The sequence below is a fragment of the Phyllostomus hastatus genome, unplaced genomic scaffold (genome assembly GCF_019186645.2).
Source record: "Phyllostomus hastatus isolate PE091 unplaced genomic scaffold, TTU_PhHast_1.1 phas_contig_196, whole genome shotgun sequence".
Lineage (NCBI taxonomy): Eukaryota > Metazoa > Chordata > Mammalia > Chiroptera > Phyllostomidae > Phyllostomus > Phyllostomus hastatus.
The window spans coordinates 30,297,656-30,405,966 of record NW_025333709.1 but is presented as its reverse complement, the minus strand read 5'-3'; the positions used below and the strand labels follow the sequence as shown (position 1 = coordinate 30,405,966).

The 108,311-nt window shown below is 43.0% G+C and overlaps 1 protein-coding gene across 7 annotated transcripts; it reads right to left on the bottom strand.

The window, feature by feature from the left end:
* Positions 1–24,203: 24,203 nt before the first annotated feature.
* DCUN1D4 (defective in cullin neddylation 1 domain containing 4) lies at positions 24,204–95,916 on the bottom strand. 7 transcript variants are annotated; one of them, XM_045834480.1, is made up of 11 exons: positions 95,785–95,916; positions 73,923–73,993; positions 73,716–73,755; positions 65,096–65,210; positions 62,125–62,216; positions 53,766–53,836; positions 48,863–48,954; positions 42,558–42,666; positions 29,774–29,878; positions 27,600–27,702; positions 24,204–27,479 (listed from the first exon to the last, which is right to left on the bottom strand). In XM_045834480.1, the coding sequence occupies exons 1-11, from the start codon at positions 95,807–95,809 to the stop codon at positions 27,424–27,426; spliced, it is 879 nt and encodes a 292-aa protein (XP_045690436.1). In that variant the 5' UTR covers positions 95,810–95,916; the 3' UTR covers positions 24,204–27,423. The 7 variants fall into 7 exon arrangements, with proteins under 7 accessions (XP_045690436.1, XP_045690435.1, XP_045690439.1 ...); XM_045834479.1 differs by having other exon boundaries at positions 95,763–95,911; XM_045834483.1 differs by lacking the exon at positions 95,785–95,916 and adding an exon at positions 95,331–95,487.
* Positions 95,917–108,311: the final 12,395 nt, after the last annotated feature.

Genomic DNA, 108,311 nt, shown 5'->3' with positions numbered 1-108,311 from the left:
TCAGCCCCAACTGCCCAAATTCAATGAATCCCCCGGGGACCTAAAATATTCATTTTCCTTTGCAATCACGATTTCCCTTATTATTTTTCTTGGTTGGTAATATCATGACATCCACACGGTGAGGCCAGTTAAAATTCAACTTATCTCTGATCCTTCATTTCCGGCCTATATCTGAGTAGCCACTAAGCTCCAAGAGTCTAAGTTCCTATCTGTCAATACAGAGAGACATTCAGTATGGCCATCGGGACGGGGGCCAGCCGAATCTGTCAGCCGGGGTTTACATCGAAAGCAGCTCATCTTTTACTTACACTGTGTGTATGTAGGGCAGATGAAGATGGAAGATAACTGAGTTTGAGAAAAGGCCTTAGGGTCCCCGAATCTAACTGTAGACAGCACCACTGGTCTTATAGAAGCTGGCTCCTTAGTAACTCTACTGTTCGCCCCAGATAAGACACATTCCTTATCCATCACCTAGATTATTATAAGGCTTCTTTGTAATCCTTAGCTCTCCTTGCCCTCACCCAAGCAATCTTATATCCTATTCATCGTCCCACTACGCAGAAGCCTCAGATAGTTCCCCATTTCCTACACGAAGACCAAATTCCACAGACACCGCCTACCTTTCCCACTTAATCTCCTAACATTATCGCTTCACCACACACTCTATAGTCTCGTTGACCTCATTTGTGTCCATCATTTATTCACTTCAGCAAATTTCTGAGGCTTTCACTGGTCCCTGATCAATCCCCCTCCCCATCCAAAATCACTATTTTGAAATTTCCCTGTCCTTGAACTTTCACTGAGAAAATTTAGGCTATCGGGAAGAAACCCTCACTCTCCTACCCCATAGCAGTAAACATTTTACTATTCATACCTGTCTCATCCCTTCCTTCCACTCTAAGAAGTCAGAGTTCTGTGGTCAAGGTCAATTCCTCCTGCCTGCTCTTGTTGCAGTCCTGGGCACAGGTCCGTTCCTGTTTCTCATGCCTGCACTCCCAAGCCCTCCCTATTTAATGGCTCTTTCCCACAGGCTAAAAGCAGTCTCAAGCCTCTTCAACATTAAAATGAAAGAAAACACCACCCTGTAACTGCCTCGAAATGCCTCCTTCTTCTCTCGTCCATGGCTAAGCACCTTGCAGGAATGGTCAGTGACTCTCCGCTGCCTCTTCAGGGCACTGCGGTCAGGCTTCCACTCACCGTTCCTTTAACCTGCACCAGCAGATACCCCCAGCAACCTCTGTTGGCCACATACCGTGGACTTCGAGTGTAACCTCCCCAGCATCTGACACTGCAGGTCACTCCTTCTTGATCCCCTGTTTCCGTGGTTTTGTTATGTGACTGCAAAGGTGAGGATCTCAGCAGGCCACAGGCAGCAATGAGCAGGGACAACTAGGGAGAGTTGAGTGAAGGAACCTTTGGGCAAGACCTGGGCAGGATTAAGGGAAACTGGCAAGGACAACAGGAAGAGCCTTTCTTGTCCTTAGGCCTGAAGAGACGAAAGGATTCACAGCCATGGGCGCTCAGCAGGAACTGTGGTCTTGGGCCAAGGAACAGAGCCATGAAAGAGCCACGAAAGAGCCACAGTCCAGCAGGAGGAAGCCCAGAGAATCATCACCCAGCCTCTCTCTTCTCGCCCTCCAGCCTTTTTAGAGTGCCCCCCAGTGGCCGGCCCCCCCGAAGCCAGAGAGGAAGTCGGCAGAGGTCAGCCTCCTCCAGGCCAGCCTTCCAGAGCTGGTGTCAAAGGGCAGAAAGCAGACTTGGAAGGGCACATGGAGACCATCCAGCACGTTCTTTCTTCTGTTCTTCTCCCGTTCTGGTCACCCTCCCTCCAGTTCTTTGTCTCCTTCTTCTTCCTATGCTCACTTCTTAAGTACCCGTGTTCCCCACGGCACGGTCCTGGCACCTCTGGTCTTTTTCCTCAGTTCACTGTCCCTATGTAAGCTAGCAATTGTCAAAGCTTCCACCTCTACCTACAAGCCGATATTTCCTTTCTCTGTAACTCCAGCTTTGAAATCTTTCCGGCACTTTGCACTCACATCCGGCTGCCTAATGGAGATCTCCATAGACACTTCAAGTTGAGTGTGCCCAAAGTGAAACTCATCGGCGCCCCCTAGCCCTCTCCACCCAGCGAATCTGATCTTCCGTGTTCCATTTCACTGTCCACCCATCGCTCCATCCAGAAACCTGGAGTCATTTTTCTGATGCCCTTCTCCTCACTTCCCACATCTAACTCATTGGTCATTCGGCACAGCTAACTCCAGCCCCTAAGTAGCTGTCAGGTCTCTTCCCTCCTCTCTGTCCACAACGTCACAGCTGTAGTGCTCCCCTCGACACTCCCACAGATCTAGGATAATAGCACGTGAACTGGCTTCTTGACCTCCTTCTACCTGTCTTTACGATTTCCACACTCCAGCCAGGGGGTGGTTTCTGAAGCTCAAATGTCACTATGGGGCTCCCCATAGAGGCTATCCTGAGGCTACAGGCTTTTCTGTTTCTCTAAAGCGTCCCCTAACCCCGTCTCCAGGCCTCTGCCCACATCACCTCGCCTGAAATGTTCTTTCCAACCCGCCCAACAGCCTTCCCACAAACGAGCCCTCCTTGAGCTCCTACTTGGTTCCCAGGTTTATCATCAGGGAAGCTTTCTTGGACCCCAGATTCTGTTACATTTCCCTGGTACAAACTCTCTCATGATGCAAGCCTTGCCCTTCACACAGGAGCACTTACACAGCAACATTAAATAACAACCTGTGCGATTTTTGATTTAATGTCTGCCTGCCCCCGTTTTACACTATAAGTACTCTGAGAACAACCTCCAATAAACAGTGGCATGTCTCCCTGGAGCCTCTGCCACGTATCTTGTCATTTTTGTCAATGGGCTGTCTTCCCCAAAGCCCTTTTCCATAAAGCCCGAGCGTGCCCTCAACCAAGAAGGCCTCCTACACAGGGCGATAACCAGGGGACCTCTGTCCAGGCTCTGTGGGAGTTACTGATTCCAGGTCAAGTTTTACAGATTGTGGAAACAGTATGAGATTGGAGAGAGTGAGATGACCACAGAGACCACGTGGGCATTTGTTAGAGGAGGCGGTGGGGGAGGCGGTGAGAGAGACATAGAAATAAAAGGACCAACTGGAGACATTGTAAGGTTAAGATCCACAGTGCTACCCTGGTTGGTGTAGCTCAGTGGATTGAGCGCCGGCCTGTGGACCAAAACGTTGCTGGTTCAGTTCCTACCAGGGCACAGGCCTGGGGTTGTAGGCCCCTCCCCCCACCCCCTCCAAACCTTCCTCCCTCCCTTGCTTCCATCCTCCCCCTTGGTTTTGTCCAGGTTCCTGAAAACCCTTCTTCCCACTGTCCCCTCCCCCTCCCCTCTGGCTATTGTTAGATTGTTTTTAATTTCAAGGACTCTGGTTATATTTTGTTTGCTCTTTTCTTTCGTTGATTATGTTCCAGTTAAAGGTGAGATCATATATTATTTGTCCCTCACCAACTAATGCTTTGACCACTTAAATAGCAGTTACCTAAGTACACCTAGAGATACATACACTTTTTTTGACCATTTTTAGATTCACTAGTTAACATTTTTGCCATAGTTGCTTGTGTGCACTCCCTCTGCATAAACATAAATATATGTGTGTGTGCATGTATGTACGCATGTGCAGGGGTGGGCAAAAGTAGGTTTATGGCTGTGAGTATGCAAAGCACAGAGTTTATTCTTTATTATTCATTAACTATTGTATTATTTCCCATACAAACAACTGTAAACCTACTTATGTCCACCCCATATGCATATATACAGTATATATGTCTATAGCATGTATAACATTTTATCTGATATATAATAATTTTATGTGTATAAAACTGGGTAACTATACAAAGTGTCCATAAAATCCAGAAACATAGGTGAATAAACCGAATGTTGCCACAAATATCTTCAACCTGAAGAAGAAAGTGAAGCAGAACGATCTGGTTTCAGACTCCACGGACGCCTTGTAGATATTTATACATCACACAGATGTGCTTCTGTTTTGCCTGAGCACCAGTTTGTTAATATTTATCACAGCCCCGAGTGTGATCCACACACCTTTCGGGAAGAAGGATGGCCTTCTGATGCTGGATGATGAGAAACAGGGCTGATAATTACTCAGGGAATAACAAATTCGCTCCCCTTTTTTCAAACTTGTCACCACCCTGTTCTTCCTTCGATGACAGAGATGCCTGGAGTGACTTCGGGGAAGCGTTGTTGCAACTGGGAGGGGTTCCTAGGAGATCAGTGAGGTCAGAGCTGGAAGGCCCACCGTTCACACCAACCCTGTTCCAAGTGAGAAAACCGAAGCACAGATTAATGAATCTGTGTGCCCAAGGTCACCAACAGAACCTAGTTCTTGTTTCCGACCAGAATTCACACTGTACAGCCTCCATGGGCAAGGAAGACCCTTACCCTTTTGGCCACCACTCCTGCTGCTGGTCGGCCCCCTGGCTGACTGGCTTGACAGGAAGGGCCCGCCACCCAGGAGACCTAGGAAACATTCTTTTCCAGATGTCACAGCACCTTCCAGACACTCCTTCCCAAGAGAACTGGCTGCCCGCGGCAGCACACGCCCTGCCATAGCCTTCCCTGCGTGGGACCGGTGGGGGGGCGCCCGTGGCCGGGTGCAGCCCTGTGCTTGCCACCCTCCCAGCCAGAACTACGCCTCCCTGACGTCTGAGATGGGCTCCCGGAGCCAGCTTCCACCTTCCAGGGTCAGGGCTTCCACGTTCTCGCTCTCCGAGGCTGCCTCCGGATCTGGGGACACTGGGTGCTTCTCCCCCTCCCTCCCCTCCCAATCCCCAGCAACGCCTGTTCCCTGAGGTTGCCTGGGTGCGGTTGGTGCCAGGCAGCTGGACCGTCCACACCAACAGCGGTAACAGCTAAAACAACCTCGATTCCTTCTCCCATTTGCTCTGTTTATCATTATTATTTTTTTAATTCAGCAGCTGGAGTGGTCTGGAGTTGTTCCGCTATGGGCAGCCCTGTCCCAGCCAGCAGTGGCCCCAGGTTGCTCTGAGGCCAGCCCCCTTGCCCCCTCCCAGTATCACGTGGTGGCCACAGGCTGCAGCCTCGGCCTTGGCCTGGATCTCCCCTTGCTGGGAAAAACCAGTGGGCCCAGCACAAGACCTTGAGGAAAAAAGAAACGCTCCCTTCAATGCCTCCCCATTCAGTGAGGGAGGGTATCAGCCAGCACTGCTGGCTGTGACTTGGGGTTTAATTAGGGCCACGACATTCAGCAAATAAAAACACAAGTTTGCCTTCCAGGTAAACAACAAATACTTTCTTAACACTTAAGGATTTCCCATGCAATATTTATACTAAAATGTCATTTATTGTTTATCCGACATTCAGATTCAACTAGGTGACTTGCATTTTACCTGACAACCTTATTTTAATGTTCAAATACTAAAATGAACTGAAAAATCTTCCATGCCAGGTACTAAAAGGGTCCACCGTTAGCTGGAGCCAGGGCAGAGGAGGGTGAGTGTTGCTGAGCTCCATTTGCAGCAGCCAAGAAGTGATAGACATGTGGTATGTTCTGCATCAGGCACTGAGCACATGCCATCCATGCCTACAGAAGCGCCTCCCTCAGAGCCTGAGCAATGATTTACCAGGCAGGAAACATGGAAAATCACTCACACCCAAATCCAGGGGGAAGGACGCAGAACATCAAGTCCTGCCTGCAGCTGCCAAGGAAAAAGCAAAAGGAACTGACAAAATCAAATAGCTGCAAAAGTGGAGTGTTTTTGTGTGTGTGTGTGTGTGTTTTTTTTTTTACACCAAAGCAAAGAGTTACTTGTAGGGAGAGTGGATTACATAAAAGCTTGCCGTTGTAAAAAGAAGAGGCTCCTGAGAACCTTCTGTTCTGCAAGTTCTGCCTCTAGTGATCACATCACTCACACACACACACACACACACACACCCCACACTCCACCTGACCACTTCAAAATGCACCAGCTTTTACTGTGGCTGACTCAGCAGCCTGGAATGGATTACTTTCACTTAACCCAGTGGCATATTTAAAAATACTGTAAGTACTACTGTGGCTAGCTAAACTGTACACACACATGCACAGAAACATTCTTGTAGTTTTAACTGAATGCCTCTAATGAGCAACATGCTGCGGGGGCCCCGGGGTGAGGATGGGGTGTGGGGGGGTGAGGGACCAGAGGGTAGGGCTGGACCAACGCCGTCCTGCCCTCAGAGCAGTTACCATGCAGGGAGAAAGAGTCACAGAGACAAGCTGCCAGCACCAGCAGTACCAACGACTGTCCAGAGAAAGCAACTCCGTGGTTGGGAAGGGAGGGGTGGAGGTGAGGGGGAGGAGTGAGAAGCTAGGGAAGTGGGAAATACGCATGCTAGACTTCTGTTCATACTATAATTTATGAATGGCTGCAAAGAGAGTGTCAGTGTGTTATTTAGACCTCGTATTTAAATAATAGATGTTAAATTGAATCCAAAAGTACTGAAATGTAACGGTCTACAGCCATATGTGGGTCAGTAGGGGAAAAATCCATTTACAAATGCATGCACAAGATTCGGTTTACATTTAGTTCTGAAGGCCCAGCTGTTTCAGACAGTCTGGCAAATCTGGAAGCACATGGAAAGTTTGTCTTTCAGTGCATAATGCTCGGAACTTTAGTATGTAAGCAAAATCCCCCACACTGGAAGAAATGCTAATAATGCTGAATGCTAATAAATAAAATTACCATTAAACAAAACATGACTTGTTTTTGGTTTTTTGGTTTTTTTCAAAAAAATGCAAACTCTCACCTAGAAGTGTATGTATAGATTGGTCCTCTGTCATTCTCCATGAAAACACGGTTGGTTGGAAACTGCACAGGAACATCCACAGGGCAGCCAGGTCATGTCACCGTCCTGTAGACAATCTTCCAAATCAGCTCCACCCTTGGCCCACTGCACCCTGGTGTCACCCACACTGCCCACCTCCACGCTGACCTGCTATGCTCCTGGTTTTACCACATTGGCCACACTGGCTTTTCTCAGCTCCCGGAGCACACCAAGTGTGGTCCCACCTCAGAGCCTTTCCTTCTGTTTGCTGTTTCCTCCGCCTGGAATGTGTTGTCTGTAGTTCATACCATGGCTTCTTCCCTTCTCCTTCCCTTCCCTTCCCCTCCCCTTCCCTTCCTTCCCTTTCTTTTCTCTTTTTCCCCCTTCCTTCTCCTTCCTTCCTTCCTTCCTTCCTTCCTTCCTTCCTTCCTTCCTTTCTTTCTTTCTTTCTTTCTTTCTTTCTTTCTTTCTTTCTTTCTTTCCTTTCACAAATGAGATAATATTTAATCAAAATTTTGAAGACAAGGCCTGGCTGGTGTAGCTCAGTGGATTGATCGTGGGCTGCAAACCAAAGTGTCATTAGTTCGATTCCTAATCAGGGCACATGCTTAGGTTACAGGCCAGGTCCCCAGTAGGGGGTGCATGAGAGGCAACCATACATTGATGTTTCTCTCTCTCTCTCTTTCTCCTTCCCTTCCCCTCTCTCTATAAATAAATAAATAAAATCTTTTAAAAATTTAAATTAAAATAAAAAATTTTTTTAAAGTTTTGAAGACAAATAGCTGTTGATCAGACATAATATTTTTGTATTCACAGATATTTACTAGATTGCTCTAGCCAGTTTGGATTACTGCAGTTTAAAAATAAAATAGAAAGTCAAAGAGTTTTTTTAAACATATTTATCACTGCTATAATGTATACTGGCATTTTGTAAGTACCTGAAAATAATCAATATTTTGATTTAACATACATAACAGCAGGACATATTTCATTGAGAAACTCAGAGAAGTTAATTCTTAGAAGCATTTAGATAGTCTTTTCAGTTTAAAAACATTTTTCTCCCAGTGCAGATGCATTTTTATTTAATGAAGACTAAATTCAAAAGAAATTTTACAATGTAGTTCCCACTGCAGCGCCTTTCTTTGTCTGCTGTTTCCTCGCACCGAAAGTTTCGTCCTTCCGTAGTTCCTTTCCACGGCTTCTGGTCGGAGCAAAGGTCTCAGCTCCGCTCCCCGCCCCCCCCACCCCCCACACCACCCCCCACACCACCCCCCACACCCCCCCACACCCCCCCACACCCCCCCCACACCCCCCCACACCCCCCCCACCCCCCGCAGACCAGCCCTCTCACTGCGCCTGTGCCTGTCTGCAGGAGCACTCGCATCTGCAGCAGCACTCGCAGCAACCAAAGCCGTCTTTACTGCATTTCGGCGTTGTCTTCACACCTTCATAAATTATCTGCAGAATTATTGTTTCCTTAAGTGTTTCCTTGTGTTATCATCTGTCTTCCCAATAAAGGCAAAGGTCTTCTTTGTCTTGGTCACTAGAGCACCCTGGCCCAGGGACGGTGCCGGGCCCAGAGCCAGTGCCCCATAAACATCTACCTGTTCATTGAACGAGTACATTTCAGCTCCAGATTAACCGGAAACGGCGCTTTTCAGCACACTTACATTAGAAAGGACACACATATTAGTGGTGGGGAAAAGGCTCAGACTGTTCACTTCTCAGAGATTACTACAGAAAAATGCATTTAATTTCTTCTAATAGCGACGACATGTGATTTCTTGGAAAGTGCCCCCATGTTCTAGAAAATTAAAAAACTTGGAGAAGAATGCTTACTATTCTTGACTTTCAGGCTAACTTTTTATTTGAATTTTTCATAAAATTTAAAACATTTTCACAAAATGTCAGTAGGTAGGGCTACCAAGTACCGGCTCTCTGACAGCTCCCACCGTTGGAAGGCAGCAGGTTTGACCTAATTTTCACAGGCTGTGGTGGAAGGGAACCCACCTGCAAGTGCATTGTAAAATGGGGCTGGGTAAGGATTCCCAGCCTTTCTAAATCGCAGCGGTATCCACCCTCACCTTTCAGCTCTTGCGGCAGGCACACCTCCCTCAACATTCTGTGTGGTTTGAACAAGGTCCTGTACTTGCTGTGGTTTTTCACTCTTATTAGGGCACCGCCTCGCTTTCTGTGTGGCCCGCGGACCTAGGGCACGGTCACGCACCAGGGGGAAGCCTCCCCGGTGAGTCTGAGCTGAGTTTTAGCACTTCTCCAGGGCAAGGAGCAGGGGGACGTCCTTCTCTTGGTGCAGCGCCTCAGGCTCCCAAACTGGGACGGTGGGTCCAGTCAGCCCACCCAGGGCCCCCCTGCACCTCATCGTGTGTCCATTCACCTCTCCGGTCACCAGGGAGTGTCTACAACCCTGGCACAAATCAGTTAATCCTAAGAGCTCCGAACGCCAGGATGGCTAATAGTGTCATCTTCCTCCCACTGCTGTGCCGGCACTCAGACGAATCACAAATCAGATTATCTGGACCCAGGAAGCCAATACAGAGCTGTTGTTTCTGGAAACAGACAGCCCCCGGCTTTATACACGTTCAGGCTTCCAGCAGCCACTGATTCAAGCTGCCTACGATGAGAAAAGAGGCCGATGTTGCGCATCAGCCCTCCCAGCCCCAAATGCTTCAGTGGCCTCAGCAGGCGCTCACAGGAAACACCAGGGAAAGGGCAGGAAGGGCTGTGTCTTGGCCCAGGAACACTGACTTGTTGCAGGTGCCTCTCTTACAGCGAGCCTGCTCTTTGCCTGGGGGAACATGTTACCTCACCCCTCGCTTGGCTTCCCTGTACAGACCCAGCCCTGAGAAGCGGCCAGCAAAAGAGGGTGAAAGCCTGGCATTGCTGGCACGCCCGGTAGGACCTGGCAGGGACCCACGTGGCAGATCACCTCTCCCAACAAGCCCAAGGACCAGTGTCTGAGGACCCGGCCCAGAGAGTTCTTCCACTGACCAGGGAAGATCCCTTTGCTGCCCACAGGCTTGGCCTTCAGGACAGGAGGACACGAAAAGTGAAGTGGGAGGCTGGAGCCTGCCCCTCCTGGTCTTGAGGGGCCGTAGGAGGTGCTAGGAGGAAGCAGGAAGGAAGGTGGATACTTGGGTTCGAGGTGACCAGGAGACTGCTGAGAGCATCATTTAGGACTCTGGGAGGGGGACCACCTGAGGTGACCCCCACCCGGACGTACGCACACACACACACACACACACACACACACACACTGACCTGGGGCCACCAGGTATCAGACTCAGTGGGGTAGCAGGGTTAGGAGATGGGGGCGCTGCAAGTTCACTATCCAGAACTGCTCTTTGCACCATCATGGTGTGTGGCTCAGGCCCTGGCTGTCCTGCAATGACCCCGAAGGTGTGTGCTGCCCTGATCCATCTGCCTCCCAGATTCCTCTGGCCACGTGCGCCTGGGCCCAGTCATGGGGTTGCTGCCCTTCCATCCCCTGCCACAGGCTACCAGCACATCACTGCCTATCCACAGTACCTATCCCATCAGCTTACATGCCTCAGTTACCTCATGTGCAAGATGCAGATAATAATATGACCTATTCCTTTCTTCCAGTTTAACGAGATATAACCGACATGCAGAAAGGCACAAGTTTAAGGTGAGCAGCATAATGGCCTGACCTGCAGGTACTGTGACGTGGTGGCCACAGCAGATTTAGCCAACATCCCTCGCCTCACACACTGCCACCTGCTTCAGATGACCGCTGTGAGGACGAAATGGCTTAACACAGGCAGAGCGCTTAACCACGTGTCTGGCGCTAATCAGTACTGTATCGCTGTTTATTGCCATTGCCAATCTCTGTCCAAGTTTAACTTGCTTCATCGAACTTTCTCCGTGAAGCATCACACTTAGGAAATGAAAATATTGAAGCGTCATGGAATCGTAGCCTTTTATAGTTGGAGCAGATGTTTAAAAATTAATCAAGTCCAACCCATTTGTGTTATAAATGACAAAAAAGCAGGCTCAGGGCAGCACATCTGTAATGGCAGGGCCGGGGCGAGAACCCAGTCCAGAGCTCTTTCCAACACGCCTCAGTGTGCTCAGGGCTTATCAAACCAAGCGCCACGTGCCAAAGGCCACGGTCGAGCCAGAGCCTTTACTGCCACATTCCAGCGTGGGTCCAAGAGGCAACACAGAAGCATGCTGGAATAACTGGGAAAGGCACCCCCCACCACAATCCCACTGTCGTTGGGTTTAGAACACCTATAAAATCCTGACTATAATCCCACACCCTCCGGAGCTGATGTAGGACCCCCCACCCTGGCATTCTAGGGATTCAGCAGGTAAGTTCCTCCAGTTCCTCCCAAATGGACTCTGTCTCTGCCACTTCTGAATTCTCCCTAGGAAGTCTGTTGTCCACAGAGAGTTTATGTAACTTTCTGCTAAGGTCACAGCACTGTTCTCTTTCGGCATCTGGACATTAATTGGTCGTTGATCTTTGAACTATGCTTTTCGGACTGCTGGGCCAAAAAAAAGAAAAAAGAAAAACATTCATTCTTTTCTCTCCTTGGCCACTGCCACTACCCCAGGGTGGACCCTTTTCCCAGACTGGGTGACTCAACACCGAGGTGCTACAGGACATTGGTGAAGAGGACAGTTTTGGGGAAAGAACTAGGTTGGGGCTCTGGTCCTGACATTAATGTACAGGGAAGTGCTCTTGGGAGACGTCACTTAACTCCTCTAAGCAGAGATGTGCTAGAGTTGGCTCGAGTCAGAACACGGGAGCAACTTCTGTGTGTGTGTGTTCCCAGTTCTGTGTCCAGTGCCATCGTGTAGGTAGCACGGTGGAATTGGCCATGGTGCTGTTCACACCACGGAAACTGGCACACACACAAATGAGCATCTCCCTCCCTCTCTACACTGGATGTCAGCATTCACCAGCACATCACTGCCTCTAAGCCTTAGTGTCTTCATCCACATAATGGGATGACCGCAGTACAACATAGGGTTGTTGTGCAAGTTAGATAAGACGAAGCACCTACATGCCCACGAAGCCTCAGACATAGAGTGCTGATTGTCATTGCTGTTATTAGCTACCGGTCCTGTAGCTCCAAGCCACTTCCATTCTAATCCAGTACTTACTCAGTCACTATTACAAATATATTCAGACCTGCCATGGTCCAGGTAATTCTTCCTGCATCATTAGGCCCATGCTTTCCTACTGTCTATGGCCATTTCCCCCAGCCCCAACCCTACTGCAGACCTACTCTGCATCAGAGGTTCTGTGACCGGGGGGAGAAAAAGAGGGGGATGATGAGTGAGAAGAAGGGAAATAGAGTAAACATAGCACTAAATTCCAGCTTCCCTACTTCAGGGACTGCATTTTATTCCTGGATCCTCCACTAATTCTTTGTTGTCCTGGAAATGTGACATTCTTTACCTGTCTCTGTTTATGTATCAACAAGGCATGGGCAGATGCACCTGTGAGTGTGCCTAAACACAGGTGCACACACCACACACGTGTGCGCACACCCCCACCATCTACTGTGGGGAGGGCTCTGCAGTTTAAATGGTCCTGGTCCAGCTTTTCCCAGGGAAAGGGCCGCCTACCACTAGATCCTTCAGGATGCTCTCCGGGAGTTTTGCTGCCTTTTCTATTTCCTGCTTGGCTTTCAGTTTTTCTTGTCCGTCAATACCATAACCTCCCAGTGGAAGAAGGGAAAGGAGGTTACACTGACACTGTGCCCACAAAATGCCAAAAAACTACTGAGCCTGAATGTGTACAAAGCTCACTTTTTCCAGAACTCACCAACTCTTTATTGATTTGCTGGCTTCAGAAAATCTGCTTGGTGATTGGCTATGAGCTCCAACAGAGTAATGGGAGGAAGATGAAAACCATTTACTGTCCTTGCCTTTAAATTTTTCAAGGTTAATTATTTATGCCAGGGTCCTACCCACTCTCCTGAAAACTGGGGAGGGAGGGGTGTTTTCCCACTAGCTCCTTCCACCTTCTCCTGCCCACATCCTTACCACAGCTCGCCCAAATCGTTCCTGACCTTCCGGCTGGCTTGCAGTGGTCCATCCCTCCCCTGACCCCTCTCTCAAACCCATAACCCCCACCTAGGCCACTGTGTGTCCTCTCGGTAGCTTGGGAAACACAAATACAGACACATCTCCTGCCCTCTCAGGTCAGTACCACAGAGCTAGGATGCTTTTAGAAAAAGCTTTATTAAGAACCTAATGGGCAAGCTAGTACTGAGCTGGTACCCACCAGTGTGACCCTACTGATTATGGAGGCATTGAATCATTGCAAATGACATGATCTTCTACATAAGTAACCTTAAAGCCCCCACCAAAAAACTATTAAAAGTAAAATACAAAATCATCATTTTGTAGCATTTCTGCTACAGAAAATCAGTAGCATTTCTATAACTAAGAAGACAATTCCATTTACAGTAACATCAAAAATAGTAAGTACTCAGGAACAGATGTAGTCAAGGAAACAGCACCATAAAACACTGAGAAAGGACATGGAAGATGACATGGATAAGTGGAAATATACCCTGTGTTCATGGACTGTAAGAATTAGTATTGTTAAAATGTCCACAATGCCCGAAGTGATCTACAGATCCAATGTAACCCCTACCAAAATTCTAATGGCCTTTTTCACAAAAATAGGAAGACAATGCTAAAATTCATGTAGAACAAGAAGACCCCAGAGAACTGAATCAATCTTGAGCAAAAAGAATAAAGCCAAAGGCATCAGACTTCCTGATTTCAAAATACCCTACAAAGTTACCACCAACGTAACAGTATGGCACTGGCATGAAAACGGACACAAGTTTCTAGCCTGACCCTGGGCTCCATCCTGGAAGCGTGAGGCCTCCCGGCCCAGTGATTCTAAAACAGGCTCTGGGGGTCAGGACCCACCTGATGAAGAGGAAAACAAAGGCTTCATTTGTTTTATTTTTATTTTTTATTGTGGCGAAATACACATAACATAAAATTTTCCATCTTTTTTTTTTCAGTTACAGTTCACATTCAGTACTATTCTGTATTAGTTGCAGGTGTGCAATATAGTGACCAGACAGCCATATACTTTATAAAGAGTGTTCCCCCTGATGTGTCAAGTACCCTCCCGGCCCCAAACACAGTGACTGCATCACCGACTCTATTCCCTACGCTGCACTGTGCATCCCCGGGACTACGCCGTAACTACCGGTCTGTACTTCTTCATCCCTTCACCTTCTTCACCCAGCCCTCCAGCCCCCTCCCCTCTGGCAACCATCCGTCTGTTCTCTGTACCTATGACTCTGCTTCTATTTTGTTTTGTTCTTTGCATTCTGCCTATAAGTAAAATCTGACAGTTTTTATCTTTCTAGATCCATGCATGCTGTTGCAAAATGGAAGGTTTCATTCATTTTTACAGACAAGTAGTATTCCCAAGTGCCCAGCATAACACTTCCCACACCTACCATTTTCAGGTATACAGTTCAGTAGGGCTTAGTACATTCACGTGAATCATAGTGTGCAACACATCGCCAGGACTTTTCATCATGCAAAACAGAAACTCTGTTCCCCTCCCCACCAGTCCCTGGTCACCTCCACTGCACTTTGTTTCTGAGTCTGACTATTCTCTGTACCTCGTATACGTGAATCATGCAGATTTGCCTTCTTGGGACTGGCTTATTTCACTTAGCATAGTGCCCTCAAGGTTCATTTACATTGTAGCATGTGTCAGAATTTCATTCCTTTTCAATATATACAGGGTGAGGCAAAAGTAGGTTTACAGTTGTTCACATGGAAAATAATACCATGATTAATAAACAGTAATGCAAGTTTAAACTGTTTCACCAACTCACAACTAGAAACCTACTGCTGCCCCACCCTGCACATTATGTGGTATAATATACACTGCCTGTTGTTTATTTGCTTATCTGTCAGCGAACAAGTAGGCAGTATCCACCTTTTGGCTGTTGTAAATGATGCTGCTGTGAATATGAGTGGGCAACTATCTCTTCAAAACCTTGCCTTCAATTCTTTTGCATCTATACCCAAAAGTGGAATAGCTGAATCATATGGTAGTTCTATTTTTAACTTTTTGAGAAACCTCTATGTTTGCCATAGCTACGACACCATTTTACATTTCCACCAGCCATTCACAAGGCTTCCAATAACTCCACATCCTCATCAACATTTGTTATTTTCTCTCTTTTAAAAGACTTTATTTATTTATTTATTTATTTTTTAGAAAGGGGGAGGGAAAAAGACAAGAAAAGATCAATGTGTGGTTGCCTCTCATACGCCCCCTACTGGGGACCTGGCCTGCAACCAAGGCATATTCCCTGATAGGGAACCGAACCAGGGACCTTTGGGTTCACAGGCTGGCACTCAATCCACTGAGTCACATCAGCCAGGGAATTTTCTCTTTTTTTAAATAGTAGCCATTCTAATGAGAGTGATCATGGTGTGAAAAGATAATTTTATCCCGTTGTCCTTTATTCTAGGATTATGTCTTTTCATACTCTTTTAAAGGTTAAAATCTCCTTTCTGTGGTCAAATGATGGCAATTGTAAATACTACTCTTTTTTTAGTATTCTTCTATGGAAAGATTAGAAGCTGACCTCACTGATCAGTCCTTGTAATTAAAAAAAAAAAAAAAGTCTAGGCTACGCAATCCAAGTCTAGAAACCTACTGGGCAGGAAAGAGCAGTAAATGCACTAATACCTGCTTGGGGCAAGAAGAGAATGTGTTTAAAAAAGAAAATAAACTGATCCTATCACAGATGCAGCAGAGACAGAAGAACAGATTGCCCCGCTCGACGCCGACCCCACTAACTCTCCTCTAGGAGGGAGAGCAGAAGGACATTGGGGACCAGGCAGGAGCACCCTGCCCGCCTGCCCGCCCGCCCCACACCCAGGGAAGCCAAGAGGTGAGAACAGATGCAACAGAAGTAATGCTCTATTCAGCCAGATGTATTTTATAATTTTTGTCATTTTACATTTCTCTTCAGATTTTTCTCATTTAAATAACTTACAGGAAACTGAATTCTGTATGTAGAGTGGCTGCTAACGACCTTGGAGTGTGTTTCAGATCACAGACACTGGGGGAAAACCGCACCGAACAGAGGCACTCAGAAATAGTACGCTGCACGGAGCCACGTCGCAGCAAAAGTCTGGGGAAATTCATCCAATGCACACTGCTCAGCTTTTCAAGACTTCAGATGTTATCCTAGTGTAGACCTAAAACCAGTCAAGTTTCTACCTTGTTCATAATTCTTAGAGACAGAGAGAGAGAGAGAGAGAGAGAGAGAGTGCACAACAGAGAAAGGTTTGATTTTATGTGGCAGAATTTGCAAGGGTTTATATCACAGCATTGATCAGAATATCCAACCCAGGTAACATAAAACTATGAAGCCTTATATTAGCGGTGGGCTTTTTAACTAATACGAATGTGAAGAGATGTGTTGGTGTGTCCTTTTAAATGCCATTACCTTGAAGGCCATAAATGTATTTTAATGATTTCTGAACACATTCTTCTGAACAATTCCCCAGGCAGCAACTCGCCATGCATCCAGAATGGACGTGGTTTCCGGAAGTAACGACAGGTGACTCAGAGTCACATCTGGTGAAGGGGATTGGAACCTCGCAGGGAAATGCTAGCGTCATCAAGAAAAAGGAGTTACGGCTACGAAATAATAGTGCTGAAATAATAGCGCTGATATGTAAACCTTTCTAAAGGCAATTCCAAAAGAGGGATTCCAGAAATATTTCAAGGTATGGAAGCATTACTGGTAAAAGTGTGTAGGTACCCATCTTGATTGCTCTGAAGGAAAAACTACAGGTTTAAATTCTGCTATGAATATTTGGGGGGAGTCAAAACTCGACCAACGGCGTTGCTCTCCGAGAGCAGCTCATTCTCTTGGAACAGCTGATGCAAACCGGTAACCCACAGGGCATGTCCTGGACCCAATTCGGTTTTCTCTGCCTTACAGAGTCCTTTTTCAAAAACTACTTTTAATGTTGGGGTGTTTACATTTTTTAAAATCTCAATTTCTGACTAATCATGAACAATAAGCAGAATTGCGCTATCACAGTCGGGCAGGCTCTGGAGCCTGACTGCCTGAGTGTGAACCCCAGCTCAGTGAAGGTCAGCTTTCTTGTTTGACCTTCAAGTGACTAACCTCAGTGTCTTAGCACTCAAAGTCACTCAAATTATTTTCCTTGCCTGGAAAATAAGGATAATAGTAGTACCTCCAGCATAGGGTTCCTGTGAGCTTAAACTGAGATAATCTATTTGTCTCAATAAATGTCAGCTATCTTCTGGGGTAGAGGATAGTGCACCCCCTTTTCTGCAGGGGTTGAGCGGTGGCTACCCTGATTAGGGACACACATACCGCACTTTGACACAGCACCCATCCGAGCCCCTCCACCCATGGGCACCCATATCATGGGGACCCACCCTGGCTCCCGTGGGCATTTGCAGTCAGCAACCCTTGCCTTAGAATTATAGATTTGGCTGAAGAGCCACATTTCACGATAAAGAATTACCTCCCAGTCACAAAGTTAGCCAACAGCAATGCTTGCTGTCTGTCGGTCCAGGGCCATATCTAGTGCTCCTTGAACTGTGCCTAGAATCATGGCCCGCAGCAAAATCTCTCACCTAGTAACATAGGTAATTCAGGTAACAACCCAGGTAACATAAAGCGAGCTGTGGCAGGGCTGATCACTCCCAAGGCATGCAGACTTGCAGAGCAAATGGAATTTCCTTCTTTCATCTTTAAAGGGTATTCTTCCTAGGATAATAGGAATAACTTAGACTTGCCAATGAAATATATTTATGTCTCTTCTGATCTAAATTGCCTTCTTTCTGTTTAAAGTTTTAGTCTGTTGAAAATTGCACTCTCTATTGGGACTGGTTTAAGCTGTCTCGTTGGAATGACTTCATGTCTCTGATTTCCGTCTCGTCTCTATTCTTTTCCTTGGGTTGGTGTCTGGGCATCTGAGGCCACACTCTGTCTTTGAGGCTTTGGGCAGAAAGGGTCCTCAATCCTTTTTTGGGCTTTGCAGGTGTTCCTGAACTGCCCAGGGCTGCTCGTTGTCATTCCCTGGCTGTCACTCGTCTTGGTTTTGTCAAGGCCTGGTAACCTGCCCTCCCTGGCCCACCCGGCCCAGGCTCTCACGAACACTGGGGACTCACTGACTCCCCTGCACACCCATCTCTAAAGCCCTGGTCTGAGGGCCACCCTGCCCCATCTCTATGATCCTCATTGACAAGGTCCCCAGGGAAGCCTTTAACCTCCATAGGTGCTGGCTGCACCTGGGTCCTTAGAAAAAGCATCTGCAGTAAAATGGAAAAGCCAGAGTGTGATTGGTAGAGGGATGGGATGGGGAGCAACAGCGGGGAAGTCAGAGAGCAAAAAGGTAACTACAGCAGGGGCGAGGGAATGCAAGTGCAAGAGGGGCACAGGGCAACCACTGGTTGCTCAGGCCCGTGGGCATCCCTGGAGGGGCCGTGTGGAATCACTGAGGCGTAGAACAGTCGGGAAGGCACAGGGTGAAGTAGAGGGAAGAGGAGGAAGGACAAGGACTCTATCTATTGGCTTCTTCCCAGCTCAAGCTTCTCCCCACCAATCAATTCTTTTGTATTTCAGGGTGGTGTTCCCAGTCCCTCGGGCAGCACTGAGGGAAGCCAAATCCCTATCAAATCACGCTGCATCGGCACTTGAAAAGCCAGGGCCTGTGGCTTCAGCTGCAATGGCTCCTTTAGGGGCCACATGTCCAACAGTTAGAGGGTGAGTGGCATGCTCAGGCTGTGCGCTGCAGGCTGAACTGGCCAAGTCGTCACATTACTGGCCCAAAGTGCCTACAATGAGTACAGTGAGAGAGGATGATGGAAGGGTCCAGCGTGGCTGGCAGCAACCCCATGACTGGGCCCAGGCGCACGTGGCCAGAGGAATCTGGGAGGCAGATGGATCAGGGCAGCACACACCTTCGGGGTCATTGCAGGACGGCCTGGGCCTGAGCCACACACCATGATGGTGCAAAGAGCAGCTCTAGATAGTGAACTTGCAGCCACCCCCCCATCTCCTAACCCTGCTACCCCACTGAGTCTGATGGCTCTGGTGGCCCCAGGTCAGTGTGTGTGTATGTGTGTGTGTATGTGTGTGCACGTCCGGGTGGGGGGCATCTCAGGTGGTCCCCCTCCCAGAGTCCTAAATGATGCTCTCAGCAGTCTCCTGGTCACCTCGAACCCAAGTATCCACCTCCCTTCCTGCTTCCTCCTAGCACCTCCTACGGCCCCTCAAGACCAGGAGGGGCAGGTTCCAGCCTCCCACTTCACTTTTTCGTGTCCTCCTGTCCTGAAGGCCAAGCCTGTGGGCAGCAAAGGGATCTTCCCTGGTCAGTGGAAGAACTCTCTGGGCCGGGTCCTCAGACACTGGTCCTTGGGCTTGTTGGGAGAGGTGATCTGCCACGTGGGTCCCTGCCAGGTCCTACCGGGCGTGCCAGCAATGCCAGGCTTTCACCCTCTTTTGCTGGCCGCTTCTCAGGGCTGGGTCTGTACAGGGAAGCCAAGCGAGGGGTGAGGTAACATGTTCCCCCAGGCAAAGAGCAGGCTCGCTGAAAGAGAGGCACCTGCAACAGTCAGTGTTCCTGGGCCAAGACACAGCCCTTCCTGCCCTTTCCCTGGTGTTTCCTGTGAGCGCCTGCTGAGGCCACTGAAGCATTTACGAAGGGTGCATATTGTGAGGCTCCACGGGGCTCTGTATTCCCATGTTAGTCATACTCAGCCTTCAGCAATTAATTAAAAGTCTTAGTGAATTCTTACCAGCTCACGGGGCATCTGGAAGCACCTGCCCTGGCCGACCAACTGCCCACGGCACACTGCTCTCTGGATGTTCCCGTGTCATTGGGCTTCAAGTTGGTTGCATGCATTCTCAGCTCTCTGATCACGAAAAGTTGTGAATTTGTAGATATTCTTGCAGATTACCACTTATTTGATTAAGGGGTAAAATGATGAACTTACTGAAGACAATGATTCCACAGTAAACAGATAAACCACCATAGAATAAGAGAAAACTCTTGGATATTAAAAATATAATAGGGAATGAGTACTGCAGATGACTGTTAACATTCATGAGAATCCTTTCTGAATTATACAGTTCACAATCATGTTCACATATGACTTTGATAACAAGATTTTAAAGTTGCGAAAGGCACACATCTGACTCATACGTTGCTGGTTGCTGCTCCAGTTTGGAGGAACATCAAAACCACATAACTCCAATCCCTGCCCCTGAGAGAATTTGAATCAGCTCCTCTCCAAGAAGCAGAAATTATAAGTTTGGGAAGTACTGACTCATTGTAAAGTTGGTATTTCTATGACCAGTCTTTACTTCTTCAATGACTGGAAAAAATTTGAGTTGCTGGCAGCACCAAGTTGGCATCTCAGGGTATCTGAGTATTAAAATTAGCATTCATGTAATTAAATGGCATGAGAGCAGCCATGCATAGCAGGTCTCACATGTTGAGACCGCTGCCCAGACAGGCTGGACACTGCAGTGGGCACAGTTCCACTCGGCTTCAGAGAAGCTTCATTCCGGCAAATGAGCACTTTCCCACCTGCTGACAGACACCCTGCAGTTACCGGGGCTGGAATCACAGATCCCAGACAGCCCGGCACCCCGAAACAACCTGAGCCACGCCAGGGCTCTCCTTGTCTTCTCTGAAAACTCCTCCTTTGATCAAGCATTCCCAGAATCTCATTTACAGAAAGAAATGAGTCATGAGGATATGATGTGTCATATTTTAGCTGCTAGTGAATTTCTTGGGCACTTTCCATTTCGTGGCTTAGGACTCAATTTGAAGAAGTAACTGGCTTTCAGTCACTATAAGATGAAGTCAGGTCACGCAGAAATTGAAATGGGAAATGCAGAATGTGCTCTATGGCTTCGAGGAGGGAGGGGGAGTGTCAAAATCCCTGTCGTTGGTGCCCACGTTGGCCAGCTTCTCATCAGCGAAACAAATAATAAATTTGTATAATTTCATATGTCTTCAAATCAACAGACAAATAAAAACCAAGAAGCTTTGATCCCCCCAACACTGAATGGGGTCCACCTGGAAAAATCTGATGACAATGTAATATGCAGTCTATTATCATCCTTCCCCCTAAGGAAGTGGGGTTTGAACCAGATAGGGTGGTGGGCAGAACGGGGCTTTGAAGAGAGCAGACTCCTACTGCTTACAGAAATGGGCAGTTCCTCACTGTCTCAGCCAAGCTCTGCCAAGATCAGAAGATTCTTCTCCTTGGTCAGCAGCCTCCCCACGACTAGGAAGCCCATTTTTTTTTCTGTTGGCATCTTTTCATCAATTGTATTGCCATCTCTTGGTGACAACCACAAACTCTTTTGTCCTTAAAAGCTTAAGCTCTCTGCTGCCTCTATTGCTGTCTCTGTGTGCACTCTGAGAGCCTGACACCCGGTCCCCATCCACCCCTATGCCCTTCTCTCCGACAGGAACTCTCCGCTCCAACTGAGTTGCTGTCTTTCTGGTCTACCACTGACGAGTGGCTGATGCCACTTAAACCTCACAGGCACAAGACCTCCCACTTGGAGGTCCTTCTGAATTCTTCAATCTATTTCCTGCTCTGCATGTTTATAAACTTTAATGCCCATGTTTCCAATTTCACATAGGAATGCTGTCTAACATACAATCAAAATTTGTTGACACAATGATTACACTGCAACTCTGAAAACCAGCCTTGCTGCAGGAAGAACAAGGGCTTGAAGGATTTAGGAGCACTAAGACATGCCGAATGGGTTGCTGGGAGACACCTCATCTTTTATTCAGTGATCTTGGGGTGTTATCTGTGATAGGATTATAACCCTTGTTAAGTCCTACTCTCAAGGCGGACTATTTAGCAGCCATCACAGGTCATGAAGCCAAAATAAATAATAACCAAGTAGAGAGAAAATACAATGGCTTTCAATATCTGTACTACTGGAAGCAGGCCCAAAACTTTTTAAGGACTTGTTCATTGGTATTGAATTCAGCGGCAGCTCTCTTTATCATCACACATTTCTGGGAAGATTTCTAGAGAACACCAGTTTGAATTTCACCCATTCAGAGGCAGGCAATTCTGAGATGCCCCCGCTGGAAAGTGCCAGAGGGAGAAACAAACTCCTTTCAGCTTCCTTTCTCAGGCCAGGATTCATCACAGTCCACATTCTTCAGTGATTGCAAAGAAATCTCTTTCAAAGGACTGAATACATGCTGTCAGGAGAAGGGATTTACATTTTAAATGATGTTTTAAAAAATTTCCATTTAATGACTACAGTCAATTTTTGTTTTTCAGTTCCCAATTATTATTCTCAGCATAACCTCCTTACTCACCATAATTTCTAAGCAAGTGCTTCTACATACATGGGATTTTATTTTTTTGTTAAGGCAATTGAAGGTAAATGCCAGGAATGAATTCAGTAGGGAAAACAACCAAAACTATTCTCTGCTGAATGTGTTAGAAGCGGTCAGTGTGCCCTATTTTGGACTATGTTCTGCCCTACAGGCTTGGATAAGTAGACAGGACCCAAGAACTTGAAGTATTATTTCATCTGACAGGGTTATTTTGTTTCTTTCTAGCTATAACAAAGTTCCAAAGGCAATGCTTTCTAAGAGAATCACAAAAGCTTTACTTGAATCTTCTTCCTGAAAGTCCTCCTTCACCTCAGGATTTGGGGTTAACTCAGATGAGTCAGCTACATACAATGCAACACAGCACAGCACCACGGAAATCACGTTCTACCTTCCTGCAGGTTCCAACAAATTAAGAGTTGCTTTCCAGAAAAACATGGCTGACTACTCGCATTTCCGTAGCCTGGGATTGACCCAATGATCTTCCTCTTCTGTGGGCAAGGCTTTCCACTTTTCAGTTCACTTTCCTCTTCATCCCATTATGCCCAAAACCTATCTATAAAAATGCCCTTCCTTCTGGGCAACCTTCTGTAAACGGTGAGGCAGCAGGGTTTTGTCTTGAGTGGACATCTGTGACTTATCCTCTCCCCAGTCCGTCCCCTCAGTTCTGACGACACTGCTGGAGAACTTTACTTCCGCTCGTGTTAATTTTTATGTAAATTTCTGCCCAGAGAATACATCTCATGTTCCTATGTTCTACTGTTGAGTAATAGAAATGCACAATAATAATAGTGCCTCCTGACTTTCTACCATCACTGCAGCCAAGGTTAAGAATCCTATCAGTTCACCACCACTCCTGTCAATTTAGGATTAAGCTTTCTCCTTTATCTCCACCCATTATCCACCTTCTCTCTTTGTGGGTGTCAGGAAGAATATTTTCCTAGTGTGACCCTCAGCTTTTGGCCCAAATAATAATTGAAAGAACCATCTACATCAACAATGTAAAACAGTGCACCTGGATTCTGGATTCTGTTTGTTAGAAATACTGGTTTTTTACCTCCTCTGTTGCTTTCAAGCTTTTAAAAATCTGCAAGTCTGTATCAGTTCTTTCTGGTTTCACTTGAGATGATTTTTCAGTTCCTGGCCATTCCTTGTCAAGTACAGCCTCCGTTGCTTGCTTGCTTGCTTCCTCCACACACACACACCTCTCTGGGCATCCACCAGTGCCAGAGGTCCTGCTGCCAGGGAGCTGAGAGCGCAGGGCAACTTCAAAGAGTGGTCAGCAGGGCTGACACACATTTACAGACTAACTGGGTGGGAGCCTGGGAGGTAGTAGAAACGGTCACTTCCACCTGGCTCCTGGAGCTGCATCGGCTCAGTGTTTAGGAATAAACAACAAATGGTGGTATATTTCCTTAAATCACTATTTGTTGGAGGAGTGTTTGCGCTGTACTGTGTTTCAGATGAAGAGACCAAAGAGATATGACAACCAAATGCAATGCTTATGCCTGGATTAAAAATAAAATAGTAGCTATCAAACAGGCACAAGCGGGGAGATTCTAATCCAGGCTGTGTATTGGGTAACAGTGCTGGGCCAGTATTAAATGTCTTGAATGTGGTCACTGTTTTGTGGTTATAAGAATGCCTTTGCTTGGAAATGCTACATATAAACTGTCATAATGTAGTTTACTCTCAGGGGTTCAGAAAAAATATATATATTTATAGAGAGAAATACATGCACACTCAGAGTAGCGCAGAAATGTGGCAAAATGTTAAAAACTGGAAAACCTAGGCAATAGGGATATGGATGTTCATTATATTATTCTTGCATTTTTTTCCTGTGCTTTGAAATTTTTCAATCTAAAAAGTTGGGAAAAGAAAAAGAATAACAAACAAAATACTTTAAAACTACCTTGAGTGGTTTGGGGGGAAAAAAGCCAGAGAAAAAGAATTCACAAAGCAGTTCTGAAACCAAACACAAATACTTTTTATTTATGGGCTATCATCTTACATCAATTCCGTTAAAACCTAAACCAGTTTGCTGTACTCAAGTTAGGTGGCATAACAGTATCTGATTAGGCTGGGAGTCACAGGACTTGCACACGTGTGTGGATGTGATGCAAATACTGACGACACGAAGCGTTCACAGTTACAGGTTAGCTGCTGTTTGTTTAACAGTAACCCCCCGAAGGAAATTATTTTATGAAAAAAGCAACCCACGTTTTGGTCTCATTTACAGACATCCAACATTGTAGTTGGGCGATGAATTCTATACATTTATTATACAACGTAACACATTAAGGAATAAAAGATAAGGCTTACAGAGGTATTTTAGCAGTTGTAAGAATAAAAACCAAGGGCACAAACAAACTTTTAAAGCTTTCTGTATAAACTTCAAAAGCACTGTTAAAATGGAGACTGAGAGGCAACAGAAATCTGCTGTTAAACCAGGAGGTTTGTCTAGTCAGATTTATGAAAAACTTAATTCAGAGTTCATGCTTCAAAACAGCTGCAAGTAACATTACAGTGGATGTTTATGGCAAACGAAATCATGAAGTTTCTGACCTACCGCAGCAGTAAACGTCTCCGAGTCGTATTCCCTTACGACGGAGTATTGCAACGTGGAGCTCAGAACACAATGGACAGGGAGGAAGGGTGTCGGCTTGGGCCATGAAGAAAACCAGAAGAAGGCACCCTGATTTATTTAACATTAGCCAGTAATAAGTGCTTGATGATTGCTCAGTGTCACGTAACTGAGGGACATTTTAGAGAAAAGGTATCTTATTATCTGATCCCTTTCCCGCCCCTTAAAAATAACTGCATAAAATCAAGAAAACCAAGGGCAGGCACTCTGCCGTCAGAGGTTTATTTTTCAAGGGAGTTTAAAGATTATTTGGAGTTTTCTACATATGCAAGATAATCTCTTTAGAATACTTTCATAGAACACCTCATGAAGTAGTTAACTTGGGTTGTCCCCCCATCATCAAATGGTCACTGTGGACGAAATGTAACGTCTCCCCTGTAACAGTCCTTTATTTTAGGATTAACTGTGCTTAGTGTTTAAAAGTCTCTAGTCTCTAACAATAACTTAAAATAATTTAATCTATGATTTATATTTATATATTCACTTCTGATTTATAGTTGACCAAATTTCAGAACTGTTGACTTCACATTATGACTATTTTTTTAAACTTCAAGGGATATCTCTGAAATGAATCAAGTTCTCCACAGACCTGAACCCGCGGCCATCGCCGCTGGCAGGGCGCCGCCGTGGGAGCGGAGCCCCTTCCCACACGCCGGTCTCCAGGGCGACGCCTGCCACGAACTCTCCTGTTCTTTTCAGGTATTAACGTGCGCAAACTGGTATGAACTTACAAGGGAAAAGTGAGTCTACAATCCCGAAACAAGGAATGACTGAGTATGCTTAATCACTAGAGTTTTTCAAACTTCCGGTTTACTTCACAGCAAACCAAACCTTTCTACTTGGTAGAAAAAGGAAGTAATTCTACCAGACCATGATTTAATATGTGTGCACACGCTGTATATACATACAAAATTTCTAGTTTTGGTGGTTCGGTGACAGGAAAAAAAAATGAAAATCTGAACACTGCTTGCAAAAAAACTGTGAAATAGTGGTCAAGAGTAGCTGTGTGCTTTGCTCATTTAATGGCATTTAAAGGTTCACATTTATTCCAGATTTTCAAGCCAGATTTTGAAATGATCCGAACCTCTTTCAGCTGTTACTCGTTCAATCACGATCTTGCTCACAGCAGTAGCACTCACTTAACTCAAACGCCCCGGGAGCTTTTTACTCGGTTGAAATCATCAGACTTTTGTATTTTCACAAAACTTTAGGGGCTAAGTTAGTCATTCAATAGCACCAGATAGTTGAGGGGAAAAAAATGTCATCTATACATTTCCTAAAAATAGTAAGGCAAGGGGAGGGAAAAAAAAAAGACATAAAATACAAACCTAAAAATCCTGTCCTGTTTTCTCATCCACATAAATAAAGGCTATCACCTCTGTGTACAAATCACTCAGGTAACGTTGAGTGCTCTCCAGGAAAGGTCCTACTATGTGACAGGGTTAGCACAATGCTGGTGGTTTCGTGTCCACTGCCTGCAGAGGACATTCTGCCAGGGAAAAGCCTAGCGTGAAAGAAACAAAAAGGAAAACAAAACAAAACAAAACACCTCTCACTTATAATAGAGCTCTTTTTCCAAAAAACTAAAAAATTAGATACCATGAAAGCTTAACTAAAACTTCAAGCCACAACTAAAATTGCTCTGCAATTATAAAATGCCAGCAAACCACTGGGTTTCCATGGAGGAGGCAAAACAAATTTTACTCAGAATGGCAGAGAATGCATCAGCAGACCAAATACCGACAAAAAGAATGCAAAAGAGAAAGAAAAACCACTGAAGAAAGTTTGTAAGAGTTTATAACCATTCCATTTAAAAAAATGGTGCAAATTTAGTTTGTTCATTTGTACCTATATTCAAATTACTACAGCTTTTTAACACTAAAAAAGAAAAACCTATACCTTGCACACTGGAAATGACTGGTGACATAGTGCATGTCTATATGTTCAAATAATGATCAGTCTCATCATTTAAAATGCTCACATTCAGTAAACCAAATCATATTTGGCATATGCCTCCGCAAAGTTACAACTCCCACCCTCTTCCAAAAATTGGCCTCTTGAACAATAAGGTGAATCCTGGCAACATTTACTTATGGTTAACAGTTGTTCTGTCTTGTTTTCTGAAATGCTACATTTGAGACCAAATAAAGTATAATTGGTTCATTTGAAAAAAGGGACTAGAAATATGCCACAAAAATTATTTTTACAATGCATTTTTGCAGAAATAATCTCTAGGTGAAGCTTTTTCTTTTTATACACATATACAAAATTTAAACAGCAATATACACATAATCACAGTGAGGACGTTGGCAAATTCACCAATCTGTAGTGTAAATACAAACTGCAAAGCAGCCTTCCAAGAGAACAATGCTACACAGCAGGCAGAGCTGGCCCATTCAATAGCAAACACCAAAAACGTCCCTGCAAAAGGGAGACAGTGCAAGAAAAGCAGCATGCGCTTTGATACAAACAGCAATTTATGGCTAATGGTTGACATAACTGTGGTAACAGTGACTCTCGCGCTGCTATGCATCAAGTCCTAGGACATCTGTTTGTCTTTATACCACTCCACAAACTCGTCCAACAACACCGGCCCTGAAGAGAGAGAGAGAGAGAGAGAAAAAACAACACGGCTCTGAGGCTTTTCGCAATGAGAAGGATGGGCAAATGCGTAGCGGTGGGGAAGGGGGAGGGGACACCAGCGCCGGTACTTACATGCGCCGTCTTCGTCATAGTTGCTGAGGTCAAGGTTAATTGTTCTGCTAAACTCTAGCACATTGCACCACTGGTCTTTGTTAATAACTTTGTATTTTGATTGCTGATGGAGGGAAAAGTAGTATGAATTACTGACACAATTAACAAATGGGACTGTTTCAATTGCTGTGTGAATCAACTCAACACAGTTCATAAAGGGTAACTCTTTCCATTTGGTATGTCAGGCACCAGTCTAGGACGACAGCAAGAGAGAGCAGGAGTAGAGCTTAAGATGACGATTTTCACTACAACTATATTACAGGGGCCCAACACAAACTGCTAAGCACATAAAAGAAACACAATTTTGTATCCCTAGAGGTGTCATTTCCAGGATACAGGAGCCCATCTATAGAAGGTGGGGATACTATGTACTTCATAGAGGTGCTGCAAGGATTAAGAGACAATTCGTGCAATTTATGTAAAGTTCTTCATCCCTGCTTGGCGCACAGAAAGTGCTAGGCGAAGAGCAGCTCCCAAGGACACGCCCTGACGGGAGCGGGGCACTCTCTGTCACACTGTAGGCCGAGGGCAGCGGCGACTGGGGAAGGACTGACTACGCGCTGCAGCCAGTCTCAGACTTGGCGCTCCAGCCACTGAAGAAACGGCTGCTGTAATAAAGTCAGAACTGGGATCTGATTCTAAGAGTAATCAGAAGAGCCATGGGGTAGTTTTCTATTCCTTAGATGAGGAAATATGCCACATGTGTACTTTAAAATACGGTATTCTTGTACAAAGATTTGAAAATAAAAGTCAGGCCCAACCATGTGAAGTCCTAACCACTGATACCAGAAACACGGGAGAGCAATACAAGCACACACGAAAGACAAGCGAGTTGAGCCTGTGGTTTTGAGGATGCAAACACAAGAAAAGCTAAAAATGAAAGAATTACTGTCCCCTTTTAAAAGGAAATGAAAACTAATAAGAAAGAGAACAAAACTACAGGTTTAACGTTCTAAGCAACTAAAAGCAAAAGCCAGCCAGTGGAGCGGCCGGTGGGGCTCCTGGAATCGCGCAGTCGCACTGGCTGCGGTGAGGGAGGTCGTCTGGCCTCTGAACCTTTCCCCCTTGGGCTCAAAGTCTGCTACAGTCTGAGAACAGGAACCTGTCTCTACGCATTTTCCAAATAAAGTTAACATTTCAGGGAGCTATCAGAGAAACAAGAACAGATCATTTGAGATGTGAACTGTCACGTAAACAAAGACTCCTTATATTAAAGCTAGTTTTTATAACTTCCTTGAAGAGTTCCAGTTAGTAATGTGACAAGCAATTTTTAATAATAGTCCTTAAAGAATCTTATCAGTTGGAAGTTTTTCCAGACAATTACGTAAAGTAAATTGTAAGAAAGATTATTTCAAGAATGAAGCTGGAGTCAGGATAAGGCTCAGGATTTCCTCAAAGACAGAGCACCCTCATCCTTTTAAGCAAAGGATGTTTTTTAAGGGGTCTGGGGCAAATCAAAAAGAAGAGGGGGGTTGGGGCTGGAGAGCAAGATGATACCTGTATGTGGCGACCCCAGTAAGTCAGACTTACACCTCTGGTCCTTCCAACTCCCACGGTATCACGCTCTGTCAGAACCAGCTCCTCCTTATCATCAGCAGCTCGGAGTTTTTTTATCATCAGTACTTAAACTAACAATGATGTGGTGAAGTGCGGGATTACTGCTGGTACCAATGTGAAGAAAATTTAAACTGAAGATCTGTGTCAGTTTGCCTAACGCTTAGATTGATTCAAGGTCTCCAAGCTACTTGGAGATAAGAGTAAAGGCAACGACATAACACACTTCTTTTAGTAAGAAAGAAGGCCAATGGCTATTTTTGAATCTTTGCTTAAGGAAAAGTGGAAATTCACTGAAAGCCATGAAGGAAAGCGAACCTTGCTTCACTGAAGGAGGGGAAAGGACAGAACAGTGGCTGTCTCTGATGCGCTTGCATGGGAGCGAGGAGACACGCTGTCACATGCACCCGCAGGCACCCGCAGAGAAAACGGGGAGCTGCGGACGGACGGCAACTATGTCACCGTGGTTTCTACAGACAGAGAAGCGTGACACACAGAAAATTACAGGCAACGGTTAAATAAAGTATACTTGGTAGTTCTAAGCAAGCAAAAACACATTCGATAAAATAACAATTTGGTACCTCTAAGAATTGGTGAAAAACTGGAAAAAGGGGCCAGATTTTTCCTAATAACAGTCCCAACATGCACTTGGCAGTGTTTATGTCTAGGCTGCGCTGGTCCTTTTCCTGTTCAACAAACAAAAACAAGGATGAGCCAGATGCCCCCAAATCATAAAATTCAATAATCCAAATTTCTATTTCACATCAACAAGACATTTAGTGAACAGCTCATTGATTATTTATTGAACCCCACAGACCCCGGGATCATGACCACGGTGGGGGAGGGGAGGTGGTCAAACACAATGCAAGGCTCGATCACTCCGGTACTAGATAAACATACCGAGAGAAGGATTCATGTCAACTGGATGGCCACCCTAATGCAAAATCAATTAGTTATGTAGCAGCAGTATCTACGGTTATTTCATGGGATAAATAAAAATCCGTAACTCAAACCCTTGCTGTTTGGCATTTATGATAATTATCCAAATCACAATTGCTCACCCCAAAGCCCATAATTTAATTAAACGAAGTTTAACAGTTTTGATTTCCATGCTTAGGAATCAATTCAGCTCGCTATAAATGCTGGGGTTCTGGAGGTTCTCTCCGAGTAAGTGGGTGTATTTATCTACCTTTCATCCACCTACCCTGGGAGAAAGTTGCCTATTACAGTTCTTCTTACCTTGGATTTTCAGGGATGTGAAATCTCCTAGCAGAATACCCCTAACTAGTAACCAAGTGAAAGACATTTCACAAAGAAACCAGAAAAAGGAGTGCATAAACCTGAAAAGGGCAGATTAAATTTATTCCACTCATATTTGTGATTAAGGATCCTAATTGCTCATTCTTTACCTTCTTATAAATCTCTGTTCCAGAACTGCAAGTGGAGAGTTTCTATGAAAGGACACAGAGGACCTGGTGCCACAAGTGGCGACCTCACACACACCAGAAGCTAGCCTCCACGTGGTGTCCTGACTCCAGTGGAAATTCGCAAAAGTACTTTCCTACAATGGAGGGGAGGTTCCCAGCCCTCCCGTTTGTGGTGGAATCTGGTGTTTGACCACCATCAGCAACCTATGCAGCCAGACCTATCTCCCGATAGAAGACATTATTACCTCGGTGCAGTGCTCTTCAGTACCTGAAGAATTTCCGGCCTTGAAACTGAATTTAAAAGTGAAGGACTTAAACAATACAGCAAATGTAAGGGCCTCAACTCAACAACAGCAAACAAGGTAGATGAAGATACACAAAGAGGTGGGACAGGCCTTTGTTTCCAGTCATAAAACATAACAACCGGCCACGACCCGGCCAGGTCAGGTGGCTCCACCCACCCTTCTCCGTTACAGGACGCACCACTAAGTCTGGTGACCGCGGGGTCACCCCAAATCCACGGTTCAATACAAACCAGCGGGGCCTCCTTCCCACTGCATTCTCTGCCTGACCCTTGGCCGTGTACAGCACCCTGCTCGGGCCGTCGCAGTCCCGATGAAGAGCGGACAAGAGAAAAGGTGTTCTAGAGATTGCTCACCTTCTGCCAACCAAGCCTCATCAGTCTGCTCCATTTCAAGGGCTTCTACCGTGATGCACCGGACAACAACACAGAAAACCTCCTCCTGCCCTCTAACACAGGTGCGGGCAGATGGCAACAGCACACTACACCGTCAAGCCATCCACAAGAAGAATGAGTGAGCTGTTGGAAACACACGTGGCACCACAGCACCGGCCCAAAGGTCACCTGCTGAACAGCCAACGCAGCATGGCGCTGACAACACTGGCACTTGGGGAAAGCTTTCCCTTGGAGAAGTTTGTAGGCATTCGCTAACCCTAAATCACTGGTTAAATCACCATGATGTGTACTGTGCCTTTTCCCAACATCATCAATGCCTATGTCCCCATCACAGTGGACATACACTACGGTGACAAAAAGAAAACAAAAGATACGAAAGACCTGGACAAGACTCTTGGCAACAACATAATCATCTGACAAACATGATCATGAAGGGTTTTGAGGCATGTGTCTGGTTGGCAGCGATGCCCGAACAGGGAGGAAAGGCACCAGACTCATGGGGCCGGAGGCTGAACGTCACTCACTCACTCCCTCACCCTGCAAGGGTGCCAGCGGCAGCTAGCGACCACTAACGCCATCTTCTGCCTCGCAAACGAGAGAAAGACACTGTGGACACACTCGAGATCTGAACGGTGACATCTTGCTGATCACCACCACTGCCTGTTGGTCAATTTGAGGCTACGTGCAAATGACCACAACTGGAAACACTCGGAATTCCTAAAGATTAACACAGTCAAGAGATCCCACAACCAATTATCTGCCGAACATCAAAATGGAGACACGCGCGGGGGATTCTCTGACAGCAACGACCCCAACGCATTCTCTGCCAAGGGGTTCCCGATTACAAGTGAGATGAACCTCCCGGGATGCCATGGGGCAGGGCATTTTTTAAAAACACAATAATCACCTTAACTAATTCAAAGAGTACAGCAAAGACATCCAGAAGCTCCTCACAAGAAATTAAAATGGTGCACTATGAACACTGCCCAGGGGCCTCCACCACGGAGCCAGGGCAGACTCCTGCGTGCCCTGGTCATCAGCATCTGAGCAGAGAGAACCCTGAGGAGGCCCATCAAGGCTAAAGGAGAAATGGAACTTTCCACCCTGCCCACCTCTTGACCTCACATGTGCTGGTATGTATTTAATAAATTTTAATTTTCAAAGAAAAACTTTAAATTGTGTACTTTTCAAATAACAAAAAACTGAACAGGGTCCATACACCAAAGATACACCAACCCCCTTCAATATACAAATGGATTCTGTCTTGTCTTCCTTAATCACAGATTAAACAGAGTAGTTACAGATGAGGTCAGGCCTCTTAGTGATATAGACACAAAACCAAAGAATCCCACTGTGACTATTCTAAGAAGTTGTGTTTTATATATGGAATAAATGCACTCCTCCAGCTAAAGACTAGTAACAGCTAATGTACAGAATAAAGGCTTTTTACTAAGGTCTGATTCAGAGTTCTAATATGAAAAAAAATGACTGCCTTTGTTTATCTAAGACTGTTCCAGTATAAGTTTTTGTATGATATGTGAAAATTAAGCATTTTTTCCCTTAAATGGCACAAGTGACTTAAAAACAATAATGGAAACAAATATATACTGTATACATGCAAATATGATATTGTAAAAATGAATCCTCAACCATCTATACATCCTGATATGCCCTTCAGAGTCTCCCAGCAATTTCAGATGACCTATTTCCAATTTTCACAAAGTTTGATAGCTTAGAAGAGGGGTGTCAAACTCATTGTCACCGGGGGCCACATCAGCCTCATGGTTGCCTTCAAAGGGCTGCATGTAACTCTAGGACTGTATGAATGTAACTACTCCTTAACTAGGGGCAAGGAGCTCGGCACTGCCGACCCATAGAAACAAGGTGCCGGCTGAATAAAACAAGGTGGAGGGCCGGATTCGGCCTGCAGGCCTTATGTTTGCCACCTGTGGCTTAAAATGTGTATGTTAACAGGCAAACCTTTAATTATTAAAATTATAAAGAAAAACATCTTCAAAAGTAAAAGAAATTCCCAAGATTTTCAAGAACTAGTTGGACTGAAAAAACATGTAAGTGACCATGATTCACAAACATAAATGGTCACCATCAAAAGGACTAAATTTAAGACCCACGACATATATCATAGAATTACATTTGAGACCAGAGAGATTACAAAAAATAAAGAGAAAATGCAGTCCTACCTAACACAGCTACCTAAGTAAACAAAAGCAAGGTAAAAAGAGAACTCTGTCTTGAACCTTAAATAATGTGACAATTTATAAAACTGAAAATACAGCAAATCAGTTTTTTGAATGGGAGATTTTTTTCCTTTTAATACATATTTTTAAAAGTCATAAAACCCGACAGTGTCCTCCAGCTGGGAAAAATGAATCTAAATAATTATGCTCTTTGAACTTACTCAGCATTATTTTACAGATCACAATGTTTGCAAGGTAACTAAGGTTAATTATGAACATTTCTTTAATAAAAGAAAAACAATCTTCAAATGATGAGGTTTCTCCTCATCATTTTATTTGGTACAGATTCTACTACTAAGTATTAATCTTGGAAAGTAAGGAGGTTCACAGACACCTAAGTAATGTCAATGAATCATAATTCAACACTATTTCTAATTCTATGGTTTACTTTTATTGAGAACTGAGAATTAATCTCAGCCAGAAATTGTTCTAAGTACCTTATACTTAAATTCATTTAATACAACAACTCATTTAAGATAGGTATTATTATTACCCCCAATTTATAAATAAGAAAACTGTGGCAAAGGGAGTTAAAAACGATAGTCGAGAAGTTGGAGAGCTGGGACTAGAATGGGGAAGTCCGATTCCAAATCCGAGCTCTTCACTGTGTGTTGTCTCACTTCCCTGAGAAGTAATCAAGGAAGAGAGATTTATTTATTATTTTTTAAAGATGTTATTTCTTTTTAGAGTGAGGGGAAGGGAAGGAGAGAGAGGGAGAGAAACATTGATTGGTTGCCTCTTGTACGTGCCCTAACCGGGGTCCAAACCCGCAAACCAGGCACGTGCCCTGACCAGGAATCAAACCGGCGACCTTTCACTAGACGGCACAACGCCAAACCAACAGAGCCACACTGGTCAGGGCAGGGAGAGAGATGTAAATATAAACTGACACACAGTCCCATCAGCTTTATAAGTAACTGCTGAGTAAATCTGTGTCTGTGATAACCAAAGAGCAATTTTTTTTAACTGACGTATAACTGACATACAGTATTATATTAGTTTCAGGTGTACAACATGGTGATTCAATATTTATATACGTTACAAACAAAGAGTAATCTTAAGTAAGCTGACAAGGTTTTCAAGGATAAGAGACGTGGGATTAGCTGTCTCATCATCTTCCTACTCTTGTCCTCACCTAGACCTACCTTCTCTTTTCTTTGTAATTTACAATGAAAATATGAGAAAAAAGAGAGGTCTATGTGTGGTGTGTTGGGGGAAGTTGTATAAGAAGGAAACAAATATACCGACAAATATAGTAAAGAAGCAAGACTCGAGTTAGAAAAGGACATGAATCAAAATGGTCACAACAGACTGAGGTTAGAGTCGGGTGGTATTCTCTGATGAGTACAAAACCCTGCAAATTTTCCTTGTGCAATTCCATGAGTAACACCCATTATCATTTCTACTTTAAATGGAAATGGCTAAGCTATTGTTTTACTTAGACAAAGAAGATGCATTAACTTTAACACATGTGACCTCTTACACCATCCAGAAACACCTCCTCAGAGCCGGTGAACAGCCTGGTACCCAGTGCCGGAAAAGTGAGTGCTTCCAGGGACAGGCGGCTTCTGCCTCCAGAAAGCCCTCTGTTTACCACTTCTCCAAACTTTATTTCAAGGAGTGGGAAAGCAAAGACTCCCCCACCCCAGAGCAATCTCCCATTCTCCTCTGGCCCACTGCCATCCTTCTCCCTCACCTTGAAGGCGGCCCTTTCTCTCCGTCTAGCAGCTTCTCCCAACTCCACTTCCTTCCTGGTTCCATGGAGAGCCATCCCAACCCCTCCAGGAGGGCTCCTCTCACCTCTCAACTCCCCTCTGCCCTCCAAGCTCACACACTCTTCCCTCTCAATCCACCCCATCATTCCCTCCTTCCTGGGATGAGCTGGACCACACTGTTAGAACAAAATACAAGAGCAGCATCGCTGATATGTTCATGGTGTCTACTCCCGGCCGGGCCAAGACGCTGCTGTCAGTGCCTCTCCCAGCCCAGCAATTATCCTTCTCAGAATTCCCAGTGTCCATCTGTCCGTGACTTTCAGCATCGTGCCTTGCCTCTGACACAGAGAATGTAGAAAAATCAAATTTAACTGATGTTTAATAACTATTCGTAGATCAACAAAACATGATTGTATTTAGTCTTTTATCTCTTTCTCTTTGCCAATCTTTTTCTCTCTAGGGCCTTTTAAAAGGGAAGATCGTGAAAAAAATGGCTTTTTTTATTTAAAGGAATTCATACAGTATTTGCTTACATAGTAAGTAAAATTTATATTGGATGAAAACCCCCATGCAAAAACATACTGAGACAAAACTGACTCGTGTGAGAGAACTGCCCCTGAACTTACATCCCACCACCTTCCTCTAACAAGATCCCAGAGGACGGTGACAGCTGTGAGTCAGGGAGGGTAAGGTGGCTCTGTGAAGGGGACACAGGCCTGTACCTCAAGGGCAAGCTCAGGCCCTGCTGTCCCCTCCTCTGTGGCTCTGTTTATTTATCTGCATAAATGACAAGACAGGACCAGATAGATGACTTCGTATTGATATCCACAGCACTACACGTTAAGTTCAAGTCAAAGTAAAATTAGGAGAAAAATAATATAACTTGACAGCCAGGTACCATTTTTAATTGGCTACAAAGTTCGAAGGTGAAAAAAGAAATGGTCGCACCTTAGGACTACAATCTGGGGAGATATTAAAGGGGTCATTTTATCATTTTCTGGTATGGTACTGTATAGTTTCTTTCCTGGTATATTAAACTATAATGTTTAATATATGCCATTGTTATTTGCAATAGAGAATATTTAGGGTATTAAAACTATCAGAGCCTTGGCTGGTGTGGATCAGTGGATTGAGCACAGGCCTCCTAACCAAAGGGTCGCCGATTCGATTCCCAGTCAGGGCACATGCCTGGGTTTTGGGCCAGGTCCCCAGTGGGGGCACACAAGAGGCAACCACACATTGATGTTTCTCTCCCTTTCTCCCTGCTTCCCCTCTCTCTAAAAATAAATAAATAAAATCTTTTAAAAAAACTATCAGAAAATTTAATTTCCATTAAACGTTTGATTTTAAAAGGTCTGCTATGTTAACTGTAAGTTATTGCCTCTAGGAGTCATTTTTATAGTGAAAAAAAAAAAAAAAGAGACTGTAAGGATAAGAACCTGTTTGAGTTCTGCTGCTAACCAAGATGGAGTTAGAGAAACTAGGTTTTCCTTTTCACTTTAAAGAGCCAGAAAACTGGACAAAATATACAAAATGATGGCCTTCACCCACTGGCCAACAGGCAGCCCAGGTCTGTGAGCCCCGAGAAAAAGGAAGCACAAGGCCAGCCGTACAGTGGCGCCACTCACTGTGTAGAGGTGGTTTCCAGGCCGCACGGCACCGGAAGGGGAACCGAACAAAGCCCCGGGCCTCGTCGAGTTGGGAAAGACAGAGTGTGAGGAGGCCAAGGTAACTATAATCTGTGAACCAAAATTCTAGCAAGGTGGGAGCCGCACAGAGCAATCTGGAGACCCACACTGTCTCCCCACTCTGTGGTGGAGGGCCATCTATGGGTATGTGAGAGGGAAGCCCCCGAACCAAGGGGAGAGCCACTGTAACAATGTCAGCAGAAACTCCTAGCCTCACGCAAGGCCGGGAGCATGTGCCAGCTCACCAGCCAGAGCAGAAAGAGCTCAGGGTCCTGGGTAGTAGAATCCTCAAAAGGGTCCTGCTTTACGAGACGGGTGGGGCTCAATCATCCTTAGACTGAAGGGTGTTCGGGTCTGGCCCTTGCGAGGGGCCAAATTGATCCCGCGTAACTTAACTACATACCAGAAAAATTTAAAAATCCAACTATTTAAAAAATGCAGAAGACCTAGCAACCAACAAATTAAAATTTATCATATCCAGTATCCAATAAAAAAAAACACTATTACGAATGTGAAGAAGCTATAAAATATGACTCATGGCCAAGATAAAAATTAACCAAGAGAAAGAGACCTAGAAAAATGGCAGGATGGTGGACACTGAAGACAAATTTGTTAATACACTTGTTATAAATACGTTCTGGATGTTCCAGAAGTTGGAAGAAGACATTGTCAAGATGAAGAGAGAAATGGAGCATACAAAAAAAGACCCAAATGGAACTTACAGAGCTGAAGAACAATAGCACCTGAAATGAAAACTATACTGGCTAGGATTAATAGTACAGGAGACACTGTAGGAAAGATTAATATTAGAAGACACAGTAATCAGAGCTTGTGGGACAATATCAAACATCTAACATAGGCATAACCACAGTCCCAGAAGGAGAGCAGAGGAAGAACAAAACATATATTTGAAGAAATAACAGCTGAAAACTTTCCCAATTTAAGACAAACTATTAGCCCACAGATCAAAAAATTCAACAAGCCCTAACCAGAATAAACATAAAGGAAATTATTCCTAGGTACATCATAATCAACTTGGGAAAAGCAGTGAAAAGAACCAAAGCAGTTGGAAAACAAGACGTTGTGTTCAGAGGAATAATGAACAACTCTAGGTGTATCATTAGAAGCTACCCAAGACAGAAGACAATAGAAAGATATCATTAAAGCACTGAAAGAATATTCAATCAACCTAGAACCGTTTATCCAGAGAAGTACCTTTCTACAAGGGAGGCAAAAATAAAAGCTCCGAGAACTCATCACCAGAAGATCTACACTATGAGAAACATTAAAGGAAATTTTGGGGGCAAAAGGCCAATGATACCAGATAGAAATCTGTATCTAAACAAATGGAGAACACAGAAATGATATACATTTGGATAAATATAAAAGGCATTTTTACCAAGATATGTGCTATGGCCTAAATGTTTGGTCTAAAAGGCATTTACACAATATGTGCTACAGTCTCAATGTTTGTATCCCTCCAAAATTCATGTTAAAATCCTAACCCCCAAGGTGACGGTATTAGGAGGTGGGGCCTTGGGGAGGTAATTAGGCTCCACCCTCATGAAGGTGGATCTGGTGCTCCTATAAAAAGACCCGAGAGAGCGCCCTCTTCCCTTCCAGCATTGTGAGGTTATAGCTGGTGGGCTCTCACCAGACATCTAATCTGTCTAATCTGTTGGCGCCTTAATCTTGGGCTCCCCAGCCTCCAGAACTGCAAGAAATAAATTTTTGTTGTTTATAAACTACTCAGTCTCTGGAGTTTGTTAAAACAGCTGGATAAATTAATATGATGTATTGTGAGATTTACAGCATACATGTAAGTAAAATGTATGATAACAGCAGAAAGTATGGGTGGGCCAAGAGTATATTGCTGTAAAGGTTCTTGCATTATACATGAAACAGATATTACTACTTCAAGAAAACTTATGAAAATTTAAAGATATGTACTATAAAACTTACAGCAACCACAAGAAAAGTACAAGGGAAGGAGAGAGACAGCATACAAGGTAATAGTGGAAATAAAATGAAAGCACAAAAAAAAATCCAAAAGAAGTCATGAAAAGAGGAAAAACAGATGGGGCAGCCCTAGCTGGTGTGGCTCAGTGGACTGTGTGCCGGCCTCTGAATGGAAGGTTGCCAGTTTGATTCCCAGTCAGGCCATATGCCTGGGTTGTGGGCCACGTCCCCAGTTGGGGGCATGTGAGAGGCAACTGATCAGTGTATCTCTCTTGCGACGTTTCTCTCCCTTGCTTTCTCTCTCTCTAAAAATAAATAAATAAAATGAAACAAACAAAACAGATAGGACAAATCAGGGGAGGGAAAAGCAAGATAGGAGTTATAAACTTAACCATATCAATAATTACATTAAATGTAAATGGTTTAGTCCTGACTGGTGTGGCTCAGTGAGCTGGGCATTGTCCGGCAAAATGAAAGGTCACTGATTCAATTCTCAGTCAGGGCACATGCCTAGATTGCAGGGCAGATCCCTGGTTGGGAACATGCGAGAAGCAACCTATGTATGTTTCTCTTGCACACTAATGTTTCTCTCCCTCTTTTTGTCCCTCTCTCCAAAAATAAATAAATAAAATCTTTTTTTAAAAACATAAACGGTTTACGCATCGCAAGACAGAAATTGTCAGACCCAACTATATGCTATCTGTAAGAAACCCATTTTAAATATAAAGGCACAAATAAGTTAAAAGTAAAAGGATAAAAAAAGACATATCTTGTAGACGTTAATCTAAAAAAAGCTGGAATGGCTACAGACTTCAGAACAAGTAATATTACCGAAGATAGAGACATTTCAGAATACTAAGGGTCAATTCTTCAAGACGATATAACAATACTAAGTGTATCTCAACCTAATATCTGAGCTTCAAAATAATGGGAAAAAATGATAGAAGTGACAGGAGAAATATTACAGTTGGACAGTTCAACATTCCTCTCTCGGTAATTGATCGAACAAGTAGACAGAAATCAATAAGGATATAGAAAACTGAACACCACCATCCACCAACTTGACCCAGCTGACATTTATGAAACACTCCCCGAACAGCAGCAGCATATCCCTTCCTTTGTGGTGCACACAGAACACTTGCCGCAGCAGACCACATTCTGAACTGTAAATCAAGCCTCTGTACACTTAAGTGGCCTTAAATTATATAGGCTATGTTTTCCAACCACAACAGAATTAAACTAGGTAGCAATAACAAAATGATTAGTTGCAAAAATCACACAACACACTTCTGAATAACCAGTGAGCCAAAAAAAAAAAAAAAAAAACCAAAACAATTACCAGAGAAACTGGAAAATATTTTTAGCTGAATACAAATGAAAATACAGTATCTCAAAACACGTGGGTAGAGCTAAACAAAACAAAACAAGACAAAAAAGAAAGGATTCAATAACAAATTTATCTTACAGCATAATTTAACTGAATGGTGGAGTGGTTGTTTTCCATCCTCACGTAAAACAGTTTAATCACTGATATTTACTGATCCTCTCCTTAGAAGTCAAGAACTCTGCTGGCAGATAAAATTAGGGCTGTTACCTAATCCCAAAGCCAAGCCAGCAGAGACAGGAGCACCTTGTACACGAAGGCACAGATCTCTCCAGGACAAGGAGGTGCAGGCGAGGCTGAGTGAAAGTGGAAGCGCGTGGCTTGGGCTTAGAAGCCTAACAATGCGGAGAGCTGTGTGAGAGCAAACAGGGCTCTAGCCAGACGTCCAAGTGTGACAAAAGACAGAGAGCGGGAAGGCCAAACAAGCAGGTGGCAGGCTCAGTGAACAGCTAGTTCAAGTTCACTACGCCAGTGTTGCAGGCATCACAGCAGAGGAAGCCTGGGACTGGATTCCAAGTGCCTGGAGGGACCTGCAGACTGGACCAGGAGCCAGAACCTGGCCATGAGTCCTGGGTCTACTGCTGACTAACAACGGGACCATGGTTCAACTTCTCTGAGGCTCACTTTCCCCCTCTGTGAAGCAGACTGAACACATCCCTGTCTGTCACTGAGAGCTGCAGTGAGAGCAACTGCACCACGCACACAGTGAAGCACTACGTGACGTAAAAACAGAGGTGAGGAGGCTGAAGGCTTCTCTGAACTGGAAGGCGGCTGAGTGAGCCTGGGGCTGCACGAAGATGAGCGACACCCCACTGACGTGAAAGCTGGATGAGAAGGTGGAAATAAGGCTACGGCGGTGGTGCAGGGAAGGAGTAACGAGGGCCTCAACCAGCGAGCTGGGGCAGGAGCACCGCGGAAGAGGTGACCGAAGGGGCCCTCATGAGATGGCCCCCAGAGACTGACCGCGGGTGGGATGGAAAGCCAGGGAGGAGTAAATGCAACCTGGGTCTAAAGTAGTGGACGTGTGGGAACATCTGACCGCCAAACAGGAAAGTTAGAAAATAAGCCCCATTTTCCAGGTATAATGCTTCTAACCAAATTTTGACCCATATAATAGAAAACAGCTGACCATGAAAGGAAAATAAAATTTCATGTAATAAAATATTTAATCCTAGAAACTATGCAGCTATTTTAAAAGCATTTGGCAAACAACTTCTATATGTAATTATAGAAATGCCATTTAGTAAAACATTCTAGCTGAATTTTACCATATAATTTCTAATCTATGAATCTTCATGCATGTTGTCATTTTATTTGAAGGTTGCAGTAATGTAAAAATTCACAAATGAGGACACCACAGAAAACTACTAATGTATCATTGTAGATGCACCAAAATTCATCACTGAATAAATCTTTGGTGCTGAACTAGTAGAGCCAAAGCAGGTAAAATGTGAAAAAATCAGCATGGTGCTAAGAAAAAACAAAACAAAACAAACATTTGAAACTGGGTTCTCTGCCTTAATTAAAAATTCACTTAAAATGCAATTAAGAAAGACTAGTTACCTGAGTCCAATAAACACACAAACATAACAGAAAATACCGTTCTTGAAAAAAGTATAATTGTATGAGCTGTGGATTGTATATGAATGAACACAATGCCAACTCGAGCCTCAGAATTCTACCTGTGGTTACCAGGCTGAAAAATAAGACTTTATGTCACAACAGAACCACTGTCACATACCTGGGGGTCTGGTTCACTAGGTAACAATAGGATTACTTCTCAAACTAATTAGAAGTTACATCGGAATAATGTTCATTGAAATTAGGTTAGGTTTGAAATTCAAATGATTTCCAAACATAATACAGCACCCCAAATAAAAATGGATTAGGTCTAGTTAGCTTCTTCTAGTAAACTCTGTGGGTGAAGGAGGTTTGTTGTTTCATGAGAAGAGCCTTTCCAAGCTCATCTAAGAGATATTTGGAACAGGGTCCATTACATGCCCACTTACAAATTACCAAGACAATAGCAAGAACCATTCAAGGTCTGCCACTACAGCTTTTTGCTAACATACATTTTTGCCCACAATCAAAGTCAGTTTAGAAAGTTTACACGTAGAAAGGAAGTCTAACTGGCGTCCTTATTTAACTTCTTCGCTGTCATTTGTAAAAACCTCAGAAGGCAATAAAAAGGGGAGGGGAGGAGAGGGAAACGTCTGGATAGGCTCCAGAGAACTCACCCGTGCAAAGTCAAATGCATATCTGTAAATAAGTTTAAAGTTTGTAGAATCATTTAGTAATGATCTTAAGTAATCCAAAGTATTTCTGAGTTTTTCTGTTGTATCACATCTAGAAAAACAGAATAAAACAAATTATAACCTGAGTTTTTGTTCTTATTTTGGGGCAATAATACACAACACAATACCAAAAGACAGAATAAAGACTCCAATGCTGGAACACACCCATGATGACCTATTTTTTTTCCTACACTTTTTATTTCAAAAAATTTCAAATGCATAGGAAAGCTGGAAGAATACTAAATAAGCACCCGTATACCTACCCATCCCTTCGGTTCACAGTAAACGTCGCCACACTGGTGTTCTCTCTCGCATACACACACTTTCTGTACCATTTGAAAGTAAGTTGCCAACATAATGATACCCCTAAGCACTTAAATACCATCATCACTTTGAATATTCTATCAGTGTTAACTTTCTTAGCTAATATACAACCCACACTGCCAATTCCCCAATTGTTCCCCCATTTTTCTTCACAGCCGCTCCTCTAGAGAACTCAATGCAGCACGTGATCAAGGCTCATACATTGCTTTTAGCCGTCAGTCTCCTTAGTCTCTGGAAGGGTGTCCTCCTTTTCTCTGTCTTTCCTGCCAATGTCATTTCTGAAGAGATTAGACTCTTGGCAGAATCTCAATGTGTCAGATAATTTCCCCACGATTATACGTAGGTCAAACATTGATGAGAACTCTACACATGACTCCTTCTCAGTGCTCCCCACGGAGAGGCTCATGTTGGCCTGTCCCAGTCCTAGTGACACTGAGCTGGTTCATCTGGTCAAGGTGGTGGCCACCGGATTCCCCACTGAAAGGTGCTTTGCCCCCTGAAACGGTACACCGCCTGTGGGATGCCCTGAGACTCTGAGTCCTGTTGCTCAGTAACTGGCCGTCAGTGGTTTTGTCCTCTACTGATGATACCTCCCTGAACTGATTTCAGATTTGAAGATGCAAAATGGTGATTTTTCGAACTCTATCACGCTTTTACACTTCCTGGCTGGAATTCTTCTATAAAGAAGAGTTCTACTCACCACTTTCCTTATTATTTGGAGTTAAGGATTTTTGCTTTTTATTCAGTGTCATAAACTATTACTTTCTTTATTCTTCCTGAGGTACAAACTGTCCTCACTTGGGCAGTGGCCCCTGCAAGCGGGCTCCAGTGTCCTTCCGACAGGCTCCCCTCAGTCTCTGAGTACGTCCTCACTTGCTGGCACGAGGTGTTCCAGCTCACTTTGTACCTGTCCTCCCTTAGCCTTGCAATCAGCTACTTGTCTGGGGAACCTGGTGATGGTAACCTATTTTCAAAGGAAAGTGACACACTGTTTATTTTCCTAAGGAAGTAGACTAATGGGTTATTTTTACAAACTAATTTTGTTTGTAATACCTAGCCCTTAAAAATTAGAACCAATAGTCACCATTTTCACCAGAGATTTTAAAGCTTTTCAATGCTGGATATACTTCTTATGTTTCTCTGTAGAGCTTTTACCTACCAAGTATAGATAATACATATTACAAGTATTATCAGTGTAAATATTAACAATACTTTATAAACTAAAATATGGTTCATAATAGGACATACTGATCTATGTTTAGCAATACATTTATGGAAGCTAACTACAAAAAAGTTCCCATGATCTACTGAAATAAAATATCTAAAAGCCAAAAATTAGAGTAAATGTCTCATTTGTGAGTCTACAGTAATTCAGAATGCCCTTTATTCCTTCCCTATGTTTGAAAATTTTTTAAAAAGATTAAAATCATACTATTTGGAGATCAGAAAAGGCTTCTTTAAAGGACTCACATGTAAACTGAGAGCGAAAGAGAAGAAGAAACTACACATTTTAGGAGGGAGGACATTCCAGCTGAAAGGAACAGCATTCTCCAGCTGAAAGGAACAGCATGAGCGAAAGGCCAGCGGTGGAAGGCAGCACAGGAAGTCCACGGTCGAAGAGAAACCACTGTGACTAGACTAGGTAGAGGAAGAGGGGAAACGGAGCAAGGCGAGGCTGAAAGGGAGATGGGAGCGGCCGTGAAGAGTTGCTGTGGTTCATTCAGTGTTTTATTTAACTGAACCCTAGAACCAACGGAAGTTTCCTCCTACCATGGAAGAGACCACGACCAGGCTTGCGTCTTGAAAAGCTCCTCCTGGATCTCTGTGTAGGAGGGTCGGGTAAGGCGGGGAAAGGAAGCACTGACGGCCTCGTCAGAGATCCAGTGCCGGGACCCAGCAGAGGGCCGATGAGGATGAAAGGACACATGAGAAAGCAGTGAGGGAGCAGAGCTTACTTTGCCCTGGGCACTCTACCGTACGGGTTCATTTATCATCATGTCTATAAGTAATCTTTTATTAACAACATGGGGGAGGGTCAAAGAGGAGGGAATGCTAACTCCGAAACGTAAAAGGTAGAGATCCCTGTTCTTAACCGGAAACGAAGTCGAAGGACCAAAGCCACAGGAAATTGCACCGATTTTGGCCAGTGGTTTAGTTCAGCCCTGCCCAGTGAGAAGAGAAGTTTGTTTGTTTCAATAGATTCAAGGACAGGAACCACTCACTTAGGTAACACTACCTAGCTAAAAAGAAATGAAGATACTGTGAATCTTTGGGTAGAGCTGCAAGGCAAAATGTTAAGTTCTGCAGCACTCCTGGGAGTTAGTCCAGCCACCTTGGCAGAAGATGTCCCTAGGTTTGAAAAAACAAGAAATCTTGTCTGGAGTATTAAGTATAAAATGCCCAAAGTAACATTTCCATTTCATGCAGTTCTTAAGGACAGTTACATGAGTTAGAGATGATATTGGCGATAAAGAATTTAATTGCTTTAAAGGGGCTTTGTCTGGCAGAACCTCTGGACCCACACCCACTAGGGAAGCAGGCCACTGAGTGGCCAGGTCCGAACCACAGGTTGCCATCTAGTGGCCGCTGAGTTCTTCAACCGGTTTTCCCCTGCTTTTCTGTGTACCACGCATGCTCGTGTGGTAAGGAGACTTACAGAAGTTGTAGAGTGACCCTTCCACGCTAGGACGGAGCATCGTTTGCCAGAGCAAAACATACACATGACGTGGGGTCATTTCTTGAGTTTTGCTGCCACAAAACAAATTTGGAATCAAGAGAAATCAGGACAACAGTACTCAAAGGCTATAAAATCAAAGGCAGTTCTCCTGCATGACCTGGAAAAGGCCTTTGCCCCTTCTCTTGGTCAGCCCAAAGGTATTCTCCCCGCCCATCATCAGTCCCATGCAAAATTACCTGCACCTCTAACACACCTCATTTTGTTTTTAGCTTAAACATGCCTACAAAGCTTAATTCATCAGTGGTAACCTTAAAACCACATGCTGGGGGACAAGACAATAAGTGAACAGTCAACTAAAACAAGAGCTGTGCCTTCTCCAACTGAGGGTGACCTAGGGGAGCTTGGGGACAGACATTCCCTACCAGCTGCTGTCACTTCTTCCCGGCCCTGGAGAGGCCATGCCCACGAGTCCTCTACCCAGTGTCAAGGAGACAGAGTCAAGACTAATTTCTGAGTGCCCAAGCGTGTGCCACCTTTCACCAGTTCACCTTCCTGATCTTAGAAATGCTACCAGAGATGCCCAGGAAGTTACCAAACTGACTCAAAGCTGTCTGGTTCCGAAACCTACGGGCCATTTCTAGCACACTTCCACTGTATAGTAACATTTTTCTTAAAGAAGTATTTTCATCAGATATCCTCGTATATATATATATACGTACATATATAACTATACGTACATATAAAACTATATGTATTTTGTCACATACACACTTTGATTCAGTCCAAAACTTCCCATCTTTTAGAGGATACAAATGATTGGCCTCTGAGTTTTATTTACTGTGTGTGCATAGCTTACAAATACAGCACTTATATTTATAGTTTACAAAAAGAGAATTGACTTTACTACTTTTGGATCTTTTGCCTGAACATTTATTGCTTCTAAGCCCCAGCCCCAAATGGACTTCGTCTTGCTCATAGGTTTTGTTTCCCCAGGCCCCAGGCCCCTGTGCTTGGCACATCACTGCCATTCCAATATTTAATGCCAGACAAATGATAAGTCCAGGGAGGCGGAGGGAGTTCTTAAAACATGAAATTGGTCTGTTTTTTGAACTACAAAGAACCATACAGGTTTTCTGAGCAATTAAACCATCTGCACCTCATTGATGAAAAAAACAATCTCAGAGTTTCGTATCACAAAAAAGAAGGCAGATTCCTCAGTGCCTGTACAGTGAACCAGGCTTGTCACTACCCCCCTGAATTTTATAGGAAGCCACCTGCCACCACGCAGAGTCCCCAACGAAGGGCCTGCAAAGTGCCCCCCTAAAAATACACGTAGACCTCTCCTGGGAACTGCACATCTCACGTTCCAGGTGGTGAGGCCCTTCAAAACACAGGGGCAAAGCCTGGCACCATGTAATATTCTTTTGTAAAGGCAATTTAAAAAAATAATCTAGAACTCTGCAAAGACAGGTGTTACACTCTCTTAAGACTAATGAAAATGTGCCTGAAAAAATGGTGACAGTCCTCCTCTGAAGCCCTGAAACAACATCCTGGCTTGGCCGCAGTCGCCACCGCAGGGGCACTGCCAAGGAGCAGCCCCACGGCCGCCACTCGGGAAGCGGCAAAGAAAGGCAGTGAGGAGAACGATGAAAGAGGGAAAGGAGTTGATTGCCAACATGAAAACACAATGTTAGAGATTTCGGAGACTTAACCCTTAAAACTCCTTAAAATCCAAAGGAGTTGATTGCCAACATGAAAACACAATGTTAGAGATTTCGGAGACTTAACCCTAAAACTCTAGAGCATTCTGAGAGGAAAGTGTATTTATAAAAAGGTCATTTGGCTTTTGCCTAAAACTCATTGGCCACCAGGCAAGAGCTGGTAGAGGAAGTGTGTGACCTCAGAGTCAGAAGTCTCGGGTTTCCTTCCACCTCTGCCACCTACTCGCACAGTCACGCATCCACTCCGAACCTCAGTTTCCCCACTTGTAACGTGAGCGAGGATCAGGCCTGATCTGCCCAGTAAGATTTGAGGCTCAAATGGAAAACAGTGATAAGGCTTCACAGGCCACTAAAGCTCAGCACAAATAAAGCACTATTTCCAGTAACAAATGGACAACGATACTAAAGGCTGACAAATTCCAAAATTATTTAAATAAAACCACTTCAGCTCCAATTTTAATCTAATAAAAATTGAAGTCTTATTTCCTAATTAAAGTGGGGAAAAAAGATTAAATCATTCCAACTACTCTTCATCAAAGTTACTATGTTAAAAATTAGTACTTTACCTTCTATACCATTTGAAATGTTTACTTATGTACTGCTACTATACCCTTCAATGTATAACAGAGAGTAACAATTTTTCTTGAATGAAACTCTTAGCAAACACACATGTATATATACACAAACACAGCACACACATAAGCACAAAATGAACACATAAAACCACTGGTTTTTTTCTTATTCTGGGCAAGGTACCACAAACACAATCTTTATTATTACTATTTTTTAATCACTAGAGTAATGAAATTCCAATTTTGCCCTAAGCTAAAATAGATATGTAAAATAGAAGATATCAAACATCTGCACTTATAAGTTATATTTTACTCAATTTTTTTCTCATTAATTATAAACCAGGTTCTAAAAAGCCCCTTTCCTCTTTAAGCTCTAGCCCTGTGCCGTCTAACACAGCAGCCACCAGACACACGTGGCTACTGATCACTTGAAATGCAACTGATGCAAACAAACTGAGATAGATCTTAAGTGTAAAGCACACACTGGATTTTGAAGATTTAATATGAAAAAAGAATGTACAATAGCTCATTGATTTTTAAAATACTGATTACACGCTGGAATGGTGCTGTTTTGCATTAAATAAAATATATTAAAATTAGTTTTACCTGTTTCTTTTTATACTTTTTTGATGTGGCTATTGGAAAAATTTAACTTACAATATGTGGCTCACACACATGAGAAAAGACTGGTCTATTTCTATTGGGCGGAGTTGCTGTAGATGAATACTAAAATAAATAGTATACACTTACATAAAAACTTTAATTGCTAAAATTCAACCATAAAGCCTTGCTCGTCATATAAACTATGCATGGCCTTTAAACCGATGGCCCCAGCTGAAGCCTGCCAAGACACCTGGCCTTCTTCCAGTCACCCAACCCAGACTCCCCTAGATCCTGGGAGGAAGAGACCAGCTTGGGACAGTAGGGACCCCTCAAGCGAGTCTCAGGACTTACTGTAGAGAAGTCATTCCTTTTAACCATTCCTGTAGAGTAAAATAACCCATATTTTGTGCATCCAATTTCCAAGCTAGGACAAGCATAACTACCTGTTTAAAAAAAAAGAAAGAAAGCCCAATCAAATCAGAACTGATCTCAGCAATCACATACATTAACATCTTGCCAGATGTTTCTGTTCACTGTAGTTTAGTCACTGAAATAACAACAGTGACTTCACAAATGAGTTCTCGAGTCTGGTATAACTCAGTGTGTGCACGAGGGTCTGGAGAAACACAAACTCTTCTGAAGCATGATGGGGAAAGTGTAAAAACCTTTCTAGAGGGCAGTTCTGCATATCTGTTAAAATGAAAACCAGTTACTCAGTCGGCAATTCCATCTGTGGAAAGTTAGCTTATAGATACACCTGCAGGTGTGTACAAACATGTATACTCAGCAATAATTACCGCAGTACTATCTGCAGAAGCACAAGATTGAAAACAAACATTTACAAATAAGGTGGTAGTTATTAAATACTTGTTTGCTAAATATTGGGTGGTCCAAAATGTCCATTTGTTTTTTTCCATAAAATCTGACACATTTTTCATTTTCACCAATAACTTCACTGATTTGGATATTTTTGACTATGTCAGCTAACTCCCACTGGTAGAACGTTGATCATTCTCAGTAAATGTCTAGATTTGATGGCTATCAACTCCAACTGGTCTACCTGACTGTAGAGCATCGTCCAGCAAGAAGTCTCCAGCATGAAACATCACAAATCATTTTTGACACGTATGATCAGTCACATAACCATCTCCATACACTGCACAAATCCTTTTTTGCTTTTCAGTTGCATTTTTACCTTTCTTGAAATAGTAAAGCATAATATGCTGAAAATGTTTCGTATTTTCTTCCATCTTCAATATTAAAATTGGCTACACAAAAATTCACCAATTTTGGTTAAGTTTTTCTTTAAATGCACACTGATACAACAGCTGTTACAATACAATCTAACAAAACAGTTTCTAATAAAGTTAAAGAAAACTAAGTGCTACTAGAGCCATCTTAACAGAAAAAACAAAATATACTTTTTGGCCAACCCAATACATTCCACACAAAGGGATACTATGCCCCCATTAGGACCAATAAGTCTACAAATAGGGAACGATCTCCAAGATCTATTCAATGAAAAGAGCAAGGTGCAGAACAGAGTGGTAAAAAACGAAAAGGTGGGTGGTGAGACATATACAGTGGGGTTGTATCACAAAAACATTACTGTTTATAAATTCAACTATTTACACCAGGGGGAATTATTTAAAAGTAGCACGATACTCCATGTAAATAGAGCCATGCCTGTACTGAGCACCAGGGAAGCGTTATGGCCCAGTCACTTCTCCGCGGGCGCCACACAAAAATATCAAAATAGCTGTCTATGATGGTAGGATCAAGTGTACTTTTTCTGTTTAAAATTTCCTTTCATCAAATATCAATTACATCAGTACACATCACTTTTAAAGTCACCACGTGTTTTAGACTTTAAAGCTCTAGATTACTAGGTAGACTATGAGGACTGATTAGAAGCCAATGTTTCTACATTTTATGCACATCATCACCAAATGACTGTTAAATAGGTTTAAAAAATGGTAACTTAAGAGACCACTGGGCTGCTGAGAAGAATTTCCCAAAAGAAGTTATATGTTCTTCAAAATATTCACACATTTGAGGATTTTTCTCATCTCTTGAGCCCACATTTTTCTAATTCAAACTTAAGCTCTCAATATCTATACTTAATCCTCTATTAGAGAGATTGAAAATTCCACATAAACACTTAATAGAAAAAATGGTGAAGGCACAAGAACACAGCGTACATGAAATATGTCTCAACTGCCAAAGCAGATGTTCGTAGCAGCTACTTCTTTACATAAAATAGACCTTTCCTTATGAGAGCTAGTGAGGAGGCTTATACTTAAATGATCTTGCTGTTACCTCAGTAAATGAAAGTAGACTTGAATTTGACAACCTGCTTAAATTTCATAAGCTATAAATATCAGGTAAGGTGAGAGTTTTAAATATGTTAAAGTGCTTACTCATTGATGCAGACAGCCTTTTAAAAACTAGTTTGCTGCTCATTTTTCAAATGTTAACACTTCTGAAATTGAGATGCATTCCCAATTAATGGCATATCAGAGTTTATTTAGCAACATTTTTTATTAGTGATGATACAACTTACATAACTTCTATTAGTAGCACCTTCGAACTGAAGTACAGTAAAAAATGCTTTAAAATAATATTCTAAATTTGGTCATTCAGACTTCAATGTGTGTGATTCAACATTTCAACCCTATTTCTACAGAAAGAGAGAGCTCAAGGACTCCTAACTGCCCCCAAAAGAGCAATAATAGCAGCTCTCTTCTACTGAGTACTGCTATTGGGGGGTGAGGAACTTGGAAGAGCTGGGAACCCCCCTTTTCAGTTAGAATCCACATCAGCACGCCCTCGCACCCTGACAGGCCTTTCCACCTCTGAGAGCAAATGCCCACTTCATGCCTCTCACGCCCACAGCCGGACCCCAGCCTCTTGATCTCCTCGCCGCTGGCCCTACTGCCCATCCCTCTGACCCAATGTGGGCTGCTGTCCTCCAGATGCAATCTCTGGCCTGTCAGGGCCGGTTCACTGTGAGCCTGTTCACAAAACACCCTGGCAACCTTGGCCCAGCTCTCATCAGGACACATCCTTCTTAAAGTCAGTGTATGTTGTTCTCTGTGGGGAACCGTCCTGCCTGGTTTCAGGAGCTGTAACCCCACCAACAGGCGAAAAGGCCCCATGGCAAGGAGACCTTGGGACCATAAGCCACTAAGGAGACAAAACTTATCCTCCTGGCAGGGGCACAGCCTCTGCCCCCAAAATTACTTCACCCTGCTTGGCCCCTGGAGGACGGCTGGTCAGTCAATGATGGGTAAGATTCCTCAAGGAAGGAAAAACGTACAATAGGCACAATCACGAAGGGACCATCAGGGAAGGACTAGGGGACTACAGAAAAGGGGTGACAGACCTTCACCCCTCAGCTTTGTCATAGCCTGAGTCCTCATTCTGTCTGTAAGCCTCCTAATCTCTTAGCTGCCCACATCCCCCATCTGATTTAAGCCTAAAACAATGCTGGAGGCAGTACGTCCTGTGCAGGAACGGGTAGTTCCCAGGGCGAATGGGTAGTTCCCAGGGCGATCAGGCCAAAGAAAGAATGCATAAAATCCTTTGAAACTTGCTTTGTTGAGAATGCCCTCATTTTAAATGCTCAGGGTCCAAGCATAAAATGAGTTTGCTTCCCAAAGTTTTATGGCCCTTTGGCATCACTCTGTCTATTTGACCCTGACTCAGAATAAGCCCTCATCGTTCCTTGAATGTTTTCCATTCCTTGATCATTACCGCCTGACAATGACGATGAGCTTTATGTATACACCCTGTATTCATTCCTGTGCCAACTAAACCCAATAACATGGGGCACTGAGAAAAAGGCTCGAGGACTTTCCCTCTGAGAGACTGGTCAGCCTTTCCTCCCCAAGCAGATTATGTCTTGGTAGACTCATTTTCATCCGAGGTGGCTGGGGAGCTCTGCTGGACGGAGCCTCCCACCAGTGTTCTATGTCTATGTGTAGTTGATGGACCACATCGGGTAACTAGACGTTGCTGTCCCCAAACCTTTACACCCAGCTGAATAATTTATCTAGATACCTGAAGTAAATCATATTAAATTTTAAAATACAAGACAAAATTCCATGTAGTAAGTTGAAGACATTCCAAAGGCTCTTAAGAAAACTTAAAATGTTATTACGGGGAAGTGGAAGAGAACAAAGACATAGGAATGATAAGGACAAAAAAAAGTTTTAATAACAAATGTGCGATGTCTCAATTCCCAGTTTCCTTTTAGAGCATGATACATATGCATGGGCACAAGATACCCTGCACACAGTCTGAATGAAGGGGCTGATCTCGAGATCGCTTCCAGATCATAAATTCATTTAGGATCTGAGGCATATTTGTTAAATTGGAAGGCTAATGTAATATTAAACTGCACAGTTAATGATCCAGGGCATTTGTATCAGCATAATTTCTCATTTTAGTGTGAGAGCAGATGTGGGAACAGGAAAAAAAATATTTAACAATAACATGATGATAAGAATTAGACAAAAATAATTAAGCATATAAAATAACTTCTAATCAGGATTTTTCCAATCCTCACCCGAGGGCATGCTTCCTGATTTGAGAGAGGGGAAGGGAAGGAGGGAGAACAAGGGGAGAAACGTCCGTGTGAGAGGGGAACATCGGTCAGCTGCCTCTCACACATCCCCCAGCTGGGCCCAAACGCACCACCTTTCCGTCTACGGGACAACGCTCTACCTGAGCCACACTGGTCAGGGCCTCATTATATTTTTTAAGGGAAGTACATAGGGCCTTAACACTAAAAAGCAATCTCTTTCTGAGCCAAATTCAACTGAAAGTAAAAGAGCTGTGAAAAATTGATAATTATAATCTACTCAAAACCCTTATGAACAATTATCTAAAGTCCTGGATGAATTCTCCGTGAGACTGGGACCACCACAGAGGGAGATGAGGGGCACAGCGTCGTGACTCAGTCCCCCAGCTGATCTGTCACTGTATATACACAGGCCCACACCACTTTTTAAAAATCTTGTGCCTTTTGTAGGTAAGAAATTACACATGAGAGGGAAAAAAACGACTGTACCCCATACCAACTACAACAAAAAAATTCAATTAGAAATTAAATTAGAATTGAAACGTATTTCTTAGATTGCCTCATAAAAACTAACACCATTGCTTTTTTATTATTGCTTTATTTGTCAAGGGACAAAAGGCTTTAAAAAAATAATCAGCTGATTCACATGACTTACTACGTTAGACTTACATTTTCTGGTTCAACGCCAATGTCTTCACAAAATTTTTCCATGCCTTCAGGACCTACGACATCATCAGTACCTGCAGTGAAATGCAATCTCACATAAATTAAATCTAACCATGCGCACTATTACTGCTATAGTAGTGTTACATCGTCACAGTAGTTATTATCCAAGTGAACTAAAACAAGTGACACTTAAGGGCTAGAACTCCTTTCTGAAGAAAGAAATCAGCAAGTACCCATTGAAAAATATTCCGGCGTTTCAGTTCTAAAGAACTCCACTCCGCACAATCATTTATGTCCATATACTGCCATGTTCCTCAACACATGGACATATGACATACATGATTTATGCCTAAAGATATGGCTACTTGAGTTTAATTTCTACTCTTCATTAAAGCAGCTTAAAGCTCTATTCTTATTTTGGTAATAATTTCAATACATATAATAATTGTTGGAAACATAGCAAAGAAACATAATATTCTTTATAAAAATTGGGAAAAATACACAATTGTGTTTTTTTTACAAAGAAAAACAAATCAAGTTGTGTTTCTGTCCTTGAACAGGCAATAAGCCTCTCTCTCTCCACTCTAGCCTTAGCTTCATTTCTTCCTGAAAGAACCATCCAGCACCCCATCTCTACCTTGTCCCCCATTCACTCTTCAACCACACCATGTGGTTTTCTGCTCTCCGCCCTCCACTCAAACTCTCCTTGCCAAAGTCACTAATAACCCCCTAACGGCCGAGTCTAATAGACGCAGTCCATCTTTCTTTTATTTGACCTCTCTGTGATATCGGAAAATTTGAAGCACTTCTTCCTTCACAAACCTTTCCTCCCACGACTCCTGGAGGTGCTCTTTCCCTCCCAGCTTCCCCCACCTCTCCTCTGTTAGCTTCTTCATGGGTTCCTGTGCTTCTCCAGACTTGCTAAATTTCATGTGCAGAGTTCCATCTGTAAACCTCTTCTAATTCATCCTACACACTCTCCCTGGAAAATCTCAGCCCTACCTGGGGTGTCAGGTACTACCCAGATCTCTTCCTAGCCCACACTTTTCCCCTCACTTTTGGACCACCTCACCTCCTCTTTAACTGTCACGACTCGTCTTCTGCCCTAAACCTACTCCCCCCACATTCTGCATTGTCCACTACCACCTCACTGGGGTCATCATCTCTCCATGCCAAGTCCACTTGTCCTCCTTTCTTCTGTCTCCACTGGTGGTGCCACACCAGAAACAGAAACCTGGGAGTCATCCTGGACTCCCCCCTTACATACTTTCCACATCCAATCAATATTCAAGTACACTTCCAATTTCTCCTTCCCGATATTTCCTAATTGGATCTATCCTGCACCGACCTATTCAGGCTTGATCCTCTCACTTAAGAAGACACAGCAGTTCCCTCAGGTTCTCCCTAATTCCAGAGCCTCATCCCCTCTGACCCATCCCGCATACCTTAGTCAGTCCTCCAATGGCTCGCCACTACCTGAAGATAAAGCTCAAAGTACCTGAGTATCAAAGGTACCCTCTGACCTAGTGCCTCTCTTTCTCTTCAGCCTCATATCTTTCCACCTTCAAGTTAAGTTTCTTAGAAATAAGTGAATCAATAAATACTGCTGAGTGAATAAAAACAGAGATGTAGAAACACTTCCTGTGGTTTGCTCTACACACACATCCTGACACATTGCTAGCACCACACTGCTCTGCCACCTCGGTCCATCTTTTTCTCCCCCTCTCCCACCTTACCCGGCTAACTCCTTTAACCTTTACAGACTAAACCACACAGGCAGCCTTCCCCGTCTCCCTACCCACAGCAGAGTCTGAGTCAAGCAGTCCTTTGTGACCCCATGCAATGCTAGGAAAAATAAACCACAATGAATGTATAGGGTGGTTGTTTGAATAAAGGATGGGTATTAAAATCACCTGGAGCCCTAGCTGGTGTGGCTCAGTAGAGCTCCAGACTGCAAAGCAAAGGGTCGCCAGTTCAATTCCCCGTCAGGGCACATACCCGGGTCACAGGCCAGGTCTCCAGGAGGAGTGTGTGAGAGACAACCACACATTGATATTTTTTCTACCTTTCTTTCTCCCTCCCTTCCCCTGATTTTAAAATACATTAAAAAAATCTTTTTAAATAAATAAGTAAGTAAATAAAATCATCTGGCGTGCTTATAGGAAAGTCTAGTTACTTCTCTTCTCTCAAATCTTTGTCTCCTCTAAACTACAAATTCAGGTCCTTCTCATAATCTGGCTGCAGCAAATACTTTTTCTGCATGCTGTTATTTTTATTTTACTCATTTATGTGCTATTTTTGTTATAAAATGTTTTGTTTCATATTCAAATTTGTTACCTTTTTCTGGTATTTATTTTGCTCCTTTTATTTTACAAATTTTTCTATGCATTCTTAACTTGATTATAGGGGGATTATTTTATTTGAATTATCATTCAAATAAAAGTTTACCTAATTTTTAATTTGGTTATTTTTGCTACTTTAACACATAAACGTGAAATAAAATTTCACCTGAAGTAAAAGTTTATTAACAAGCCTCTTTAAGCACCCTCCCCAAACTAAGCTTCTACACATATGAAACACATACGTGTTTATTTGCTGTTTCCAAGTTTGTCCAGGCAATTCTCTTTCGCTTTCCAAGTATACAATAATTTAATCATTTCCTCTCTAATATGTGATAATCTTTATCTCCTCCTTTCCAATATTTATGCCCTTTCTGTCTCATATAGAACAACACTACCTAATAACTTCCAAAGCAATGGGAAATAAGAACACTGGCCTTACTTATCTCATTTTTTACTCAAATGTGAAAACAGCTTTAGATTTGAGAGCCCAATATATCCTCATGTGCACATTCATATATTACACAAAGAATACATTAACACATTCACAAAGTAAAATGTTCAAACAGAGACAATCTGAATAAAATAGAATAAAAAGAAAAAGCCTGCCTTCTCCTTTTCCTAACCAGTTAGGCATGTATCCTTCCAGACTTTTTTGCTATGTATTTACTTTTATTTTATGTGCAAATATACAATAAATGCGGTTTTATTTTTTATATTTGTGTTAATCATCACCCAAAGACATTTTTTTTCATTGCTTTTGGAGAAAAAAGGGGAAAGGAAAGGAGAGAGAGAAACAGAAATATGACACAGATGCATCAACTGGCTGGTAGTGTCCCCACCACTCTGGGTGCATGTGATCCCGTTCACATGCACCCAGCCTGGGGATAGAACCTGTGACCTTCAGTTATGGAATGACACTCCAACCAACTGAGCCACACCAGCAGGGTTGAAATGCAGTTTCAAATTTGTTTATCTATATACATGAGTTCATGCTGTACCTATAAATTCTACACCTTGCTTTTTTCACTAAGTATGTCTGACAATCTTCCAGTGAGAGTCCCTATACAGTTACTTTGTTCTTGTCAGCTGACACATTTCCCTTTTCTCCACTGTATGTGAATATGTGTGTATGTTAATCATTCCACTACTGTGAAGTATTTAGGCTATGAGATTAAAGAATAATTATTCTCATAAGGAAGTACCCATCTGTCCCTATTTTGCTAAGAGGTTTTATTTTTAGGAATGATGCCTTTTTGGTGTTTACCGATAGTACTCATTACAGGTGGCTCCATAAAATTAAAAAAAAAGGTTACTTTTCAGTTCTTTATAAATTCCTTTCTTTGGTTTCCATTCTTCCTGATTTTATAAAAGCTCCTTCACTGTAACCTATTCTTGAGCCCAGCCAGCCGCCTGCATTTCCCATGCTTGCGCACTAGGCCTGAGTGTCTCCGGGCTGCTCTCCCCATCTACACCCTCCATCCTGGTTACTGCCTCCTCTTTCTGTCAATACCCATTACAAAGACAATACTTCTCAATTCATTTGTCTTCTGCCACCACAGAAAATGAGTACAGTGCTTCTGTTGACTGGGAAGCCCCCAAAGAAGGTTTGCTGGTGTATACCATACAGTGGGAATGTTAGTTATCCATGCTTTTCATTTTTTCCATATTTTATGCACTGCAACTCTCATATTAATTGTACACACATGCCCTGTGCTTTAAAAGATCAAGTTTTTAACAGTATGATGGCAATGGTATGACTCTGCCAAAAGTAATTATTTTATCTTAAAAACCTTAAAAGATAGTTGGTCAAATAACATCACTAAAAAACTACCCATAATCCTGCCACCTAAAACAACTTTCTCTTTCACCTCTTCATCTTTCTCATGCAAGTATTTAGATCTATTTGTAATCACACTGTTCACTGGGATTAGGGTTATATTTATACAGAAGTTATCAATTCCCCTGTAGAAATGAGCAATCTCATTCTAACAAATACACCACTGGTTAACACACAGTGGGTCAGACATGGGGTGTGAGGAAGATGGTTTGTAAAGAAAAAATTTATCTACAATAAGCTATGATGAGATCTGGCCAAGATGCAGACATAGGTAGAAACGCTTCACTTCCTCGCACAACCCAAAGGAGGATAACAACCAATCTAAAATCAATAAACAACCAGAAGTGCCAGAAAATCAAATTACATGGAACTCAAACAACCAAGGAATTAAAGAGCCAGTCACTAGATACCAACCAGACCAGTAAGACAGGCAGACAAAGAGAGCCCACAGCAAGGCGGCAGACTGGGTGGGCAGGGCTCACTGAACAGGAAACTGAGACTCAGAGCTGACTATGGACTGTGGTGGGGGTTGTCACGGTGGGAGAAACTCCCAGTCTCACATGAAAGTGGGGCTAGAGCCCAGTAGGCAAGCTGCACTGTTCCCTCTCCGGTCCCTCCCCCACAGGCAGCACGCAGCACAGCAAAGAGAGTTGCCCCTCCCCCTTACAACTTAACAGGAGCCCTGAACAAAGAAATATGGCCCAAATGAAAGACCAGAGCAAAACTCCAAAAAGAGAGCTAAGCAATAAGGAGATAGCCAATCTATCTGATGGAGAGTTCAAAGCCCTGATAATCAAAATGCTCACCAGAATCGATCAAGCCTTGTCCCAAAATGAAAGAACAAATGAGGGGTAACCAAAGTGAAACAAAACAAAATATTCAGGGAACCAACAGTGACAGGAAGGAAACCAGGACTCAAATCAATGATTTGAAACAAAGGGAAGAGATAAATAGCCAACCAGAACAGAATGAAGAAACTTTATCCAGCAAAGCTATCATTTAGAATGGATGGGCAGATGAAGTACTTCCCAGATAAGGTCAAATTAAAGGAGTTCATCATCACCAAGCCATTCTTACATGAATGTTAAAGGGACTTATCTAAGAAATTGAAGAAGATCAAAAACTATGAACAGGCTTAGGAACCTCTGGAACAACTTTAAACATTCCAATATCCGAATTATAGGGGTGCCAGAAGGAGAAGAACAAGAGCAAGAAATGGAAAATTTATTTGAACAAATATGAAGGAAAACTTCCTCAATCTGGCAAAGGAAGCCCAGAGAGTCCCAAAGAAGTTGGACTCAAAGAGGAACACACCAAGGCACATCATCATTAAGCTATCCAAGATTAAAGACAAAGAGAGAATCTTGAAAGCAGCAAGAGGAAAAGGAGAGAGTTACCTACAAAGAAATACCTATAAGACCATCAGCTGATTTCTCAAAAGAAACCTTATAGGCAAGAAGGGGCTGGAAAGAAGTATTCTGAGCCATGAAAGGCAAGGACCTACATCCAAGATTACTTTATCCAGCAAAGCTATCATTTAGAATGGATGGGCAGATGAAGTACTTCCCAGATAAGGTCAAATTAAAGGAGTTCATCATCACCAAGCCATTCTTATATGAATGTTAAAGGGACTTATCTAAGAAATTGAAGAAGATCAAAAACTATGAACATAATATGACAACAAACTCACAACTATTAACAAATGAACCTAAAAAAAAAAAGAAAAACAATGGAAACAAAACTAAGCAAACAGCTGGAACAGGACCAGAATCAGAGAAATGGAGATCACATGGAGGGTTTTCAGTGGGGAGGGGAAGGGGAGGAATGGGGTGGGGGGAGGTACAGGGAATAAAAAGCATAACTGGTAGGCATAAAATAGACAGGGAGAGGCCAAAAATGGTATAGGAAACAGAGGACTCAAAGAACTTATATGTACTTTGTTCATGGACATGAACTAAAGTGGGGAATGCTGGATGGTTGGGGGGTACAGGGAGGAGGGGAAAAAAAGGGGGAAAAATTGGGACAACTGTAACAGCATAATCAATAAAGAATACTTAAAAAAATAAAATAAAATAAGCTATGAAATGCCCTGATGACATGATACTGGAGATACAATTGGAAGACAGATACATGGACAATATCTAGAAAAAAGTGGTCCTACCAATGTCCCTCCCATTTTAACCAGGGGCCCCTACTAATTATATTTAAATTTTTCACGATGGGTAGTAAAGCCCTCTCATTCTAGGGGGCCTGTGGCCTCACAGTCACCCTGCAGCACAACCTGTAAACCATCCCTGAATAATACTGGTCTGCAGTTTCTATTCATGGGGTTGGGATATTGAAAGTGAAACAGATACCACTTGGGGTTTTTAGTAATTCCCAATTTCAAACCACTTTCCCTAGAGATAAGATACAAAAGAAGAAGGAAAAAGGCGACAAGTATAAAAATAGAGCTGGCCTCACTCACAGAAACTTCATGCAGTACTGGACTACCAGGAACTACCCAGCAGGGATCTCAAGGAACCTAAAGAATGTGGCTTAAGCTTTATCCCAACTGTCATCTTTCTGAGCCAGAGAAAAACAACTAAGAAGGAAAACTATAGCCTGTTCTTTTTAAAGAAAACAGAAGTGTGGCTTATACTATGGAAAGATTTGTGCTTACTTATATAGGAAGACACAAAAAAATCAAAACAGCTGTGCTACAGTGGTGGGATTAAGTGTTCTTTTTATGTTTAAATTTTCCTTATTATAATACATTTTATAATAAAAAATGTGAGCCAAGCAGAAGATCTTCATAATCAAAGTTATACAAATATGAGAAAACTCTTCTTTCATTCAGTATCCATGTACCAAATACCTACAAAAGTGCCAAACACTTTTCCTAGGGAAGACAAAATGTCTTCAAGAGATTTGTGTTCTTATGACATAGATCTGTTAGAAAACAGATACATTCTAATACTATGTAAGTGTCTGTACTAGCGTTCATGCCCTGCAAACAAAATCCAGCTCAAACTAGTTCAAATGATAAAGCAGAACCCACTACATTCACTACAGAAATACTGGGGGAGCTCACAAAAACGCAGTGAACTACTACAGGAATCAGGATCGCATCCTTTCCAGTGCACGTCAGGGGAGAAAGAGCCTTCTCCCAGCTTCCTGATAATCCCAGGAAATTTCACCTGATTGGCCTGGTCTGGATCACCTGTCAGCCCCTGCAACAATCTCTGTGGCCAAAAGGGGCAAGACTCTTACCAGAAAAAAAGGGTGGAGGGCATGGGCGGGGAAGGGCAAGATCAGGCCTGGGAGGAATCCTCACTTTGATACCCAGTAACATGGTACCAGAACCAGTCATGAATACTGTCCTGGAGAAGTACAAGGCTATTAAGCTAAGTAGAGGGCTTTAAAAGTTAAATAGCAGCTTGTCTCAGATGGAAAAATGGAGAAAAGCACCCCAGACAAAGGGATGGCAGGGAATCAGGTCTTTTATCCCGTAGGTGGCAGGGACTTTAAAGTGAGGTGGGATGGCGTGGGGGTGGACTGACGACGGGAACTTCTGTTTGAAGGGTGCTGGGGTAGTCAAGTGGATAGGAAACAGGTTAGGGAAGAGGAAAGGTGAAAAAGCCTCCTATTCAAATTATCTGAAAATTTTCCTTTTCCCTGTTTTACACTGCACACAGCCACGGTAACAACCAAACCCCAGATTTCAGTACTACACTCTCCAGCCAATTAGACCAAGTTGCAAAAATGGGACTGAATTTAACACATTTAAATGACAAAACAAACATTTTCTGCCAAATGGTCTTTCAAAATAGACACACTTAATATAAGACATTCTGTTGCACTACATAAAGGTTCAAAGCAGCAAAGCTTATTTTAACTTCAATGTGTAAACCAAATAATCACCCATTACCAGCATTGAAGTAGGTTTCCTAGCAATCCAAAGTATTTCTCCCAAATGCATTTCATCTTTTCAGTTCACTTCCAGTGTTCTGAATTCTTTGGCTTAGCTGCTGGCTATAAATAGGACATTTGGTGATTTGTTTCAACAATGTTCTCTCCCTCAAATAGGGGCACACAAACATACCCCAAATCTGAAAAGTACACATTTATTTCCTAATTTCCCCTACGGTAGTCCTCCCTACTTTCGTGAGGATGGTCGTAGATGACATAAATGATTACCTACCTGCATATTCATAGAACCACTCTAAGCATCTCTTACTTGAAAAAGCTTCTTCTTCAGTCTTTATTCTAGTTGAATCATATTTTCTATACATGCTAGAAATTGAGAAAGCAGTTTTAAGTTACTTAAGGATTGAGGTCTTTTAAAGTAGCAGATAGATTTTATTCATTTACCCAAACCACACACCTATTCAATCAGTATTTCAAGTGTATTTTAAATATTTTACTTCCTGCATTTGAAAGCTTCAGCTTTCATAACTACAGTTTTAAACACAGTCACACCCAATACAGAATTAAATGGTAAGCACTTAATACAGGTCTTTCTCTGATGAACAAATAATCAATAAGAACCAAATAGAAACCAGGTATTTGAGAGACCCCCGCCCTCTACCTCAGCAGCTAGAACTACCTACAGAGTGACAATGAGATACAGAAGGGAATGTCTACAGTGTTTTCTGCGACTGACGGCCCTAGAACTCACTCATGTCTCACATTAAGTTCTCCTGACTTCTGTGTCTTACAAGTAGGACTGGGCACAGAGCACAGTGTAAGGAAGAGTCTGTCAATACTAGACAACTCAAGGGAACATTAAGGAAATAAAAGGAAAAAGCAAGCTCTATTCAAGCCTCTGGGGGTGGTGGGGAATGAGGTATACAGCTGAACCCATAAAGTCCCTTGGATGATTTCTTGATTAGGATAACCTTAAAACCTCAGGAGAGAGAAGTACAGAGAAACCCTGGCTTTTGCCATTCTCTTAGAATCCCCTAGTATTGTGGGAACAACCAGCCTCAGCTGAAGAACTGAACCAGGAAGCACAGCAGCCTCCTTCCACAACACTGTGACCTTCAGAAAGAATTTCTTATCTCGTAATGACCAGGGGCTGAGGACTGAAATGCTCCCTACCTGAGGAGGGGAGAGGAGACAGTATCTCTACAAATAATGATGTGGATAAAAAAATTGTGAGTACCAGTATATACTTTTTTTACCCTTTATATCTAAACTGCCTAAATAGTTATATAAACACTTATGAATATAATTTTCATTTACATAGTACATAAAATCATATCTAATTCTTTTTTAATGATCATTTATTCATAACCTACACATTCACCAGAATATCTGTATATACCTCTGATTAGAGATTCTAAGTTTCAATATGAACACAGTTTATAAGGTGGTAAGATAATGAGACTGCAAACCACCAGTTTTATATTTCTTTGATAAAAGGTAGCCACAATACCTGGAAAAAAACATGGATACTGTCCAATGGTTCAAACAGATATGTTCCCATACTGGGTTTGAACATTCCTGCCTCAGCTCAAGGTCTTTAACTGGTCAGTAATCTAGAGACCTATATATGACACTGTAATGTTCCAATTGCTTAAACATGCTCTGCATAAAAAAAGGGTAATGGAATGCCAGTCAGCCAGTAAAAGGAAAAAACTGATACATGCTATAACATGGATGAACCTCAAAAAACATTAAGCTAAGTGAAAGAACCAAGAACAAAAAGACCACTTATATCAAATGACCAGAAAAGGCAACTCTGTAGAGCTAGAAAGTAGATCCACGGCTGCCTGAGGTTGGGGATGGAACAGGGAATGAATGTGAAGGGGCGGCCATTCTACCTGATCTATCTACTGCGGCAATGGAAATCTTCTGACACTGGTTGGTAGTGATGGTGGCACAATTCTAACAACTTAGCAAAAATCACTGAATTTGTACACTTAAAGTGAACATTATAGTATGCAAAAAAAATGTGTTAAAAAAAAAAGACCAAGAATGAAACTCAGATAACGCTACACTCTCTCTTCCTTGGGTGACCACAGAAATGTGATCAATATGAGTGTCTCACGCCCTCCTGAAACTCAACTACCACTTTTAAACTGGCTTTATCATATTACATTATATTGGAATGTGGCAAAAAAAAATACTAAACACTATATACAGTCACAAAATGCTATGGGATTATTAAAATTAACAGTCCCCTGACAAATCACACCCACATGGCCAAGGAAGTACAAAGTGACCTGGCTTCATGGTGCTGAAGAGCACTGGTCCAAACTATCTTCTTTTAGATCATATTTTCTATTCATCTAGGACATGAACAGTCACATTATTTTCACATTTTCAGAGCCCAGCTCTCTAACTCTCCAACTGAGTTGTAGCTGATTAACTATCACAGCAAGAAAGAGAAAAGTCTCATCTAATCTCCTTGATTTATAGATGTGAAAACTCAGGCCCATGAGTGAAGTGGCCTACAGAACTAGAATAAAGGGACATGGAAAAAGGCAGAAAGGACTAAAATCCTGATGCTTGTTCATTGTTTTAAATACAGAGAGAGAACAAATTACTCTGAAAATCATGCCGAAACAATAAATAAGCCCAGAATAAACAAGTCTAACAGGCCTTTGGAGTTACCAAAATTAATAGTTCACACTTGCCCGAAGGAGAAGTGGTTTAAACAAATATTCTAACAAGTTTGTTTCTAACAAATTCTCACTTTTCTGAGAATAAGCCTCAGCTCAGCCAATACGCCCAGCAGGCCTCGAGTATTCAGTACCGGCAGCCCTCTGCAGCTGCTCGGCCCGGGTCCCCCACAAAGGCAAGGACGGGATGCCGGTGGTGGCATTCAGTGAGATTCCATACCAGTCCTGCGGTCCTCAGCAGGCACAGACGGCAAGCCCATAAAAGGAAACAAAGAAACTCTACACTAGTTTTGGCAGATCAGTGTATTAAGATAAAACTTCGATTTCTAAGAACTGAAATTACCTAATGTGTTTTTGTTTTATAAACCCACGCCTACAATAAGTGACATGAAATAATTACACTGTGGAAGTTTGCCTGGCAGAACCAAAAGAATGTTTCAGTTGGCATTTGTACACGGACGGAGAAGACCCACAATGGATTAGGCAGAAACATGCCTCTTTTGACACTTATGTCATCAGTTTTGATCTACCGTCTCTGTAACATACCTATCATGTCTACTTTTCTTGGCAGATAAATCATCTCCAGAGGCAGGTCTTCTCTTTTTCCTCGGCGGCATCACTTTACTAAAGCAGTCCGAAGAACTACAAGATCGCAGGCTTCCTACAAGACAAACAGGCCAAGGGCACAGGATTACGGTATGCCACACCACAACACTTCCAAAAAACACCCCCACCAGATTAGAAACTCTCATGGCAGGTACTGAAAAGGGTTTAGATGTTATCCATAAATGCTACGGGGTGGGAAAAATATGTTTTTTAGTTCCTCTTTGAGAAAATGTTGTAGTCACGCCTAAGCCCAGCAATGACACAAGTAAGTTAATACACTCTCCCCCAAACCACACCAGAAATAGAAGTTATCACATCTTCAATTTACTCTCCAAAAATATTAATATAAATCATCTCAGCTTTCAGCTTCTCTTACATGTCAATGTCCCTTCAAAAGGCAAGGCCAGCTCAACCAGTCACCTTGAATCAAAACACACACAAGGATATCAGTCCCAGCATTCTTAAGCTTCAAGAGATAACTGGTTTGGCATTTTTAAAACAACAAAAACAGGATTTAGATTTTTAGGGAAGAAGCCTGACACAATCTTGAGTAAAATTTCCACAATAATTTTTAGTTGGTTTCTGCCACCTGAAAAAGAATTTGCCACTTCCATTCAGGGTTTTCAGGAGCATACCTTTCATTTGGTTAAAAAATATTAAAATGTAGTAACAACACGGAACACTTACTGAGACCTTGCTATGAGTCATGTCCTCTTCTCAACATTTATATGTATTCACCTTTTAACAAGTTTATCAGAAAAAAACCATCATTACTGCCTATGCAGATGAGAAACAGAGGCAGAGAGAGGTGGGTGGGTGGCAAAATTGGGATTTAAACCCTGACAGTCTCACTTCAGACTGTCTTAAACCATTACGAATTACCAGGCAATTAAGATAATTAAAACAGCCCATCTTGGCACAAGGGCTAGCCAATGTATTATGTCAATAACCCTGAATAACAGCAGGACAGAAATCATTATCTCTACTTGACAGATGGGAAAATGAAGGCTTAGGCATCTGAGTAACCTTCCAAGGCCTCAGAAGTGTTAAAGGGTGAATTCTGGACCACAAGTCTTACTCCTTCCTCTGGCCCATTGGTGGAGGCCCCGGGTTCTCAGTGACCCAAGAAGACAAGAGCCAAGAGGTGCTGGGGTTGAATGATCTGCACTCAATGAATGAGTTCCAGTTCTTCACCTAATATGTGGCTTGGTGAATCACTGGCCTAGTCTGGGACTCTGGTGTGTCACCTGGAGACGGATAACTATGCTATCTACATTTCAGTTTTATGAGGAAAAAAACATCCACTCAATAGGTGCCAAGTACCGCGTGTAGACAGATGTTGGAGACAGAAAGAAACAGGCTCCAAGTGCCGTAACAGAGAAACGCCGTGGTGCACAGGCTGGGGCCCCATGCTCACTGGATCCTCACCACCCTATGAGGTAGGGATTTTGTAGCATGCCATTTTTCCAAATGAAGAACTTGAACCAGAGAGATTAGATAACAGGTGGAAAGCAACGGGTGAAGTCAAGGATGAAACCCAAGCAGCCCAGCAGCAAAGCCCCAGCTCTCTGCCACTACTTACTTCTCCCACCAGACCACCAGAGCAGAGGTGGACACGTGAAGAGAACTAAGGACAGCGCCCTGGGGAGTGTGGAACATCAGGGGCTGGGAAAAGATGGTAAAAACCTATGTGGGGAGAGTAATGTCCTAGAAGCCAAAGGAAAAGAGTGTTTCCAGGAGGGAGTAACATACAAAGGTCAGCTCAGAAAGGAGTGAGGCACGCCCTAAATGCAACAGTCAAGCCCAACCGCAGTGGGTAGGTTACAGTGGAGGCTCAATTGCTGTGGGCTGGGGAAGGATGTGAGGGGAGGGACAGAACGTACTGAACACGGACGACTCTTTCTAGAAAGCTGTCCGAAAGGCAGGGAGAAGGTGGTCAGGAACTAACAGTCGAAACCCAGGTAAGAGCAATGGTCAGGACTGGAACCTAAATGCCAGTTTACACTTAGGCTTCCTCCATTGTGCTAAGTTACCAGGGCAATACACTTCAAGAAAAGGCCAGCCCAAGCATTCTTCTGTTATAAACCAACACTACAGCCTGAATGCAGTGCCTGCCCAGTGCCAGGTACTGGACAACACATGTGCTTGAGGATCTTGCTTCTTCAGCACAAAAGCAGACCACAAACTGGGCTACAGAGATGGCCCTCCGCCACCTTCCAGGGGCCCAAACAGGCTCTGTTCTTCCAGGGGGTGAGACGGGGAGCACGGGGTTCCTCCGAGGCACAAGGGGCGCCCATATTTCTCTCCCCACAACAGCAGCAAGAGCTGGAAGAGAGCAGGCCAGAGAAAGTGCTGCCCACCGCCAACAAGCAACTCATTCATCTTCCCTCTGAAATGGCGGTCCTGTTTACAAACAACACTGAAGCATTCAGAAAGATCCCCAGAGATGCAGAGTAACCCAAGCATTTGCAGACTGCCAACATACAAGAAAAATACTTATTCTCATTCATTAATGCCGTCGGACGGGGCTTGCAAAATGAGAAAGTACAACCATACAGCTGAAAAAGCCTGCAACGCTGCTCAGAAATAAAAGCCTGCCTTAAACCTCGAGGCTTGCCTCTCCCGCGCTGGATGGGGGTACGTGTGGAGGAAAGACATTTTTGTCCAGTACTGGTCACAGCTGGGTTCTGAGCATCGGCTCTGGAGCAGCCTCCGCCAGTGTTTGCAGGAGAGAGAGCGAGCGAAATGCCTTATCTCCTCAGCCCACGGGCAGATGAACAGTATTTAAGATGTCTTCACCTCCACTACCTGTTTCTTCATAAAAACTCTGGTATGACAGGCCTTCACTGAGTCCTACTTGTTAAGAGTATCATCTTGGTAAACACAAACATCATGTTAACCAACTTTTCCAACTTTTTTTTTCCTTACTGATGAACGCTTTCTGTTAAAAAGTTTCACACAAAAAGAAAAAGTTTCACAAATCACCCCTACTTGTATCTGTATAAAACGTCTTCAAATTTGACCCCCAAATTTGGCAGTTTATTCTTCCGTTTATTCAACATTTTTACCTTCTAGCTAAGACCCTTTGCTTGTGTTCCAATCCCTCCACTCTAACGTTCAGGGTAAGTGGCCATTACGGGGCATCTTCCACAAAGAAACGATGTCTGTTCACCTCCCTGGTGCCCCTTCCAGCTCAGGAGCCCACTGGCTCACTGCCCCTCTCACCCCCACCTCACAGGAAGGATGAGTCAAACTCAGGCCCCAGGGAGGCTGCAAAGGACACAGCTCCTCGGGCAGAACCCTAGAACCCAGAATGACAGTGAAAAGTTTCAGGCTATATAAAAATCCAATTTTTAACGCTGCAGAAGACTAAGTTTACGTAATTTGCCAACATGAACCAAACCAACAAAATACACAGAGAAAACACATTTCAAGGCTTGTCTGCCCCAAACCCTGCACCCCAACATGGCTCCGAGGATCCCACCTGAGTAAGAGCAACACGGATTTTTAAGTGCACACACAAAGGAACACCTTGGTTGGCGGGGCCCCAGTTGGGTCGCCCGTGCGTACACAGCAGCTGATAAAGTCACAATGAGATACGTGTACCACGAGTCCTGCGGCAGACTCTCAGTAAGTGGCAGTTGAGTAAATGTGTTCCTAAAACATGTGTAAATCAAATTCTGCTAAAAGAAATACTTATTTTTATGAATAAATAATGCACCATAACTTCAGATTTTTTTTCCCACTTCTCAGTAAAATAAGCATTTGACTTTAAGTTTCTTGGCAGGTAGGATTTTTTAAAACACATTCAAGAATGTTTGCTTCTTAAAACTCTGTGATGTCTTTTTATAATAAAAACACTTGAATCTAAATGAGTATCTTTACAAAATTGTATTTATTTGTATAGTTTAAATTTAGACTTTACTGACTCAGAACTTGTATCACAATCTAGTTCAATTAAACTCTCTTTAAACTAAAAATAAATTAGTAAGCAAATAATATAAACAAGAAGGTTATGGAATGTTTGCTTCAGAGAATGAGCTATTTTAACCCTTTAAAATATATCTATTTGAGTACAATCTGATATTACAGGCAGAGGCAAAATATTAAGGCTGCCATTTTAAATAAAAGCAACTTTCTGAAAAACTTTAAGAAACACAGAAATTCATTTGCAATGGTCAGAGCTGCAAGTTTTCATTCTTTGACAATCACCAAGGAAAAGCAGTGATAAGAAAGATTTTAGGGAGCTACCTTACATCTCCTAAAAAATATTTGGCAGGAACATATGAAAGAGGAAAAGCCTTTTAATAATAATAACAATAACAATAACAATAATAATAACAATAATAATAATAAATGAGGAAGAGGAGAGGAAGAATCTCAACTAGTAATCCCAAACTGTGATTCAGGCTCCTTCATATCATCTTGATTGATATTCTGGTTTTCAATCTAAGTATTTCTACATTAGATCAACAGTGAGTGAAAACTCTCCCAACTCTCCCATCGTTAGCTCTTTCTCAATGCTTTCATATTTATATGACCCTCAGGCAGGTGACAAAAACTGTTCGTTATGATTTAAGTTCAGGTTTATTTCCTTTTGGTTCAGTGTTCAAGGAGAACACATAAATTCTTCTATTAACCAACTATATTTTCAAATAAATCAGGTACAGCATGAATACAGCCATTCTTCCCACATTAAACAATTAGAAATACTGCCAACATTTTTCAACAGATTTACCCAAATACTTGGTCCGAGACAATCATTTTAAAGAACATCCTGAAGCCCTGGCCAGGTAGCTCAGTTGGTTACAGCATCATCCCAATACTGGAGGTGGTACGTTCAACCCCAATCAGGGCACGTATGAGAATCAACCAACAAATAATCTCTCTCCCCGCCCCCCTTCCTTAGTGTCACCCCCTCTCTCCCCCTAAAGTTAACAAAATTTTTTTTAAAAGAGCAACTTAAGTTTACCTGAATTAGACCAAGGCCCTTTAGTGTCTACTACCCAGCTTGTTGTTTTGATAATAATTTAAGCATGTAATTCTAAATAAATGCTATCTAAGTAAGTGCTGTATCTATATATATTTTTAAACTTTTTGCTTGGGCCTCGAGTAAAAACAAGTCCTGTTTAGGATTCATTTTCTCTAAGATACATAAAATTGTGTGCCTAATTTCTAGTTATCTCCAAATAATAGGTCTATAAATTTAGAGAATTTTCCTGACTTTTTCAAACTTAGTATAAATTCATGTTCTAATATAAAAATCTTACTGCCCAATTTTTCATTTTAGTGACTTTGTTGTATCAGATAGCCTTGCCACTTAATATTTTACACGGTTCATTGTGCCACTTCAGTACTTTTTAGATAGCTATTTCAACCTCACTTTTCACTGAACAATGTTACAAAAATATAATTTGAGTTGATAAATACATTGCATTTTTAAGACACGTTACCAGTACCTAATATTTTATTTCAATTTCTTGAACAGATAATTGAACTACTTGCTTGCTTGAGTAAAACTATTAGTTCCTAGATGCGCAATTTTTATCCCACTATTTCAGGCAAAAAAAATTTCCTTTCCTTTCTCTCTAAATGATATTGACTTCTGACACCTATCTTCCTTCATCATCTTTTTTGTCCTCTCTGGCTTTCTTTTTAATCCTCATCAGAGGAGATGTCTATTGACATGAAAGAGACAGAAACATCGATATGAGAAATGTCCATCAGTTGCCTCCTGTGTGCTCCCAGACCAGGGATCAACCCAGAACCTAGGTATGTGCCCTGACTGGGGATCCTACCAGCAACCTTTCAGTGTACGGGAAGATGCTCCGACCAGCTGAGCCACTCTGGCGGAGCTGTCCTCTCTGGCTTTTTTTAACCTACTCCCAGCATTTTGGGCTACTTCTCTAATATTAACTCTATCTGTCTCTTTTTTTTATTTTTTTTGATGGAAGATTGAAAGCACAAAAGAAAAGTGGTAGAGGAGACAGAGCAGAGAAATACTAGCCTCTCTTGCGCTTGCGTTTGGCCCTTCCATACACAGTTGTTACAACCTTGCTCAACTACTGTTAAGCCAAGAGATTCTAACAGGCATTACAGTAAGTAACTTACTCAGATTTCCAAACATTATAGAGTTTATGTTGTTTAATTTTTAAAGTATACTCTGTCAGGTAATGGTAATCACAAGTGATGCTATAAGGAGATGGAGAAATGCTAATGAAATTGACAACTAAGAAATTACTAACACTAATCAACACTGACAGGCACTTAACGAGGCACCAGGCACTGCACCAGCATGTCACACACCAACATCAGACACATTCCCTGTCCCCAGGGGGTGAGAGAGAAGGCATGAGGCTAAATACATTTTCCACTTTCATTTCCCTTAATTATAACTTACATATTAAATTGCCACATTCAGATTAAATATTTAAATGTGAAATTACCATAGTAACCATACTCATATTAATCCACAGTTCGAAGTTAACTACATCATGTAGAAGATTCAGAACTTAGAGGTTTTATTACCTTATCTAAGGGAAGACAACCTAAAGGCTTTACAAACACAAAATTCAGTTTTAAAAATCAAAACTTCACTTCTTAAATTTAAAAAAATCCCCAAAGCCTACCAACATACTGTCCCACAGTTGGAGAGAAGCGTGTTTTTTTTTCTTAACTATTAAAACTGGCCCTGAAAATTTTATTTCAGCATTACTGGTAGTAGCTAAAAGTTAAACATACTTAAATGTGTATCAATAGACCCATATTATGATATACCCATGAATTCAGAAAATTATGCATTCATTAGGAAATAAAGCAAATGTTTTACAAATGTGCTACTATGAAAAGACCTCCAAGATACACACACTGAGTGACAAAAACAAGAGGCACATACAGACACATACTTGTATTTGGGAAAAAGTCTATCATCAGATTCATCATCATCACCTGGGAATCACACACGGGAATGTAAGAGTTCCCTCTGGGAAGGCAATGGTGTATGTAATACCAGTGAGGAGGGGATCGGGGGGACGAAATGGGACAGAAACCTTCACTTCTGGTTTTCTACCTTCTCAATACTTCTTTGAAAACTGCGTGCATGCATTGCTTTTAAATTATTAAGGAAACTGCTTCTGACTGTCTTTTAAATTGATCTAGTGTAGGGCCACAGTCTGGCCTGGCCTTCTAGAACACCCCGGGAAGGGGAGGGTCTGATCTCACCGGTGATCTGGGGAGGAGGAACTGAGCAGAGGTGCCCGGCCCCTTCTCAACTCCCTTCCAGATGCCCCTGCCAGCAGCTCAGACCCTCCCACCATCAGAGCTGGGGTATCGAGAGGGAACAGAGGGTATGCTGGCTTGTGCTTATCTAGTTGTGGCAGTGACTGAATGCAAGGCTTTTTAATTTAGGGAAATATTGAAAGTCTCTGCATTTTTGCTGCACAACTAAGCTTTGTTTTCCAATGAACTTGTTACTTCAATCTCCATCTTCTGCCTAATATTCAACTGATTCTGAATCAAACCAATTTGTAAGGGAGGGCGGGGAGAGTTTTAAACCCCAACAACCTCCAAGATATACCATTAAATGAGAACAAGAATGCTGTGTAGTATGTACAGTATGACTTAATTGATGCTAAATAAGAAAACACAGCTATAAAAATATATGCGTGTACAAAAACAGTTGAAAGAAGAAACGTTAAACCTGGGAAGGTTGGACTGAAAGACATGAAAGAGGACTGTCGCTTTTTACTCCTGAGTTTACTTTTATGCTATTCAAAATTCCCCAACAAGCATGTATTCATGTATTATTGTGGTAAACTTCAAAAATTTTTAAATGTATTTTAATTTTTGATGCATGTTTTAGTAACTATAATGCAGATACAAGTCTCTGAACTTTGTCATTACCAACAGTTTAGAGAAGTGAAACCGTGGTCTCCAGACCACTGCACCAGCACCATCTGGGAGCCTGGTAGACCCTGGGGTTCCACCCCAGACCTACAGGATCAGACACACTGGGAGTGGGACCTAGCTATCTGTTTTAACAAGCCCACCGTGCCAAGTGATTTTAAAGCTAACTGAAGTTGGAGAACCATGGGGCTGGAGAATCAACTACAATAAAGTTTCAATTTTCTCATTCATAAATCCGGAGGACCTGTACACACACACATATATACACATACACACACCTGCCTATCTAATCATTTTTCATCTCGATTCAATAAACATTTATGGACTACCTTTCAAATTGCATTACTGTAGTAACTTTTTAGTACAAACTAAAATAGTCCAGCAGAGAAATGACATCTCGAAGCCACTAGCGTGAATCCCCAACCCCTTAAAGGGACGCAAGGACCTGCCATAGCTAGAGCCCCAGAACAGATGTCTCCCTGGGAAGGAACTAGAACACCGCTGCCTCAACTGCTCTGAAAGACATCCTCAATCAAGCCACAACCTGTGAATGGGATGTGTTACAATGCTGAGCATTCTTAGCTTGCATTTCTCCTTTGTGACTTTGTACTAGGAAGTTTATTTAAAATTGAGTAGTGTTAGCTTTTACAGATACCTGTTTGGTGATCGTCTTGGCCAACGTCTTCTGTTAGATTCTGCAAGAAATATGTTCATTATTACCAAGAAATCACAGCAAGTTTTAAAATTCAATATTTTCATAAACAGCTTGATATCTTAGCATCTGTAACCTAAATTTTTATCAACTACATTTAAAACAACTATAAAAACAGTCGGTAGTTTTGTCTTTAAAAGATGGACTTACTAGCTTATTAAGGGTGTGGTAGATCTTATGAATATTTGCCAGTGTTGAGAGATGAGAATTCAGCTGAAAATCTTTAAAAAAGAAAAAGGGGAAAATTCAGTGTCATTTATTTCCCATACTGCACAGACTATAAAAAAAGAAAGCTCAGAAGTGATAAGAAGTGTTTTGATACAACTGAATAATATCTCCATTAACTTGGTACTTATTAAATAAAATACAACATGCAATTCACAGACCTAGCTCCTAGAAATAGTCTGACAACAAGTTAAATTCCCAACCAAATGCTGAAGTTCATGAAATTTTCATACGAACTGTAAGGTAAAACAAAATACTTCAGTAATGATAAAACCCTACCAGCAATGAACTTGAACTTAATAGAAAAATATCAATAATGTTAGCCAATGAAACAAGTTACACAAATAGAAAACAGATCTCAAATGAAACATGTTTCCTTTCTCTTTCCTTATCTCTTCCCCAGAATTACTAGTAAAATACAAAGCTTCCAACAAGAAAATAATTGAAAAGCATCTCAACTATTCAGCAGTTCTGACAACATATTTATTGTTGGCTCTTAATACAAGAGAGAGAGCAAAAGCTCCTCCCCTTCCCATTAGTCAAACACAGACAAATCAAAGAATCATCCTGCAAGCTCTGAGTCTGGATGGCCGAGCCCTGGATAGAGGGTATGGTTACCTGTACCACAATATTTAAATGAGCCACAGAACCAGAAACACAAAAGCAGACATCACACTCCTAGAGAGAAACATGTCCAAGTCAAAGAATGTATCAACTATTAAATCATCTCCAGTAGTCGTAGAATCATTCTAAATCATAGATATGAGAAAAATGAACTCGCTCCATCTTAGAATCCCGCACAACATAAAACTTACAGTTAAACTGACTTCTGAATTTCTAATTTCAAATTACTTTATAAAGTATGCTTGCATACATATTAGGCTATGTAAAAGTGACTTAAAAGTCTATAAATAACTTCATATTTGAATAAGCATCAATAGATGTATTTTCACAAAGTATCAGGATTTACATTAGTTGCTTTTCTTCACTGTGATAAAGGTTAGTAAAGGTTAGTCTGGAAAGTAACCTTGAAAACATACTGCAACTCTCCAAGTTATGCCATTCTGATACAAACAGAAGAAGAAATCAGCCTTCCCTGGAATATTTGGGACACGTACCAGATGCCAAGAACAACCCCAGAGAGAAGACTGCAATACAAGCTGTCTGTGCAGGGGAACCGCACTCTCTGGGAGGCTGCTCTGAGTCTGGAAGGCAAGCTGATTTCCCCGCCAGTATTTAGAAAGCCTTACTTCTCCTTCTAATCCATGGCAGGAATCCAGTGCTTGGCTGGCCAATGGGGCAGAGGGGCCAACAGGCCGCAGAGCCGACATCTGCACTTCCCTGTCGGGAGCAGCAGGCCATACATGTACCTGTACACGCGCACTGCTCTGGCCCACCTGGCCGCAGCCAGACACCTAACACCACAGTCACCGCCAGCAAGTCCAGTCCAAAGAATGAGCATTTCTGGCTTAGCAACAACCAGAGGAGGCCCTCGGGCTCTAAACAGGCCTCAAAGACAGACAAGTGTCAATTTTGGGGCCCCTAAATAGCTTAGCCATATTTAAGGTAAATGGTGACATAAGGTGGCACGGAACCTTTTCCATCTTAATTTAAAATGCACTGCACAGAGAGGTTTTCAAGTGTTAGGGGTGTGTGAGCATAAATGTGTATGTCTTTACTTACAAACACGGATGTTTATACTTAACAATCATGGATATACATCTCTGAAGCTAGAAGCAGCAACAGCCCTCTCCTGACCTGCAAGGGGTAACAGGGAGCTTAACCTCCACCGGCCCCTCCCCCTGCATCTACTAGGGAGCCATAACCCCCCTTTCCGCACTCTCAATCTAAAAACCGGAAGACAAATGATACATTCCGCTATCATCTTGAAATTAAATCCTCAGCTAACCTCTTGGGCCCTCCCGCAGAACAACAACAACAAAAACAAACAAACAAAGTTGATGGATCTCAATTCTTTTTTTTCACCGAGGCCTCACAGGTGGGAAGAGAGAAAGGGCTAGCAGAAGATCATTCAGTGATGTGGCTTCCGTGCACTCCATGCTACATGTTTTTCACTACTGTGATGTTAATTCAACTGTCAAAATTCACATAAGAGAATCTAAACAGGTTAAACTGCTAAATCCTTCTACACACACACACACACACACACACACACACACACACACAGAGTTCCTGCCCAAACAACATGGGGCTTTACTTAACTCTCTTTGGAGTCTGACAGCTGGCTTAAACCTCAGGTCTACCAGTGATTTAACCTAAATTTCAATGTCTTCATCTTTAAAATGAACTACCATGCATAGGTGTGACATTCATTATAATGCCTGGACCATAGTAAGTGCTAAATAAAAGATATCAATTATCACTGTATTGACTTATACCGTTTTCTATACCCCACGGTGGTCTAAAAGGGTCTCTAATTTCTCTAAGGTCCAACCCAGAGCCGGTGCCCCCTCCGTCTGTGAGTGCGGCACCTGTGAGTGAGGCGCGTGGGCTGGCGAGTCCCCACAGACTACGGTGGCGCTGCTGTATCCATGCACCGTGGCATTCATAATGCTAGTCGAAGACAGTCTCCACACAGTGGAAAAAATATATAGGTGCCTTTAAGACCAGGTTCTGTACCTGAAGTTCCACTTTACAGGCAACAAGAGCAACAAGGTTCCTCTCACAAATCACATAATGTACGTGGGCGACTCCCCATTTCCGTACCCAACACCTACTGCATCAGCCACCTCCTCCCACTTCTCACACACACACACACACACACACACACACAAAGATGAAAGAAGAAAAGGAACCAACATAAAGAAATCTTCTTTAGTTTCACCAAGGTAAGAAGAAGCTAAGGAGAAGACAAAAATTCAAGGAAAAAAGACCAAAATGGCATAAAAGATAAAACCACAAAGGTTAACAATTTAAATTTATGGTTCATCTGTTCAGTGCTCATGGCAAGTAAGAGACCTTAAAATCTAAAACAGACTTCACTTCCTTAAGAAATAGATGTTAAGGGTAAAGATCAAATGCTTTACAAAGAATATACTTAGGAGAGCACTAACTGATTCATAAAAATCCCTGGCTCATATTTCAATTCTGAAGGATAAGTACTAGATTTAGTCAACTTTATTCTACGATCAAATGGCTCTCCACAGTGCACAGTGACTGGCTTTGACTCTCCTGTGTGACATGCAATCTCTATATTCTGTATTAAAAGCAACAAATGACTCTGTAGAAAGGCACAGCCTGCTTGATAAATAGCTTGCTTAAATTATCTTCTGGGTATTTCAAAAACTACCAACAAAGGCTGACTGGGCATAAAGTTTACAGTGTTTTTTGTTTTTGTTTTATAATTACCTTTTGCTGTGCCCTATGTAATATAAAAGAATGCATGCCACTGAGAGGTTCAAGTCCATTCCCCCTCACTGCCCCACATACAGAGTCTCACAGCATAGACAGAGATACAAATATTCAGAATGAAACAACTATGCATACATTCAGACAATGACCATGAAGCAAAAAAAAAAAATCAAATGTAAAAATTAACAGTCCTAATAGGAGAGGGTCAGAAATAATTTGAATGCATAAAAATCAAAACCTTTCCTCTATACCTCTTGTAAACCTCTGTATACCTCTACAATCACTGGTAACATACAACTGGGAGGTGATCTCAATTATAACAGCAACAAAAAGCAATGATACATGGAGGAGTAAACTTAAATATGCGACATTCAAAAAAAGAAACAATGAAAGTTTACGGAAATACGTAAATGTAGAGATACCATATTCCTGAAATGGAAACACCCAGTACTGTAAACCAATCAGGACTCTAAACTAAACGACAAGTTAAATGGAATCAGATTCCCGTTCTTTGTGCCTCCCAGCTCCCCACCCCAAGACAGAGGTGGGCAAAGGTGGGGAGTCAGACAGCTTGGCAGATGGGTTCTAAAGTCCATCTGAAATAAGAACCACGCTAGATTCGCCAAGAAGTTATTGAAAAAGACTGAGGAGGAATGTGCCCTGTCAGGTATCAGCATGCAGGGTAAGACAGAGGTCGGAAGGCTCTCTGTAGAGGATCAGACCACACGTCCTCTCAGCTTTGTGGGCTATATGATCTCAGCCACAACTACTTTGCCACTGTAACACAAAAGCAACCATAAACGGTACACACACAAACGAGTGTGGCTGTATTCCAATAAAACTTGATTTATGAAAAACTAGGTGGTGAGCCAGATTTGCCCCCCAGGCTACAGTTTGCCAGTGCCTGATACAAAGGCACAGTAGCCCCCTTATCCATGGTTTTGCTTCCTGTGATTTCAGTTTAACCAAAGCCAATCAAGGTCTAAAAATATCAAATGGAAAATCCCAGAAATAAACAATTTGTAAGTTTTAAATTGTGCACCACACTGAGTAGCAAAGTGAAATCTTGTGCCCACACAGGATGTAAACCAGGTTCTTGTCCAGTGTGTCCACGCTGTGTGAACAGGACCTGTCGGTCACACAGTGGCCACCACCTTGGTTACCAGATGGACCATCTTGTACTGAAGTAGTCCTTACTTTACCTGATAATGGCCTGAACCACAAGAGTAGTGACGCTAGCAATTCGGTATGTCCATGAGAAGCTGTCAAGTGCTTCCTGTAAGTGAAAGGGCACGTATAGGCAAAAACAGAGTGTATTTGGGCTCAGTTCCGTCTGTGGTTCCGAACATCCCCTGAGGGTCTCAGAACGCACCCCACAGATAACAGGGATGTACTATACGGTCACTGTCACGGCAGGGTATGTGTGCAAGAAGACAAACCAATGGGACAGAGTTAATAATATGTATGCACATGTGTATGTATAAACACACGTGTAATCAATATACATGATAAAACTGCATTTGAAATCAATGGGGAAGAGTTCATCAATTAGTAAACACAGGGGCAACTAGCTAGTATGTGAACAAATTCAAATTAATTTCAGCTTCACCTGTAAGTTTCAGGTGGAAGGGGAAGGCATTCAGCCATAGAAAAGGCCTCATCGCCGACTCAGGGCTCTGCGCATTCAGCCTCCAACCATCTACTCAATCCCATCGCCTCTTCTCTTCCCCTTGCTCACCCTCCTCGGTCAGCAAGCTTCCTGCTGCTCTGTATGCACTCCAAGCACACGCCCACCTCAGGAGCTTTGAACATGCCCTTCTCTTTGCCTGGAGCCCTACTCTCTCTAACCATAGCATAGCTTGCTCTCATGCTGCATCGGGCTGCCATTGAAATATCACCTTCTTACAAAACCTTGCCACACCCAACAAACAGGACTCCTTCACTCTTTATCACCTTACCCTGTTTACTTCCCTTTATGGCATTAGTACCACCTGACAGTACGTCACACATCTGTCATCTTCCTCTCCCATTAGAATGTAAGCTTCCTGACGGCCTGCTGTACACCTGCTACCTAGAACAATACACGGCACATACTGATGCCCAACAAATACTCAATGAACAAGTGAATGCAGACACAGGCACCAACACCTAAATTCAGCATGTTCAGAGCATTTCACTGCATCCACGCCATTAGATCTTCAAACGTAAGAAACAGCATGATAATAGGGAAGACTCGAAAGGAAGGCAAAGTTCAACCAAAAAAAAAAAAAAGAATGAGTCCTGCTTCAGAGTTTAGATTTAATCTCCTAAATATTTCCAACAGGGCCACTAGAGGATATGCAAATGTAACAGATAACCATGGCACATTCAAGCAGCATTAATTCTACTCAATGGTACTTCATCTGCAAGAGTTTTACCTGAAAACAAAAACAGGATTATGGCACAAGACTTGGGAGAAATTTCACCACACTGAGCTAGCTCCCAGGAGCCTTAGGGTGCCTAACGTGCTGAACCTCTGCCATAGCAAAAGGCTGGTGAACAAGTCTGAGAGGGACTGCTCCGAGTCTGGGTACCATGCCAGTTGTTTAAATCAAGAGTTTTTTATGATCATTTTGTGGCAAATGTGTAGCACCGATGATAGGTGGCCTTCATTTAGAATGGCCTTTCATGAAGACTACTGGGAGTGACTGAGGTGGAAAATAATTAGGACCCTAAGGTAGACAGTAGCAGTAAAAATGGAGAGGAAAAACCCTGAGTGCAGTGGGACTACACAATATCCCCGTTTAACTCACACAAATTCAACTTCATTCACTCAGCAAAAGAAAGGAGGGAGAGAGAGAGAGGCAGTATGAATCCCGTGGTCACTCAGTTCCCGCATGCCAATCACATTTTGTGCATCTCACAATACTGTGTGAGTGTAGTATTTAAAGATGTATTTCCCATAAAACGTGGTCCCTAAACACACGCCAGCTGCTTCAACTGGTGCTCGGCAGAAAAGCCAGCGATCTGTTCCAATGCTGGAGGAAGAACTGGCTGTGTGGCCTTTATTCGAGACAATCTCCAATGGGGCAGCTTCTGAAAGTATTCCCAGGGGTATTTTTAATACACGTTGGTTGTCACCTTGCATACAGCCTTTAGAACTAAGTCCTATGTAAAATGTGGCTGTACCGTAAGGCAAAACCGCTAAGACTGCATTCAGGAGAGGAAAGAGGAGCTGTGCAGCATGTCCTTCTGTCCACCTCTCCTCATCTTATTAGCTCAAGCAGGTCAGACAGCCAGCTGTGGTCAAGCCGGGAGTAAATCGCATCTTCTTATTTGCAGTCTAAAGCCCAGTCCTCCACGCTAGCTTATTCCTAATCAGAGCAAACACTGAGCTATTTTCACGGTCCACAAAAAGAAAAATGCAACAGCATTTCCCACCCAAAGTTGTTAATAATCAGACACACGAACTTAGGGTAATATTTTTTAAGTTACCATAACTGGCTAAATCTAAAACAACCTATTTGTTTTTTAAAGACAAAAGGTGTACAGAAAAGATATCACCAGTAACGCCAATGTCATTTCTATTCCAAGAGCACTTCTTTCTTCTGGTCACTAAAGATTCATAAAAGTAGTACTGAGTTAGCCAAAAAGTTCGTTCAGTTTTTTCTGTAAGATGGCTCTAGTAGTACTTAGTTGTCTTTAACTTGATTCAAAACAATTTTGTTAGATTGTATTGTGAGAGCTGTCATATCAGTGTGCATTTAAAAACATTATCAAAATTGGTGAATTTTTGTGTAGCCATTTTAATACTGAAGATAGAAGAAAATACGCAACATTCCCAGCATATTATGCTTTATTATTTCAAGAAGGTTGAAAATGCAACTGAAACACACACACACAAAAAGGATTTGTGCAGTGTATGGGAGAAGGTACTGTGACTGATCGAATGTGTCAAAGTGGTTTGCGAAGTTTTGTGCTGGAGCTTCCTTGATGCTGCACCGTCAGTTACAACAGCTGAAGTTGATAGCAGTCAAATTGACACAATGAGAACAATCGACGTGTTACCACGTGGGACATAGCTAACATACCCAAAATATCCAAATCAAGTGTTGAAAATCATGTGCATCAGCTTGGCTATGTTAATCACTTTAATGTTTGGGTTCCACAAAAGTGAAAAAAAAACCTTAACCGAATTTCCACCTGCCCTTCTCTACTTAAACATAACGAAAATGTTCTATTTTTAAGACAAACTGTGACAAGCAATGAAAAGTGGATACTTTACAATAATGCAGAACACAAGGGATAGTGGGGCAAATGAAATGAACCACTAGCAACCACACCAAAGGATGGTCTTCATCCAAAGAAGGTGATATTGTATATATGGAGGGTTTGGAAGGGAGTCCTCTACTATGAGCTCCTTCCAGAACACCAAATGATTAATTCCAACAAGTACTGCTCCCAACAGACCAAATGAAAGCAGCCCTGGATGAAAAGTATCTAGAATTAGCCAACAGAAAACACACAATCTTCCAACAGGATAACATGAGACTGCATGTTTCTTTGATGGCCAGGCAAAAAGTGTTATTGCTTGGCTGGGAAGTTCTGATTCATCTGCCGTATTCACCATTGCACCTTCGAATTTCCGTTTATTTTGGTCTTTACAAAATTCTCTTCATGGAAAAAAATTTCAATTCCCTGAAAGACTGCAAAAGGCACCTGGAACAGTTCTTTGATCAAAAAGATAAAGAGTTTTGGGAAGATGGAATTATGAAGGTGCCTGAAAGATAGCAGAAGGTGTGGAATGAAACAGAGACTATGTGGTCCAATAAAGTCACTGGTGAAAATGAAAAATGTGTCTTTTATGTTTACTTAAAAACTGAGTAAATGTTTTTAACCAACCCAACATTTTAATGCTAGCTAAACTCCAGTTGGCCTATCAGTGAGCAGATTTTACGCCAATCAGGTATAAAAGTTTTTAATGCAGCACTACGCACAGGTATATATTTAATAATTGATTTTTGGCGACAATGAAAATGATGAACGAAATCAGTAAAGGCCTGTACTGGAATGAGGGGCCCACAGGACACTGGGGTAACGGCAGGGTAACGACCATGTCATTGCCAAAAAAGTGAAAGAACTGAACAAAACTGAAGGTTATTAAAATCAGTACTTATCCTAAGTGTTTTGGGGACAGAACAAGAACATGATGTAGCAGAGTGGGGCTACTCTCTAACTGGGGCTCTATATGGAATGCTTCAGGGTCCTCTAAGTCATGAGTGACATGGCCCATCCTCCTGAAATGTCAATTTTACTCCGTGATACAAAAAAAGGAAACAATTTTGTTGTTAAAGCCAAAGGTACAGTGTAGTTGAGTGCCACTGTTTAGGTCTGCCTTGTCTCTTTCCTTCTAGAAAACAGCAGCCTTCCTTCCTATGGGTTTCAGATAAACAGAGGATGAGAACATCAATGATGTCATGTAGAGACGCCCCCCCAACATGCAAAAAGCCTTTGATTTCAATCAAAGATTTGGGATTTGTTATGGCAGCATTAACGAAAAGAATCCAAGTCCTCAAACAGTCCCGATAAAGCCTTACATGACATAAGTTATCTGACCTAAGTCATCTCTCTTTCCACCACCCAGCTCACTCCATTCCAACCACACCCCTCTGCGAAGATGCAAGTGAATTCCTACCTCGGGGCCTTTGCACTGAGTATGCCTCCATAACCTCTGATGTTCACAAGACCCGACAGGTGACTTCTACTGCAAATACCTGTGCAAATGTCACCATGCCAGAGATGTCTCCCCTTGACTTCCCTCTCCAAAGCAGTACCCATCCCCAGACTTAGATTATTATGTAACACTTGTCCCTTTCAGACATTTTCAACAGCTTTATTGACACATAGTCACAAAGCATAAATTCACATATTTAAAGTGCACATGTCAATGGTTTTTAGTGTCTTCACAGAGTTGTGCAACCATCACCATAATCAAACTTTAAAACATTTTTATCATCCTATTAGCAGTCACTCCCCATTTCTCTCTTCACTCCATAAGGCCTAAGCCACCATGAATCTACTTTGTGTCTCTACAGATCTGCCTATTCTGGACACTTTACGTTAATGGAATCATACAATATGAGGTCTTTTGTGACCCTGACATTACATTTGATATATATTTACATGTTTAACCTTTGTCACTCTCCCTAGAGCACAAGCTCCCTGAGGATGGGGTTTTCTTTCTTCACTGTATCCCATACATAGCACAGCAAAAGCCTAGCACAGGACAGGTGCCGATAAACGGGAAGGAATGCCTGAAAAGCACAAAGTCATGGGATCTAACAACGTAGAAGGTACTCTGTGACCTTGGTGAAGATTTGAAGCCAGAATGGAGGCCAGAATGAAGTAGGCTGAGGATGCAGCAGGAGGTGAGGGCACAAAGTACATCAAACATAAAAATCTTCTTCCAGAAGTTCTACTGTGAAAGGGAGAATACAAATGCACGTGGGATTGAGGGAGTGTTGACTTGGGTTTTATGGTGGCGAGACGAGAACATGTTTAAAATGCTGACAGTAGATTTGCTTAGTATCCTGGAAGCCCGTGCGTAAAAAGCAGGTCAGATCCCAAGTCAGTGCATATGTGTATATGAGCTCAGACATGTGATTGTTTAAAAAGGGGACGTGCCCTGGCCGGGTCACTCAGTTGGTTGGAGCATAGTCCTGTGCACCAAAGGGTTGTGGGTTTGATCCCTGGTCAGGGCACATACTGGAGAGACATCAATGCTTGTGTCTTACATCAATACTCCCCCTTTCTCCCTCCACCTTTCTAAAATCAATAAACATATCCTTAGGTGAGGATTTAAAAAAGAAAGAAAGGAAAGTACAGGTCCTGGTCGAGCAGCTCAGTGGGTTATAGTGTCGTCCAGATACGCCAAGGTTTTTAAGTAGAAAACACAATTTTAAATAAAAGAGATTATTAACAATGGGCCTACCTCAAAATGACTTGGAATAGAAAACCTACCATAAAGTGAAGCCTTGGGGAGCTTTTTTGCACACTATAAAAAGTGGTGTCTTAAATGATCCACAACACCAATTTACACCTTCACACACCAAATGACATTCATTGGGCTATATGAAAAGGCACAGGTATGCCTCTCATTTGTAGGATCAAAATACACTCATATTTGAGACCAAATTATTAAAACACAAAGATCTGAAATGTTTTCCATACTTCAAAACTAGAAAAACCCCAAAGCTAGGTTTGTGGGTCGATTTCACTCCATATGCCCTTCAGTGCCAGAATAGGAATCTCTTTATCAATAACATGGATGGTAACAGTGCCGTCCTCGGTAAGGGTACTGTGAGGATTCAGTGAGCTCCGACAGTGCCCGGCACACGGTCAGCAGGCATGGTCTGTGCTACCCGCCCAGTGCACGACCCAGGAGGAGCTGCTGAAGTTTGGAGTCCACTCCCCCACAGATCAAACCAAACCCAGCTTACTAACTAAGCTACTTAAAACTAATCCAGTGACTGCACATCAGATTTATCCAGGGAGGTTGAAAAAAATGCCAGTACCAGGGCCCCAATCCAGATCAATGAAATAAAGGCTGGAGGGTGGGAGGAGTGGGCCTTGATCTTTTCTTATGCAGTCCAGGTGACTCTAATGTACAACCATAGAGTTCTGTCCCCACCCCCAATCCAATGCCCAAACTGCTGGCAGCCAATCCATTCCTGGAACAACCTCAGCAGAAAACAGACAGGAATCCAACTCATTCACAGAATGTGGGGCGAGGGGGGTGGGGGGTGGGGAGGTCAAGACTCAGGGAAAACATTACAAAGCTGAAACCCCAGGCAAAAATGAACACAAACAAAGTAGCAGTGACGAAAGTGTTTACGTCATTCTCATCAATAAATATCTGCTATTTACATGGCACAAAACCAAAAGAGTAGCAGAGAAAGGGGAAAATCAGTAAGGGGTGGGAAGCAGGTTATGGTAGGTGACTCAGCGTTTTCCCTGAACACAAGATCCAAAGTTAAAGCCACCCAAGCACACCAACTCCCGCAGGCCCCATGAAGGAGGCCGTGAGGGGGAACCACTGCACCCTCTCTTCCACCTCGCAGCCTGTGCCCGTGGGAGCCATCTCAAAGCAGTCGGCCACTTCAGGACACGGGGGCTGGCTGCACTCCAAACGTGACAAGGTAGAAAGGGCCCTAGATTCATTCCCTTCACCCCACTCTCCTGCTGAAGAACACAGATCCACTTTTTAGTTCAGAGTGAGAAAAAAATCATACTTTAACCTCACTAGTGTTACAAGAGCCCAGATTTAGGTTAAAGAGGCACAGCTCTGGCAACAGAAAGCCTTGGGTTAGGGCCCCAGCTCTGGAGCGTTCAGGTGGAGTGGCCCTGCCCCTAACCCAGCCTCGCTGTGTCTGTGTCCTCCCCTGCACAGCCGAGGCCAAAAGGACCCTCTTCACAGGACGCTCAGCACAGGACTGGCCTATTACTAAGCACTAATAAAGGTTCATTATTTTAATCCCTATTATTATCAGAACGTGAAAGGGCCTAAAACAGACTGAACCTAGAAGATCAAAAAGCAAAGAGAGGGCAAAAGGGATGACAAGGTGACGGTGTGTAAAACTCTGACTTCAAGAGCCAGTTGCCTGGACTTGAATGTACAACCATCCTCCTCAGCTTCCTGTTTAATGAAGAACAAGTAATCTGTGACCTAATTTTGGGAATGCTATTTCCCTTAAAGGGAAAAAAGATTTAAATTCATCCTCAACTACAGAAAAAAAAAGTCAAAAATATTACATAAAAACTACACTTGTAGCTCTACTAAAATGTTAAGTTTTACATTTTCTGGTTTTTCTGCAACATTGTTAGATATCTCCTATATTTTTAAAATGTAAAAAGTGTATTTAAAAAGTATTTAATACACATGTCTAAAATAAAATCTAGGAAGACTAAAAGTGAGTTAAGGAAAAGTATGGATATATTTTTGCCACAAACAGAATCTGTTTTTAAATACCTAATGTGTCATGGCAGGTAAGATGGCAGAAATGAGAAGAGAAGTGGGAAAGAAGGAATTCCTCCTAGACCCTGATCCTGTGGGGGCCCATTCCAAAAAGAAAAGAACCACAAGCAGAATGGAGATCACCATTATCAGTGGGCTCTGCTGTCACCTTTCAGAGGCCAGTACCAAAATATGGAATTCCAACATCCAATGCCTGCAGGGTTACCACAAGGATTATGTGAAAATGCACAGATGAGATGTTGAGTATTATTTCATTGGTCCTGGTGGGGCTTCTAGACCCTGGACTCAGAGTGCCCGAGGAAGAATCTCAATGCGCCATTTACAAGCCGTGAAGAGTTAACCTGAGAAGGTTCACTAACCTTTCTGCACCTCAGCTTCCACATCTGTAAAATGGGGATAATGACAGTACACAACCTACTTCAGAGGGTTGCTGCAAAGTGGTTGAGCTGCCCAAGAACCACCACCAGTCCCCACTTCCCTTTGCTCCTGCTCTCTCCCTGCAGCTGCCTTCTGACATCTCTCCCCTTCTTTCACTTCCCGGTGCCTCTTCCCAACCCTCCCGGTGCAGCTCCAGCCCTCCCCCCACCTCCTCGCCCTTCATGCGGCCTCCCCAACTCCCACTCTGCAGCCACAGTCCTGGGTACTCTCACCCACGCTGCTTTGGAGATCACCCTCCCACCTCACCACCGCCACCAGGTGCACACAGATCCTTTTCTTCATATAATAAAACTTCAAAAGCTAAACCCACATGGCGGTTGCTAACCCTTCCCTGAAATCTAACTTTAATGACTCCACATCTGTCCTCAGGGCACCCCAGGCACCCACTGAACCCAGCAGCTTAGCCCCATACTTCAGCTGTCCGTACTTCTCTGCCTCCACCACTTAACCCCTTGGAAGGAAGCTCCTCAAACACAGGGAACCAGCTCAGAGCTGTTTGTGACAGCAGTGCCTGGCAACAAGGAAAACCTCACATGCTGGGTGAACAGCCGAGTGAGGAAATGTTTCGCTCACTTGGTGGGTCTTATAACTCTTTTCCATCTGCAGGCTCTCCTTTTGAAGTCTAAGGAGGAGACTGTCTTTGACCTAAGGATCATTAGCAGCAAAAACAGAAAAGTGGCAAGCACTTTGTGTTTCGTCCCTTTTAATTCCTGAGGTCACTTCTGATCTTTCCTCCTTCTTTCTCCTCAGCCCAACCCCTCCCAGCCTAAGCTCTCCAGCCTCTTTGCTGTTCCTCAGATGCAGGCCTGCTCCCCTCTCAGGGCCTCAACATGTGTGTTCCCTCTGCCTGGAATGCCCCCTCACCTCCATCCGGTCACCACCAGAAACCCTTCTCAGTGAGGCTTTCCCCGACCACGCTGTTAAAATTACAACATTTTCCACTCTCCCCTCCCCACTCAGTGATGGAGGCACGTGTGCTCTCCCCGCTCCCTGCTTTATTTTTCTCTACAGAACTGAATACCACCTGACAGACTACATGATCTACCTGTTTGTTATTTGCCTCTTCTCCTACACCGGAATGAAAACGTCATGAAACATGACATCAAGGCCTGGTGTGCAGTAGGTGCTCAACAAACACTTGTTGATTGACCGACTCCATACCCTGCAGTAGGTATTTCTTATATAGTTGGGCTCTGAAGCACACAGAGGAGCTGAGCCACTTGCCCGTGCTCACACAGCTAACAGACAGCAGAGGCAAGGATCTGAGCCCAGACATTAGGACTCTAAGACCCACACTGAACTACTATGCTTTCCTGCCTCCCAACCTGACCCAGATTAACACTTAAAACACATCATCACACCCACAGAGCAAATTCTAGCATAGTATGTCTTTGGGCCACAGGGAAGCAAGAAAACCCAACCACCAGAAAACCTTTCAAGAGAAGAGGTTATCTCTAGACAGTTTCATGTGGTAAAGTATTAATTAACATATTTATAATTTATACAGCAGTGATCATTTTTCTTTGGATTTAATAGTTCAGTAAAAAAAAAAAGACAAAGAAAGATTTATCACACCACTTTATACCGCAATATCCACATGAGCAAAATAACAAATTACCACTAACATAAAGAAGGACTAAGATGACATGTATATTAAAAGCTAAAAATTGTAGAGGGAAGTAGAGAAGCACAGACTACAGGGGAGCACAGGGAACTTTTCGAGGTAATGAAAATGTTCTATAGCGGTTACACCAGTATAGCGATTCATCAAAGTTTATCAAACTGTATAACTTAAAATATGTCCAATTTTGTAACATGTAAATTATACTCAATAAAGCTGACTAAAAAGCAATCAGGACTATCAAATATGAATTCTGGTTAAACAAATATTCTACCATAAAGAGCTACAGATACTATTTCCACAGATAGTATTCCTAAATCAGATCGAAAAAGATTCAAGACGCAAAAGACGTTACACATTAGCTCCTGAATAAAGCATCTCTCAGTGAGGGGCGGGGTGGGGGAGGAGTGTTCAGAGGGGATCAAGGAAAGACAGCAATAAAGAGTTCCATGTGATGAGATCCAGCGGGGTGGCTGACCTGTGCGGCGCTGAGTCCGGCCTGACCACCGCCAGCAAAGGCGGCCCCCACGGCTGACACTCACCCGGAGCCAGGACTCGCGCGCTCTGAACAGAGTCCACCCAGGCAGGTCACCGCTCTTCGCCACAAGGGCCCCCACCGGGAACTGCCCGTGACAGGTCTGGATGTTGGATTTGTCTGAAGTCTTAGTTGTGAGCATCAGAAATCAATTAGCTAATTTAAACAGAAGAGTGATTTGCTTTTCAAAGGCTATTGGGACAGTTCACAGAATCTCTAGGAAATCCAGAGAACCAAGGGCGTAAGCTCCACAACCAAAACTACGCCTAAGGGCACACAGCAGAGAGCACCATCCACAAAGCCAGGACCAGCCTGGCCCCAGGGACCAGCCTTCACAGACTCTAGAAATATTAATAGAAATTGCAGAGTTGCCACCACTGTCCATCCTCTCCAAATGGCCTGCAGGTACTCCCTGCTTCTTCCCAGATTCACACTCAGAGGTGGATATGTCTGGGCCGCCCTGCCCACAAAAGCAGGAATCCCCCATTCAGAGAGAGAGCCAGGTCCCTGACAGCCATTGATGCAAGGGGATGACAGGCTGTCTCCGTGAATACAGCTGCCTGAATACGGTCAGCAAAGAGTGAAAGGTTTTCAAAAAATTATTCACAAGAAAAAAAATCCTCAAAGATAGAACTAAAAAGAATCAGAATCAGAGGTAATGATATTTGGGAAGGGTGGAGTCCTTTTCATATTACTCAGTGTTATACTCAGTATATTAACTGATTTCAAAAACTAGAAGCCTACCTTCCTAGACTGAAAACAACTCATTAACAACATTTTCTAATTAAAATAAAAATTCAAATCTGAAGTAGCAGACAGTTTAACTGAATACGGAACATATGAAAAAATATCCTTAAAACTGAAATATTCATGCAATAATTGCTAAAATACTTGATTCTATTTAAAATGGAGTATTTTGATACCTTCTTCTACTTAAAGCATAAGCCACAAATTATAACCTCTTTTATAGCCACAAATATTTTTAAATGTACGTTCTGCTTAAATGACTAATTCTCAAGAGGTATTTCTAACCTGAATCTCACAATGAGAAACAAGAACAAGCTATGAAAAGCTATTAATGCTAATTCAAGCTGACCAATTATAAAAAGATATCAGCATTAATGTCAGATTCTCAGAAAATTCACTTCCAAATAAGTTTACTTTCTATAGGAAGAAAGCCTTTCATTGATATCAATGTATTGTTAATAATCAGAAATAAAACCTTAGGACCAGAACTGGCCATAACACAAAAAAGAGGGGAAAAGCACAAGCACTCCAAGTGCCTTAATGGCAGACCTGTCGAGCCCTGCCTTACCCTCCTGCACACAGCACCACTGCACTCGGGACTGTCACACACCACGGGCACTGTCCCACGCAGACTCCTGGTTCCTCAGCCCATCATTAGCGTTTTATTCTCTCTTTGAGAATTTCTCCATGTCATAGACATTCTTCACAACTAATATATGCATGGATTTTAAAAGATAGATAGATAGATAGATAGGTAGATGGATAGATAGATATGTAAGTTCATTTGCATATGGCTGACTTTGTCACAAAAAAAAATACAGATAAATGAATTTTTGCGCTCCCTGAAGAAAAATATTAAGGTAATGAAAGACAACTAGAAGCATACTGGACAGCAAGAGAAAGAATTAAAATTTTCCAGATAATTCACAAACTATTCAAAAGTTGACCAGTTAAGTTCAATTCAATACATACATGAGGCCCTGAGCAAGACACTGTGCTGGACAATGAAGTGGATACTAAGTAAGGCAAAATCCCAGGTCTCAAGGGGATAATAATCTAACTGGGGAGAAGAACAAAAAATAAACAAGCAGCTATTGTTATGTAAGATAAAATTGAGAATAAAACTAAACAGTGTTTTGAACATTCAGTGGAAGGAGAGAGTCTTGCTAGAGCAAGGGAACAAGGAACGCAATAAAGAAACGTTCCATCGGATACTTCTTCATAGCAGCAAAGGCAATGGGCGAGGAGGCAGAAGTTCAGGGGGAACAAACTGAGCTGAAACTACAGAAGCTGGTTCGGCCCCAGGTTCTGAGGAGTCTGCATTTGAGTAAGCAACTGGGAGCCCTCGAGGTTTCCGATTAAGGGAATCAAAAAGGACAAAGATGATTCAACTGATGATGGAAAAGATAAAGTTACAGGAGGCTGAGCCAGATGAAAGGATTACTGATTATTACAATATAAGGAAGGATGGATCAGACTTAAGGCCAATGGCAGTAGATATAGGAGAGGACACGCATGGGAAGACATGCAGCTCCTCTTTTACCACTGACCAGTGAAAGAGGTTGAGAAACGTCTAAGCTTTAGCTTGGGTGAGTGAATTGTAGTTCCATTAACCAAGTGAATAAAATTAACTGGTCTTGTTTTCCTCTTTGTTTTGCCAAATAGGAAGCTCAGGGCCAAATATACGGCCTATTTCTAATCTATGGCAAGCACTCATGTGCAACCTATAAATCTCTACTTTATTTTCCTCCTCAGCAGGATTTTAATCTACATTTCATAAGTCACCTCTAATTATTTTAGAATGAGGCAGAAAATTTATAAACAGACGAAGAGATTGATACCAAGCCAGAGACAAAGTAGCTAGTTCTGGAATATAACCTATAGGCTGCCGACCCAGAGCTTTCTCCTTACCCTTCTTCTATCTTAGCAAAGGCCACATCCCTGACAGAAGCTGAAAAATGCCAGATTTCACTTCCTCAACCTTCCTGACAAGCAGCAGTGGCATGAGATCAGTTCTAACTAATGAAACTGAGGAAGTCTTCATGGTGACCTTCTGGCAAAGACTCCTCTCTGTTAAGAGGCAGCAGTAAGTAAACAAACTCCTTCCCTACCTATCCTTACATAAGCATGATGTCTGGTGCTGCAGCAACTACTTTGCAAACAAGAAGCAATGAGCCTGAGGCTTTTTATAAGCCAAATACTAAGAACAAAGGAAGCAAAAAGTATAGATTCCTAAAAGTTACCACTAAAATGCTGCACCAGTTTTAGATCCTAGACAAGAAGATAGGTAAGAGAGTTTATCTCTAGATTTCTTGTTACTAGACAACAAGGTCTATTATTTAAGCCATTTTAATTGAGTTTTGTTACTTGCCCAAGGCATCCTAACTGATACACCAGAGGTCATCATCAGGTCAGTTTCTAACAGACTGATTTTTAAGCTACTGAGTTAATAAGATTATTATTACTGAGATGAGAATAATGCAAACCTGTCTACAGCCATACCACCCTGAACGGGCCGGGTCTCGTCTGACCTCAGAAGCTAAGCAGGGTCAGGCCTGGTTAGTACTTGGATGGGAGAATAATGCAAACCTGTACTATGATCAGGAAGAAAGCAGTAAGTTAGTAAAAGCTTCTGGGAGCAGCTAAAGATGAAAACAAAAAATGACTAATAATATCTGAAAAAATGTGGTCACATGTTAGTAGAGGCACTTCTTGGAGGCAGAAGTAGAGGAAGAAAAGAGCAAATGCACAGAAGTGTTCCAAGGTGGAGAAAATTAGGGAGACTTTCTTTTCTGACAATGTTATAGAAAAGGTAACCTAAAAATCCTTCCCAATAGAAGAGAATCCAAAAATTCTGAGTAAAGTATAAGAAACATCTGTTCACATGCATAGCTAAGTTCACAAGGAAATAAAGGACCTCCCCAAAAGCCAAAATCAAGGAACCTAAAAACCAGAGCACAAAGTGCAAGCTGGTAAGGCATAGAAACCTAGGGTTTGGAGGGCTAGGGCAGAGGATAGGTTGTGTGTGTGTCGAGGATGCATACCCTTTGGGATGTAATAGAAAAAGGGAAAGAAATGACTAACCACCATCTATCCTGAAGACAATTACAAACCTCTTGTCTTCAACCTCAACACTTTACTCTTTATGAGAGCAATTCCAGAACTAAATGTACATTTTAAAAAACATGTCCAGGCCTGGCCTGTGTGGCTCAGTTGGTTGGAGCATCATCCTGTACACCAAAAGGCCGTGGGTTCGATTCCTGGTCAGGGTATACGCCTAGGTTGTGGGTTCCATCCCTGGCAACGAGAGGCAACTGTTCTGTGTTTCCCTTTCACAGAGATATTTCTCTCCCTCTCTCTCTAATAAGCAATGAAAAAAATGCTCTCATGGAAGTTTTTTTTAAAGTTCATGTTACATATTTACATATCACAAAGGGCTTCCCAGATATTCCACCACAAACAAAATACAAGGTACACTGCACATCACCCAATTTTCAGCCATTATGAAAAGAACCATTATTGAATCAAGCACGCAAGTTCACTGTATTTGTAACCATATGAAAAGGTTTCCAAATCTTAGGACTTTTTAGTAAAATTTTCATCATTAGGGTCATTATAATAAATATTCTTTTAGTGACTATGTTAGCAAGGGTTTCAAAAATATCACATGAAAATAATGTTATTTCTGAGCCAATCTTACAGCCTTCTTTATATTACAGATTGTTTTTAACCATTGCATATAGAAGGTAAAGGGAACTGGCAAAGGATGTGACGTTTGGGTAGTCCACAGACTAAGATGACCTTTCATATTAAAAACGCAGATAGATGGAATTACAGGTCACAGCAGAAAAAAAAAGGAAAAACACCTTAAGGTCCTCCTCTGAGTTATCTAGTCTCATTTGCTTCATATATTCCCTTTATTCATCTTCATATTTTCATCGGGCTGTATGAATGGGACCACCCGAAATTCTATTAAGCCACCTCCATCACTCAATTCAAGATCATCTTTTCTCAAAAAGTCCCCTCATCCTTGGTCAGTCCACACAGCCCAAGAAATGCAAACACATAATTTATATTATCTTCACAAGGGTTACCCTTGCCTCCAATGCGTTCCCAAATTTATGTAAGACTGAACCTTATAACCTAGTGTTTACACACAACAGATGCCACAATAAATACACCATCCTAAATGCTGCTTTTCTTGAATGTTTTCAACATAACCTATGTGCTGTATGGCTCAAGAAATAAGCATACAGTCTACAAATAAAGCCACCAAATGGGGGGGGGGGTGTCCAAGTCCGGGATCAGGAACCCAAGTGTGAAAACTGCACTTAGTTCGGTTTGCCCCCTCCTGCTGACAAAGGGAGAGAAGGTCTACTGGGCCCATTCCAGTCCCAGGGGAAAGAAAAGCCTCCGGGGATCACTCTGGGGTCCACTGGGAATAAAGCAGGAGTTAGCAGAGAAGGGAGGATCCGAGGGGTTCGCACTGCATTCTGGTACTCGTTTCCACAGTTACCCACGTGCACCCAACCCAACCGCGGCCAGGACTACAAGTCCCACAATTCCACAGAACTGCCTTTCCCCCTTCACACCCGGCAACTGGAGCCAGACCCTAAAGGAAACCCCTAAAGCACTTTTTCCCCCCACATGCCGGAAAGAGGTCGTGCCCACCAGGGGCTACACGGGCCTCTGGTCCCGCTGTCCCTTGCAGAGAAGTAGGTCCCGAGGTACCAACCTCCACACCTTACGACCAAATATAAGAAAACTGCGTCACAGACTGCCAAATCCAGGGATTGCCAGAGACCACCGACAACTCCCCCCCCACCGCAAAACCCCCCAACCCGGCCTCCAGAGCCCGACCCCTCCAGCTCCTTCCTCTGAAAACCCGCAACCCGCACCCCTGCCCCGCCTCCCAGTCCTGCAGCCAGAGCCCGCGCCAGCGCTGACCTCGCTTCCCGCTGCTCCGGGGAAATTGCGGCCAGCGCCAACCTCTGGGCACCTCCCCCGCCCCCTCCACCTCAACCCCGCCCCCTCCTCTCCCCGCACCCTGAAGCTTAGGGCTCCCGCCTCCAAAGACCCTGCCTTGATGGGGGTGGGGGAGGAAACACCTTCGCCAAACACATTCAGACACCTTACTCCCCCCACCCCCAAGTCCCTCCCAGACAGAATCTGGACTTGACAGTGCACCCCCTGCCCCGACCCCTCCCAACCTCCCCCTTTCCTTCAACTAGCTCTTCACCCACATCGCACCTCCTTTACCCCTGCCCCCATCTTGTACCCCAACCCCCTTCCTCTCTTACTCCCAATTACCCTATCTTCCCAACACCTGCTCCAACCTATTACCCCAACGTCTACCCCTCTCACCACTCCCAGTTTCCCCACCAGCCTTCCAATGCCCCTCTGCCCGCTGGACTCCCCAACTATCCCATCACACCCCAATCCCTCCCACCATCTCGCTCTCCCGTTACATCAGCCCTCATCTCTTTGCCCGCCCTCCTGCCCAGCTCAGCCGCTGCCCCCATTCCCCCACCCCATTGTTCCCCCCCACCTCCGCCAACCAGCCCTTCTTCCCATTGTCCCCGCCCCCGCGCTCCCCCTAGTACTCACCCGCCTTTCACACCGAGCTGCCCGCAACGCTCAGTCCCTAGGAAAAATCCTCACCCCTGCTCCCCGCTCACTCACTCTCTCCCCCTCCGATGTCACTCCCCTGCCCTGCCTGCTAGCGCTTGCCTCCACTTCCACCTCCATTCACCCCAGACACTCTGGTCCCGGCCCTTCATCGCACGTCCCGCCCCCCCTTCCCCCAACACTGAAACAGAGCCAGTCCCCACCCCCCTCACCTCCGCCCTCCCCTAGCAGGCCGGCCCCTTCCCCCCATCGCCCGCCCCCGCCCCGCAGCGCCCAAGGCGTCACCACCCGCCCCGGCCCTGGGAGGGGAAGGGGTGGCTCCCGGGCAGGGGCTCCAGCGTTTCGGGACAGGAGGCAGGGCTCAGGGACTGTGAGAGCCAAGTGGAGTGCTGGCAGCCACCTGGCCCTGACCTGGTCTCTCTCTGTTACTCACTGACAGCGGCAGCATCCGAGTGCATTTTCGGACAGCTCACACCGCACTAGCTGCCCAGGATCCCGCGCTCGCCTCGCGGTATCCCCACCGGCTAGCCGCACCTCGGCTGGGAGCTGAGGACCCGCCGCCAGACACTCCGGACCCGCCCACCTCGTCTTCTCCATTGGCTAAACCAAGTCTGAGGAACCACCCCTGCGGGCCTCTCATTTGACAAAGAAGTGCAGAGGGCCTTAGTCTGGAGCGGTCAAAGACGCTCCGCCCCCTAAAGTCCAATGCGATTGGTCCCGACGCCTCATCCCTGTAACGCCCCTGAAGGAGACCACGCTCTGGAGTATTAGGTTGGACCCGGTTGCTGTCACTCATCCCGGGGGGTCCGAAAGCGCGTGTAGGGGCGAGGTTGGGGAATTGGTCCACCTTGACCCTGAAGCTCCGCCTCGTCGCGGGCGTGATTGGTGGAGACGCAGACCAACCAAGAAAGATGGGTCGACGTCTGAAACAAAGCACGAGAAGTGTTCCCCGAAAAACCTAGAAGGGAAGGCGCAGTCGGGGCAGTTCGTACCTCAGCTGCACCTAGTAGGAGAGGCAGTCTATCCCTCACGCCTGGCGCTACGTGGCTGGGTCTCCCACTTGTCTTGCACGCCTCACAGTGACTCTCTGCAGGAGCCCCGTCCCCGCCGAACTTGGACTGGGACTACTCTTCCTAGCTGTTTCCTACAGCTGGAAACTGGATAGAAAACTGCCTCGTCTTCATTTCCAGCAAACCCTCTGGTGAGGAGAAAATGCCCTTTTCTTCTACAACAGCCCATCCTCTCCCCATTTTCGAAATGCATTTCTTTTCCGGGGTTAACGCATTTCTTCTCTTCGTCACAAATGGGCTGTTTTAAAGACTTCTAATGTTACAGGCACTGCCCATCATTCACACAAATGCAAGCTTCGGACCGCATACAGGAATTCCAGAGCCACGCTCTAAGCTTTGGGCTCAGTCTGGTAAATGGGCAGGTCCCCAGCCCTCGAAGGGTAACTACTCTAAGCCAAGACCACCTAAGTCATTGCCGCTGGGAAGAGGTCCAGAAACAAAATTGGCTGCTCCTTGGCAGCGGAAGACATTAGGTGAATTCTGACCATTAAGTTTCCTAAATCAATAATTTGCACCATTTTCATGAGTTTCGACCAGTTTTTTCAATGCTTTCAAACGAACTCATCACACTCACCACATTACTATAGTGAGTGATACTGAGGTATTAATGGAAAACTGCTGCCTCCTACCCCAATCACAGCACAATGTACACCACCTCCCTGAATCCCATGGCCCTGCCCCAGCGGGCACCTTAGCGTTGACTCCACTGATCCCCAATCAGAGAATGGATCACACCAGAAACAACTGGAAACATCAGTCGTTTCGGCTTTAGATTTCTACAGCCAAGGCTTTTCTGAGTTCCATGGTTCTGAAATTTAGGTTTCAAACCAGGGCATGATGTTATACCAAACACAAGATCACTTCCCCTGTCCCACACCACTGGTGTTGTAATGTATTCCATTCCACTTAATCCCTAATGTCTCTCATGAATAAATTATACCCTTACAATTTATAAAATATAATCTATGTTATTTCTATCACTTAAACATTTATGAATCACTTCATCTAATCATAGAATCTCAGAATTAAATTTATCCACTTCAAGTTCCTTCTCAAGACAAGAATAGCATCCATATGGGTGACCTTTAACCTGACAGAGTGTCAACTGGGCCCCACAGAGACAGGCAGTTAGTTACCTCTGGACTCAGATGGGCCATCCTCGTATGGCAAATTTAATTATAAGAATGTCTGTCCTATCTCTCAGCAGAAAAGCTGCTCCTGCATTCTTTATCTCATTTATGTTTTCAACCTATTCTACATCTAGGAAATAATAAATTATGTAGAATTTACACAAGTTCATGATATTTTATAGATGTAATACTTGTATGGTTTTATACTACTCAACATTGTTCTTCAAGGGCTGAGATACATTATTTTGCGTAGAAATGGGCTTGCTTCTTGGCATCTCTAAAATTCAAATAAGCCCACAATTAATTTGTTTTAGGTAGCCATTTGCTATATGGATTGATTTGCAGCAAACTTGGTAACAACAATTAAGCTACATGAGGGACCTGCCAGCGACTTTGTGCCTAATACTCAGCACTCTTCTAGCACAGAGCATCCCTTAAAAAGTGTAGGATGTACAGCCTTTGTTATTTCTTTCAGCTGAGTCAGTACGATTATTTTCAAATAAAAAAACAGACTTAGAGAGTAATTCACACAGATCTTTGTAGTGGGTCAGCTACAGCCTGAAGATTGAGAGGCAACATTCATTCTTAGTCTGCTAAACCTCACTGCCCCCACATGTTTTATGGATAATAAAACAGGCACATAATATTCTGAAAATATTATCTCATCATTTTAATAATCCATAAGATTATAAACCTCTGAGGGTAGGAAACTTGTATTTAACTCTATGTCACTAGTATCTAGTACAGTGCTTTCAAATATTAGGTACTGGTTAACTGTTCCTTAAAGTCAATTGAATGTTGACTGTAATATGAAATTTTAGATCTGGAAGGAACCTTGGAGATTATCGAGTCCAACTTCCTCATTTTAAGAATATGAGATTTGAGGTCCAAAAGAGTTAAATGTCTAATTTAAGTCAGCTAGTTAATAATGAAGCATTAATTACACTTGTTTCCTAACTCCTAGACCAGGTATTTCCCCTGCACCTCACTGTCCAATATCAAAGCTTCAGATTCCAAAGACAGGTAAATTCCTCTTCCTTCCCATTTAAAAGTAATTGTATCTATCTAGTACAAATTCTATACTTCAGAGCTGGAATATCACCTTTTTAATGAAATCCGGTAAGGAATTTTTTCAATATATTAATGTAATACATTTCAATTTTTTCCTCATTGGTAGCATTCCCAAATAACTTCATCCCTGTGGGGATGTCTACTGAGATAATAGAGTTACACTTCTGCATATTTATATTCAAATCCTTGGAGGTAAAAATTGTCTCAGCACTGATGGGTAGAGATATTTGGGGATGCAGTCTCTTTGCCATTTTGTTTTACTTGGTTACTGCTTTAAGGTAATTTTAAAGCAAGTTACTTTATGTCAATAGACTAATTTAATTGGATTTGTCTATTTTACCATTTGTACACTATTAATTTTAATCAGATATATTTTTAAATACCCTATAAGCCTAGATTAAAATTTGTAATGGAAAAGTCTAGTGACAGAAAGAACAGTAGAGCTCTTAATCAAACTTTAAAACTTTTTCCCCAAATTCTACAAACCCCACAATAGCATGGTTTTCCTGCAGGTGTTAGGGTTGGGGCTATAGAATGAGGAATGGCATAGTCCTCAAGACTGAAATAAAGTTGGGCCTGTTCAGACAACTAAATAGATGTGCCCTTGGTAAGATTTGAAGAAATGAGAAGGAACACGTGCCAGGGAGGAAGTCGCAGGACTGAGAGGTGCTGCCCCGCTCACAGTCAAAAATCCACATATAACTTTTGACTCCCCCCAAATTAACTATTAATAGCCTACTGTTGACTGGATGTCTTAACAATAACAGACAATTAACATATGTTTTGTACATTATATGTATTTTACACTGTATTCCTACAATAAGCTAGAGAAAGGAAAATACTAAGAAAATCATAAGGAAAACACATTTACAGTATTTATTGAAAAGAAATCCATGTATAAGTAGTCCCATAGAGTTCAAACCTGTGTTTTCTAGGGTCAACTATATATCCATAGAGGTCAGTGCAGTTTATTTCTCCAAACTCATAACCGACTGACAGTTTGCCAACCCAAATAATGGTAACTTTTTTAGGGTTTCCAATGTGATAGGCACTACTGTTATAGTACCTTGCTTGTAAATTATTCCCGCACCCCTACAGAGTACTAATATTACCCCCAATTCATAGGTAAGTTCACTGAGGCGCAGCTTACCACTCAGCTAACAGGTCAGAGTGTCCCTAAGGAGCCAAAAGCCCTATGTTATAATGTTCCTATGCTGGGCTTTAGTTCCCTCTCTTTTTATTAATATGTGCCCTACATCCCAGAGGTGTATTTATAAGGTTACAATAATATGGATGTCAATGTGCTTTTAAAAGATAGTGAAATCTGACCTCTTTCTTGAGTTGAGCATCTAACCACTCAAGCTGCCTTTGTAGATAGGTATTAGGGAAGAGACCAGTCAGATCATTTCCAGGTTACTACATCTTTCTTATCTATTTTATCCTTTTTACCTTAGTTCAACAGCAACTATCTACTTCACGGTATATTATTAATAAGACTATTTATCCAGAGTCTCTAATGAAGCTCTGCTGAATGTAATAAATTCTCTACTCTGAAAAGAAGTCAGTGAGAGGGGACAGCTCTCCAGCCCACTGGGATTCACCTTTCAACCGCTGAGGCCAGTGTCAGATCTCAGGCTTTAATTGCATAATGGCTGTCACTGTAGCGTATGTTGCTTTTCATATACATACATACATACATACATAGAACAGTTTTGCTAATAGCCACTTGCCAGATGCTACTAAAGTAATTAAAGTGTTGGTTTAATTTTTCAGTACCTGCATACAGTCAGGTATTAATGATCAGGTTAGTGGAAAAATCATACAAGTAGGCATTTACCTCATCATCACCAACGAGGACAGCTCCTCCTCAAAACTGGTGGTGATTGACAACCTGTAAAGATGGCACCATTTGCCTTCCGTCTTGCTTTACTATACTTTTATTTTATCAGCTTCCTTTTCCCTTATCTTCCACTACAGGTCAGACACTGACAAGCAACCTCTTTATAATCTCTACAATTTACCTCATAGTATTGATATGTTCCTGTTATGTGAGCTTATAATGCACATTCAAGGGACTTCCACTTTTTTATCACCCTCCCCTGGGGCTATGATATGTTCCCCAATACAGAAAAACTGAAACCAATTCATACTTGGCATTTTAGCCATGGAAGTACTTTTGCCATTTTTTCTGAAGCAGAATTTAGGCTTTGTAGAGCCAGATGGTCTGGATGAAAATCCCATCAGCTCTATCAGTTAAGAAGACAAATTACTTCACATTGCTGACTCTTGGTTTCCTCATCTGTTGAACAGTGAAAATAACAGGATCTACCTCATAAAAGTGTTATGCGGATTAAATGAATGAAAAAATGCAAGTACCAGGCATGCAGTAATGCTCAACAAATGCTAGGGGCTGTTGTCATGGTGACACTTGCCAGTGTGCCTCATGTTCTCGAGTAAACTCTTCCTCCTCACATCCGACTTGTCTGTCCAGATCTGTCTTTTCCTCTAAGCTAGTCCCTGACTCCACAGTCACTGTTGTATTAACTTGGTGGTTTCCTTCCTCCCTTCTAGAGTTAACGGTGAGTACTGAGTTAGCATACAAAAGCATCCTTCCCCAGGACATGCCACCAATGGGAAATTAGCCTAGTTCCGAACTGAAATGTGACACTTTACACAGTAAAGCAAAAAATGAGTACTCAATATCAGTGCTGTGTCTTTCAAACTCTTTGAAATTAGCTTAATAAAAAATTGATTGATACTAGAAGTGAAACGGATATAGGAAATTCCTGTGGATATAGAAAGACGGCATCCCTAACAAGTGAACAGATTGTAATAAATTACAGGAGATTCTACATGAATAGAGACACTTGTGTTCCCAGAATGAATAGTTTCTCTTCCTTGTGCTTTGAAATAATGTTACACTTCCCTAAGAGCCACACATACTGGTATAAAAGATTTTAATCTACTATACCAGAGGCAAAGGCAAAATGTCTTTAAGTGTTACCCTCGAGCCAGCCTGAATCAAGACTCAAACCCTACCACTTAATCCCCTGAGCAGGCATTAAACTTATCTGGGGTCTCAGTCCCTTCACCTGTAAAAATGGGAGTGATACCTTCAGGGAATAAATAAGGACTAAATAAGATAAAGTATGTAAAAGCATTTATAAAAGCAGGAGAGGGAAGCAGGAATGAATGCATGAGGACCAATTATGTGACATTATCACATATTTCTATGTGAACCTACTGCGGTCTTGTGCGGTACAGTTGGCTAATTTTTATGCTTGGGATTATTTCAAGTAAAAATGAGTCTGTATTTTTAAATGTCTAGAAAGTCTTTCTTTCTGAAGCAGCCATCTTAAGGATCTCTCAGAAAAGCTGAGAATTTTCCAATTCCACTGAGATTTGATATGAGTGTTTCAATTTCATTTAGAATGAATTTTTTTTGCCTCCCTACATATAGAGAAAATTTCATTTATTTTTAAAACTGTTTCTAACTTTCAAGATTTCTTGACACATGACTATTAGGGTAGCATTAATACGGCTTTTATCCCAAATCTTTTTCTCCAGCACAACTATCGGACACTTAAACTGACACTTCTTTTTTACCCAGGGGCTTTTATTTTACAAAAATCACACCTGCCTACAGATTTAACAGCGTATTCGAATAAAAATGTATTTATTCATTACCACATGTTCTTCCCTGAATTGGGTGTTTTCACCTTATTCGCACTGAGCTAATCAAGTCCTAACGATGTGGCATTAAATCGATCTCAGAAGATATCATTTTCCAATTGAATCTAAACAATGCATGACCTTTATAGTGACTTTCAGAAACATAGCATTGCTTCAGTTACTCCAGCTAGCAGGGAATGGACAAAAAGAATAACCACTTTACTTGGACAATGGCTTCTGTGTGTTGTCAGGCTCTTCATTTCTCCTCGCCTTTTCTAGCCTGCTTCCATGAATACAATGTCTTTTAACATCACTCTCAGGGCAGTACAGGAGGCCCCATCCATCTCCAGACATTGGTGCTGCGCAGCCGCCGAGCATCTCATTATGGCAAAGTGAGGCATTCTGGGAGAGTGGATGGAGCCGCAGACAGGCAGCAAGAGGAAATGGGGGAGGGAAGAAGAGGCCAGGAGCTGTGGAAAACATATGCTCACTTCCTTGGGGAAGATACCATATTATGGAAGTAAAAACTTGCTCTTTTAGAGAGGAAGAGGATGTCACAAGTCTGTGACTAAGCAGATTCTACCAATAAGCCTCTATAACCTGGTTACAGTGCCTCAGCTACCCCAACCCCCCTGACACTCACACCTGAACCCCCAACTGAAAAAATCACAAGGAGCCATGTTGGAGGGAGGAAAACAATGATTCTGAATGTCTAAAAAAAAGAAAAAAATCTATGGTTCCAAAATGGAAAAAGAAAAGAATTCGGACACACTTGCACATATGTGGGCACACACACACACCAACTTACAGAATTGAAAAATATTTTCTTCCAACCACCTGAATGCTTGCAATTTACTTTGTTACACTGCCTCTCAGCCAAAATAGATTAAAGCAAATGCCCTTAAAATTTTGAGAGTCACAAGTTCCTTTAAGAATCATTGAAAATGATGACTCTTTCAAGGGTCTGAAACCTGCCTATTCCCACTCCATCACTCCATACATTAAGAATTCCTAGATTAGACATTTACTTGCATTTACAAGTATTTCCATTTTATAATCCAGGCACTTTCAGGACTAGTCAGTGGCTATTGATGATTTGGTTAATGAGAGAGGAGTTCCACTCTGTTAGTTTTGCTCCCAAGTCAGGCTGCCATCTGAGCCCACACGGAAATAATGGGAATTTTGTTAGGAAACTTGCAGGTGGGGTGAGGCAAACAGTTTCAGGCTGTGGAGCAGTGAGTGGGAGAGGAGGACGGTTTGGTTCTGGGGACAGCATTTTTAAGCCCGAATGAAAGTATTGGATATAGAGCAAGAGAGAAGTGCTCTCTGGAGAGGACATGCCAAATTTAAACTTCATCTCTTTCCACATTTTGCTCACCTCTCATTCCAAACTGGGTTACAGTCAAAACTGCTTTTTCTGCAGCCACCCATACCCAGACTCTGGGTCGGACTCTGCCCACAGTCACCCTTCGCCTTCCCTCTCATCTGATTGTGTCACCCCCTCACGCCCTGACTCTAGGTGCCCACTGCACTCTAGGTGTCTCAGACCCCCTGCCCCTATCCCTCAGGTCTGGGCAGTTTATCCTGGAAGTCCCACCTTGAATCCCTACAACCGCTTCCTTTTTATCTTTCATCCCTCCATCTGACGATAACTTTTTCTGGCTTGCTTTGAGGTATAGCACCACAACCTTAGTCTGTTCTAAGCCTCCATTCAAATTTTCTGTAACTTTAGCTTTGAGAAACATTTCAAATCTACAGACAATAGATTGGGGAATATAAATACGTATTGACCCACACTGAAGTCCCATCACTTGGCACCAGGTACTGTCCTAGTGCTCAAATTAACTCCTTTAACCCTCCCTACAATCTCAAGAGATAGGAAGTTTTGTTGAACTCATTTTACAGGTGAGGAAACCGAGGCACAGATGGACAAAGGAGCTTACCTGAAGTCATACAGCTAGTAAGTGGCAGAACTGGGAGAATTAAAGCCAAGCAGACTAGTTCAGACCTCTATTTTTTTCTTACTGTGCTATACTGCTGCTTTGCATGGTATTTTACAGAGGACTGCTTGCTCGCCCTGCGACCCCTTCCCCAACACACACTCCAAGTCCATTAACATGGAAGCTGTATCTATTCTTCTAGCACCAGCAGGTGGTCACACAGAGCCTAGTGCTAAGGCCCAAAGCAAATGCCCAGCGTTTTCTCTGCCCATCATTATAGCAGCATGAAACACAGTTTCCCCAGCTCCAGAACATGGAACTTTATTCTCTTCCATGTTAAACAAATTTGAGGATCCAGCAACAGGACCACATCTTAGGGTATGTAAGAGTCCCCAAAGGAGCAGAGCATTGTTATAGGCAATTCAGCTTTAAAGGCTAGGCACTGCGCATGGTTTGAACTTGACTACTTGCATCCTGCTCCCTCTTCCCCTTGGTGAGCCTCCTCTCCAAACCCAGGCTCCCACCGTAATGCCCGGTGGACAGCCCACCCAGACAGACCACTTCCATTTTCAGGATGAGGCCCATCCTTGGCAAATGAAGGCAAACCTCGCTGTTCCCCAGTAGAAACAAGACTGAGGAAGACTGAAATGGAGTTTAAACAACATCCTTGAGGAAAGCCACAAAGGGGTCCCCTGAAGAATTGGAAGGGGAATAGATGGGTGCTGAGATGTTACTATACTTAATGACCAGGGGAAAGGTTTAGGGACATTTCTTTCTACTCTTCCTCCCTGAGTCACTCTCCTGCGTTACAGCAAATCTCTCTCCTCCTTCCCCCCACCTCCCACCACCCATACAGAGTAAATACAGACCCCGGGGGATCTGCCTAAATGTTACACCCTCAAGATACTTGTACTCAGGACCTATTTTAATTATCAAAACGTACCTGTCCAATGTCTCATTCCCTCAGATCCTTGTGGATGACCAGCTTGCTGTTCTTGAATAAGCTAATGCAGGGGGAAATACAGAGGAGTTAACATGGTACCCCTTATAGAGATATTTGCATTTAAAGAAGAACCCTAACAAAAAAATTGGCACCACACCAATACCTGCATGCTTCCCCCTCACCCTGAAAAGTCTCCCCCTTCTTCCTCTCTCCATGTACAACCACCCAGCCTCTCTGGCTCAGCGGAATGCCCACCTCCATGAAGACCTCCTTGACTGAGGCTGCCCACAGTCATGTCTTTTTCCACGAACACCTGCAGCACTAGAACAGAATTGGCAGGGAGAACCAGAACCAGAACCAGAACAAAAGGGCATAGAACATGGGGCTGGATGATCTCAGAGGTGAGCTCAGCACATTCCACCACAGCAGGGCAATGACAGGGCAATGGCAGCGTGGAGGCATCTAGAGTTGTTTCTGCCTAGCCCTCTCCTTTTTTGCTGAGAAGAGCCTGCTCTTCTTCTGGGGAAATGCTCACCCCACTATTCAGTAAACAAAGCTTTGATATGGGGTGCCAATCAGGGCGCCTCACACTCCCAGTAAGCATGTGACCTAGCTGAGCCCATTGGCACCCTTCCCTGGAGTTTTCAAAATCAGAATTAAGGAGAGACACGATTCTCAGTCTGTGGACTCATAACCTGAGAACAAACAGGGCTCCCACCTCATAGAAAAAGCCAGTCCAAGAAACATAGAGAATCAAGCACTCATTCTCTTGCTCATTCATTTACTCATGAAACAACCATTATTTATCAAGGACCTTCCAGGTGCCAGACACAGCTGGGATCTAGGAACAAAGTGTAGAGCAAAAATAGAACCAGTTGCTGCCCTCATGGGACTGACAAGCTTGCATCAGGGATGAAGTTCCTTAAAAAATCATGCCAGTGAAGAGTTCAATAATTACTTTTGGAGTGCCAGCCAAAAGTAATTATTTTACCTTAAAAACATTAAAAGATAGCTGATCAATTAACATTACTAAAAAACTACCCATAATCCTGCCATCTAAAATAACTTTTTCTTTCACCTTTTTATCTTTCTCATGCACGTATTTAGATCTATTTGTAATCACATTGTTCATTGGGATTAGGGTTATATTTATACAGAAGTTATCAATTCCCCTGTAGAAATGAGCAATCTCATTCTAACAAATACACCACGGGTTAACACACAGTGGGTTAGATGTGGGGTGTGAGGAAGATGGTTTGTAAAGAAAAAATTCTATGTACAATAAGCTATGATGAGATCTGACCAAGACGGAGGCATAGGTAGAAACGCTCACTTCCTCGCATAACCCAAAGGAGGATCACAACCCATCTAAAATCAATAAACAAGCAGAAGTGCCAGAAAATCAAATTACATGGAACTCCGACAACCAAGGAATTAAAGAACCAGTCACTAGACCAACCAGACCAGTAAGACAGGCAGACGGAGAGAACCCACAGCAAGGCGGTGGACCATGCAGGCAGGGCTGGCTGAGAGATGCCGCAGCAAGGCAGCAGACTGGGTGGGCAAGGCTCACTGAACGGGAAACTGAGACTCAGAGCTGACTGTGGACTACAGCCGCGGTTGCCATGGTGGGAGAAACTCCCAGTCTCACATGAGAGTTGGTGGAAAGTGGGGCTAGAGCCCAGCAGGCGAGCTGCATTGTTTTCTCTCTGGCGTCTCCCCCACAGTCAGCACCACAGCTCAGCAAAGAGGGTTTCCCCACCCTGGAGAATACCTAGGGCCCTGCCCCCTTACAACTTAACATGGGCCTCCCAACAAAGAAATATGGCCCAAATGAAAGAACAGAGAAAAACTCCAGAAAGAGAGCTAAGCAATGAGGAGATAGCCAATCTATCTGATGGAGAGTTCAAAGCCCTGGTAATCAAAATGCTCGCAGAACTGATTGAGTTTGGTCACAAAGTGAAAGAACAAATAAAGGCTACCCAAAGTGAAACAAAGCAGAATGTTCAGGGAATCAACAATGACTGGAAGAAATCCAGGACTCAGATTAACAATTTGGAACAAAAGGAAGAAACAAACAGCCAACCAAAACAGAATGAAGAAACAAGAATTCAAAAAAATGAAGAGAGGTTTAGGAACCTCTGGAACAACTTTAAACATTCCAATATCTGAATTATAGGGGTGCCAGAAGGAGAAGAACAAGAGCAAGAAATGGAAAACTTATTTGAACAAATAATGAAGGAAAACTTCCCCAATCTGGCGAAGGATGCCCAGAGAGTCCCAAAGAAGTTGGACCCAATGAGGAACACACCAAGGCACATCATCATTAAGCTATCCAAGATTAAAGACAAAGAGAGAATCTTGAAAGTAACAAGAGGAAAGGAGAGAGTTACCTACAAAGGAGTGCCTGTAAGACTATAGCTGATTTCTCAAAAGAAATCTTACAGGCAAGAAGGGGCTGAAAAGAAGTATTCCAAGTCATGAAAGGCAAGGACCTCCATCCAAGATTACTCTAACCAGCAAAGCTTCCAATTAGAATGGAAGGGCAGAAAAGTGCTTCCCGGATAAGGTCAAGTTAAAGGAGTTCATCATCATTAAACCCTTATTATATGAGATTTAAAGGGATTTATCTAAGAAATTGAAGATCAAAAACTATGAACAGCAAAATGACAACAAACACACAACTATCAATAACTGAACCCTTTCCCCCAAAAAACAATGAAAATAAATACTAAGCAAACAACTAGAACAGGAACAGAATCAGAAAAATGGACATCGCATGCAGGATTTTCAGCAGGGAAGGAGAGGGGAAGAATAAGGAGGGAAGAGTACAGGGAATAAGAAGCACAGTTAGTAAACATAAAATAGATGGGGAGATATTAAGAATGGTATAGGAAACAGAGAAGTCAAAGAACTTATATGTACAACCCATGAACATGAAATAAGTGGGGGGGAATGCTGGAGGGTTAGGGGGTACAGGACAGAGGGGGGTTAAGGGGGGATTGGGACAACTGTGATAGCATAATCAATAGAATATAAATTTTTAAAAGTTCAGTTTTGGCCCTGGCCAGGTAGCTCAGTTGATTATATCATCACCCCCAATATGCCAAGGTTGCAGGTGTGATCTCTGGTCA

Excerpts from the sequence above, each read along its gene's own strand:
- DCUN1D4 (XM_045834479.1), bottom strand. The coding sequence starts at position 95,799 with ATGCTGCCGCTGTCAGTGAGTAACAGAGAGAGACCAG. Across the intron at positions 62,217-65,095 it reads AAGAAAAGTAGACATGATAG|CATGTATAGAAAATATGATT; the intron begins GTATGTTACAGA and ends CTCAATTTCTAG. Across the intron at positions 48,955-53,765 it reads TTGGCGTTGAACCAGAAAAT|GTAGTTATGCTTGTCCTAGC; the intron begins GTAAGTCTAACG and ends TTTTTTAAACAG.